Here is a 144,179-nt window from a genome sequence, read left to right as displayed (position 1 = left end):
ACCTATTGAGGCACCATCAGGGCATTGACATTGAGGTATTGCTTCATTATTTCAGAGATTTATTTCAATCCACATGTCTAGGTAAATAGGGTAGCCACCATTGAAGCTTCCAATCTTCATATCTCTTTGCCACTGGTTGTGGGATGCTAGAGGCTTGTTCCAAGGCCTCTTTGGCTCATGTTTGAGCCCTCCAATCTTTCCAGACCTACCAGATGGACCAACAGGAGTAGGAGCATCATCATCACACTGATTTGCGCCTAATTTTGGATAGATTTCATTCAGCCACCTGCTGGTTACTTCAGTTCCAGCTCCAACTTGGCATTAAGCACTTGTTTGGGCTCCATTTCAGGCTTTTTGTACATGTATTGATACATGGCATTGATCCTTTGAGATTAGGCATTGGTTTGGTGGCTGAAAATAGTGTCTCACGACTATTATAAACAGACTACAAACATTTGATGCTAGTGCTATATTCACAGTTTATGCCTATGCTTGTTTGGGCATGACTACATAACCGGTTTGATGCCTATTGCATCCCGATTGATTGGGGGATTGAAGTTACATGTCATGCTATGATTTTGGCCTGATTGTGGGGTTGGAAATTCACAGTTTATAATGGTAAATGCATGTTGAATACTCTTGGGCTGAAGCTATCTTTCATGCTTTGACATATGCCTATTGGTTCCGGGTGTATGTCTTGGGTTATGCTATGATGTATTGATCATCGAGGGATGACTTCGAGCTTGTCATTGGATCCGGATGCTTTGGGAAGCTTGAGCTTATTTCAGGCCACACTTATTGACATCGGTCTACGCTTCACAGTGGTCAATGCTTTGACAGTTATATGCTCTTTGGGTACATGGTTACCCGACGCCTATGGCTTGATGCATTTGTCTTGGCACAGTGTACCATGTACTTGTTGAGCTTTAGTGCTCTCTGAAGACTTGGCTAGGATACTCCTTTGCTATTCCAGAATTTTGTATTGGATGTCATTTTGGTTATCAGAGATCTTTATTGGGATGTATGTCTTACTCATGGATGCTACCTATAATTGCTTTGTAGCCGTCATGCTCTTGGGATGCTATTGAGACATTATCTTGGTTACATGTCTTTGGTACTTTGACTTGGTTTGATTGAGTTGTTGAGCTCGTTTATCCGCCTTTTGTGCCAGTGGGAGCATCTTGTATGCTTGACCAACATTGAGTAGGAGGTTTATGCTATTTGAGTATTTTGCATATACTTGAGACTTTGGGATCTCTTACACTTAAATATTGCATGGTTCATGCACTGATATCTTGGAGTTGCTTTTGAACTGAGCTTGGGTTTTGCACTCTTGTGAGCATACACCTACTGGTGTCATGTCTTGCCAATGTTATGTATACTTTTCCCTACTGTCCAGGGGGTATGCCTACTCCACTGATGGATGCTTTGGTGACATGTTTGGGTGTTTGCTCAAGGTCTTGATGACTGTTTGGTGCTAAGCCCATTTATGACTGGTCATGTCTTGGTTGTCATTTTTTGACTTAGTGCAGTGATTTGGTCAGCAATTGACTCTCACAGTACCCTGTTGTCATTTATTACATCACGCATATAACTTCGGACTGACATAGATTTTTCATGCTGAAATATTCTGAAATGATGTACTTTCACTAGTACTTGGTGGGCAACAGCTTTGGTTACAATTTTCTCGCCATTTTCTCTCAATTTTGGTGATTTTTTTGTCATTTTCTACAGTAAACAGTAAGCAGTTTTGAGTTGTGTGTAGTCTTCTAGCCTGCATTATGGCGAGTTCGTCCACTAATCATGCTATTTTCAACATTACTAAGCTTCATGTTATGAATTACTCTTATTGGAAGAGCCAGATTTGACAGGTGTTGGTGCAGAAATCGCAGATCAAACCATTGAGGTTGAGCACGCATCCGCCTGCAACTATGCTAGATGAGGAATGGCTTGAGCTTGATGAGTTATGCAAGTCCACTATTGTATTATCTCTCACAGAACAGGTTCACTACAATGTATTTGAGGAAGAACAAAGTGCATGGCAGTTGTGGGATAAAATCAAGAATCTCTATGACAAGAAAAGTCCAGCGAGTCAAATGTATTGGCTGAAGCAGCTTATAGATCTACGCATGAAGGAGAATGTGACTATGTCTGCTCACTTGAGCAAGTTCCATGCTATACTCAAGAACTTGACTTTGCAGGACATCACTTTTGCAGAGGATGTCATTCCTCTTTTCTTGCATGGTACTCTTAATGAGTCATGGGACATTTTCTGCACTGCATTATATGCCTCTACTGCTACCTTGAAATTATATGATGTTGAGCTCTTCTGCAAGAAGAGGTTAACCGTAAGAATTTGGATGCCTCTCATGTGTCACATGCTATGACAGTTAGAGGCAGGAATGATGGATATGGAAAGCATGGTAGTGGAAGTGGCCGTGGATGAGATTCTCAGAAATCTCGATCCAAGTCTCGTGGAAAGTCACATAGCAAATCCCATGGCAGGAATGCAGATGTTACTTGTCACCATTGTGGGAAAAAGGGCCATATTAGGCCACAATGCCATGAACTGCACAATGAAAGGCGCAAAGATAAGGGGAAAGACAAAGTGCAGGATAAGTCTTCTGATCGCAGCATAGTGCCTGCAAAGTCCAGTGTTAAAATTGAAGAGATCAATGTTATGCAGCCCCTGAGGATGTTGATGATGATTATATCCTTGTAGCTTCTTCTAGTGCTTCGCAGATGACAGAGATATACTCTATGTATGCACAGTGCTGACTCTTCGACTCAGGTGCATCCTTTCATGTGACACCATGCCGAGAGTGGTTTCATTCATACCATACTATTTCGGGTTCTGTGCGCTTGGGTGATGACAGGTCTCTTGATACTGTGGGCATTGGTGATGTTAGGTTACAGTTTCTTTCTTGCAGCAGTTTTGTTATGCAGGATGTGCATCATGTACCTACTTTGACACGCAGTCTCATGTCACCTGGACAACTTGATGATGTAGGTTATCATATATCTTTTGGAGACTCTGCATGGAAGATCACTCGTGGCAAACTTGTGATTGCAAGAGGTGCCAAGGCTGGCAGCCTCTATCCCTTGATTGTATCCGCTTCTTCCCTTGATCATGTTTTGTTTATGGGTTCTATCCCACATGTATCTCTTTGGCATGCCCATTTGGGCCATATGTCTTTGAAGGGAATGAAAATGCTTTTTGGTTTGCAGTACTTACTGCCCCTTGATTATGCATGTTTTGATTCATGTGAGCATTGTCTTTATGGCAGGCAGACTAGGTCTATGCATAAGAAGTCTGGTAGGCCACGCATGAGTGAGCCCTTGGCATTGGTACATTCGGATGTCTATGGGCCCATGCCTTGTTAGTCTATGGGTGGTGCAAAGTATTTTGTTACTTTCATAGATGATTTTTCACGGAAAGTTTGGGCTTATTCCATTAAGTAGAAATCCGATGTCTTGGCTGTGTTTCAGAGATGGCTTGCATTGGTTGAGAACCAGTCTAGGTATAGGCTAAAATGCCTAAGGACAGATAATGGGGGTGAGTATGCCTCACATGCTTTTGAGCAGTTATGTGATGAGAGGGGTATTAAGCGTTAGTTGACCGCCCCCTATACCCCCCCAGAATGGTTTGGTTGAGCGGATGAATAGAACCATCCAGGAGCGTATACACAGTATGCTTAGCCATGCAAGCCTACCACAGAGCTTTTGGGCTGAGGCAGCTAGTACAACTGTGCATGTTCTAAGCAGATCACCTTCTAGTGGTTTCGATTTCCAGGTTGCAGAGGAGGTATGGACTGGAAAACCTCCCTCTTATGCGCATCTCCGTGTCTTTGGATGTGAGGCATTTTGCCATGTACCTAGGGACAAGAGAAGCACGCTGGATCCTAAGAGTGTCAAATGCATTTTCCTTGGTTAAGGGGATGCAGGCGAGATGGGTTACCGTCTCTGGGATCTGCAGGCGCAAAAAGTCATCCGCAGTCCTGATGTAGTCTTCCATGAAGACAATATGCACAAGCAGCCTAAGAGAGTTGTTGAGATCTGTAGGGTCATATTTCAGGAGGAGCCGAGAGCTCCCGCACAGCCAGTTGGACAGCCTACAGCTGCAGCAGATGCTCATGGTTAGGGTATTGGACAGGCAGTTGGGCAGGTAGCAGAGCCTACCGTGAGACGCTCTGCTAGAGACAAACGTCCACCTGATAGATTTCAGCTCTCGATGCATTATGTCTTGGTTACAGATACAGGAGATCCTTTCACTTATGATGAGGCTATGCGCAGGGGTGATAGTCACTCTTAGGAGAGGGCCTTGCAGTCTGAGATAAACTCCTTGTATAAAAATAAGTCTTGGGATTTGGTTTCCTTGCATACGGGCAAGAAGGCTTTGCCATGCAAGTGGGTGTACAAGCTGAAAAGTACCTCCGAATACCCCAAGCCGGCATACAAGTCTAGATTGGTAGCAAAGGGTTTTAAGCAGGAGCACGGTGTGGACTTTGATGAGATCTTTTCTCCTATGTTCAAGATGACCACCCTGTGCTTAGTGTTGGCTTTGGTTGCTCAGCTTGACTTGGATTTATACTAGACGGATGTCAAGACGGCTTTCTTACATGGAGACTTGCATGATGAGATTTATATGGAGCAGCCTAAGGGCTTTGCAGAACCTGGCAGGGAGCACCTAGTGTGCAAATTGAAGAAAAGTCTTTATGGCTTGAAACATGCACCTAGGGAGTGGTATCATAAGTTTGATGCCTTTATGCAGTCACAGGGCTACATCAGGAGTGCTATGGATCCATGTCTTTACACGAAGAAAGCCCGTGATGGTTCTTTATTGATTTTGATACTCTATGTGGATGATATGCTAGTAGTATGGAAAGCTCATGATGAGCTAGATGCTCTTAAGGCTTAACTCAAGAAGAGCTTTGAGATAAAAGATCTGGGACAGGCCGCTCACACACTTGGTATGCGCATTAGACACGACAAACATCAGGGACTCCTCTACTTGTCACAGAGGGAGTACATTCATAAAGTCCTTGAGTGCTTCTGCATGTAGGGCATAAAGCCTATTCGCTGTCCATTGCCTTCTTATGTGAAGGTATCATAGGCTGATTGTCCGCAAACAGATGAGGAGAGGGCCGAGATGGCCAAGATTCCCTATGCATCCGCAGTGGGCAGTCTTATGTATACCATGATAGCCACTCATCCTGATATTTCTTTTGCAGTTGGTGTTGTGGCACGCTATATAGCTACACCTGGAAAGAAGCATTGGGATGCCGTGAAGGGTATCATGAGGTACCTAAAGGGTGTTGCAGATATGTGCTTATGCTATGGCAGCCAGGATATAGGAGTCATGGGGTACACTGATTCTGATTATGCAGAATACGCAAATAGTAGGAAGTCCACTTCTGGCTATGTATTCACATAGCTGGAGGTGCTATTTCTTAGATGTTCAGGGTACAGAAATGCACAGCCCTTTCTACTACAGAGGCCGAGTATGTTGCAGCCACTGAGGCTTGCAAGGAGGCCATTTGGTTGGGTCATTTGGTTGCTGACCTTGGTATTGATGCTATCCCTACACTGCATTCGGATTCTATGAGTGCTATTCAATTAGCCAAGAATCTGGTCTTCCATGCGAAGACGAAACACATTGAGGTGAGGTATCACTTCATACGTGGGGTCGTTGAGGACAAGTCTATTGACCTTGTTAAGATCTCAACTGACCAGAATCTTGTAGATCTGCTCACGAAAAGCCTCTTTACAGAGCGCTTTGCCTTCCTCAGGAGGTTGATGGACATGGGATGAGATGACATCTTTCCTCATCCTGTTGTACATGTGTACATCTTGTACTGTCTTTTTTCTTTTTTCTTTTCACTCCTCATTAGGGCAAATTCACCTTTAAGTGGGAGGTTGTTGGGGGTAAAGGTGGCTCCACCTAGCCAGCCGTGTATTACTACACTGACAGTCACCGCCACTGCACACTACAAGTGGCGGGTGCCCGTCACCATCACTTTATTCTTTATTCTTTTAGTGAGAGTTTGAATAAAGGAAGGCCCGGTCACACATCGTGACTATTGGAGTTCCCATTTCTTGTCTCTCTCTTTCTTGCTCTTGCTCTCTCGCCATAGCTCTTGCGTGCAAGCTTCGATCCTTCTCACCTTTCAGTACTCGTCATTGGAGTCATCTTCGTCTGACTGCTCATCGTCTCCTAGGTTTTGGCATATCTCTTATCTCTGGTCAAAGAGTAGGGTCCAATTGTACATGAGGTTTAAGTCATGCACCCTAGTCCATTGCCACCTTGGTTCATCTAACAGATCTTGGAGTGGCTTGAAGTTTGTTGTTGGATTGCCAACTAGCGTGCCAGTCAAATACTCCAGAATCTCTTGGAGTTCCTTCTTGTTAATTGGCACTTGGAATGTGACAGACTTAGGTGGCCCACAAAGGGTTCCTGCCATCATGCAGATTGGTATGGAGAGTGTGTCTTTTGTCCTGCCAACTGTCTTGATGGCTTGCTTGTATGCCTCATGATCTGAGAATGGCAAGTTGATTGTAGCAAGGACATGCATCCAATCTTGCTCATCCTCCAAGCATGGGATATACTTGGTCAAGGGTCCATATGACTTCTTGACCTGAGCGTTACATTTAAGTATCACAAAGATGGCATCCAAGTCGACTGGTGAGGTTCTCCATGTGTCCATCTCTACCCTCACAGCTTTCGTTCTATTGCCAAGAAAGATAAAGCCATTACCCCAATCTTCGATGACTCTAGCATTGCTCATCCACTAGGGTCGGCCTAATAAGATATCGTAGTCCAGTCCCTTCACGACTATAAAGTCAACTAAGAACTGGATGCCTGCAATTTTCACCGGCTAGTTTTTAAGTACCTCAAATAGTTTCACTCTCACACCGTTTGCTAGTGTGACATTGAACCTGCCGGTCTCAACAGGCAGGTTTCCCCACATCTGAAGCACTGTGTGGCTCAGTACACTAACCCCACTCCTATGTCTATAATCCCCTTTCGAGTTGTGTGGCCTAGGGCTAAGACAGGTAAGACCGCATGCATCTCGGTGCCTTCCCAAAAAGCATTAACGTGCAAGGACTTAGGCATAGAGTGCAGCGTTCGGCTCGATATTTGTGTCTCTGCATCATGGTCATACAGGTATGCAGTAGCTTGTTCTCATGATCCTTCAACCCACTACTTCAGGTCTTGCCATAGGGTGGAATGTTGCCTAAGCAGGTCTCCCAGGCTCAATGTCATAGGGTCACTGTTGTGGTAAGGAGGTCATTGGGTTGCTCATCTTTCTCCTATTCCGAATTGTCCTGGCCAATGGTCGTGACTGGTTTACTAGCCTATAGCATCAAGGTTTTGCCTAAGCGGTACCGCTTTGCGGCGCAGTTGCATCTCTTGCTTTTGGTCGAGGGGGTGAGACTGGAATGCTTATGCTGGAGAGATCTTCAATCTCGTCCTCTAGGATGGGCTCAATATCTTTTAGGTGCTCTTGGGCCTCTTTTACCCATTCCTTCACTTTCTCGATAGCCTCTAATTGGCGCTTCGAATGCGGGTACTCCCCTACCCTAACACTTCCCTTTCTGGCCATCTTAAGAGCTTAGGTTTCTGCCTCCATGTCAACAACCTTCTTTTCAACATGTAGAGTAGTGGCACTCTCAATTTTCAGCGTGATCTTAGCTTCGCGTTTCTTCTTTCTCCGTCTATGACTCTTCTTCCCAATCGAGGCTACATCGAGGTTGCTCGGACCTGGCAATGATATGACGGCCTGCTTCGTCTGTGCTACAGGCAATGGGATAGATGTGGCTTCCCCATCGGGGTTCTCGATGTTGAACAGCCCCAATGGGACAGATGGCATGTTGGTTGAACTTGAGGATGGTTTTCGCTTGGGACAGTCAATGAAGAGGTGAGTGATTCCGCGCTCTGGGCACCTTAGGTCTGCCTTGTCTCTAATTGGTTGCTCCCTTTAAGGGCAACGTGAGACGTGACTTGGATGACCGCAAGTCCGATATATGATTGGATCCTACGTCTGCCCTCCTAGGCCTCTACCTCGGCCTCTTTCTAACACCATCATCGGTACTAGTCAATAGTCCATAAGGATTGCGTTGCCCTCGTCGTCATGCGAGACATATGGGTATACGTAAGTCTCTTCCTCATTTGGCTCCTCCACATAGTGGACTGGAGCATCACTTAGTGGATGAGTCACGTAGGGACCAGGCGGTATAGGTATGCTTGTAGGGTTTATGTCCATTCTAGGAATAGCCTGTTTAACGTCGTTAGGCGCAAGAAGGGCCAATAGGACCTCCCTTCCGAAGAATTGTTGGGGTCTACTTGCTAGATATGGCTGGCCGTAGGGTTATGAGTACCGGAGTCTTCTTGGTAATCTGCAATACGCAACATCATGACCGAATCTACCGCAATTAGCGCAAGGTCGTGACCTAGGATCTTGATACTCGGCCGGCAAGTGGTTTCCGCCATAATACACGCATTGGACGTGTGGGTGCGTTGGTCATCTCAACATATCTTGCAGTTTGGCTATCTTCATTTTTACCTCAATCAAGTATTGGTTTGTCTCAGTGGCTTTCCCTTTGTCTTGGGTTGTTGGACCCGATCGTTCACTAGAGGTTAACGCTCTCTCTAAACTCTGCGAGTTGGTCTCTTCTAAATTTGAGCTCCTGGAGCTCTACTCTTTCAGCTGGTCATCTACTCGAATGGCCTCTTCAAACACCCTAGCTATCGAGTCTCACTACAAGCTTGAGTTGCCTGCCAAGGCCTTATATAGCTCCTCAATCTATATTCTACTAATAAATATAGTGGACACCGCTCTTTTGGTAGATCATTTTCCCATGGGGATTCTCTTGAAGAGGCTCCTCACATGGTGACATAGTCACGAATGTTCTCTTTCTCTTTCTGCTTGACATTCATCAGTCTCATTAGCAGATTGTCAGAGTATCCAGGCTCGGAGAATCTCTTGATGAAGAGGTCTTTGAGGCTGTTAAAATCCGCTCATTTTCTGACATCTAGACTCGTGGACCAATTTCTACCCTTGTCGCGTAAGCAAAGCCCGAATGCTTGAGAGCATTGAGTCAAGTTGGTGAGGTCGTTGGCCTCGCTAACTTGCTCAAATTGCTCTACAAAGTTGTATGGATCATTGTGGGGTTGGTACTTGTCATGTTCCTTTGCAACAATTGAGATTTTAGACTGGCCCTTAGAGCCTTGGTTTGCTCCTAATCCTGCTAGTAATGATATCGCTAGTGTTGCAGCACTCTGCTCCGCTGCTATGTTGTCGAGCAGTCGCTTCATGAGAAGCTCACTCAATGTCAAGCCTCCTTCCAAGGCTCTCTCATGATCGGTCCGATTCTCGCCTGCCAAGTTTAGCACCCAATGTACCTCGCGCAATTCTGTGTTCTGCCTTAAGCTCCTAGTACGATGGTCTTGGTTGTATTTCACTATGCCTTGCAGTGCCTTGTGGGCTAGCTTCCGTTCCTCTTCCAAGTCTATTATGATGGCTTCTGTCATTTCGCCACGGTACTCATACCGAGTGTGCGTATCGTAGCTGCTTACCAATTGTTGAATTGCCTCTGAAAAAACTCCTAAGTCGAGTTCCTCGTTCGGCGTGCGATCTGAGCTTTCCTCTGACATGATCGCATTCTCATGCTCCACCAAGCTATCGATCAGGTTGAGCAAGTTGGTCAGATCCACTTCTCTTGTGCCGCTTGCTTAGTCCTAGTCTGTGCTTTGGTTGTCCGTCTATGTCTTGGGATCTTCTCCTACTGGTGGGTTCCTTGAGATGTTTATCTGAGTGAGTTCTTGACTTATTGCAATCCTCAATTTACCTCTACTCAGTATGTGTATGTTCTTTCGTGTGCACTTGTGCTCAATCAGGCTTTCAGTTGTCCTTAAGTATACTTCAAGTGTAGAAATTCAGAGTGAGTGTGGACAACAAGTATCTAAGCAGCTTACACACTCTCTCACTTCGTTTTAGGCCTAATAGGCTTGTTGACCCGCGTCTCACCATCTTGTCTGTTTTTAGGGTTTCTCATTGCATTGTCTTGCCCGTTTTAGGATTATTTAGGGTCTCTGGCTTAGTTGGCTATCGCTAGGACTCTGGGTCTAGCAATAGTCTACTCGAGCTGCTAGGTGATTGTGTCCTACGAATTTGCCTATTCCCTGCACCAAAATCGAGTTCCACGCCTCAAGTGTACTCACGAAGGTTTACACGGTCGAAGAATTTGGAAAAATCCTGACTTGGTCCAACTTGTCCAAGTTGCAAGGGCCGAGTGTGTCACTCGGATGGGCCGAGGACCAAATGGAATTGTGGGCCGAGGAGATTCACTCGGACAGGCCGAGGGCCAAATGGTAACTAGTCCGAATGGGTTGAGGGTTGAGTGGCCGAATAGTAACTAGTCCGAATGGGTTGAGGGCCGAATGGGCCGAGTATCAAGTGGTCCGAGAGATTCACTCGGACAGGTCAAGTGAAAGGCATCCGAGTGTAGTTGGGCAGAGTGGGCCGAATGGGAATGGGACGAGTGGGCCGAATTGCAAGTTGTGTACCGAGGGCCGATTCTAGGACTCGGTCCAAAATCGTCGTCACTCGGACGATCCGAGCCATGCGCGACGACAGCCATGTCGGGGATGATTTCATTGAGTCTAATGATCTGCACAACCACCAAGCACACCGCCTTCCAAATCACAACAAATACATAGCAAGGAGGTCCTGATGTACTTGAATCGCGCGAAGAACTCCCTAATGGCAAGATTGAATCGAATCAATGTTGGAAACACACTCTCACTCTCTCTCAATGTCAGGGTATGAAATGAGCTCTTTCTTAACCCTTTGGCTCTTAAATCCCTTCCCAGGTAAGGTTTTGATGTTCCCAATCACTCACTTGCCGACATTAACATCCCAAGCTTTCTTTTTTTGCATTTTTGCATGACTTGTGCCCTATTTGCCCTGTTTTACAGCAGCAAACCCTACGCTTTTCCTATCCAGTTTCCTAATCCTAACCTACTCTAAATGCAACAACGATCGAAGGCAAAAAACTGAAATGATTTCTCCATCTTTTCCAATTATCAGACTAGCAAAATAACCCAAAATACTTACTTGTTTCGAAGATCAAAAAACCCAAACTTCCTACCTACTTCAAGCTCCAATTCAAGGATGAATCCCTTACTTCGATGCTCGATATGAGGCACGCGAGTGCTCAAGCTTGAATCCATTGGTCCTGGCAACTAAACCAAAATGTGGGAGCTTTGGCTCATCCGCTAAGACCCAAGGATCGCTTATTGCTTCAAGCGTTCCAAGCGAGCTCTCATGGCTATCTCTCACCTAGCCGATGCGCCATCAATCCTCTCGGGGTGTAGTGAGCTTACCTTGATGCCGAAATGAGTTGCCTCCTCCCTCACACAAGCCGGTAGCTCCACAATCCTAGATGCTAGCTCAAGCATCCTCAAGCCTCCTCCATCTCCAAGCTCTATCCACCATAGCCGCGTGCAAGACAAGAGAAGAGAAGAGAGAAGAAGAGAGAAGAGGAGATGGTTAAGAGCTTCACCCTCTTGATCCCTCACTCCCACACACTCACTCAATCCCTCACACTCTTACACTCCCTCCCTCAAGAGCACACACGAGCAAGATGAAAAGAAGAAGAGAAGAAGAGAGGACTCTTGTTAGCCACACATCAAAGAATGAGCTTCCATTCACTTTTTGAACTTTATATATACAAACCCTAAAATCCCATGGGCACCCATCCCTTTTTACATGACTAGCCATTGTGGCAAGGTCCTTTTTTCTAATCCCCTCTTCTTGCTTCATGCCCTAAGCCTATACCCATCTATTCTTTTACAAGTTGCACAGGAGGGAGCCTGGCGCTCTTTTACAAGAGTTTTTAGAGTTTTTGAGGCGCCTTTCCTTTAAATTTGCTCTTTTTGCCTCAGTTTAGCTTTAGAGGCTGCCTCTATGCCTTTTCTCTTTTTCCATTCTTTTTTTGCTTTTTCCTTCATTTTTTTGCTATTTCGATTTGAGGTTAACAATTTCCCTTGCCCATCACTGCACCATACGAAAGGGCATACAAATGGGTTTGATTGCCAAAACTCTAAATACCCCTCCTCAATCACAATCATTAAAAAATACTAAGTGTACACCAGACAAACAAGTGAAGCATCCAAAGGCTGTTGCAGGGAAAACAAAACATCCTACTAAGTGTGGATACACTCAAACATGGCAAACATCCAAGGGCTATTACAAGGCCTCACTAAGTGTGTAAAGGCTGTGGTCCATAGGCTACATGAGGAGTTTTACAAGCTTATAAAAGAAACATTAGAACAAGGTTATACAATGCTTCAAAAAATTCTATCAAAGTAGTGTGAATAGAAGGACTAATGAGGCTTGTCCTTCTGCTCCTAATGGTCTTCTTCTTCCTTCACAACAACAAGGTAGGCCTTCTGATTCCTCTTTCTAGCATGACAAAACTTTTTAGTATGTCTAGTCCTTTTGCATACATCACAAACTAGTTAGTCCTTTTTGCCTTTGTACTTGTTACTGACATACAACACTTGTTCATCCTTAGAAGTATTTGGCTCTTCTTTATTTTTTATCTTCTTTTCTTCTTCTAACAGAGAAGCCTTAATGTCACCAAGTTTAGGATTTGGCATGTTGATTAAAGTAGTGGAGACATCATCATAATCTAGAGGCAAACTTTCTAACAAAACACCAATGCATACATCTTCATCCATTTTAATGTTGATCCTTTTTGCAAGCTGGATTAAGAGACTTTCCATGTAATTTAGATGTGTTGCAAGAGATGTATTAGGTTTCATGTCCAATCTGAAAATTTTAATTGATAAACCATACTTTGAAGACTTTGATTATGCACCAAACAGAGTATCCAATATTTTCCAAGTGTCATGGGACGTGTCACATGTAACCACATGGTGGATATAGCTATCATCTAGCTCAAGCTTTATGACGGCTTGAGCCTTGTTGTCACTTTTTTGCCAAGCAACTACAAGAGTTGCAATTCTTCTCTTGTCCATTAATGATGGCCCATATGCCCTTCATCAGCTTTATGCATGTTTGTCAGGTACGAAGCCTAACTCCTTTTGAAGCAACATGTCGGAGACTCTTTGCCTATGCTGGAGTGACTAGAATAATAGAAAATCCACACCAAATTTCTTAAAAATGAGCTAACTTTGGATGTGTCAAGAGACACAAGTAATGGCAACGTAGTAGTATCAAAAGATACTAGTTTGAATTTTAATGTTATTGCTTGAGTTTAACTTGATGATTTGTAAGAGATCTTCACAACTTCCCCTCCTTGTTGCTGATTTGATGGTTGAATACTTGCTAAGAACTTCATATTAGAGTGGCCTTGGCTTGATTTAAGTGGCAAGAGAGAGAAAATATAGGAAAAATGAGGTTGATGTTGAAATGGCTATGGCTACCCTTTAGGATTTTGCATACAAGGGCCTGTTTTTTTCTTGATTGCATCTCATAGAGGTGATCATTTGGGAAAACCTTTGAGTGGAAGAGATATTATGTATGGGTCTTCAAAAGACCCATGTTAGTCATTGACATTGTGGCTTGTGATGATTGCATAGAGTGTACGAACTGTAATGGTGCAGATCTAAACAACGGGCTGATATAGATGCAATGTTGTAGCATATGTTGAGCAATGTCACCTTGTGATATGCCAGAAAGAAGTGTCTTTAGCTGAAGAAAAAAAATCTAGAAGGAGTTTTTATGAGATATGGCTTCTATGAAGACATCCAATAGCTCAAAGGAGACAAGATGCAGGTTTTGGCTATTGCTGCTAGAGAGTGTGTGATTTAAGTGAGGAGATGAAGTCACACACTCAACCTGAGCTAAGTAGAAGTAAAGAGAACTTGAGAGAGAAGTTTGCTAAGCTAAGCCATGCTCACCATGGCTGTGATACCATGTTGAGAAGTATGGATCTAGAGCATGGCTATGGAGGATGGAAGATAAAGACAAGCCTCATGAAGACATAGATATGACAACTGACTGTTACACAAGTGAATTAGGTTCCAAGATTGAAGCTTGGACTCATATACACAATCTTGTGTAAGTGGACAATGACACTTGACTAAAAGGACAAAAGTACTATGATATATTGCATTCAAATGAGAGGCAAATATAATCCTTTATAATTTTTTGGGTAGGTAGCACTTTCCCACCACTATGCTTATGGGATTTAGTCTCTTCTCCTAGATTATTTGCATTTCCATTGCCCGCTTCTCCATACAAAGAGGTATACAAATGAGTGTGATTGCCAAAACTCTCAACACTCTATGGGTTGAAGCAAATGACTGATGTAACTCCTCAAATACGTGCTTTCATACAAGTTGAAAGGTGAGTGAAAGGTGAAAGTAGGAGTGGAAGTAAGAAAAGTGGAAGTTTAAGCAAGAAGAGAGAGACCGATGTGTGGAAACTCCAACAATCACAATGTTTGAACTACCTTCCCTTATTACATTTATTACTAAAAGAATGAAGAATAAAGTGATAGTAATGGGTGCCTACCACATGTAGTGTACAAGTGTGCATGTCTATATACAAGTAAATATAGGTGACTAGGGACAAGTGGCCTTTAACCCCCAATATGTTGATACTTGAGGATAATAATCTTGGCTTGGATTCCTCTTCTTCTCAAAGCAATAATAAATTTAAATAGGTGTTTTACTCTACAAGCAAAGATAGAGGTTTTGGTCGAGGCCAAGGTGGTGATTGTGGTCAAAGTTATGATGTGCAATAAAATAAAAGAGGATAATGTTAAGGGGGAGCCAAAGACGGCAAGGTGTAGGTTCTAATACACAACAAAATATTGATGATAATATGAAATATTGACAATGTGGTGACAAAGGCCACTTTTCTAGGAATTACTTTAAAAAGAAGGTTGAAATCATAGATGGAAAAAGGTAGTAAAGCAATTGTGCCTCTGAAAATAATGATAACAGAAGTGAGTAGTTATCTGTCATGCAACATTTCATGAATACTATGACAATTGATGGTTCATCTAAGAATTATGTATAATATGTAGAATCAGATGCCTCTAATCACATGACTCCTTATGGAGAGTGGTTTAGAGAGATGTGTAGTCCAAAATCTCTAGGCTATGTGGAGATAGAGGATGATACAACTCGGCTCGTTACTCATACTATAAATATTTCTTGAGTATGTAGGATGGTAAAACAAAATATTGCATATGTGATGCATACACAAAACATAACCAAGAATATGGTATATGTGGGTTAGATGGTAGATTAGGGATTGCAATTTTGATTCACATAATCTAATGGCTACTATATAGAGAACCTTGGAAATGGTTGCAAACTAATTGCAAAAGGTAAGTGTACTGTTGATTGCAAAAGGTAAGTGTGTTGGTAGATTGTTTACCCCCCTTGATGTAAGTCCACATAAAATAAACATTGTTATGTTTGCATTGGTTTCAAGTGTTGTGGTTGATATTGAAATTTTGCATTAGTGTATTAGTTATGTGAATGTAGCATCTAAACAAAGGGAGTGATCCCTGAAGTGGAAGCATGGAGTGGAAGTAAGAGCTATGGTGGAGAGAGAGAGAGAGAGAGAGAGAGAGAGAGAGAGAGAGAGAGAGAGAGAGAGAGAGAGAGAGATGTGGGAACTCCAATAGTTACAATGTGTGATAGGCTTCTCTTTATTCAAATGTCACTAAAAGAATAAATAATGAAGTGACAGTGATGGGCGCCCGCCACCTACAAGGTACAAGTGTGCAGGTAACTAATATCACACGATGTGGGTATTGTCAGTGAAACTAATACACCGGTGGTTAGACACATGTGACTTTATCCCCAACAACCTTCCACTTAAAGGCAAATGTACCCCTAGTGAGGAAGAACAAGAAAAAAGTGACAACGTACAAGTGTATATAGAGAACAACAAGATGAGGAAAGACGTCATCTCATCAATCAACTTCCTAAGGAAGACAAAATGCTCCATTGAGAAATTCTTGGTGCTACAAGATTTTGGTCATTTGTGAGATCTTAACAAGCTCAATGGACTTGTCCTCAACGACCTCTCTAATAAAGTGGTAACACACCTCATTACCATCATGATGTAGGCTCTATGTGGTGGACTGTTTCATCTTTCAGTTGAAGCAATAGAGACAGTGCATCTTGGTGGCAAATTGTTTGGGAACAAACTAATGTGGAGAAACAAAGAGAATGACCATCCATGGAAGATTTGGCATTCATTAAGAAGTTTCCAGACATCATCGAGTGGGAGATCGTGAAGAAGCTCCAAGAGTCGTGGTCAGTGGAGGTTCACGAAAACAAGAAAGAAAAGAGTTGGAATTTGTTCGTGGATACTCAACAACAGGACCCCACACCAAATCTCACAATAATCTGAGATTTTTGCTTTGCCCTACTTCCAGTGCCTCCATAGGTGCTATCTAAGAGAAAGAGTTAAACAATGGGAGAGCTTCTTGCCCATTTCTTGCTTCCTCGAATCCTTGCTTCTTCTTCTTCACTTTGGCCTTCAAAACTAGCCTCTCTTAGTGGTTCCGCTCTCATACCATGTCAAGAATCACATTATGGGGGGACTTGCTTGAGCTACTATGCCAAACACACACCATATATACATGAGGAAGCTCACAAAAACAAAAGAAGAGAGATGGAGGCCAAAACATTTTGTTACTGTTTTTTTTTCTTCTTCAACTCACAATACAATGTACACAAAGTATAGATAAGATACAACAAAGGAAAGTGTCCTACTAAGTCAAATAGTGTATAACTACCTATACTAATCGATTGGCACCATAACCATGCCAGTTGTAGATAGGTGCAATAAACTAAATATAATAAGTAACATGTGCAAGCTTTGATCCTTCTCACCTTTCAACTGGTATTAGAGCATGGTTGCTCAAGCATTCATCAAGCAACAAAACATTATAGGGCAACCGACTCATTAGATCCTGTTTTTGCAAGAATTTGAGTACACAATAGTGCATCGCCCCAAAACTTAGAATGTCATTGTGGATGTTTTGTCCCACATGAATCTCGAAGAACCACCAACTGGCATATGAATGCTTGGATGCACAACTCTTTGTAGCGATAGTAGATGACATAGACCTTGAGCTACCAAACCCTCCGTGGTCTTGGTATGAAGACATGATGACTTTATTAAAAATGGTTGTACCCGCACCCCATCTCTAGAAGCAAAAAAATGACTGCCTATCCTAGCATTTTGATATCATCATGAACCAACTGTACTAAGGCACTCTCTTTGGAGTACCATAGCGAGTGGTCCTCCCAATGGAGTAGCCAAATGTTCTAGAGAAAGTGCACCAAGGAGTTTCTAGTGGTCACTTTACTACCGAGATCACAGTCTAAAAAATCCAATAAGTTGGTCTATGGTGGCCAACAATGTATGGTGATGTTTGGAAATGGATCTAACACTGTGATTCCCACCATATGGATGGGCCAGCTCGAAGCTAGAAATTCTTTACCATCCACCTAATCCTATCCTTGGAACCTTTCCAAAAGTGGGGATTGGACTTTGTTGTGGACCCATCTCTTTGAGTGCTACCTACATCCGCAATAAGTACATACACAACAACCGACTACTATAACAAATGCATAGAAGCCTCAGTTCTACCAAACAATACCACTAATGCAGTTGCCAAATGTCTACTCCAAGATATCTTCACTAGGTATGGGGAACACTAATGATCGAGGTACACACTTTGTAAATAAGGTCATCAAAGAGCTCACTTCAGTCTTCCTAATTGTCCATAAAAAGTCCTCTCCTTATTATCCGCAAGCTAATGATTTAGCAAAATCCACCAACAAAGTTATGTGTAAAATTTTAACCAAATTGGTAGACTAGCACCAGAAAGATTGGGATACCAAGCTTCCTAACACACTTTAGGTTTTTTGGACATCTTTCAAGGTCACATTCGGCATGACTCTCTACAAGCTAGCCTTTGGGTTTGAAGACATTACACCACTAGAATTTGCAGTCCCTAGTTTCTGAATGGTGGCGGTACCAAATTGATTAATTTTGAAGGAATCCCTCCCATTTTGGATAGAAGCCATTGCTCATGTATTGTTGTCTAGCAGACCAAGACCACCGTATATGCCTCACGGTTGAGACTGCCTCAAGCAGACCATGCGAATGTGTATGCATTTAGCTTAGTGCATGGAGGAACAAAAATCATGATCACCATGTGTTATCGATATCCTTGTACAACTGCCACAAAAATGATGATGGTCACACTTAGTGCCCGACATAGATAGACTCTGACATCACTTTCAACTATCAAAGCACAAGTTGAAGAGTAAGACAGTATCGCAACATAGGAATCAAACACAAGAATGAACTCAAAATTAAATCAACAATTCTATTACTCGAATCATGGACAATACATCGAACAGGAACCAATTGGTTACAAAGCAATTCTTTGGAGGAACAAAGACTGAACAATCCATCGATACAAATGATCAATGTAGTACTACTACCAAAACCAATGTGACTAAAGAAAATACAAATAGAAGCTCTACCGTGAGAGCACTCACAATGCCAATTAAGAAGACCAGGTGATAGACAAATGATATGGCATACAGCAAGAGGACTTCATGTTGCTTGGCTTCCAGGGGCTATGAATAAGCTTGAGCAACAACCACTACCATGCTTTGCTCCCTCTTGTTATATAGATTGTTGCTAGTGGTGGGGCCTTCTCCCTACCCATGTGACTCATCAAGTGGTGGGACATTCTCTACCCATGTGCCAAGTTGGGTTATCATTGCTTCTCTACTCCCGTTGAGTCTTCAATGACCCATTGGCGGCTCCTACAATTGATGTTATGCTACCTTTACCACTTTGTATAGAGCGTCCCAATCTCTTAGAATAATATGCCAATTTATTTGAGGACTCATCAATGAATCTTTCACACTTCACCATCTTTGTCTAGGGATTTGTGAATCAAACCTTAAGTAGCAAATAACCAACTAAGGTGGATCATGAATGAAGGGAGTGAGCTCTAAAGTGAAAGCATAGAGTGAAAGCAAGAGCTATGGTGTAAGGGGTAAGAGCAAAAGAGAGAGACACAAAATGTGGGAATGCTAACAGTCACAATGTGTGACCAGCCTTCCCTTTATTGAAATGTCATTGAAAAAATAAAGAATGAAGTGACAATGATGGGTGCCTACCACCTGCAATGTATAAGTATACAGGTAACTAATACACAATGCACGTATTATCAATGTAACTAATACACGGTGACTAGGCACAAAGTGCCTTTACACCCAATAACCTCCCACTTAAAGGTGAATGTGCCCCTAGTGAGGAGAGAACGAGAAAAAAGTTACAAAATAAAAATGTACATAAGTACAATAGGATGAGGAAAAACGTTATCTCATCTAATGCCCATCAGCTTCCTAAGAAAGGCAAAATGCTCCATTGAGAGACTTTTAGTGAGCAGATCTACATGATTTTGGTTAGTTGAGATATTGACAAGCTTAATAAACTTGTCCTCAACGACCTCTCGAAAAAAGTGATAACGCACCTCAATGTGCTTTGTCTTCACATGGAAGACTAGATTCTTGGCCGGTTGAATAGCACTCATAGAATCCAAATGCAGCGTAAGAACCCCATCAATAAAAATGCCTAACCAAAGATCCTTCTTGCAAGTCTCAATGGTTGCAACATACTCTATCTCTATAGTAGATAGGGTCATGCATTTCTGCACCATGGACATCAAAGAAACAACACCTCCAGTAAAGATGAAGACATAGCCAGAGACAAACTTCCTACTGTCTACATGTCTTGCATAATCAGAGTCAGTGTATCCGATTCCTGTATCCTAGCCTCCATAACAGACGCACATAGATATTGTGTCCTTTAGGTATCTTGTGATACCGTTGACGGCATTCCAATGCCATTTGCAAGGTGTAGCCATATAGAGTGCCACAACTCCCACTACAAATATTATGGCATACATCAAACTATCCACTACGGATGCATAAGGGATATTGGCCATCTCGGCCTTCTGTTCATCAAAATACAGATAATTGACTTAACAAACCTTGACAACAGAAAAAGGATAGCCAATAGACTTGACATCATACAGATAAAACCACTCAAGGACCTTCTGGAGGTAGTCCTCCTATGATAGGTAAAGGAGCCTTTTAGAGCAACCGCATGTAATGCACATCCCAAGCATATGTGAGGCCTATCCAATGTCCTTCATCTCAAATCTCTTCTTGAACTAGCCTTTCAAGGCATCCAACTCATCATGAGCACTCCCAACAATCAATATCATCCACATAGAGGATCAAAATCATAAGGGTACCATCATGAGCCTTCTTTGTAAATAAACACGGATCCATATCACTATGGGAATATCCCTGTGAATGCATAAAAGCATCAAACTTGGGATACCATTCCCTAGGTACTTGCTTAAGGCCATAAAAGCCCTTTCTCAATCTGCACATTAGATGGTCCTTGCCAAGTTCTATAAAGCCCTTAGGCTGGTCCATGTAAATCTTATCATGCAAGTCCCCATGAAGAAAATTCATATTGACATCCATCTAATAAAGATCCAAGTCAAGCTGAGCAACCAAAGCTAGTACCAAGCGTACGGTAGTCATCTTCACAATAAGAGAAAAGACTTCATCAAAGTCTATGCCATGCTCCTCCTTGAAACCCTTAGCAACCAACCTGGTTTTGTATGTTGTCTTGGGGTGTCCAATGATATTTTTCAATTTGTATACCCACTTGCATGGCAAAGCACACTTTCCACTAGGCAAAAGGAACCAAATCCCATGTATGATTTTTTAGCGGTGAGTCGTATGTTACATGGCCCTCTCCCAAGAGTGACTATCACCTCTATGCATGGCTTCATCAATAAGTAATAGACTCATCAGCATCTATCACTGTAACATAATTCATAGAGTTCTTGAATCGCATAGGTTGTCATCTATCTCTAGTAGACTGCCTCAAATCAGGTTGTGGGGCATGTACATCCTATGGAGCATAAGGAACCTAGGCTATTAGAGCATCAGCTGCTATTGGAGACTGTCCAATTACCCATACAGTAGCAGAAGGCTCCTCCTAAAATATCGCCATGCATACCTCAATGACATGCTTAGGATACTTATGCATTTTCTCCTGATGGAAAACAACATCATGGTCGTGGATAACCTTCCGAGCCAGTAGATCCCATACGTGATAGCCCATCTCACCTATATCTCTATAACCAAGAAAGATACATTTCCTAGACTTAAGATCCAACTTATTGCACTTGTCCTTGGAAACATGGTAGAAAGCCTCATGACCAAAGACATGCAAATGAGCATATGAGGAAGGTTTTCTAGACCATACCTCCTTTGTAACTTGATATTCAAGAGTAGTATATAGGAACCGATCTATCAAATGTATTGTAGTAGTAATTGCCTCAGCCCAAAAATACTATGGCAAGCTTGTCTGACTAAGTATACTACAAACTCATTCCTAAATTTTCCTATTCATGGGCTTACCCATACCATTCTAAGGTGGGGTATACGAAGCGGTCAACTAACACTTAATACCCCTTTCATCACAAAACTACTCAAAGGCTTTAAAGATATAATCACGACCATTATTTGACTTTAAGCATTACAACTTGTATCTAGATTGGTTAGCAAGTCAACACTCAAATGTAGCCAAGACTTTTGATTTCTACTTAATAGGATATACCCAAACTCCATATGTATAGTCATCAATGAAGGTAACGAAATACTTTGCGCTACCTAATGACTTGCAAGGCATGGGACTACATACATCCAAACGAACAACAGCCAATGGCTCAACCATGCGTATCATACCAAACTTTCTATGTATATTACATGTCTACCTGCCATATAAATAATCATCACAAGGCTCAAAGCACTTATAGTTAAGAGACAGAAGATACTACAAATGGGTAAGCATTTTCATTTATTTCAAGGATATGTATCCAAGGCCCACGATGCCAAAGAGATACAGGTGAAACTACATCCACCACCAAAACATGGTCAATTAACCAAGATACAAGTAAGAGGTAGAGCATCATGAGAAATTACAAGATTTCCATAGGTAATCTTCCATGAGAAATCACCAACAAAAATTACATAACCTGTATCATCCAGATTGCCAACAGAGCTAAAGCTCTTCGTGAGAGCCGGTACATGACATACATCGTGAAGAGTAAATGTGCTACATGAACCAAACTACAACTAGGTATCACCAATACCAACCATCTCTAATTCCAGGTCATTACCTAAACGAATAGATCTAGTCATACTACAATAAGAGTGAAACCACTCTCTATGAGGGTCACATGAAAGGAAGCCCTTGAATCAATTGAGACCAACATTGAGTATACCCTAACAAAGCACTAGTCAGCTATGAAGTATTAAGAGAAGAAGCTGCAAGTATGAAATCATCATCAAAATCATTTTACATGACATTAATCTATTCAATCTTAACACTAGACTTGCTAGGGACAATGCTACAATCATCATTTTTGTCATGTACTTTACCCTTTGTCCTTTTCCTTGTGCTTATCCTCACTCATTTTATGGCACTATTACCGAATATGTCCTACTTTTCCATAGTAATGACAAGTCAATGAGGACTTATGGCCATGAGACTTATTGCGAGATTGTCAACATTACTTAGAATGAGATTGTTGAGAGTCTCTTCCATGGCAGTCATTACCTCTCATACCATTATTGCTTGCCTCTAACTATCAAAGCATGAGAGATGTAGGAAGAATCGATATTCTTTTTGTTAAACTCTTCATTCAAGAGTGCACCCTCTACATATTGTAGTTTTAGCCAATCTGTAGGCATGTTTAACTCAATGCAAAGAATTGTCAAATGGAGGTGATTGCTCACATAAATCATGTAGTAAACTACAGTTACAGCATGTTGAAAATGAAGTATACTAATAAGAGATCAATGCCAAAGAGGGGAAATCACTTGTAAGACAAACTGCACCTACTAGTAGGAAATAGCTCCAACTATCATTGAGTGAATATGCAATTGGCACTGAGAGCTGTCAAATGATTAATGTGTCAGACTGAGATGCATTCCATGGGCATAACCATCATGCATAGAGTAGGTCTCATGGGTAATAGAAGAGACTAACAAAAGATACAACAGACTTAGCAATGTAATAGAAGCTCAATACATAGCCAACCAAGATGCATACATCATTGACAACATTGTGTGACAAATAAAGGTGCTGACCCAAAAGCAATGTCAAATCAGCCCATTAAGTATCAACTGCATACATAAAGCATGACGAGAGCATGTACATGTCACCAAGTCCCACGATCTCACTATAAGACCCTCAAGCTCAATTGCATAACCAATAATCAATATAATATCTAAGTGTCAAGTAACAGCTTTCCCACTAGAACAAAAGTCAAATGCTAGATGAGTAAATAGAGCTCAAAACATCATGTGGAAGGCATCCATACATCCAAGATCCAAGGAGCATATATTCGGGAGCATCTGACCCAAGTAACTTGCAAGCCTCTTACTGTAGCATCAAATGACTATACATAACATTGAATGATAGCCAAGGTCAAGAGTCAAAGCTCTAATCTTAGCTCAAGATCATGTAAAGAGCATAACCAAGTATGGAAGATCAATGGTATACCCTAATGTAGCATCCAAAGTGCTTGAGAAGCATCCTATGGCAATAGGCATGAAGTTTCTCTGACAAAATAGCATTCAACTTTGCTTATTATAGTAGTAAAGAATCTATGTAAAACTAAGCAAATAAGTACTCAAAGCAATCCAAGAAGCATAAAAGACAATGTCATGACATCCCTCAAGCATCAGGGTACTATATGAGCATCAGTAGAAGACATAAACAAGAGCTCGAAACTCTGAGAGTATGTTGTCCCAGATGTTATTAACAAATTGTCCACACTATATAGCCAATGTAAGAGATCTTTTAGCTCAATATGGGTATCCAAGTCCACAATGCTTATGATAGAGAGTTGCCAACAATGCCCAATGATTGTTGAAGTGTCAGAGCAAGCACTGAGCTGCCACGTGTGATGTCCAAAGAGAATGATGATCAAGCACAAATCACACCAGGTGCTGTCCTATTGATTCTACCTTTCATGCCCACAGTAGGGCTCAAAATAATGATCAATGACTTCTAACAAGGTCCTAGATCAGGCCTCAAAATATCTTGAAGAGTGCTAGAGCAATGGATGATCAATACAAACCTCAAGTGGTAAGGCTATGCCTACCAATGAAACCTGTGAACTATAGGTATTCTCCACCAGCTAATGAAGCAACATCAAGTTGAGCTCCTCAATGCCAATGTTATGGCTCTAATACCAAATGAAGGGAGTGAGCCGTGAAGTGGAAGCACTGAGCGAAAGCAAGAGCCATGGTGGAAGGAGCAAGAGCAAGAGAGAGAGACACATAAGTTGAGCTCCTCGATGCCAATGTTATGGCTCTAATGCCAGATGAAGGGAGTGAGCCATGAAGTGGAAGCATTGAGCGAAAGCAAGAGCTATGGTGGAAGGAGCAAGAACAAGAGAGAGACACACACAAGATGAGGGAACTCCAACAATCACAATGTGTGATCGACTTTCCCTTTATTCAAATGTCACTGAAAGAATGAAGTGACAATGATGGGTGCTTGCCACCTGCAATGTACAGGTGTATAGGTAAATAATACACAGTACGAGTACTATTAGTGTAACTAACACACAAGCGGCTTGGCACATGCATCTTTATCCCCAACAAGGAATAAGGGAAATGGAAATAGGAAGGGGAAAAAGGGTTATTAGATGAAGTAATGGATATGCAAAATCATAAAAAGAGGAAAGGGCTAAAGAGGGAGAATCACACAAATAAACTAAATTAGATGAAAATGAAGTTAATGAATATGCTTAAAAGGTAAAGAGTACTGGGATAGATGGTGTAGAAAAAGGACGATAAGTGAAAAAGTAAAATCAACGATAAAATGATTGTTATAATTTTTATTTATTGATATTTATTATTGTCAATTTTGTCTATTTGCTGCATAATTCGAGACTTGTCATGCGAATAGATACATATGGCCTCGTAGATAGATGAAAGGATACCAATGTGTTTTGTGTTGTGGTGAGTAGATAGTTCGACAAAGTTAAGTGAAATTATTATTTTGGAGTGTACATTCTAATGCATGGAATTTATATACTTCACACTATGAAAAAGTGTTATTAGAAATATTATATTTTTTGTATGTACCTATTAGTGCAAGGACTTTGAGTGTACACATCATAATATATTTATTTTGATGTATTTATTTATTAGAAAAATAAAATATTATTATTTATTGTAAAGCTATTAGAATAGAGTGTGTTTGACTTATTTGTATAGGAGCAAGTTGTACAAGGTGAGGAGAAGCAAGAACTCAAAAAGGATGCTTTCAATATATTTTGAGCATAAAAGCTTAATTCGATATTGTAAGTACATGCATGGGGGAGGTACTCACCCATGCATGAGGGGAGATTGTACCCATTCTTGTATCATGTAAGTTTTGGAATTCTCTTCTCTTATGCTATTTAGTTCCTTCTTATTATACTCTTGATTATTGGCTATCTCTTAACATTGGATGTGTTTGATGTGGATGTGAAGGAGTTGAGGCAATTATTTGTGGAGTGTGACACTTGGATCGTGGGACCATCTTTGAGCCTTTAAGCTTATAGACTACTATGCAATAAGGTAAATAGGTGAGTTTGTTACTCCTTGAAGCAATTTCTTGCATTTTTTGCTTTCTTGGGATAGAGAGGTAGGAATTTGGTTGGTTGAAGATGGAGTATGAGTCAACTAGGTGAGAGATAGTTGAGCTATGGAAGGTTGGAGCTTTTGAAAGAAGAAGAGTCTCATCCAATGTCCCATTGTTGAGGTTGGGGCCATCACTTGTAGATGGCCAATCTACAAGAACCATAATGTGTGTAATCCTTCTTCTAACACTAGAATCTAGTATATCATAAACAATTGATATAGAATTCTCTTTTTCTTCCTTTCCTTGACTTGAAACTTCTGATAATCCTACACAATACAAAGTTCATTTTTTATTTTCACCATGATCAGTACTTTTACAAAAAATAACTACATAGGATAAGCCTTAGACTTTGAGTCACTAGCAAAATATACGTTTCCCTCACCCTTTTGATGACATATAGGCTTGTTTAGTTGTACATATGATATAGTGGTCCTATTTTTGTATTCTTCTTGTAACAAAAACATTGTGATAAACTCAATCTGAGGCCACTTATATTGCCTTTGTGATGAACCAATGCGTAGGTGAATATGTCTAATCAAATTCTAGTGAAGCATTTGGAATACTAGAAATTGTTGTTTCATTTAATTTGATTTCATTTACTATAACAAGTTTCTCTTTTTGGGATCTTTGATAACTTTGGATCATTTGAAAATATGAATCTTTTTAAATGCAAAATTTAACCTTTTTGACCCCATAAATGGACTCACAATGCCCAAAACCCTAGAAATGACTATGAATATGAATATGGGGGTGGAAAAAAAAATTTGGCTTGTAAGTTCATTTATGAGAGAGAGCGGGGGATATTTTTGGCTTTTGAGTTCATTTGTGGAGACCAGGGCAGGGGGAGATTGGAGATGGCCTAATCCTCCTCTACAAACCTTGACATCCCTCTAACCCTGCTCAACCCCCCTACTCTAGCTGCTTCTAGCTTCAGCAACTATTCTCATGTATACCTCTATCTACCACTCACCCTTCTACTCCCTCGCTCCAATGACATGTTCAATACAATTGCCTACCCTCCTTCCTCTCTCTTATTTATTAATACTTCCTTCTATCTTTTGTTATCCTTTGCCACCCCTCTATATCCTCATTTTTTATCACCCACCCACCCCCTCTACTCCTTCACTCAACCACATACGAACACCTACCACTACTTACCTTCACCTATGTTATTAATACCCTCATCTACCTCTTGTTAACCTCTCATATCCCTTATCCTAAAGTGGATCCTTATCTACCATCATCTACCCTTCTCTACCAACCTTCACCACCCTCTGTCTCTACGTACCCATGCCTACCCCCATCCATACCTACATTTCACTATTTCACCTATCTTTCTCTAGTTTTGCCCACCCTCACTATCCCCTTCTCCTTACCTCCCATTATCCTTATCTATTCCTCCTTAGACAATTACCCATCTTTTCTTACCTATATATGCTCTCCAACCTCCTTCACCCATGCCTACCCCTAACCATCTTACATTACCCTCATGTATCCCCCTCTATCACCACACCTAGCCCCTTACTATCACTTGCTACTTGAAGGGAGAAGCCCGAATGGAAGCACGATCAAGTGGAAGCAAGAGAGATGTAAGCTATGGAGGATGGAGCAAGAGAGCAAAAGAGAGAGACACGAGACGTGGGAACTCCAATAGTCACAATGTGTGACTAGCTCTCTGATTATATGGGTGTGCAATCACAATGTATGAAGTAAATACAGTGTAGCGTAGATATATGTATCTTTACTTCCAATAACCTCCCACTTAAAGGCGAATGTGCCACTAGTGAGGAGAGAATAAGAGAAAAAAAAGTGACAAAGTACAACAAGATGAGGAATAGATGTCATCTCATCCTACACCCATCATCTTTCTAAGGAAGGCAAATCTTTCTACTTTGAGACTTTTAATGAGCAAATTTGTATGATTCTTATTAGTCAAAATCTTGACAAGCTCAATAAACTTTCTTTACTATCTCCCTATTGAAGTGATAGTGCACCTTAATGTGCTTTGTGTTCACATGGAAAACCATATCCTTGGCCAAATAAATAGCACTTATAGAATCCAAATGTAGTGTAGGAGTAACAGTAATACCAAGGTCTGCTGCCATAGGGCCTCCTTGTAAGCCTCAATGGCTGCAATATAGTCTGCCTCAATATCCTTAACCACAAGGCCTCCTTGCAAGCCTCAGTGGTGGCTATGATATACTTTGCCTCGCCTCAATAGTAGATAAGGCCATGTATTTCTATACCGTGGATATCCAAGAAACAACACTTCCAACAAAAGTGAAGATATACCCAGAGATGGACTTCCTACTATCTACATGTCTTGCATAGTCAAAGTTAGTGCAATCCACGATTGTAGTATCGTCCATAGTTAAAGATATACCCTAAGATGGACTTCCTACTATCTACATGTCTTGCATAGTCGAAGTTAGTGCAATCCACGATTGTAGTATCGTCCATACTTAAAGATATACCCTAAGATGGACTTCCTACTATCTACATGTCATGAATAGTTGAAGTTAGTATAATGCATGATTGTAGTATCCTGGCCATCATAGCAAATTCTCATATATGCAATGCCTTTTACATACCTCATGATACCCTTCAGGATGTCCCAATATCACTAGCCAAGTGTAGTCATAAAACATGCCATAACTCAAACCAAAAATGCTGTGTCAGGGTGAGTGGCTATCATGGCATACATCAAACTACCTATTATGGATGCATAAGCGATCTTTGGCCATCTTAGCCCTCTGCTCATCTGACAAAGGACAATTGGCCTGAGAGATCTTCAAATATGGGAAGATAATGAACAGTCATCAATAGGCTTAATATCCTACATATGAAATCAGCACCTTCTATATATATATTCGTTGTGATAGGGAAAGAGCCCCTTAGAGCAATTGCACGCGATGCACATAGCAAGAATATGTGAGGCCTATTTCATGTCCTTCATGTCAAAGCTCATCTCAAAGGATCCCCTTAGAGTAATTGCATGTGATACACATACCAAGAATATGTGAGGCCTATCCCATGTCCTTCATCTCAAAGCTCTTCTCGAGTCAAGTCTTCAAAGTATCTAGTTCATCTCACGAGATTTTCCAACAATCAACATATTATCGACATGAAGTACCAGGATAATAAGGCTACCATCACGAGCCTTCTTCATATAAAGACACGAACCCATATCACTACGAGCATATCCCTACTACTACGAAAGCATGAAAGCATCAAACTTACGGTATCATTCCCTAGGTGCTTGCTTAAGGACATAAAGGCTCCTTCTCAACTTGCACACTAGGTGTTTCCTACCCTTTTTGATAAAACCTCTGGTAATTGGAATGAGTACAATCTAAATCCCTTAATGAGGATCCATTGGAGGGAAATTCTGGTGCCAATAGCCATGGTAATTCTAGCTCCAATAGTGTATATTTGAGTTGTTGCAATTAGGCTGCTGCATATAGATATCCTCATGCAAGTTCCCATGCAAAAAATTCATTTTCACATCCATTTGATAAAGGTCCAAATCTAACTACACAACCAAGGTCAAAACTAATCGTAGGACACTCATTTTGACTATAGGAGAAAAGACTTCATTAAAGTCAACACTATGCTCTTGCTTAAAACCCTTAACAACCAATTTGGATTTATATGTAGGCTTCGGGCATCCATGGGTACTCTTTAACTTGTATACCTACTTTCATGGTAATGCATGTTTTGCATTGGCCAAAGGAACCAAATCCTATGTATGGTTTTTTATTGAATCAAATTTAGACTACATGGCCCTCTCCCAAGAGTGACTATTACCTCCATGGGTGGCCTCTTCATAAGTAAGAGACACACCAAAATGTGTCACCATAACATAGTCCATGGAGATTGCAAATTGATCATGTTGATGTTTATCTCTAGTAGACCATCTCAAAATAGGCAATGGGGCTTGTATATCATATCCAACATCATGATCATGGGCCACTAGAACATTAGCTACAAGCTGTCTAGCTAGCTATGTAATAACATGAGGCTCCTCCTAAAAGATCACCATACGTGTCTCAACTACCTACATAGGCTTCTTATGCATCTCCTCCTCGTGGAAAGCAACATCATGGCTACGGACGACCTTACAAGCCAACGGATCCCATAGGTGATAGCCCATTTCAACTCCATCCCCATAGCCAAGAAAGATACCTTTCATGGACTTAGAATTCAACTTATTGCATTTTTCCTTGGGTACATGGAAAAAAGCCTCACATCCAATGACTTTGAGATGTGTATGTGAGGAAGGTTTTCAAGACCATACCTTTCATTGACTTAGAATTCAACTTATTGTATTTGTCCTTGGATACATGGCAAAAAGCCTCATATCCAAAGACTTTTAGATGGGTATATGAGGGAGGTATTTGAGATGATACCTCCTTTGCAACCTAATAACTAATAGTAGTGCACGAGGATTTGTTTATCAAATATACAATAGTATTACCTATCTTAGCCTAGAAATGCTATGGTAAGCTTGCATGACTAGACATACTTCAAACTCTTTCCTGAATGGTCCTATTTATGTGCTCAACAACACTATTCTGGGGTAGGATGTAGGGAGCACTCAATTGACGTTGAATACCTCTCTCATTGTTAAACTACTCGAATTCCTTACAAACGTATTCACCCCCATTGTTAGACCTTAGGCATTTTAGTCTATACCCAAATTGGTTCTCAATAAGAGCAAGCCAATGTTGAGAGATAGATAAGATATCCAATTTTTTCTCAATAGGATATGCCTAGACCTTATGTGAATTATCATCAATAAACATAACGAAGTGCTTCGCACCATCCAATGATGATGAGAAAACATGGGACCACATACATCATAATGCACAAGAGCTAGAGGCTCACCAATGTGATTAATGTCAAACTTCTTATGAGAACTTCATGTCTGTCTACCATAATAACAATGGTTGCAAGAATCAAGATATTTGTAATCAGGAGGTGGAAGATATTGCAAAAGAGTAAGCAGTTTCATTCTTTATACATGTGCCCAAGGTGATGATGCCATAAAGATACACGTGGTATGTTAGCCACAGCCAAAACATGGTCAAAGGATCCAAATACAAATAATGGATAGAGGCTACCGACCTTGGAAACTCAAGCAAAAACAAGATTCCCATGGGTAATCTTCCATGCAAAATCACCAAAAGATACACAATAGCCGACATCATCCAATTATTCGACAAATAAAGGGCTTTTGGTCAAAATCAATCCATGACATAAACTATGTAGAGTAAAAGAGTTGCATGAATGAAACTATAGCTATACATTCCCAATGCAAATTCATTTCCTAGCCTAACAAAACTTATTGTGCTGCAATAGGACTAAAACCAATCCCTATGCAGGGTAACATGAAAAGAAGCTCTTGAATTAAGTAACCTGTCAACTAAGAAGCATCAAGAGAGGAAGTTGTTAAGGTGTACTCATCATATGACTCAAGCTACACTACATCTATCTCTTCAATATTTACACTAGACTTACTAGGAATAATGCTGCGATAATTAGACTTTTCCTACACTTTGCCCTTGCCTTTCTCTTTGTGCTTATCATCACATATCTTATGGCACTGCGGTTGAATATAACCCTACTTCCCATAGTAATGACATGTAAGAGAGGACTTACGATCGCATGAATTATTGTGAGACTGCCCGTGGATTGAGACCTTTATGAATCTCTACCGCGGCAGCCATCCATCATGTCTACCCTTAATAGTAAAGCACTCTCAACATTCTTTTTATTTATCTCCTCTATGAGTAAAGCACTCTCAACATCCTATAGTTTCAAGCCATCCTTATGCATATTAGCACACATGGTAGTACAAAAAGTGTCCCGTGACTTAAGAAGTGTCACATCAAGTAAGAACAAGGGAGATAGATTATCCTTGAACTCAATACCCTACGAAGTCAACTAGCTAAAAATTGAATGAAATTTATTCAAATGTGCGGATACACACATCCCTTTCTTCATGTGAAGGTCCATAACCTATTTCAACTAATACATCTCTAGAGCGAAGCTTTCCTTATCATAAAGATTGCATATATTTTCCATAATTGTTAGGCATTATCCTTGGGTGTTACAACATTGAAATAAACATGTTTAGACAATGATAGTATATAGGATGGATTTATATAGCTTATTCAACTTATCCCAATCATCTTGATCCATACCTTTGGGCTTTGCACTCTTGGTTTTCAAAATGACTAACCAACTTCTTTTGAACCAGTATCTACTATACCTACATCTTCCAATAGGTAGAATTAGTGCCATCAAGCTTTTCAATATTGAAAATAGCACTATCACTTGAAGAAACAGTCATAAGAGAATGGACTATTGTAAATAGCTACAAATTGACCATAAAACTTAGCCACAAACCAAGGGCAAAATAAGAGAGAATACCAAAGTAGAGAGCTATCCACCAACTGCAAGCAATAGACTGCCAAAGTACAATGTCTACTCTCTAAGACAATGCTAAAAAGTGTAATTACAACACTCCTATAATAAATGTAGCAGTATGACAAAGACCGCTGTGGGCAAGTAATCAAAAAATCCCCAACTCTCATTGCCAAGAAAATCTAGGTAACAACCAGGATAGATAAGGGCAACTAGCAATGAATAAGCATACAACTAGTACTAAAATCTGTTATAAACTCAAGGGAGTCAATAACCAATACATCCCATAGGCACAGACATTGTGTATGTAAGAGATCTCAATATCAAGCACAGAGATCAATCAAATACACAACTAACTAAGTAGAAAGTAATGAAGCTCAATACATAACTCAGAAGCATGTATACATAATTGAATCCTACAAATAGAGGTAAGTGCCAGTGTGTGTACATAAGGCAAGAGCCCCACTGTCTTTGTAAACCAAGCTCAATCGTGTAGAAAACCCAAAGCTCTAATGCAATGTATCCAAGTAAACACAAATACCTCAAAAGTGCATCCATTGAAGCATATCTAGAGTGTAAAAGAGCAACGCAAGGCTCAATACATTAAGTAAACAACATTCGGGTGCCCATAGACATCAGTCAATACATCTAGGAGCATAAAACTCAAGTAAGTCTTCAAACCCATAGAATGATAATCACTAAAGCAACCAAAGCGAGTAGCCAAATCTCCAAGACATCAAATGCAACTCAAATCCAAGTCCCAAACCATTCCATAATCATATATGGATCCAAGTATCAATGCTAGGCATCAATACATGCAAGTGGCATATCTGAATAGCATCAAGCTTCAATAGGCATAACCTTCCCAATTTAAAAGATTGATGTCCAAACTATTATGATAGTAATAAACCTCTACTTTAGCTAATCAAGCTCTAAGCAATCCAAATAGCATCCCAAAGTATGGCCATACCATTTTGGCACCAAAATAGTATACGAGAAGCATCAAACGAGCATAATGGAGTGACATTGTCTGCAATCCAAAGGGTATACATCAGGTTTGTACCAAATAGTAGAGTAATGGGGCTAATAAAAAACTCTCCAATTGATGCTCAGGAGCAAGCCGCACAATGTGTGAATGTTTGTTAAGGTAGGCGCCAAATGTTGGGAGCTCCATGAGCTGTAGGAGAGGTGCAATAAGTCATAGGGAAATGAGGTAGCACAACATGCATTAATCATGTTGGTTGTGCTAATCCCTTTGCTAGTTGTATTGATTGCTTTTGAGCCTTGGGCAATGATCAATGGGGTCTACAATCTCCTTAGAACAAACCTCAATAGCTTGAGAGAAAATGGGAGCACAATGCATACCTTGGGGTGAAGAAGCCTTGGCTACCATGAAACCTTGAGTTGAAGCTTTGAATTTGAGTTGAAGCACATGAAGAAGAGGGTCCTCAAATGGTTGGCTCTAACACCAATTGAAGAAAGAAACTCGAGTGCAAGCATAAGCAAGCGGAAACAAGAGAGATGCAAGCTATGGAGGATGGAATAAGAGAGAGATACACAAGACATGGAAACTCCAATAGCCACAATGTGTGACTAGCCTTTCCCTATTCATTCAATATTCAACTAAAAGAATGAAAATAAAGTGAAAGTGATGAGCGTTCGCCACTTGCAATGTATAGGCATGCAATCACGGTGTGTGAAGTAAATATATGGCAACGTTGACACATATGTCTTTACCCCCAACACTACTCCCTCCTTTCCATGTACCATTTTCCAACTTTCATTATGCATGTGCACCCTTCTCTATCCTCTTTACCCTCACGTCCCCCTTGTTATGCTCGCTTATCCCCTTATATCATCATGTACCTCTTGCTATCTATGCTAGCCTACCCATTACTATCCTTGCTTGTCCTCATATACCTTCATGTACACTACTCTATCCCCCCCACCCCACTTACTCCAACATATTTCCCTCCATTCCTCCCACCCTTTTGGTCTTTCCTACAACCCACTATCCTCATCTATCCCCCTCTACTCTCCACCCATCCCCTCTATCCCCCCCTTCACCACTTTCATACCCACTCATTATGCTCGTTTATTCCCTTGTATTGTTGCCCACCTTTTGATACTTATGCCTACCATCCTCTATTCATCTCCACCCTCACTTGCCCCCACTACACTCTTATACCCTTCTCTACCTTCTCTAACACCAATTACCTCCACAACCTAGCCACCAACCTCGAACTTTTCCTTCCATTGGCCACCACGACCACACCATGCACCACCCTCCACCTCTCTCTAGGTGGTTAACTTGCTCACCACTTTTCAAATTTGCTCATTGGAACCGCTCATCACCAAAAAGTTAGGTCCTATAGATTTTGCTACAAAAAAATATTGCCAATAAAAAACTCTAGTAGATTTAAATCCACTTAGAGAGGTGCAACAATTTGATGTCATTTGTACCTTATGGAAGAAGCCTACAAAAGGCAGATGGAATGATGGCTTTCATACCAATTGCTACCATTGCAAGAAATCAAAGGGTAAGGTGAATCTCATAGCTCTATTGCCAAATATCATAGGAAAAAAGAGTACACAACCCTAGAAGGTCTACAAGATCAAGTGAGAAGACCTCTTAATAAGGGGAAAAAAAACTTGGGTAGTTCTAAGCCTATTTACACATTGCTATCATAGAAGTCTTAACCACGAAAGCAATGTTGTTCATGCTCAATAGTACAAAACATATCTATTGCATTCAAATATGATTCCCAATATCACACATTTAATTCAAGACGAAACATCTTTAATGTTCTAACGTGTAATTTTACAAAAATAATACTCTAATATTGCCTATTTGATACCACTTTGATGTGACCATATAGCTTAAGAAGCTCAAACATGTCAAATCATTAGTATATCATTTTAACAAGTTTATGATTCTTTTTTGTCCTTTGTAACCTAAGTTGTTGGATATGTGGTGGAATAAAGATGTCTATTAATAGTTAGTGGGCATAAATTTCTATTTGATTTGTGCAATGTGCATACAAGTCCTATTTCTCAATCATAAGTAGCAATTGTTGTTGTGTTTACTTAAGAGCCTTAAAAGTTGTGCCCCACATGTCAAGCTGTCATTATCAACTAAACTTGTGAAGATGCATGTTTATGAACATATGGAGTGACTAAAACTATTTAGTGATTGTCTTGGGTTTACTTAGGTAGTTGAAAATGAGATAACTAAAAACCTAAACAACTAGACATGTGTATGTGGCTTTCTGTCCATTTTATATATGATATTTGGGTAAACTATATGACTCAAAATAAGACAAATTGAGTATAGTCATACTTGAGTTTGAAATTTAGTACATGCAATGTATTCTCTATTGTCAATTATGAAAATGCACATACTTTAAAGAATGAGAGCAAAACATGTGCCACCTATTTCACATGTTTCGACCACCAAATTCAAGTTACAAGACGATATTAAACATGCTACACCAAAGTGCTTTTACTACTCATTAAGTAGATTGATGCAAATACAATAAGGGTTCTAAAGAAAATGTGGTATCAAGGTTTTGTTGCCTATTAAAATTGGTGAGTTTGTGATTGCAAATACAATTAAAAACATTTGGTTGTTTAAAATCCACTAGCATTCTACGTGCGCTTCGCAGCAGCTTCGTTGTCTCGAAGCGGCAAGGGAAGTTGCCGTGCTATCACACAACTTCGCTCAACAATCCATTTCTCATCTTTCTCTCTCCTCTTTTCCCTTTGCGCGCATGGAACGCTAGGCCGCTTTGCAGCAGCTTTGTTGTCCCGAAGTGGCAAGTGAAGTTGCCGTGCTATCGCACAACTTCGCTCAATAATCCATTTATCATCTTTCTCTCTCCTCTTTTCCCTCTTTGTTTCTAATTTTTTATTTACTCTCTCTCTCCCCCCAAATTCCCTATGTCTGATTCTCTCTCTCTCTCTCTCTCTCTCTCTCTCTCCCCTTGTATTCTTCCCCTCTCCTCTCTTTTCCTTCTCTCTCCCTCTCCTATTTTTTCCTTTTTTTAAATTATTATTATTCTTCTCTCTCTCTCTCTTCGTTCTCTTTTTAAATTTTTTATTCTCTCTCTCTCTCTCTCTCTCTCTCTCTCTTCTTCTGCTTTTACTTTCTTTCACCCCCTCAGTCTCTCTTAAAGTATGTAAACTTTATCTTTTTCCTATATATAATTCTCTCTTTATGATTATATTCTCTCTCTTTTTCTCCTCTCTCTCTCTCTACCCCCTTTTCTTCTCCCATCTCCTAATTTTCCTTTTTTCCTCTCTCCCTCCCTCTTTTAAATTTTATCTTTTCTTACACACACTCTCTCACTCACTCTCTCTCTCCTCTCTCTCTCTCTAAAAATATTTAAATTAGAAAAAGTTTTTTTATTTTCTCTCTTTCCTCGTCTCTCTTCCTCTCTTCCTCTTTCTTCTTCTTCTTCTTCTTCTCTCTCTCTCTCTCTCTCTGCGCTTTTCTTCTCTCTCCCCCTCCTCTCTTTTCCTTCTCTCTCCTCTGTTTTCTTTTTTTTCTTCTTCTCTCTTTAATTTTTTTCCTTTCTCTTTCTTTTAAATTTTATATTTCCTCTCTCTATAATTCTCTCTCTTCTTTTTTTTTCTTTTTATCTCTCTCGCTCCTTTTCTTCTTCCTCCTCTCTCCTCTCTTTTCCTTTTTTCTTTTCCTCTTTCTCTGTCTTAAATTTTATATTTTCTCTTTTTCTAATTCTCTTTCTCTCTCCCTCCCTCTCCTCTTCTTTCTTTTTTGTTGTTTGTATATTTCTCTTGGTTTCTCTCTTTCTCTCTCTCTCTCTCTCTCTCTCTCTCTCTCCTTATTTTTATTTTCCTCTCTCTTTCTCTTTTTTTCTCTCACTCTCTTTTCTCTATATATATTTTTTCTTCTCTCTTTATTTTTCTATTTTCTTTCTTTCCCTTTCTCCCCCTATTTTCTCTCTCTTTCTAAGTCAATAACTATATCAAAAAATGTTTAATTTAAAAAAGACTATTCTCTTTTCTCTTTCCCCCCTCTCTTTGTCTTTTTCTCTTTCTTGTTCTTGTTTTTTTAATCCTTCTCCTTCTCCTTATTCTTCTATCTCCCTCTCAAAGTGTGTGAAAATTTATGTAAAAAAAACTTCAAATTAAAAAAATATTTAATTAAAAAGTTGAATCTAACTGTGAGAGGGAGGGGGAGAAGAAAAATATCTAATGAAAAAAAAAACTATTCTCTTTCCTCTTTCCCCCCACCTCTCTCTGTCTTCTTCTTTTTATCATTCTTATTCTTCTTCTCTCTCTCTCTCTCTCTCTCTCTCTCTCTCAAAGTGTGTGAAAAACTATGTTCGAAAAACTTTAAATTAAAAATATTTAATTAAAAAAGTTTAATCTAACACACACAGAGAGAGTGTGTATGCTTTTTTATATTTAAAAAGAAGTTTGATTTAATTAAGGGAGAGAGAGAGAGAGAGAGAGAGAGAGAGAGAGAGAGAGAGAGAGAGAGAGAGAGAGAGAGAGAGAGAGAGAGGGAGGGAGGGGGGAGGAATTTAATTCAAAAGGGAAGGGGGAAAAAAAGAGAGAGATTATAAGTGAGAGAGAGGGGAGGGGGATTTAATTCAAAAAAGGGAGGTGAGGGGGGACCTTTAATAAAAAAAAGGGAGGGGGAAGAGAAAAGGAGAGATTACATGTGAGAAAGAGGGAAGGGGAGAGGGTTTTCATTGAAAAAGGGAGGTTTGGAAAATGGGGTAAGTTTCAGGAAGCTCTTTGGAGGTTCGGGGAGAACCTACAACGAAAATGATATAGTAGTAAGATGTTTGCAAGTACATGAATTCATTGTAGAAATCTTGAGTTAATAAAGATAAAGACTCTATCGATCTCAAATGCACCCTCAATAAAAGTGTAGTCATTAAGTTATATATATTATACTAATGCATTCCTATCTTGAGTGGCTAATAAAGGGTTTGAGATAACTTCAAAAGTTACCAAAGCTAGAGTTACATTAATTACCCTAATGTCCTATCAAATGTGACTATATTAGATTGCAACACCTCAAGAAGCTTGTGTTATTGGATATAATCATGTTAAGCAACCATTTGCTACCACTAATGGTGATTACTATTAGCCTATTTGATGCTAATTATTAGCCTTCAAAAAGTTATATTCATGAAAGTAAATGAAGACATACTTGAAAGTTGTTACCTTGAAAACATGCATTTGTCAATTCAATGGTTCTTGATCCAATTCAAGCAATGATGATTTGGCAATGATAAAAAAGTGAATCTACCTAAGTGAATGTGCTTTTATCTCTTATATATGAATATCATCTATGCTAGTGCAAGATTAAGATAGAATCAACCTAAGTAGTTGTGCATTCACCTCTTATTTTGTAGAAGCTAATCATACTTGGGGTGGTCTAAGAGAGATTTTTAACTTTCTTAAGGGGGGTTGTTCTATCCTTTATAGTTTAGTACCTCTTGTGAATGTATATTAAACTTAGCTCATGATTTTCCTTGCATTGGCATGTTGTGATGCTTTGTCAAGTCATGTATATGTCTTAAGATCACTCCTTAGAATGTTGACGATCAATGTTGCCGCTCTCAAAATCAATTCCAATGAATAAAGGCATCTAAATGAATGAGAATTTAGTAATATTATGAGATTGTACTCTAATGAAATCTGCACATGAAGATTTTTGGATTTAACAATTGTAAAAGGTATTTGTATTGCATAACTTTGATCAAAGTGAGGATACTAGAGATCTCACTATACTACCTTGATCTTTTGAAAATTCCTTCACCATGTATACTAATATTGGGCAATGAATTTGAAAGCGATTATTGACTAGGACGGGGCGATGCACGTGGAGACATCACATTATTAATATGTGCAAAAGAGAACCATTGGCTAAGCTTACATCCACAAGGGAAAGTGGATTGTCGTTTACAATTACAAGAAAGAAGGTGCAATTCAAGTGTGTGAAAAGGCTTCAAATATGTGCAACTTAAGGTTTTTTCGATGATGATAAATTTGTAGAAATTTTAGTTCCTTGAAAGCAACTCATGAGGATTTTGACGACCCCCATCCTATGTGACAAATCATTTTAGTTTTAGGTCCTCTAAATCTTGTTGTCTTCTATTATCCCACCCCTTATAACACATTAAAGTGGTGCTATGTGGATGGACATGCTTGAATTCATTGTTTGCACAAAGGGGCAATAGATGACATTGTTACAATATAGGGGGCATGTCTAACTTCATTAATGGCAAAGTGTGCCAATACATGAACAATATGACAAACCAAAATTTGATTTAAAACAAGGTGAGAATACTTCCACCAAAAATACATTACACTTTATGTTTGACATGGGCATGTCCACCCATGTGCTATCTAAACTTCACCCCTCTTTGATTTGACACTTTGAGATTGATTGTGACTTTGAACAAAGAGGAAAAACTTCGTTAATGGTGAATAGAGACTATAAAAACTTTTCATAGCTTACTATTGAAATAAGCAAAGGCTCACAAATAACAAAGAGATGATAGTGAGATCGGAAGAAGAGCATGAATGATGTCTCTTTTGGTCAATCATTTGCCTCCCTCCCCTCTTCCTCAACAAATCAACACATGTAAAAGGTGTGCTCTCTTTGGGGGTGTATTGCCACTCATTTGGGGGTGCAACCCTTTTGGTCCTCATAACTTAGGTGGTAAGAAAATGTGGGGATGTGTCCACATCAACATGGAGTGCAATGTTTAACTGCCACGTAGTCCCAAATTTGATTTCAGCTTTGGAACAATTTTCTTTGGAGATAATGGCTCCTTGGACGAGACTTCATGGAGGTTGGTCCTGTTGGCTTCCATAGTAGTCATGAAATTTGTCTGGAGCTGAAGGAACTCCACCTTTAAAGGTTTTGATCAGCCAAGTCCTACTGAATGTGTAGAGCATCTAAAGGAAGAACTTTTAATGGTCTCGAAAGCTTGTGAAATTGAACACTGGGTATTCAAGTTGTTTTGCAAAAAGTAAAAGTCCTTATCTTAGACTTGATTTTGGGTCATTGGCTAGCCGAACCACTTTCAAATGGTGATGTAAATATTTCTTACTACATGAATGAAAGAAAAGCGCATTAAAAACATGGAGTGCAATGTGCAATCTCTCAACATAATTGATGATGATAGAAGCTCAATGAAAAAAGCTTTGCATTGTGCAGTTTGAATATGACATTTTTTGGTAAGCTATACGTGTATCCTTCTAGTCATTTTTATTCTTCCAACTAATTCAAGGTTAGGCCTTGGGGGTTGGGCTTGCGATAGTTGATCATAAGAAGTTTTTTGACATTTTCCCATGTGAAAAGAAGGGGTTCTTTTCCCTTGTTTTTCCATGTGGTGTTGAGCACCATGAGTTTATGCTTAGGAGGGACATTGTAGGCCCTTGCGCTCAACCATACCTATGGTAGAGGAGCCAATAAAATGATAGTTTGTAAAAGTTGTATCGCTATTGCTCGATGCTTACCAATTTGTAATCATTTCTAGTTTAGATTTGCTCTCTAATACTCCCACTCATTGGCCTTGAAAAAAATTATCGTTTTAATTCTTGATTTTAGGAGTCTGATGGCAAATTAGGAATCACATTATACAATACCAGTGTTTTAAAACATGACAACCATTCCTTTTTGAAGATGATAGGTTTTGAACCTAGATGGTTCCAATGAGAAGACCTCTTTCTCTCTACTTAAACCATTTGGTCAATACCATTTGTCACATTATTGATCTTGGTTAGTACCAAAAGAGTGTTATATTACTGGTACTTGTCTTTTTTTTTTTCCTCGAGTAAGGTTTGACATTTTGAAAGATGCCTCAAGGGTAAACCCAAGCGTTGAGCTTACGCACTTGTGTACACACCCACATACTCAAACCACTTGAGCTACAACCCTGTTGGTAATTCTCGTCTCTTTACTGATGCCTCTCGCCTACCTACGATCGGTGCTTGGCAAGAGCTCACGATGTTTGCAAAAATTAGTGGGAAATTTTCTTAAGCTTGTGTGGATGCTAGGGTGGGCCCCGCCTTGGGGCTGCTGGACACGGAACGTGAGAAGGCAAACGAGCGGATGCCACGTCATGGATGCGTGGGGCGGCAAAACAACCCAATTTCCAAAACTCGTACGATCGATCGATCGATCGAACGAACAAACAGCACGCATCACGAGCCCAGAAAACAATATAGGAAAAAAGGAGGAAGACTCAAGAGGTGCACGATATGTTATACCTATGTTTGTATATAAACATACAGAACATACGGTCATGCACGCACAATACACAACAAACCAGACAGAGAGAGACACTGAGAAAGAGAACCCGCGCACATGCGTGTGATTACATACAGCGCATCGTTTGTGCATAATCATTGAGCGAGGGAGACAGAAGAGGGAGGGCCATCGTACTACCTCCTGAGTCCTCACGGCCCGTTCATCATCAGTCCCTCTGCTCGCACCGCAGCTCACAACTCCAGGTACGCCATTGTTGCCCTTCCTCTCGTCGCAAAATGTTTTGTGCCTCCCCCTAGGGTTCCTTCGTTTATCCCCCCCCCCTGGCGCGCTTAGCCGCCTTTGCATCAAGCAGCCTTCCCAAGCGTTTGCACATCCATGACGATCGAGATTACTTCCGGTTAGCTGATTTGGAGGCCAGCAGTAGCCGCAAGTAGATTGTTTTGACGTTCTGAATATATCATTTTGTCAAGCGCCTTCATTTTTTTCTTCAGAACGGAGCCGTGTGACATTCAGTATTCTAGGCGGGGGTACTATTCGTTTCATGTGAATGTTAAGATTTGCATAATTGCTGTCCAAATGAACGGGCAAATACCATGTTTGGTTTACGGATGTCTCTTCTGAACCGGATGTTAAGTCTAGACAGCCGTGCATGATCCCCAGCAGCATTGGTGGCACTCAATTATGCCAGACACAGGGATTCGAGCTCCTGCACTGGAGTTCTATCTTATTGCTTGTGTGATTTTTCCATAGTCACAAGGGACTCAAAATGCGATAGGGGACAGGGAACGTGGAGGAATTGTGGTTGCTTGTCACAAGAAATGGGACATGGAATGAAAAGAAGCTATCATGCCTGCAATCCTCAAGTTCAAAAATGACTGTTTCTTGTGACTATGGATTTTTTGTCTTAAATGACTGTGGCATCAGCTAACTGTATATATTTCTGTTATGCAACAGGTTTGAAAAGCTTACACTAGATTTATGACCGTCGAGTGTCCCTTTCGAGGTCAATGGACAGAGTTAGAACTATGCTTACACATAAATATCCCTATCCTCATGAGCATTCTCGGCATGCTGTTCTGGCAGTTCTTGTTGGATCACTCTTTTTCATATCGACAGATAACATGCATACTCTAATATATAAACTCGACAACAATCTCAAATGGTGGTCTATGTATGGGTGTCTGTTGGGGTTTTTCTACTTCTTCTCATCTCCATTCTATGGAAAGACAATTCAGCCCAGTTATTCAAATTTCAGCCGATGGTGAAGCATTCTTTAATGAATTCTTAAAAACTTAAGTATAAAAGTCTGTAAGTTTTGATGCTAAATTGAGGCATTGTGGTTTCAGGTACGTCGCTTGGCTCTTAATTGCAGCATGCTACCATCTTCCAAGCTTCCAGTCCATGGGAGTTGATATGAGGATGAATCTGTCACTTTTTTTGACACTATTTTTGTCCTCTATTATTGCCTTGGTTGCTTTCCACATCAGTTTCCTTGCTCTATGGTATTTTGGGCTTGCAGCTCGTCTTGCTGGCAAGCGACCAGAAATTCTTATCATTCTGCAAAACAGTGCGGTAATAAGTCTTTTCCATTGTCTCTTCTTGATGCCTTATGGCTGTTAAACTAGCGTACAAGATGTAGCATCAAAATGTGGATGTTAGAATACATTCATCCAGCCGCACAACTGCCTCTTCAAGGCATGCATTGTCTATTCTAATTGACACTAGAAGATTGGATTGCTTGGTTATTATTTAGTGCAGAAACTTGCACACACAGGCAAGATGGGAGGAAATGCTCCCATGCCCTTGTCCTTGTTACCATTTTTCATGCCTTTTTAGCTCCTCATTTCAGCCCTTAAGTTGCAGCTGCAAGCTCACACCCAGTTTCAGATGCAGCAGGAGTATGGAAAGACAGTTGCATGGCCTGATTGTTAGAACCTAGTGTTTCTAGGGCATCTCCGCATGCAAGCTGACCTAGAATCTGGGAGAGATCAGAATGCCATATTCTTTACAGGGCTTGCTGTAGCCTGTTGATGATGTCTTGTCATTGCCATGGTTCCTTCAAGTTTGTCAGCCCTATATAAAAGCACCCTCTTGTGCATAATTGTGCTATAGTGCCTTTCTATCTCACTTTGTGCCATCTGTTGCACGTATATACATTGCCATATCAGAGCCATTGAAGGTGTACTTACTTGAGGCTGATGCTCTTTGCTGTGAAGATATTTCACATGACATGAGATTCCTCATAGCAGCGCCTTTTGTACTCTGTGTGTAGAGACTGCATCTCATTCTCCATTTGGGAGAATTGCCTTGGGTTGATACACTGCAGTTGTAGTGTTCTCATTTGTTTATTGGTCATGCTGGATTGGGCTTTGCCATATTTGGTGGACTAGTGCATTGGCCATGTATTGGTCAACTAGAGGTTTATTATTGTGGCAATAGGCCTTTATGACATTGACAGGTTTTGCTATGTGTGATGTTGCTTCTACATGGATAGAAGTTATTCGGATGACTTTTGTTATTGATTTTATTCAATGATGTATGATGCTTTTAGAGTGTGGGGCTTCAGCAAGTTCCATTTTTTGTAATAGCTGTGGCTTTGTTAGTTGCTTTTAGTTGCATATGTCTTTTGCATGTTGGTGAGATGACCACTTGTATGTCTAATTATTGTTTGATTCAACAACCTTATGGAAAAAAGAAAAAATGAAGACAAAAGGGCAACTTGTCTATTGATTGCTGTGAATTTGGACTCCAAGAGTATTGCCAATGGAATTGACGATTCTGTTAGAGATCCGTCACCCTGGTCGGACTGCACAGTCCACAGTCCAGTCGGACTGCCATGTGGCAGTCCGACCTGCTTCCGTACAGTCGGCTGCATTTAATGCAGCCTAAATGCAGCCGACAGGCAGTTATTTGGCGCCCAGATTTTGGCTATTTATAGCCGAGTTTTCAGCAGTTTGCCCACATTCTTCTGCTCGCAGATTACAGGCTGGTGGCTCGCGCAGATTCTGTCTCTGTTCGCAGATTTCAGACAGGAGATCGTGCAGACTGCAGCGGACTTCGAGGTGAACAGCAGGTTGCATCGTCGAGGTGGAGACACGCAGTCCAGCGCACTGCGCCCGTGTACATATCTGCATATCTTTGTATACAACACACTTTATACAGCAGATCTTCATCTTCCACTGTCTCTCTCTCTTCTCTGCGTTCTCTCTCTCTCAGTCCTACGCTTCCGCACCGCTGCACTCTGACATGGTATCAGAGCAGCGTAGAAGGGCTGACTGAGTGCAGTACCAACCTGAAGAGGGGTTTCTATCGCGACACAAGGCTGCGTTTTCAGCGTTTGAGGGCAGGCAAGAGGGCTGCGCCTCGGAACAAGGCTGAAGCAAGCGCGGGCGCGCGGGAAAGGAGTCCAGGTGGTGGATTTGCTGCTGTTTACTGCTGTTTGACGAGGAGGAAGTTTGAGTTTTCAGCTTTCAAGTGCAGGTTTTGCTTTTTCATCGCCTCTGGCGGGTGAAGAAGTTTCGGGACGCGGAAGAGCCCTAGCAGGCTGCGTTTTCACAGTCAAAGGGGGCTGCTTTTGCGATTGTGAAGGCATTACAGGTGAAGATGTCTATAGAGATTGACTTGGAGTTCCAGATGATAATGGACCGGAAGGTGCCTGTCTTACCGGCTCTTCCCGGAGATCAGAAGCTCGATGGCGACAACTACCGCATCTGGCGCGCGATGATGTTGGCCATCCTTGAGTCCTACGATTTGGCGGAGCTTGTACAGGAGATCGACTGGCCCTCAGTGAGAGATGAGTCCAAACTCTCTTCCGATGCTCGTGCGGAGTTGGCCAAGGCACAGTCTCACTGGGACAAACTGAATGCTAGGATTCATTCCTTTTTTTTTGTCTTGTACTACAGCCGTGATAGCTCACATCGAGCACTTGACGGTGGCTCGGGAGATATGGCTGGAGCTTGATCAGATGTATAACCGGATGACCCTTATGAAGTGGGTTTCTTTGGAGGTGCAGATGCGGACCTTGTCCGTGAACAAGTCTTCGTCGCGGGAGCACATCAACAAGCTTAGACAGCTTCAGATGCAGGTTCAGAATGCGGGGAAGCCGATTTCCTCCGAAGACATGGCGATCACCCTCTTGTCCTAGTTGCCGCTATGATTCGGTGCTTTCTACTCCGCCCTCATTGCTTCGGGGTGAGAGTCCACTCTTCGATGGGAAGAGTTGGTTCCTATGGTCTTGGACCAAGAGGAACAACTAAAGGGACAGAATGCTTCCAAGTCGGAGGCACTGACAGGTCAAGTCTCTCAGAAGAAGGGGAAGGACCAAAAGAAAAAGAAGGGGGATAACAAGTCAAAGAAGGACAAGGACAAGGACAAAGAATCCACATGCCATACTTGTGGAAAGACTGGCCATTGGAAGAAGGATTGCCCTGACAAAGACAAGGACATCAACAGGGACACGAAAGATTCTGGAGCGGTGGCTGCACCCTCATCAGCTGCATTTCTTCATCTAGTTGTCATTGAGGACTCTACACCGAATGCTTTTGATGCTGTGATGACAGCTCCCCAGGCTCGCGAATGGATTGTTAATAGTGGTGCCTCCTGGCACATGACTCCTTCATCAGATGGTGTTGCCCAACTGCGACCTTCGCGTGGGCAGATTCTCATTGGAGATAGCTCTTCGGTGTCTATTGCAGGTCGGGGTGAGATGCAACTTATTCCAAATGGACGTGGTGGTACCCATACCTCAGAGGTCTTGCATGTACCATCTACTGTCAGTTTATAAGATTTGTTCCCTTGGACTTCTGGTGGAGTTTGACAGTGATTCGGTGCGAGTCCTTGATCGTGGGTCTAGGAAGATTCTCTCATCTGGATATGAGGAGAACGGCATCTACAAATTGAAGTCTTCCACCGCCCTCTCTACTCTTCTTCTTACCTCTCAGACACAGTCAGAGCTATGGCATGCTCGGTTTGGTCACCTCAACTATGATTATCTTCGGAGGGCGTCACGTGGACAACTGGTTCGAGGGTTGCCGGACATAGTGGTGAGCCAACAGCCATGTGTTTCCTGCATTCGTGGGAAACAGCATAGGGATGCGATTCCCACCACAGCTTCGTGGCGGTCTACTTCACCGATGGAGCTTGTATCTACGGATCTTTGTGGCCCTATGAGGAAGGAGTCCTTGAGAGGAAGCTCGTACTTCATGTTGATCGTAGATGACTACAGCAGGATGACATGGGCCTATTTCTTGGCGTTGAAGTCAGAAGCTTTCTCCCACTTCAAGGATTGGCTTCTCCTTGAGGAGAACTGATCAGGCCGAAGATTGAAGACCTTGCGATCCGACAAGGGTGGTGAATTTGTTTCTAATGAGTTTGCTCGTTTTTGTGTAGATAAAGGTATTCACCAGGAGTTTGCTAATACCAATACTCCTCAAGAAAATGGCATTCTTGAACGGAAGAACCGAAGTGTGATTGAGATGGCGTGCACCATGATGGAGCACCGACAGACACCTCAGTTTCTGTGGTCCGAGGCTGTGGCTACTGCAGTCCATATCCTTAATTGATCCCCCACTTTGGCCGTTGATGGGATGACACCTTTTGAGGCTTACTTTGGGACAAAGCCCGATGTTTCTTATTTTAGGGTTTTTGGGTGTGATGCTTATGTTCACATTCCCAAGACTCATCGTGATAAATTTGAAGCTGCTTCCCGAAGACAGGTATTTGTTGGCTAGCTCCCAGTCCCAAGGCTATCGTTTGTATGATCCTGTCAAGTGGGATGTGTACACCAGTCGAGATGTGCGGTTTGTGGAGGTTCCGGCCATAGCAGCGGGTGAGGAGCATTCCGTTCTTGGAGATCCAAGGGAGAGTTGGGCTCCCGTGACAGTTCCTTTGGAGCCCGCGCCTTTTGATTCTGATTTTGTTTCTGATACAGAGTCTACTGTTCCACCGGTCACCCCCGAGGAGTTACCATCGGTGGAGATTCCCGAGTCTTCAGCTGATGGAGAGAGATGAGAGGTCCGGCCTCCTCCTTGTTGGGCCCGTGACACACTCCGTGATTCAAGGATCGAGGGGGTCCCTGAGGAGCGGGGACCGCAGGATGGTCCGCGGCGGTCACGGTGGCACCAGGCACATTCTTCAGAGCTTGTTTGCTCTAACTATTGTTTGATGACCCGTATTATGCAGGATCGAGAGCCCACCTCTGTGAAGGAGGCTTTACAGTCTTCGGAGCTTGTTTGCTCTAACTATTGTTTGATGACCCGTGTTATGCAGGATCGAGAGCCCACCTCTGTGAAGGAGGCTTTACAGTCCGCACCATGGAAGAAAGCTATGGAAGCCAAGTTGGAGGCTATTGAGAGGAATGGCACTTGGTCACTCGTGCCTCGCCCCTCGAATATGAAGGTGATTGGCGTCAAATGGGTCTTCAAGACCAAGTACCTTAGTGATGGTTCTTTGGACAAGCACAAGGCTCGCCTTGATGCTAAAGGTTTTGCACAGCGCCCAGGGATTGATTATCATGACACTTTTGTCCCCACTGCTCGTATGGCGACTATTTGAGCTGTTCTTGCCTTGGCTGGCCTGTCTACCAGTTGGATGTGAAGTCGGCCTTCCTCAATGGTGATTTGAAGGAGGAGATCTATGTCGAGCAGCCTTCTGGCTTTGGATCTTCAGATGGGAAAGTCTACAGGTTGCAGAAGGCCTTGTATGGCCTCAAGCAAGCTCCGTGTGCATGGAACGAGAAGATTGATTCGTTCCTTCAGTCACAGTTGGGATATCGGCGTGCCAAGGCCGATCCACAGCTTTATGTACACACTTCCGAGGATGGTTGTGTGCTTTTTGTGTTGTATGTTGATGATTTGATTGTCACAGGTAATCATGCACAGAAGGTCAAAGAGACGAAGGCAGCTTTACATCAGACGTTCGAGATGACGGACTTGGGTCTACTCCATTTCTTTTTGGGCCATGAGATTTATCAGTCTCAGAGAGGGATTTTCATCTCTCAGCAGAGATATGTACAGGAGCTCTTGGTTTCTTTTGCGATGGAGGATTGTCGGACCCTTTCTACTCCTATGGATCCGAACAGGAAGGCCACTTCCCATTCAGCTTCTCCCATGGTGGATGCTTCCCGCTATCGTCAGTTGATTGGATCATTGATTTGGCTCCTCAACACTCGTGTTGATTTGTGTTTTGCTGTTGGGCTCTTGGCAGGGTTCATGAGTGAACCTCAGACGGTGCATTGGCAGGTTGCCCAGAGGATACTTCGGTATTTGAGGGGGACATCTGATTTAGGGATTCACTATCCAGCAGGCATAGGTGGTTCAGCTCTTATACTTGCAGGTTGGAGCGACTCGGATTGGGCCGATGATGTGGACCACAGGCGGTCTACTACAAGTTACTATTTTACCTTGGGTGCAGGTGTTATCTCATGGAGTAGCAAGAAGCAGCCCACGGTAGCCCTTTCGTCTACTGAGGCGGAGTATCGGGCTGCGTCTTCTACCACATGTGAGACTGTGTGGCTTCGGAGATTGTTGGAGGAGCTTGGCTGCCCCCAGACTCGTTCTACTTTGTTGCAATGCGACAATGAGAGTTGCATTGCCTCGGCATGGAATTCTCTTTTTCATGCCTGGACGAAGCACATCGAGATCCAATACCACTTTATCGGAGAGAAGCTTTTGGATGAGACCATCACTGTGGAGTACTGCAAGACGGAGGACAATCTTGCAGATTTGTTTACGAAGGCGCTTCCCCAGGCTCTACTTTGGAGACATGCCAGATCCCTCAGGCTTTTGCCCCGCCCAGGCTCTGAGAGAGGGCGTTAGAGATCAGTTGCCCTGGTCGAACTGCACAGTCCACAGTCCAGTCGGACTGCCACGTGGTAGTCCGATCTGCTTCCGTACATTAATGCAGCCGACAGTTATTTGGCGCCCAGATTTTGGCTATTTATAGCCGAGTTTTCAGCAGTTTGCCCACATTCTTCTGCTCGCAGATTACAGGCTGGTGGCTCGCGCAGATTCCGTCTCTGTTCGCAGATTTCAGATAGGAGATCGTGCAGATTGCAGTGGACTTCAAGGTGAACAGTAGGTTGCATCGTCGAGGTGGAGACACGCAGTCCAGCGCACTGCGCCCGTGTACATATCTGCATATCTTTGTATACAGCACACTTTATACAGCAGATCTTTATCTTCCACTGTCTCTTTCTCTCTCTTCTCTCTGCGTTCTCTCTCTCTCTCGGTCCTACGCTTTCGCACCGCTGCACTCTGACAGATTCATGTTTGGAGTTTGATGGGATGAGACTAAGAAGCACGGCTTCAAAGTAGTTGTGAGCTCCTTAATAACTTGTGAGGTGGGTCAACATCAATTGGTGATAAATTTCACACTTTAAGGAGATCAAAATGATCATCTAAAGTGTAACTAGCCTTCCTTCTCGGATAGGGTGGTAAATAACCTGATTAAGCACTATTTACAGCAATTAACAAATTCACAGAACTGAAATGCATACTTTACCATGTAATCTTGGACATTGGACACCCTGTTGGCCCCAAAACTGGCGCCCCTTCCGGTATTTATTTAACTTAATTAAAGAAGAAGTTGATGTACAATGGGATTCTCCCAATCCCTTTCGGTATTCCAACTCCCTTGCTGTCCAAAATGACCAACAGGTCTTCAATTTGATTTTCCCCTTGATTCGGGCAATCAATTGGCTTTCATTCGCTTTGATAAAGATGGAAAATGCTCCAAATTCAATGATTTGCTGGTCCCTCCACTTGAATAGGCTAACAACAACTTCAGCCTTGTTGAATCCAAGTCTTGGAGCTTCCAAGTTTTGGCACGCTTCTCGAGGCTACTGCTAAATCCTAATTTCTGCTACAGATTAGAGTTTACAGTAGAGAAATCTGAAATTTCTCAGCCTTTGGTGATCTCAATGTTGTAATATTCAGAGCAAGGCTGTAGAAAGATTGGGAGATGAGAGAGGATACTGAGGAGAGAAATTTCAGACTTTCTTCGTGAAGAACTGAAGAAAATCTGTCATTTACTGTGGGAGAAACTGAATAAAAAGTTGTTTAAGGTTAAGAAAAGGGGCAGATCTGAAAATCAGTCTGAAAAGAGGCTAAAACAACAAAGAAAGGGCCCGAAAACATTGGCACAACGTAGGGAATTGATGGCTGCAAATAAATGTTTTATTTGTGAACAGGAGGGTCACATTGCAAGGGACTGTCTCAATAGGCAGCAAGCTGGAAAATCAGAAAATCAAGGAGATTCTAAAGAAAAAAAGCCCAAAACATTAGTGGGATTGGTGCCCGATGTTGTTAGCGATTAGCCCAATGATGATGCTACTGAGTTGTGCAGAGTATGGAGCAAAATTAGGGATCAGTATGCATTGATTTTCTTTGATAATGGTGCATGAGCCAACTTCATCTCTATTGACATGGTCGTCCATCTAGGCATGAGAGAGGATGAGATGGGACCCATGGGGGAAGTTGGAATGGCATGTAAAAGCCATGTAGAGTCTGTCACATTGCTCATTGGAAAGCTTGGTTGTATATACAAGGATATGTGGACAGTGAAGAGTTCTTCATTGCTCCACTTGAGGGCTGTGATATATTTCTTGGTATGCCATGGTGTCACCGTATGCATGCAGTGATTGGTTCTCATGCAAAAAAGATCACTATTCAACATAAGGGAAATGTACTCACACTTGATGTAAAGCTGAAAGGTGAATGTGTCCCTATTGTATTTGCAATTACCATTTCTAAAGTAATGAAAAATCATCTTTCAGGAATCAGCGTACTTGGTTTTTACTAAGGATAAAGATGATAGTGAGAATGTTGGGAACATGTCTAAATTAGAGAAGGATCGCATGTCATTTTTGAAAATGTTTGTTGATTGCTTTTCTCAGTCACTTTTAGGGCAGCTACCGTCTGAAAGGCCAAAAGATCATGGCATAGATCTTATCCTTGGAAGTAGTCCATCTAATAAGCCACCCTATAGAGTCAGTGTAGTCAAACAGGAGGAGATTACGAGTCAGGTAAATGAGTTGTTAGAAAAAGGGCTAATTCAGCCCAATTCATCTCTTTTTTGTTCTCCAGTGCTTTTGGTGCAAAAAAGAATGGTTCATGGAATATGTGCATTGATTATTGTGCTCTAAATAAGATCACAATGAAGAATTGCTTTTTGATTCCTTGGATCAATAATGTTATAGCAGCGTTTAGGACATCTTTTGGATTGTATGATTTTCTTGTTATGCCTTTTGGATTTACGAATGCTCCTATCACTTTTAATCGGATGATGGATCATATCTTTAGGCCATAGAGAGGATTTGTGGGCACTTTCTTTGATGACATGATTGTCTATTCAAAGAACGATGCAAAGCATAGAAAACACTTGGACATTGTGTACAATGAACTGCGTGAGCATAGACTGGTTATCAATGACAATAAAAGTGAATTCTTGTTGCCTGAAATCTACTTTTTGGGGCATATTGTATCGGTTGATGATATTCGCATGGACCCTGCAAAGATTGAGGCAATTCGATCATGGCCACCTTTGAGGAATGCGCATGAGATCCACAGCTTCTTGGGTTTATATTCTTACTATAGGAAGTATGCATGCGGGTTTGCTGAAATTGCATCTCCATTGTATGCCTCACAAAAGAAGGATATGCCATTTAGATAGACAAAAGTGAAAATTTCAGCATTTGAAAAGTTGAAGGAAAAGATGACTTCAGAAGTCGTAATGGTACCTAACGCCAATCTGATGGTCAAAGATGGCGCAGAGACACTCGGAAATGTAAGTTGCCTAGCCAATCTGATTATTGGTTAGTCACATTATTTTTCAAGACATCAAAATAATTATTAGATTAGTTTTCAGCATTTAAAGACTGAAAATTAATATTTAATTATGGATAATGCTAGAAAAACCATTTGAGAAGGTTGCCACTTGTCAAAAATGCCCATGCAAGACTGAAAAACGTCTTTAGAGATTGGAGAGAGGCATTTTTAGTGTATTCAGCCTGCAAGAGAGAGGGAGGAGATGCTGCTGGTTTGATTTGCAGCCATTGAAGGACCTTCTAAGGCAGCTAGGGGTAGGAGAAGATGTCAGAAGTGGTGCAACAATGGAAGCATAAACAACATGCGGAAATAAACTGTTGAAATACAAGACGAGAAAGAATAAACACAAATATAGATGAGAACTCAGATGTATGCTCGGGAAACGGAATCCATATCGAACACGAGGCAACAGTATACAACAATGAGTCACTGGCTGTGTGGGCACCCTAGCACCAGCTTCTCTCTCCTTAGAAGAATCCACAAATTATGGTTGAAGTAAATAAGAGGAGTAGGAGCCCGGCAATATATAGACATAAAATGAAGGGAGCATTAAATGCAGTCGGCCAGCATTAAATGCTCCCTAGCCCTAAAAAAGAGCACAAAAAAATGCGAGTAAAAATACTACAAAAATGTTGTAGCCTTGCAGCTCAGACTCACCCTGAGCTGACTAATCTGCTAACACTCTCAGATCAAGGGTGATCTGATACAATACAATAGTACAATGATGGGGTATCATAAACTATACAACATAGAATCACCAGAAGAACCATGTATATCCAAGGAGTGAGTAGCTAGCCCACCACTAAGATGCTTCGAAGAGTATCTGATGTTGATGTCGATCATAACAGCACCACCTGAAATAGAGAAGAATCATAGCAGCTCTGTGTTATGTCACCTATGTCACTTAGGACATACAAGACCAATGTGCCAAACATATCTTTGAACATGTGATCATGAAATCCCTGCCTTTAACTAAAACTGCCAAAGTGTCCCCTCATGTGGGCTCCAGACAAAAGCCTTCCGCTCTTTGTTAAGTAACCAGCCCATCATGAATCTAGATGTCAATCCTAGCTCCAGGATTTGTACCTGCCAGGCTTCTGTCGATGCGTCAGGGAAGTTCTCTCTGGATCCTGTGCATCTGTATAGACATATAGATGAGGCATGGTTGCCCCATCTCACGACCCTCTCACACTCCCTCTCTGGCACTGGAGAGTCGTGAGGAATGTCCGTATCACCACCACTAGAAAGCAGCCGAGAAAATGGCCACTAAGCCCTTTCCATGATCCGAAGAAGAGGATTTCTTCCGTGCCTTGGACTTCGCCTTGGCTAGAGGATCAGAATTGGAATCTGAGGCAGATGATGACTCGTCGGAGGAGTCCGCATCCCGCTTCGTCTTCTGCTCCTTTTTCTTCCTGGAAGCGGCTAACTCTTTGCAGTCCTTCCTTAAATAACCTTTCTTGCCGCAGTGATAACACTGGGCCTTCGACTTCTTCATCTTCGAACCCCTCTCTGAAGCTGCAAAAGCCTCACATGAACCTTCATAATGTGATAGAAGCCTCCCCTGCAGTCGCAAAGTAGTCTCATGCTCAAGTAGCATGGAGGACATGTGAAGAAAACTAAGAGGAGTTGTAGATGTCTGTGCCCGTAAAGCATTCGCCACTCCATCAAATTCTCGAGGAAGCTTGTAGAGTACCGTACCAGCAAGATGTGCCTCTGATAGGGGAGATTGTATAGTACGAAGCTGGTCTTGAAGTTGGGTAATACGAAGTAGGAAGGATTGAATCGTATCTTTGGATTCAAACTTCAGTTGCTGGAGCTGGCCATAGAGAGTAACGGCCCTCATGGTGGAAGGAGCCTCGTACATCAATTGTAACTTCGACCATACGTCTGAAGCCGTCGGACAGGAGGTGACCGCCGGTAGGACTTCTTTGAAAATACATCGAAGTAATGCTGAATAAGCACGGGCATTATCCGAATTCCATGCAAGCACTGCCTCCTCATGGTTGTCTTCATCAAAATCATATGGAACTGGAGAAGGTTGTCGAGGACGTGCCACAGCTCCGTTAACCATGTACCATAACCGCTTTTGAATAAACCAAGCCTTCATCACTGCACTCCACGTGTAATAATCAGGTCCATAGAGCTTGCCATCAGTGGATGTGCATGGAGGAGCCATCTAGAGAGGAGTTAGAAAAGAAGTAGAGAAAAGAAGGGATTGGGAGAGGGAACATAGCCAAACCACGAGCACAGACTGTAAAAACCAAGAGTTCACATGCAGTATAACCCAAAGACCGATCAAAAGAAGCCAAAATCTGCTGCATAAAGTCAAAAAATCAGTTGAAATCTGCTAGAAACAGCAAAAATGGCCTGCTTTGCCAGTTGCCCAACCCAAAATAGTGCTGTAAACAGCAAAACGCAGGCTGCACACTGCCTAAACATGTGTAGGGAACCATCGCCAGCATCCTGATGATGAAAACACGGGCAACAGGAGGTGTTGGACAGTAGGCAATGGCAAATCTGTAGAAAACGCAGGCCAAACAGGTTGCCTGTATGGAGCAGTAGTAGTCTGATCAACAAGAGGGAAAACAGTCCTGAAATCAGCAATAAAACACAGCAGAAACACAAAACCTGAAAACTGATACCATGTCTCAAGTGGTGCAGCAATGGAAGCATAAACAACATGCTGAAATAAACTGCTGAAATACAAGAAGAGAAAGAATAAACACAAATACAGATGAGAACTGAGATGTATGCCCGGAAAACGGAATCCATATTGAACATGAGACAGCAGTATACAACAGTGAGTCACTGACTATGTGGGCACCTTGGCACCGGCTCTTCTCTTCTCAGAAGAATCCACAAATGATGGCTGAAGTACATAAGAGGAGTAGGAGCCTGGCAATATATAGGCATAAAATGGGGGGAGCATTAAATGCAATTGGCCAGCATTAAATGCTCCCTAGCCCTAAAAAAGGGCACCAAAAAATGCCAGTAAAAATACTACAAAAACGTTGTAGCCTTTGCAGCACAGACTCACCTTGAGATGACTAATCTGCTAACAGAAGACCAATCAACAATAGATGACAGCATCTACAAGTTGTTGAGACAGGGCAGCAGCAGTAAATGACTGATTTTCTTCAGTTCTTCGCATCTACAAGCTGTTGAGACAGGGTACCAGCAGTAAATGATAGATTTTCTTCAATTCTTCATGAAGAAAGTTTGAATTTGCTCTCTCCTCAGTATTCTCTCTCATCTCCCAGCCTTTCTACAACCTTGCTTCGAAGATTACAACATTGAGATCACCAAAGGCTGAGAAATTTTAGATTTCTCTATTGTAAACCCTAATCTACAGCAAAAATTAGGATTTAGCAGCAGCCTTGAGAAGCGTGCCAAAAATTGGAAGCTCCAAGACTTGGATTCAACAAGGCTGAAGTTGTTTTTAGCCTATTCAAGTGGAGGGCCAGCAAATCATTGAATTTGGAGCATTTTTCATCTTCATCAAAGCAAATGAAGGCCAATTGATTGCCCGAATCAAGGGGCAAATCAGATTGAAAACTTGCTGGTCATATTGGACAGTAAGGGGAGTTGGAATAGCGAAAGGGATTGGGAGAATCCCATTGTACATCAACTTCTTCTTCAATTAAGTTAAATAAATACCGGAAGGGGCGCCAATTTTGGGGCCAACAAGGTGTCCAATGTCCAAGATTACATGGTAAAGTGTGCATTTCAGTTTTGAATTTGTTAATTGCTGTAAATAGTGCTTAATCAGGTTATTTACCACCCTATCCGAGGAGGAAGGCTGGTTACCCACAAAAAGAGAGAGAGAGAGAGAGAGAGAGAGAGAGAGAGAGAGAGAGAGAGAGAGAGAGATTAGTGTCATTACGGAAAAAAAAAAGAGAGATTAGTGTCCATTACAAAAAAAAAAGAGAGATTAGTGGGTGCACATCAAGCAATGGAGATGGATGAATAGGTGACAGAAGGAGCATGACACAAGCAAGAAGGAAACAAAGAAAAAAGCATCAATTTTTGGCCAGCAAGCTTGGATCGACCATTCCAAATAGGGAACAGGCTTGGGAACGGCAAGGAACGTTCCTTGGCCTTTTCTCCTCCTAGGAGGGTTTGGAACATGTTAGGTCATTCCTACAAGTTGGGACAATTGTTTTTTGTTTCTATGATCCATGGTCATGTGTGCTTAGAGGCATTGTCGGTAGGATGGTTATGTATGCTATTGGAGATGCATTGTTTAACTGATGTACAGAGTTGCTGTAATTCTTCTCTATTTTTAGGAGCTGATATGATTGGTATCTAAGACACCTTGGTGGTGGCTTGATGACCATTGCTTGGGTCTCCATGGTCTCTTTTGGTAGTCATTGTTGTATGTACTATGATGGGTCATTATCGATGTATCATTATATTCTACCAGATCTACATCCACCCAGCCTTCCTTCTTGGATAGGGTGGTAAATAACCTAATTAAGCACTAATTATAGCAAGCATAGAATCCACATAAACTGAAAATGCAAATGTTACCACTTAATCTTGGACATTGGACATCGGGTTAGCCCGAAAACTAGTGCCTCTTGTGGTACTTTAATTTGTGTTGTTGAAGGTTGAAGTACATTGAGATCCAATCTAATCGCCTTCAATCTTCAATTCATCTTACTATCCGTAGCAACCAACAAGCCTTCAAACCAGTTTGCCCCTTGGTTTGCTTGGGGATTGGCCTTTAATTTTGCTCCTTGGATGCCAAATTGTATCCCAAACTTGATGTTGGTTGGCTGACCTCTTGAAATTCTCTGAAATTCCCAAATTTCAGCCGCTAAATTTCAAGTACTAGACCCTAAATTTCGAGCACTCTTTCCAAGGTGACTATCAAACCCTAATTTCTGTTGTCTGGGACAGGATTTGGCTGAGATCTCTCGAGGGAAGCTGTGAATGGGCTGAGAGAATAGAGAGGAAGTTGGAGAGAGAGAAATTTCAGAGTTTCATTGCCAAAATTGGCTGAAATTTAATGCTGCCCTATTGTGAATGGTTGATTGATTGTAGCCCATCGTCAACAGGAGCCCTACATGCAATCAATCATTTGCCCTTGTGGGACCCAAGATTGTTATCACTTGCTTGTAGATAGTTGATAGGGCTGGCACTTGTCTCCAATGGCCTCATGATCAGTTGGGGCCAGCTCTTTGACAGCCTCGAACGGTTGGGCTGATCACCAACGGCTGGAAAATTTCAGCAACAATTCTCTCTTCCTCCTCTCTTAACTTGCGCAATGCTGAAATGGGGCTCCACTAAGCTCTAATAGCCTTCCTCTCACTTGCATGGGCAAGTTTTGCCAAGTGGTAGGCTTCTAAATACATATTTCAGCAAATTTCAGTCCAATTAAATCAATTTTGAGAATATTAGTTCTGAAAATTAATTTAATAAATAATTCGTGCTTAGAAAAATATTTGTGCTACCCAATAATTAAATTGGCTAGGCTAAAATCTCTTGCGAGGTACCACATAGTACCTGTCAAATACAACTTATTACGACCTTTCTCAGGGTTCTTGGCTCGTCATTGTGTAATAACTAACTTTGCATATCACATGTGCACCTCACATTTGCACATTTATTTAACAATTAATAAAATGCTAAGCAAAGCTCTAAAATTTCATGTCCTTGTGACAAGATCACTCATGATGTGAAAGAGGGTGTTAGTAGATTAGTTAGTCCATATGTGTATTTGGTTGAGTTTCATGGGCTATGCATTTCTTTCCTAGAGAGTTTTAGTAGGTGTGAGTAATTTTATGGGGAATTGATTATTTTATGCATTCCTTGGCTGACTGACTTGTATATTGGGCCCAAATGTTGGCCAACTTGATCCTGTTCTTTGGCTATTTATAGCTTGCTCTCCCTCCTCCTCAGTATAATTGTTAGCATGCTAAGTTACTTGTAGGACTTGTTGAAGAGAAACCGATGACTTACTGCTTGGTTCGATTGTTTCATGTCTTGGCATATGGATTTCATTTTCCAATTATTCTTTTGAGCTCTTTCTTTGTAGTGTTCTTCTCTAACTTTGGAGACTCTACTCTCTCGTGTTATGCAGTCTATTGTAGCAGTTTCACACAGTTCCATTGCTGCATCCATTTATGACACATAGTAGATGAGATACTTGGGTCCCTTAAGCTTATCATTAGTAGAACAACATGGAGGTGCCATGGAAGAGGAGATGTAGAGAAGATGAAGTAAAGAAAAAAGTCAAAGAGAGGTAGGTGCTTTGAGTTCAAAGAGTTTAACTAGTTTGAGTAAGCACACCGAGATGAGATCAAAAGTGATTAGAGTGTAGTGTATAAGACATGACAACTGATTATGCGCGAACCCTCTCAAAAGCAAAGACTCAACCAGCCACAAAAACATGCATTTGAAAAGATGTCGATAGTTGTAAGGACAAAAAGGTTAGCCTAAATCCAAAACGTGAAACCAACCTTCCTTCTTGGACAGGATGGTAGATAACTAGATTAAACACTTATTATAGCATGCAAATAAATTCACAAATCTGAATTGAAACTTTACCCTAAAATCTTGGATAGTTAGTCATAGGGATGTGAATTTTTATTGCACCCTGCGCTTTCAGTCTATCTACTTTTGGTTGGCTGGACATCTCTTCCCTAAGCAAGGTGACTGTTTATTCTGCTTCCTAACTGTGCGTTTTTAGTTCTGCCCTGGTGTGCCCTGATTTCTACCCTTTCTACGTCAATTTTCAGCCTATCATGAGCAGCCTACAATTGTCAATACCATATGTGCCTCAGTCTCCCTTTAATAGGGTGAACACATTCTGGATACCATCGACATTTAATGGCTAATTCAATACCCTAGGCCTAAACTGACAACAAGCATCACCTAAGATGTGACCAACGTAACTTATCACAGCCTTTGACACCCACTAACATCTCGAGTTCCTTGGCCCATCATTGTGACTTAATTGACTTGCACAACCATGTGCACCTCACATTTGCACATTTGATTAATAACTAAATCAAATGCCAAGTAGGTTGGCAAATGCACATGTCCAGGCAGAAAACAGGTTGTGCATCAGCGGATGAAATCACCCAGCCCTAGGATTAGGTTGTAGCAGTCAAATTTAGGTAGGAGCAGCATTGGAATGGAGAGGGCATAGATTTGCAGTAGTAAACAACACCAGTAACACTAACACAGACGTTTGATACCATGTCAGAATGGGGGCAGCAATAGAGGCAAGAGAAACTATTGTAATAGATCGTATAAACACAAAGAACTAGAAGAACATTGTAAAGAACACAAGAACTCAAGAAGAATATGCTCGACAAATGGAATCCATATATCAAGGCACAAGAACAATATAAAGCTCAAGCATTGAGTCACCGGTAGTGGGCATGGTTTTTCTCTCTCCACAGGATGAGTATTTGCAAGTGTGGTGGTCATTGAAAGTGGAGGAGGGAGCATGTCTATAAACAGACAAAAAGAACGGTAGATGTGACTAATAGTTGACCAGCCCAAAAGCGGGTGCTTGAAATTAGGTTGGCCAACCTCAGTTCTCTTTGGTATGAAATGCCCACTCAACTACACAACTCTAACCCTTGAGATGTACACTCTGCTAATAGAACTATCCAACCCTTCAACCTAATTAAACTTGTTAGGTCCTTGTGGTGTTAGCCCTTGATTGAAATGCAAGACACATGATAAATATCACCACGAGACCTTAGAACATGTATAGCTTGACTCCAATGAAGATGCTTTTAGTGCTTTAGTGAAAAGTTAAGGAGAGATCCGACTACCAAAAGGTAGGAAAGCTAAAGATGTAAGATAGAAAGAATAGAACTATGTAGCGGAACAAAGAATACAAGCTTGAACAAACCTGCAAGAACTAAAGAGCCACAAGTAGGGAAGGGAGGTAACATCTCGACGAGGGTCATAGACATTTGAATCAAGGGAGATAACATCTCGATTAGGGTCATAGGCATTTGAACCAAGGGAGGCACCATGCCCCATGATCCTTTGGTCTACATGGTTTGTTGAAAAGGTGGGGTCTGTCGCTTCTTGCTGCACATTCGAGGTAGATGACAACTTAGAAGGAGAAATTAAGGTTGCATCCTGCTTATCGTCAATGGAGTCAAGATGTGCATGAGGACCAAATCCATAGGAGCGGTAGATGTTAGATATTCAGTCATCCCTTGGATAGGCACAGGGAGTGTATTGTTGTATACTTAGTACTCTTGGGCATAGTTATGCATTTCTTGGATTAGGTTCGACAGTTCCATGTAGTCGCTAGATCATTTCTAGCAATTTTGGGCTATCGGGCAAGCCACATAGGCTGTATAGGATGCCACGTGGCACATGCATTATTTGCGCAGCAGTTATCATTATTATTGCTGTGGCTGTTTTATGCAGCAGTCAACTAGTTTTTAACTGGCCAACCTAATCATTTTTTCCCTATTGCTACAATTGTTTAACTAGCCAACCTGATCATTTTTTCCTTGTTTCTTGGCCTATTTATAGGCTGGCCAGCCCCGGTCATTGTCACTTGTTTTTTAGGTGGAGAGAGAGATCGTCCAACGGAGATACGCTTAATCCTTGTACATGTCTACCTTCTTCACTTCAGCGTTCATTCATTGTAGATTTCTGCATTCTACTATCTTTTTCTCTCTCCCTCTTCTCTCCATGTTCATTTTCTTTTAGTCCGGTCATAAGCTTTCGCATTTGGTGCATTCTGATAGTAGACTAGTCAGGCAACCCTTCTATTGTCAACAAGTGGGCTGGTTGATGGATTGGTTCCTAGGACATGTAACCAACGGGTCTCCACTCTTCATTGTGAGCACTTTGTGGGCTTGGTGGATGACCTGTAGGTGTAGGAGTAAGAACCCCTCTTGGTTGCCAAGAAGGTGCACTATTTCCATCTCTTGGTGGGCTCAAGGTTCGAGGAGTAGTGTCTCTAGATTTGGGTGGGGTTGTTGTTGGCCTTTGAACAACACTCATTGCCAAAATGACTTGCCTTTTATGTTTTAACAATATTGGCAAGACATATTCTTCTTTGGTGGATACTAGGGCACCCTTTAAAGATGTCAAAGGTGACCTCTTATGCTTGGTCAAACATTTGTGCAAAATGCAATAGTTAACACTCAAATTCATAGAAGGTGGGCAATTAGGACTATGAGATTGTTTGCTACATAAAATTGGAGTATTTAGATTGTAGCAAGATAGAATGACTTGGTCACCATTTGAGTTGGGAGGTCAAGTAGTGCCAAATTTGACAAGTGATGATACTTGGCTTATTTTACTATCAAGTTCTCTCTATAGGCTCTTAGTGATATTGGCTACTAGAGCTCATGATCAAGTTTAATGCAATGGACATGTATCATGAGTCACAAAACGGTTGGTCAAATGTGCCCAATGCTCAAATGCAAGATCCAAGTGCGGTGACCATGAATGGAATTTAGGCATTAGACTCAAATGCAACATCAAAGCATTGTACCATGGATGATACGTTACACAAAGTGACGTGAAGTGGCACTTAGGAAGTGGGGAATTGTTGAGATAGGATCAAAATATATTGAAACGCGTTTCCTAGACCGAAATGTTTCGTAATCTCAAAATGGTGACACGTGGTGTTTCAGACTAAACTCAGAATGTTTCGGGACATAGAACGTTTCCATGGAATAAGTTGCAATGTTTATGGTCAAAATTGAAAGTTTTTGCCCTTTAAGAAAACACAGTCCATTTTAAGCCACAAATGTGCCAGACAGGATCAAAATATCTTGAAGCGTGTTTCCTGGATTGAAATGTTTTGTAATCCCGAAATGGCGCCACGTGGTGTTTCAGGCTAAACTCAAAACTTTTCGGGACATAAAACGTTTCCATGGAATAAGTTGCAATGTTTATGGTCAAAATTGAAAGTTTGTGTCCTTTTAAGAAAACATAGTCTATTTTAGGCCACAAATGTGCCGTTTTGAGGGTTGATCAAGTGAAATTGGATCAGCCATATCAATCACAACTTTTACAACCAAAAAGGGATCCACCCTTTCAATCACAACCTTTCATAAAAGAAACATTGTGATTCTTCCATATGTGAATATTAAAAGTGAAGAACTAAAATAAGGATTTTTGCCACGATCTCGTCCCAACTATAGTCTATGACCATCGGTTATGACCAACAAAGAACCTAATCCCGAGGGGGGGGGACTCTCTCTCTCTCTCTCTCTCTCAAAACGTCCTCCATCTTATAGCTTCATTAACATCTTCCAACTTATAATTATAAATTCTTGCATAGTGATAAATTCAAGTTTTTAAAGTATAAGTCTTTAAACCTTTTTAACTAGGATATCATGTAATCCTTGTCTTCCCTTGATGATGCGGCGTTCCCATTCCTATTTCACCCCCTTTGAAAATTCGTGTTCTTGTTCCTGTTCACGTTCCCATTTTCGTTCTGGTTCCAAAGTTTCCCTTAACTGTGTTTGCATGAGCTTAACTAGTATCATGGCTTTTCTAGAAGTGTACTATGTCATGAGAACTATCTTGGGCCAAGTTGGGGTTTTTGCCCTTGAATGAAAGCTTGTAGATCTTGGGAATCCTGTTAGCAGTCATGTTTGTCATGCCTTGTCATCTCCTACCTGTGAGCCTCAGTTTGAGTCAGATGAGGACATTAGGAGCTCTGACATGTCTGTCATGTGTTATGATGGGGGAGGCTAGTCACTCTTGACTGGCTGTCTTAGGATGTGTATTTCTTTTTGGCCTCTTTTAGTGGGCAGCCACTGGCTGCTCGGCCACCTTTTGGTCAGTGTTGTGGGGCGCCCATTTTAGGGCATTTTTAGGGTTTGCGCCCATTTTAGGGTTAGGGTTAGGGTTTGTCCTTTGCCTATTTATAGGCAGCCCCCCTCCCCACTTGATCACTTGTCTTCTTGCAGATTCCGACACTCCTTCTCCCCCGTGGTGGTGCTGCCATCATCATCAGCCTGATCTGGTGCCCTCACTGACGCTGTGGGCTGCGTGCAGGGACTGATCAGTCTCCTTCCGCCTTCCCATTTGTATTCAGCATTTATTTCAGTCAGTGCAGATTTCTCTTCCTTATTTTCTGCTTTCTCTCTCTCTCTCCCTCCGTGTTCGTATTCCCTCTTCCGCAGCGCACTCTCACAAATCCAACATTAGTGGTATGATGTTAGACAATGTTGTGAAATTTTTGACCTAAGTTAGTCCCTTCACTAAATGCATTTTTCATTGTAGTGTTAGGAGGAACGAGGCAATGGGTAAGTGGGTGACAAAACATGAAAAGATGGGTGGCTAGGTACAACATGCAGCAATGAAGTGCTCTAGGTACTCTATGTAGATAACTAGTGTAAGGTGGGGTTGCCTGATAGAATGAAGATGGCCCACTAAGCATTGGTGTTCATGCAAGCTCTGTGGCCATTTGAGTGATGTTTGGGGCTTGGCAAGTGCAAGATGGATACCCTTGTATGTGAGCTCCTAAGAATCCCTACATTGGTGCACCTCCATTGTGTGAGTGAAGAATAGGAATGGGACTTGTAGGGTATGTGTGCTATGATGGGGAAGAGATGAATGAGCGAATGGAGCAGCGAGACGCTAAATGAGAGAAGAATGGGTGGGAATTGTGGTGAGAAGATGAGCTGATGATTTGGGCAGTAGTGGTGGGAGCAAAATGCACCTCTCCGAGCAGCAGGATGTCGATATAGACGAGGGCAGGACATAAGGTTGGCAGGCTGAAACAGCAGGTGAGGATCCTCTGGTGCAAGGCGGCAGCTTCAGTTTATAATGACAGCTCCTCCTGGGAGCAAACAGGCTGGGTGGCATTTTCAACAATAGGATAGCAGCTCCAGATGATGTGCGACATCTCTAGATGAAGACATGGGCAATTGGGGGAGAGAGTGATGGCTGCTGGCTGAGGCAGATGGGCACTTATTCTATTGTCCCAAATCATTACAAGCTCTCTCTAGCTATGAGAGTTTATGGTGGTGTTTGGTAAGTGGCTTCTGGATGCTTGTTAGTCTTTCCTTGGTTCGCTAAATGTTTAATTCAGGTGGCTGCTTAATTGTTAAACTTAGTTTCTATGGTGGAATAGTTATTATTTCCATTTATCATCCGTTTTGGTTATACCTGAGGTTTACATGTTGAGAGGCTTATAATTTCTCTTGTATCTTATATATGTTGTTTTATCAGATATTCTGATGTGGGCATGACATTTTGGTCATTGTGAACCAATTCTGGCAGGTATTAAGCATAGCTTGTTGTGTCTTTTATAGTCACTGTGGGAATCGTGCTCCATCAAGGATAAACTCATTTGGAAGGCAGAGGTCTGGCCAATTTATTTTTGATTATTTGAAGAATTCAAACAGGACATGGTTTGCAGGATGGCCTCAAATACATGAAGTTAAGGAGCAGATATGCTCCACTTGGTTAGGTCCAGTGGGTTCTGCAAGTGATTATCCAGTATTTTCTAAATGGGTTTTGTATGGAGAGGTACTTGTGAATGTGCTGAAGTGTTTTCCTGTCTCCGACCTATGATTTAGTAATGTAGAACCGCGTTTCATTAAAAATTGCTCCACAGTTTCATGACTTTTTTTTCTTTTTGTGGAAGCAACACAAAACCCTAATCTTTCCTTGTGGGTACAGCTAGTTTGCAACGAGAGCTGTGTTGGCTTATCTGACAATATATCACCAGTCTATTCACTGTGGGCAACATTTATTGGATTGTACATTGCGAATTATGTTGTTGAGCGTTCAACTGGGTTAGTTTGTCAACTTGCTACACATAATGCCAATCTTTTTCAATTGTCATTCTAACATCATAGTGCTCCTGTATTTGTCCAGGTGGGCTTTAACTCATCCTCAGACAGTCTTGGGTTCTGAGAAACAGGCAAGTGCAACCAAGACTCCGGACTTTTTGGACATGGTTCCTTGGTATTCAGGGTAAGTACAGTTCTTTACTTTTGGTTCAGTCTTTTCTTTACTGTGGCTTATAAGTACTGGTTCACATGGTGCAGGACATCTGCTGATTTATTTAAAACTGCATTTGACCTTCTGGTGTCTGTGACATTGTTTCTTGGTCGTTTTGACATGAGAACAATGCAGGTAATACTTCAGATGGTTTAATACATTCTAGTTGAGGCTTTCCATATGATCCTTATCTCATTTTATATACTTTAAGACTGTTTGTTTGTACTCATACTAGATCTGCTGCAATGTTGGCAGGCTGCAACAGTAAAAGCTCAGTCCAGTCACAAGAAAGAAGAATTTTTATACAGCCATTTAAGCAAACGCCAGGAACTCTGGTTTGATTTTATGGCAGATACTGGGGATGGTGGCAATCCTACCTATGCTGTGGCTCGTCTTCTGGCACAGCCTCATTTGGGAGTAGATGTAGAGGGCCAGTTCAAATTTTTGCCACGTGGGGATTTGTTATTGATTGGTGGAGATTTAGCGTAAGTTCAGGCTTCACTGGTTTTAATTTTCCATTGCTTTGCTGGAAGTCCTTTTTTGTTTGCAGAAATTCATAGAATTGTGATGTTACTTTAGATTTTAGATGTTTCCCTTTCCAACTTTATTTGGCACTTTGATTCTAAAGCCTTGTTGCCTCAATATGGGTGTGGAGAGTTTCTTAGGTTTTGAAGCACCATCTTTTTAGACCTAAGTTCTTTTGCAAGGGTTTTAGTGTTCTGTGTCTTTTACCTACCTTATGGATTTGGGTTTCCATTTCTCTTTACTTGGACGGTCGTATGTCCTCCTTACATTTCAAGGGTTTTTCGGCTTGAGTTGATATGTCGTGCTATATGTGCTGCAGTTATCCAAATCCATCTCCATTCTCTTATGAGAATCGGCTGTTTCGGCCTTTTGAATATGCATTGCAGCCTCCTGATTACTATAAGTCTGCACACATAGCTGTCAAGAAGCCTGAACTTCCACCTGGGGTGCAATCTCTTAGTACTTACCAAGGTCCACAATGTTTTGCCATTCCAGGGAATCATGGTGTGTGGCATTTATTCCAGGAAATTTGTGCTGTCATAGATCCAATTTCTTTTTCGTTATTGACCTTATGGAGTTGTTGCTCAGATTGGTTTGATGGCCTTGAAACTTTCATGCGATATATATGCTTCAAAAGCTGGCTTGGTGGCTGGTTGCTACCACAAAAGAAGAGTTATTTTGCATTGCAGCTGCCCCAAGGCTGGTGGGTATTTGGATTTGATCAAGCTCTATATGGAGATATAGACATTCTGCAGTTCAAATATTTTTCTGAATTGATAAGGAAACAGGTACACCATGTGAAATTCTCATTTTGGCTTAGACCTACTCCATTGATGTATGAAATCTCTCCCTGCATCTTTGAAGCACATATGAAGTAATGAAACTGTGAATGGTTAGCCAGCCTTTGCTTCTCAAAGTGGCTTATGTGCAACCCAACTACAAATACATTTTACTATTTTCAAGTTCACATCAATTGTAAAGATGTCATTTCTTCAAAATACCAAAACTTGAAATAATTGAATAAGTGATTCAGGTCTGGCCATAGTTTTTTCACACATTTCCATACAGCAAACACATATGGGTATGGAAGTATGATTCAGCACCTAGGGCTGAAAATCATACATGACGCTGATTAATTAAAAAGTAAACAAGAAAATTTACATTAGTTATAAAACCTTAAACTTCAAGGTTCAGCTTTCAGACTTGGTTTTCTTGCATGAGAGACTCTTTTGTAAAAGTGGCATACTTGTTATGTTTCAGACCCTGATTTTGTAATCTCACAATGGTAGAGCATGTTTTCCCTTTTCCATATGGGTATGAAATCATTTATTTCCCACTTTTGGTTCAATCAACCATACGAGTATGATTCCTGAAAACAGCCTTCCTCCTCGGATAGGGTGGCAAATAACTTGATTAAAAGTAATTACAGCAAGCATCACGAGAAATGCTGAAAACTACTGTTGCCTTGCTCAAACAGCCATGGAAGTTGTCACCCTACATCCAAGGACCACTAGAAAGACTGCTGTCTCCTCCTGTATATTTGTCACCTACACTAGAAAGACCTTGGGCTGCTGTCAGCTACTCCTGAAGGGCTCCAAATTGCTGTCACATGCTGTAGGAGTGAGGATTGATCCTTGGTGGCTGCAAATCGCATGAGCAGCCTCTCCTTGATCTCTAATAGCCTTCTTCTCTCACAATGGCTGGAATAGATTTCCACCAGCCTCTAAAAATGTTTTTTTCACTTGTCAAGTGGCAATCTTCTAATCCCATTTTCCAGCATTATCTAGCTTATTGAAATAAATTACTAAAATATCAATTTTAAAAATTAATTTAATAATTATTCTAGTGTCCATAAAAATAATTCCACCAGTCAATAATTAAATTGGCTTGGTCAATTTGTCTTCCAAGTTTCCCTAAGAAGTTATTGACCCTTAGATTGACATTAATTAATTCACCACTGATATTAGTAGCCAATAAATTGGTCTAGGCTCAAATCTAACCTGGGTACTACCTAGTATCTATCATGCATAATTTATTATAACATTTGCTTTTGGCACCAATTGATATCTCGGTGTCTTGGGTTCCACACTGTGAAATAATTAACTTGTACCTCACATGTGTAAGTGACATTAGCACATTTGATTAACTTTTAATCAAATGCTAAGCAAAGCAATAAAATTTCACCTACTCATTCCAACTATGGGCTTGGCCTTAATCTAGAGCCATACATACTTATGCTGATTGGTCCTAGACCACTTTTAAAGGAAATGGAAATGGCTATAGTTTAGTCATGCAAAAGATTAGGTTGATGGTAAAAGATGTTTTTGTTGGACTCAAAGAGATAGCCGAAGTTTTAATTCAATTCAAAGGAAAATATCGAGTTTCTAGTTGAGAAACTTGATTTGGACAAGAAAATCAAGTGTATAGCTTACGTTAGTTTCTATCTTATTAGACATAATAAAATATCAAGATTTCAAAAAATGAGTATAATCCTTGCATGCTAAAGAAGAGCTTGGGACTAGATGTGAGCATTTGACATTGTATGTGAGAAGAAGAGAGCTAATGGGGGCCATATAAAATACAAACAACATGACAAACAAATGTAATGATAGTTAATAAATGCACAAGCGAGGTGTGAGCATAGTTGTCGAGAAACACACTTCATAATGTTAGGATTTAAGAAAACTCATTTCATACCTGGACATTTATAAACACATTAAACATCTATTTTAAATTTCCAAAAGAAGACACCCTTTCCAATGAACATTTATCATGGATTCATTTGATGCATTGATATGGATATTGGCATTGATTGAGAGAATTTTGTTTGAATTGTGGTCCAATGGCACCATCTTTAGTTAAAGTTAATGTTAGCCGTGGATAATGGACAATGATGCATTTAAATATAGATGTTATGGTGAATATTCATATGTATTGTATAGAATTATGACTCATGATTAGTTGTGTTTGCTTTGTATATATGTACATGTGCGTGAACATAGAGTTTTATAGTTCTTTTCTATCTTGAATGAAACTCATCTCTAATGTTCTATGGAACTCGTATGAAACTTGTTTCATACACCCCAATTTAGAATCCTTGGCAATTGAAAGCAGCCTTATTCTTTCTTGGCAATTAGCCCCCCCTTAGGTTGACATTAATTAATTAATTAATGATTCTCTTCTAATGTTTCTATTGACATTAATGGCTAATAAAATGATCTAGACCAAAATCTTTTACTAGATACCACCTAGTACTTGCCAAGTACAACTTATTACCACTTTTGCCATAGAAACATGAAATGGGGAATGGGAATGGGGAATTGGGATGGAGATGGTGATAGGAACACCAAACCTAGGGAACGGGATGTGGGAATAGGAATAGCATTTAAAAAATTAAAAATCATGAAAAGAATTTAATATTTTACTCGTAATCCATGTGGAGTGTTAAAACCGAGATATGTAATCCACAAGGGCAAATCATTTTAAGTTTAACTTTAAAGATATCATGCATCATTCTAAAATTAGTCATTACAAATTAAATTATAACTTATAAGGCTCAAGAGTTAAGCTATTCAATAATAAAACGCATAATATATATGCCATAAAACAATGAACAATGAACAATGAACAATGAACTAAACTTTAAAGTCTAAGCTGAAAGAACATGCCCATGGCCCCATTGCCAAAAAACTTAAAAGATTACGAATATGAAGTCTAATCTTTGAAAGAACATGCTCATTGTTCCAAAAAAGACTACAAATATGAAGTCTAATCGCTAGATTAAAGCAAAATGCGGTGTGCCAAAATAGCCCAAAGGGCAACTACAAGACTGCAAGTACAAATGCAATGTCGGCATGGCACAACGGCCCAAGTGTCACACGGTCATCAATGATTATAATATCATATACAATGTACATGTGTCATGAAACTCATGATAAGCAAACTAAATCAAAGATCATCATGATTTGAGGTTGCTCTAGTTACTCTTGAAGTGCCAGCCTCATCATCATGTGTACCATGAACTACTGTATCTCCCTTAACATCAATATGTTTCTCCTCTTCTTGCTGCATCTCCCACTCTGAATGGATCGGACTTTGTTGTCATACTGTTACATAACATCCTCAAATTAGCACTAACAATTACCAAATTGTTTGTCCTCTCCACACCAAGACGGTTCCTCTTCTTTGAAGCAATGTAAGCGTATGTACTTCACAATTTCTCCACACCAAGATGGTTCCTCTTCTTTGAAGCAATGTGAGCATATGTACTCCACAATTGCTCCAAACAAGAGGAGCTAACTAATTGACTCAAAATACGGATGGCTAGTTGCTACAAATTAGGACCACCTGAACCATAGTCCTTTCACCACAAAGCTGCCCCAATCTTACAACGATCCTCCTATGCATCCCCATAACCAAAAGAATCGTGAAAGGTCCTATAACATGAAAGCTGGTCTCTGATCTTTCATCTAGTGCCATAATCAGGCATTAGACGAGACAATATGATTCTCCATGCATCCATATTCTCAATGTCATTCTCTTGATCCTTGCCGTGGAACTCAAGATTCACAACAAATGTAGCTGCATGTATGGGTGAGCTATAGGAGTTCCACCTTGTCACAACCAAATGGCGTATCTTCTCATATGTCTCATCATTTGGTAGCCAATTCGTGCACCTTTTCATTTAGCCTATCCATAGCCTCATATACCTTACCAATGCAAGGTTGTGTAGCATCCATAACCCTCAATAAATGCACAATAGGTGATACCATAGTATCTATCCGCCTTATATCATTCTAAAAAGCGGAGTTATCTACTTTCTCTAAGCATAAGATACCTGTAGGAGTATCTGACAATGCTGATGAGGCGAACTCATCACTAAGAAATAATTGCCTCAAGGCACCAATGCATTCTCTTAATCTACCTAACATCAAGAAGTTAAAGGCAAATTTGGTATTAGAGTATTTTAAAAGTGTCTTCTTGGACTGCAAAGAGAATTGATGGCGAAGAAATTGGTGATTCAAAACAAAACTAACCATTTGAGCTCCTTGCTCTATAACAGATGCAATCCATGACATGTTACCAATATCCTTTAGTAGGTTATTTAAGCAATGAGCCATATAATATGAAATTGTGATATGCGGATAATATCCTTGGATAATAGCACTTGTTGCCATATTTGCAGACTCTCCATTTGCAACAAATCCCACAACATGCTCTCGGCCAATAAGCTCAATACCTGTAACCCACTTTGCTTCAAGTACATCTACCGACTTTCCTATCCTTGAGGCATCATGTGAAGATATGAAATACATTTTCCCATGAGAATGCAACCATGCCATGAATGGATCGCTTGCGTGTATCACTCCAAGCAGCATCAATCAACGAAGTTTCATTTTTAGCCCATAAGCTATTTCTAGTCATTGTTACTTGTTCAACAAGGGGCTTTTCCTTGTCGAGCAAAGCAATGCGTAAGGTCTCTGATGATGGAGGTATATACGAAGGGCTATACTCACCAATCTTCTTGCACATCAATTTAAAATACTTTAATCTGGCTACATAAAATTGAAGTTGGTTATGACGTTGGGTGTAAAGCCCCTTTGGGTGTAAACTTCCGTGTGTATAAACTTATGGGTGTGAACACACCCTTTACTTGTACCCTAACACACCCTTTGGGTGTAAACTCCCGTGTGTATAAACTTATGGGTGTGAACACACCCTTTACTTGTACCCTAACATATAAATACATTTTTATTCTTTCAGTACCATGCAATACATTGGTACACTCTTATACGATTCTCTAAGCTCTCTGCTCAATCTCTGCTCACTCTGAGCTCGCATTCTGGTCAATACTCAAGTGCTACAAACTGGTATCAGAGCCATAATGGTTCATGCAAGCCACAAGTAGTAGTCACCAGTTGCAAGCTCAACGGGATAGTGACAGTTGTAAGACCCAGGTGACACGCAGATAGAGGAGACTAAGGTGACTTCTACAACCAATATGCAAGAGCACGACCAAGCAATAGGCGAGAAGCAGACGAGCTGTAACCAACCTTCCTTTCGTGGATAGGTGGTAAATCCCTGATTACAACTTAATTACAGCAACAAACAATTAATGCAAATTTGAAAATACAAATTTACCTACTGATCTTGGACAATGCATACCTGATTGGCCCCAAAATTGGTGTCCCTTTCGGTATTTCTTTAGCTTTATTGAAGAAGAAGTTGATTTATGATGGGATTCTCCCAATCCCTTTCGGAATTCCAACTCCCCTTGCTGTTCAAAATCACCAGCAAGTTTTTAATCTGATTTGCTCCTTGATTCAAGCAATCAATTGGTCTTCACCCGCTTTGATGGAGATGGAAAATGCCCCAAATTCAATTATTTGCTAGTCCCTCCACTTGAATAGGCTAAAAATAGCTTTAGTCCAGTTGAATCCAAGTCTTGGAGCTTCCAATTTTTGGCACGCTTCCCAAGGGTGCTGCTAAACCTTAATTTCTGTTTTGCAGATTAGGGTTTACAACAGAGAAATCTAAAATTTCTCAGCTTTTAGGGGTCCAAAAGCTGAGATTTTTGAAGCAAGGTTGTGAAATAGCTGGGAGATGAGATGAAAAGCTGTAGAGAGAGAAAATTCAGAGTTTTGTCGCGAAGAATGACTGAAAATCAGTCAAATGCAATTACTGCCCTACCACAACAGCTTGTAGATGAAAAGAATTGAACAAAATCAATTATTTATTACTGTTGCCCTATCTCAATAGCTTGTAGATGCTATCTCTTGCTGTTGATTGGTCCTCTTGCCCTTGGCAACCTCAGAAGGTTCTCCAATGGTTGTAAATCAGACCAACAACCTCTCCTCCCTCTCTCTTGTAAGCTGAATTTATAAAAAATGCCTCTCTCCAGTCTCTAAAGACGTTTTTCAATCTTGCATGGGCATTTTTGTCAAGTGGCAGCCTTTCCAAATGGTTTGTTCAGCATTTTTCATAATTAAATATTAATTTTCAGCCTTTAAATACTGAAAATTAATCTAATAATTATTTCGGTGCCATGAAAAATAATCTGACCTTGGTTTTCCCCAGGTTCACAGTTAGGTCTTTGTCTTGGCAGAAGGCTTGTAGTGCGTCCAGTTGGCGCTGTAGCCTTTCGGGTGTGCTGGAGATGAGGACTATGTCATCCGCATATAGTAAGATGGGTATCAGTGTCCGTCCCAGGCTCGATCCCTCCTCGCCCAATCTATCTATGTACTCTGAGATCTCATCAATGTAGAGGCCAAATAGGGTGGGTGAGAGTGGGCATCCCTGCTTGACTCCGATGGTGCTGGTTATCTCCTTTGATAGCCCTCCTGGTGCCCGAACTCGGCCCGTTACCAATTCGTATAGTGCCAGTATCCCCCATCGCATTTCGGTTGGGACCTCCAGTTCGTGTAGTCTCTGCGTGAGCCTCGCTCGTGGGATTGTGTCAAAGGCCTTGCGGAAGTCCACGAAGCAGCAGTACACCCGTCTTCCATGTGCTCTGCCCTCCTCTATGATGGCTCTTAGTGTGAGGATATGGTCAAGGGTGCAGAACCCCCTCCTAAACCCTGCTTGTCCTGCCGCCCGATGTTGGTATTACTCTGCCCACTTGCTCAGCTCGTGGTCCAGTATGGATCCATAGAGCTTGACTAGTACATGGCCAACCATGACTGCTCGGTAGTTCGTGGGAACCATGGGGTCTCTGGCCTTCAGGATAGGTATTATGGTGTTGGCTGACCAGCTGGCATGGAAGCCTTCGCATAGGGCTCTGTTGAACATGTGTGCTAGGAGAGGTGCCAGTATGTCTCTAGCATGGGTCAAATGCTCTGCTACCAAGCCTTCATGGTCTTGGGCACAGCCATTTTGGAGTCTATCAATGGCGTCCCGAACCCGCTCCATGCTGAAGAATGTGGATGATCCGGGTCTGCTCCCCGGGGGCCGGGGTAGCTGGGGCTGCTTGGGTACTTGGTATAGTGAGGTTGCATATGCGTGCCAAGTGTCCGGGGAGGTGATGGGCGTCTGGGCTCGAGGTTCCATTTTGGAGAGGTAGGCTCGTTTCTTCCGTCGCACTAGATGACGGAAGATCAAGCGTGCCTGTTTATGTGTGTGTACTCCCCGTGCTTCGTCTTGTTGAAGATGGAGCCGGGTTTCCCTGCACTCTGCGTCGTACCAGCTATTCTGTGGGACATTCTTGTTCGGAGGGGTGGAGTGGGGGGATGTGTGGGGGAAGTATTCGGTAGCCGAGGTGTGTAGTGTGCCCGCCAACTGTGCTGTGACCTCCTCCAGGGGCGCGTGGGGGTCCATTTCCAGCAGGCTCCAGTAGAGATGGTCGGAGTATGCGCTCGCAGTTAGCCTGGTAAAGTGGTACCTGGGGAATCTTGGGGGGTTGCTTGCTGGGGGGGGTTAGGTCATACCTGCAGGTTATGTCAAATTGCAGGTCGGCAGCCACTGCGAGTGGGCGAGGTGATATTTTAAAGGACTGGATGTCGGGGATAAGTGATAAAGGGCCGAGGATATAGTCCATTGTGCTTGCTCCGAGTTTCTATGTGGGTGCTCCATGTGCCCCCCGTCCGATGCAATTGGCCGCGTGCTTGTGTGGGAAGCATGTGAGGGCATCCGACCCGGGCCATCTGTTGAGACCGTTGAGGATGGCTAGTCCATGTGCCCCCCCTAACGCCAATAGGTGTTCACCATATTCGGTGCATTCAGCTGTGTCCTGTGATGCCCGGTTGAGTCCTATCTCCTTTGGTGCGATCTCTTTGTACATGTGGTCTTCGCTCTCGAAGAAGGGGGTCTGCCTCTGTGCTGTGCGTGCGTTGAAGTCTCCGGCCAACATGACATCCCCCAAGCTGGAGTAGTGCATGATATCCTCGTACAGTGGTAGGTATGGTGACTCGCCCTTCGGTGATGCGTATGGGGAGTGTGTTGGTGGGAAATAGAGAGAGAGAGAGAGGGAGATGCAAAATGAACGTACAATTGATAGAGCGTGCATATATAGGCTGAGGTATACACTTATGCCCCTTCACAAATTAGCAGCCTAATGCAAGCTCCTGCATCAGTTCGTGTGTTCATGTCTTGCTCTCCCTCTCTATAATCCCTCTTGCGGCAGTTCGTGTCTCTATTGGAGTGTCCTCATTCTCTTTAGGCCTGTGTGTTGACATCTTATGTGAGTAGACATTGTTGTGTGTAAAAAGTGCGTGCTTAGGTGCAAACACCTTTTACACTACTTAGCATTAAATCACATGGTCAAAATATTGTATCACCTAAAGGTTGAGTCTACTCTAAATGCTATATAAGCTACCTTCCCAAATTCCACTTTCACAAATCCCCCCTTCAGATCATGGGTGGCTGTGAACTCGTGACATGAAACATATGGAAAAAATAAAAAGGGAAGGTCTTATCTCTAACAGTTATTAGCGTCTAGTCCTGTACAATGATTCTGGAAAGGAGATACATAAGTGTGAGAGATGCAATGTGAGGAAGATCACGACATGGTCTATTGAAAAGCTCAAGGACCCAAAGCAAGACATGGTTTGAGAGGTGTGTGTGTATGGCTCAAAGGCTCATCAAAAGTCAGTGTGGCTTAGAGGCATTGGGCACATGACCAAAAGCCAAACACATGGGCATAGCTTTCGGGATCAACTTAGAGGTCACACAGGAAGTGGTTATGATCCCCCTTGAAATATAGCTCCATTGTGGATGGGAAGGAAAGAAAAATAAAAAGAAATACAACTCGTTTTGGATTAAAATTTGGGCAGAGAACCCATACAATTATTTAATAAGTGATGGAAAGGTCTTAGTGCATGTGCGAGCATGGCCAGTGTCTAATTCCAACATGTTTATATTCTAATTTTAAAAATTTTACTGTTATTTTGATTTTGATTTTTAAAAAATTTTATCGGGATAAAAAATCCCCCTTCAATTTTAATGTCGAGGACACCGCGATCAATGTCGATCGCTTGTGATGCCATTGCCAAACATTGGATGCTTGGCGGATCATTTTTCGGCCGATGTTGAAGGCACGAGCACTCCTGTGGTCTTTCATGGGTCATCGAAGGCCCCAATTTGATGTAAATAGGTGCCAATGTGAAAAGCTCCAAAGTTCAGAGAAGAAATTTTGAAAGTTTGGGCTCAGATTTGAAAAGCCCCAAACTTTGTTCACGAAATTTGAAGAAATTTTGAGCAATTTGCAAGGCCCCAATTTCATATGAACTGCCCTTAAGGAGAAAGGAAATTTTAACCTTAATAAAGTAAGGTTTAATTAAAAAACCTTATTCTAATGCCAAGCTTGTTGAGGCAGATCTGAGGGGGCTCAGACGTGATGGCAGATCTGATGGTGGGCAGGACCAAAACATCACAGGCAGCAGATTTCCTTGCAGCAAGTGGTCAATGCGAAGTCCCCAATTTGATGTAGATAGGTGCCAATGTGAAAAGCCCCAAAGTTCAGAAAAGAAATTTTGAGAGTTCGGGCTCAGATTTGAAAAGCCCCAAACTTTGTTCATGAAATTTGAAGAAATTTCGAGCAAATTGCAAGGCCCCAATTTCATATGAACTGCCCTTAAGGAGAAAGGAAATCTTAACCTTAGTAGAGTAAAGTTTAATTAAAAAACCTTATTTTAATGCCAAGCTTGTGAGGCAGATCTGAGGGGGCTCGGACATGACGACAGATTTGACGGCAAGCAGGACCAAAACATCAGACAGGTGGTAGATTTCCTTGCAGCAAGTGGTCAATGCATCAGTAGTCAATGCGATGGGCAGGACACGCATGTCAAACAGGTGCAGGACACACATGTTAGACAGACGGCAGGTCAACAGGTGAGACAGACGTCAATCAGTGCGGACTGATGCTGATGTGCCTTGGCAGACTGGCACTCAGGGGGCAGGGCAGAGGGCAGCAACCAGGAAGGGCAGTGGGTCAGCTTCTTCTTCTTCTCCTCCTCCTTCTTCTTCTTCTTCTTCAAGTTTCAGCTTCTTCCTCAGTTGTTGCTGCTGTTGTATTATGAACAGCGGGTCATGGGCTGTGCACATAGGTTGCTGCTTCACTGGGACAGAGGTTGCTGCTTCACTGGGACAGATCATCTACTGCTCCGATACCATTGTTGGGTATGGAGCTCGTGTGTGACCAGCAGGCTGTGGCGGATGGAACTCCATGGAGGATGAAAGATAGATTGATAGTGAGATATGTGAGGTATGTAGAATGAAAGTACAAGTGATAGGGTGTGGATATGCAGGCTGAGGTATCCACCTACACCTTTGACCTTTATTTAATGCTAAGTGGTGTAAAAGGTGTTACACATAAACACACACTTTTACACACAACAATGTGTGTGCACACATAGGAATAAATAAATCTAACAATGACATCCGTGGACTCTGTTCATACGTGTGATGGGTGGCATCACTCCTCAATCTGCTGGATTGTTTGGCCACATGGGAAGGATGGGTGAATCTCTACTATTTGGATGGGGGCATTTGTGAGCAGGTCAGAGATGTGTGAACCAAGGACTAACGAGTCATTAGTTTGGTTTGTTCTGAGTCCTTAATATTTTTGTTTATGAGGATTATATTCATGCATTGGCAAGCTATAACTATAATAGATATGCATAATGGGTTACTGGATAGACTATAGTCTTTAAGCTCCTTATCAAGGGTTGGATTGTTTGTTTGTTATGGCATTTCTTGAGCATAATGATTTTTTATGAGGTATAGATAAAGCTTACCTTCTTTTGTTGGTGGATCTTTTCCCAGGTAAAAGAGACTGATTCAGTGATAATCGTGACACATGAACCTTCTTGGTTATTGGATTGGTATTGGGGCGGCTTTACAGGTGCAAATGTATCTCATTTGATACAAGACCATTTAAGAGGTCGATGCAGGATAAGAATTGCAGGCGATTTGCATCATTTTTTCCGTCATTCAGTAACCAAATCATCTAAGGTTCCTAATGTGGAACACCTTATTGTGAATGGATGTGGAGGGGCATTTCTCCACCCCACCCATGTATTTGCAAGATTCAATACATTTTTGGGATCTTCATATGAGAAAAAAGCAGTTTATCCATCATTCGAGGACTCGCAGCGAGTGCGTACATAGTCAAATGTTCATTAGTCTTAACAAATGGTGCTTGGCATGCATGGTCATAATGTTGAGTTGTGTGTAGGTGGTTGGATGCATGTGTGCTTGTACAACTATGTCATACTTTACTTCTAATTCTGCAGAATAACACTCCATAACACATTTTATTTTGCAGATTGCTTTGGGCAATATCTTAAAATTTAGAAAGAAGAATTGGCGATTTGATGTTATTGGTGGGATTGTCTATTTTGTCTTAGTGTTTTCTTCATTTCCACAGGTAAATGAGGCAAACAAAAATTCACAAACATATTAGAGTTTCTTGGTGTCCTTTATTGTACATTTGAAGAAGTGCTCTATCTCTGTCTATATTGTTTTTCTCTCTGATGTTTGTTCAGTGGGGAAGCAAGATAGGCTTGTTCACCAAAGTGTGGGGTTGTTTTGACAGTGCAAGCTGGATAACATTCTACAAGAGAACACATTGATTGAGCTGATTCAACAGCTTTGGTGGACACTTTGGGCAGCATTTGTGAATATGCTAGAGTACTCATACATATCATTGAGTGGGACTCTAGTGCTTTTGGCCATTTCTTACCTTTTTGTTCCGGTTAAAATTTCAAAAAAGCGCCGTGCCTTTTTGGGGCTCATTCATGTCAGTGCCCATTTAACAGCTGCGATGGTTCTCATGCTAGTGTTGGAAATTGGCATTGATATATGTATACGCCATGGTCTTTTAGGTGCTGCAGGTATTTTTTCTGTCCTAGATAGATATTGGGTTCTCTGTACTCATAAGACTTAACATGGTACTTGATCATGTTGACTTCTCTATAGCTATGTTCTGTTTTTTGATTAAACTTAAAACTTTATAATTACAGATTTCATGTGAAAACCAGAATTAGCATGATACTCAAATTCCTTTTCTATTTACTGTTGAAAAGAGGAATGAATGGCTTGCTGAGCTTTTATACCTTTTCACTTAAAGTTCTGCTCTTTCTCACGTTACAAGGTTTTGCTCTTTCTCACATTAAACTAAAGAAAACTTCAAATTCCATTCCCGATTTTGCAAGCTACGGGCATTGTATCCAAAGGCTTCTTGGAATGCTAAAAGTCCATGCTGATCTTTAGGAAATCATAATGCCTTTTAGGACAGCATTATTCTAAGGTTTTGATTGGTAACAAGAACTTGGAACTTGCTTAAGGAATCTTTTGTGCATAAAATATTAAGAGGTAATTTGTGAGTATTACCCCTAAATAAAGGGTGGTTGGTGGTTGTGTGAGTATTATCCCTAAATATCTGTCGCAGTGCTGTTGATGAGATTGAGCTCTAGGTGGAAGTTGCTGAGCTGGAATAGAAAGCATTGATTTTGCTGAGTTGTAGTATCAATATATCACACCTAGTGTGCTGATTTCGATTGGTTGACATCCTTTAAGGTTCCATGAACCTTTAATAGAGCAGAGACTCTCTCTCTCTCTCTCTCTCTCTCTCTCTCTAAAGTGGGAAGTTAGGTAGGGGAGATAAATGATAGGTAGTTGGAGAGGAGAGAATAGATTAGAATGTGAGTAGGTGAGGATGAGAGTAAAGAGGAGAGAATATAGCAAAGTGTGATGAGAGTTGGTGGAGATGAGAAACAACTAAACTAATGACAAAAAAATTAGTCCTAATCATGCATAAGCTTGGAATGATTTGAGCTAGACAAAGTGCTTCACAAAGCCAAGAGCTTTGTGGACTGATACCATGATAGGAAACATGGTGTCCACTACTCATGACTTAAATCTTAGCTAGCTATGGAGGATTATACCTCAAGGTGTTCATGATGTGTGGATTAGAGACGAAATAAGTATGTAGAGAGAAAAGAGAGAGAGAGAGAGATGGACATAATCTAGATGCAAAAGAGAACGTTTTTCATTAGATTCACAATGTGTCATGATACAAAGAGAAGAAGCCTCTTATATAGGTTGATACAAGTTGCTTTGCTGACATTATTGATGACCTCAAAGTGAGTCTACCTAACATTCTTTCATAGGTGTAGACGAGTTTAATACATCTTCCACTTCCACCAAACAAAAAGACATCCAAATGAGCGTAGTTGAAGAGCCTATTTCTAACATGTTTCTCTGTAAAACCTAGTGTATGTTCAGTCAGTCTCCGATGGACTTGCATGCTGGAGATGGTTGCTCATAGCAAGCTTCATAGTAGAAGTGAAACCGTAAGTGGGAAAGCATTGGCTTTGGAAAGGGGAGGCTGCTTGAGTGGTAGAGGAGCAGAAGCTATTGCAGTCATCATATTTGCTTCTCTATTTGTTGGGCTCAATCTTTTGCAACATGTTTGTTTTCTCCAAAGAGTTCATGTCCAAAGGCTAGTGGAGGACTAAAGAAGAGCACAATGAGGCTGAGGAGAGGTATTGGAGAAGGGCTGCAAGAGGGCGGAAGGGACTTTTCTTGAGGTGGGGCGTAGGATGAGAGAAGTAAGATAAAATATCTTTTTTGTGGGGTGTGTGTGCGTGCAAAGTAGCAGATTGGCTGGACAAAGAATTAAAAAAAAGTGGAGAAGGAAGCAAGTGTGGCACAAACTGCAGGTAATGAGAGGAGATATATAGAGTTTCATGGCGGCATATGAGCATGTTTGGATTCGTATTGTTTTCCATACGTACAACATATGAGAACATAAGAAAAAGTTAAAACTATGGTTGTGTGCATGTCTGATGAGCATACGATCTGAACTTCTTTATTCTGAATAAACATTATTAAGGGCACATGAAAAAAGTTGTGAGGGCTTTAGCTTTTGTTCACTTTTTTCATTCCAATGGGGATTTCTGTAGAGGTAGAGGTTAGTGTGGAAAGCTCATAGGGTTATATGATGATATGCAAGTCTTTTGGATTTATTATGATTTTTAAATTGGTATATTTTGCATCTAACCTTCATATTCTCTGTTTGCATCTATGTTGTGCATTGAAAAGAAAAAAAATCCCTCTTAGTGTTTTTTGTTCCCTTTGCCTCCTTAGTCAACAGTCAAGGTGATCCAAATTTTATACATTGGTATTTGTGTCTCAACGGTTCTAATTCTTTTTTATTACAATTACAGGCTATCATACACTATATGAATGGTACCGATCCTTTGAGAATGAGCATTTTCCTGATCCAACCGGTTTAAAGGCTCGTATGGAGTTCTGGACCCTTGGGCTGTATCCAGCTTGTATCAAGTATTTAATGTCGGCTTTTGATGTGCCTGAGGTTTGTAATGTACTTCTGTTGTAGGACGATGATCATATGCACCTGTTACCTGTTGTGCGCTGGTTGTGTTTATGAGTTTTGTCCATATATTATACTCTGCTATTGTGCACCTGCCTATCTTCTGGGGCAATATATATTTTTAATCTGCATGCCTATTTTCTTTAGTAGTAATATAAATGTTGCCTGTCATGCAGGTCATTGCCGTAACCCGCATGAATATTTGTAGAAGCGGGATGGCTGCTTTACCTCGGGGATATGCTCTTGTATATTATATTGGTATTTTTCTGTATTACTGGGTTCTTTCAACCCCTGTTGTATCACTTGTTTTCGGCTGCTACCTGTACATCTGTATAAACTGGTTCCATCTTCACTTTGATGAAGCATTTTCCTCCTTACGTATTAGCAATTACAAGTCATTCACACGCTTCCATATCACACGGGCGGGACATCTGGAAGTATATACAATAGCTATTGATAAGGTATGCTACCTTCTATCTTTGTGGCTTTCTAAAATGATGGGCTGCTGTTGTTTCTTTCCTACTTAACAGATTAAGTTCATCTCGCTGGCCTAACTTTCTTGGAAACATGCTTGGGTAGCATACTTATCTCTACTGCTGCATTGACGTTTCATGGGTGATTGGTCTGCTGGATATACTGAAATTCAATAAGCCAATGCTGCAGCTTGAACATTGTCTATGACAGGAGGACCACTAGTGCATTTCGCAATGATGTTACCTACTTGAAAGAATTTGGTAGAATGTCTGTCACTTTCAACTGCTTAGCCCACCACTAATGCTTTAGATGTTTGCATCTCGTCTTTTTATATCTTCCAAGCTGACCACCTACACCTGATCAATAAACAGCTCCAGCTTTGTCAAGGGCTATGGAAATCTGGTTTGACATTGTAACCTTGTTAGAACAAACAAGAGTGCACAAAAATTTATAGGCAACATGACTAACAAATGTATACTCAGAAGAATGGAATGAGATGATAAACAGCGTAACTGTGAAACACGTTTCACTGGCCCTGAAATGCAAATTGCCTGATTGGCAGAAAATGCTTTACTGAAATGTGAAATGCAATGAAATGCCTAACTAAACCATGATATTCTTTTACTTTTTGGAAGTTTCTTGCACGCATATCGTATATAAGATACCATTAATTCATCTTGTCTAATCAAGGAGGGTTCAGTATTACCTTGTCTTGAAAGCTTTCAAACCATCATTAGTGATGATTCGCTATCAATTAGCATCGGGATAAGTTAAAGACTCAACCTCACACTAGTAGATACATTGTCAAGAAAAACGATGAAAAGAAAAAAAAATCTTTAATGTGTTAGGTCAGTGTTTTGGTTAGACGTTTCACTAAGTCTTTGGCCAAGGGTGAAATGTTTCAGGTTGAAACGCTTTGAAGCTACAATGTTAACACGGTTCTCTTGGATGATAGTGAAATATATGAACAAGTGAGATCTTATGAATGAATGAGCAAGGAGTGGAGAAGCCAACTCTGATGTAGTGGGAACAAAGGCTCAAGCTCGAAGTAGAGGTGTAGAAGAAGCCCACACATACTTTTGTGACTTGGGGTTTGGGGCTCAGGCTATGGGTGTTGAAGGTGTTGATGATGCAGTGTGGGGATTGTGGTGCCATCTAGAGCAATTGTTTAGCAACCTTTTATTGCGTTTCAATGTAAGGCAGCACATGGAAAGTTGGAGATGTTGGCCAGGATAATGACAACAACAAACAACAATGCCTTTTGAGTGTAGGTTCTAGGATGAGGATGTAGTTGTGGGCAGCAGTCAGGATACTGACTGATGCTGAAGGATGCTACTACCTCGATGTGTAAACACACATTACCATGTGTTAGTGTGTGAACAAACCTTAGTGTGTGTAAGTCTAGGATTAGGGTTTAGGGGAATCCCAAGGCTGTTATCTATCAACTATCAACTTATGACATCAATCTATATAGCTTGTTGCGTGTGCAGATCTAAGATCTCCTTCTCTCTTTTTGTCCTCCCTAGTTAGATATGTTCAATGCCTCTCTCTCATGAAGTGCCACCAATGATCCATGGTGCTCAAATTTGTAATACTCCTGTTGGGTTGCATTGACTCTGTAAGGTGGCTTATTAGGTGGGCTACTTCCATGGATAAGATCTATGCCATGATCTTGTGGCCTTTTAGATGATAGTTGCCGTAGAAGTGACTGAGAGAAGTAATCAATACACATTTAGAGAAATGATATGCGATCCTTCTCTAACTTAGACAAGTTCCCAACATTCTCACTATCATCTTTATCCTTAGTAAAAACCAAGTATGCTAAAAGATGATTTTTCATTACTTTAGAAATGACAATTGTAGATACAATAGGGACAGATTCACCTTTCAACTTTACATCAAGTGTGAGTGTATATTTCTTAAGTTGAATAGTGATCTTTTTTGCACGAGAATCAATCACTACATGCATACGGTGATACCATGGCATACTAAGCACACATCGCAATCCTGAAGTGGAGCAATGAAGAACTCTTGGCTGTCCACATATCCTTGTATATGCAATCAAAGCTTTCCAATGAGCGATGTGATAGGCTCTGTATGGCTTTTACATGCCATTCCAACTTTCCCTATGGGTCCCATCTTATCCTCTTTGATGCCTAGACGGGCTGCTATGTCTACAGAGATGAAGTTGGCTCATACACCATTATCGAAGAAAATCAATGCATGCGAATCCTTAATTTTGCCCTATGTTGTGCATAACTTAGTAGCATCATCACTGGGCTAATCACTAACAACATCGGGCACCAATCCCATTGATGTTTTGGGCTTCTTTCCTTTAGAATCTTCCCGATTTTCTGATTTATCAGCTTTCTACCTATTCGGAAGTCCCTTGCAATGTGACCCTCTTGTTCCCCAATAGTCCCTTGCAATGTGACCCTCTTGTTCATGAATAAAACATTTGTTTGCAGCCATCAATTCCTTACGTTGTGTCAATGTTTTCGAGCTCTTTCTTTGCTATTTTGGCCTTTTTATAGGCTGATTTTCAGATCTGCTCCTTTTCTCAGCCTTAAACAACTTTTTATTCAGCTTCTCCCTACTCTCTAGGGAGCCCGAATCCTTTCCACACAGCAAAGCATCGGCTGTAGCAGCAGTCTCTATGAGCTGAGACATGTTAGACACGATGGATTTAATGCAAAAATCCACGATTCCTTTGGGCAGCCCACAAACATATTTGTCCACTTGCTCATGAAGGGGTACGCGATAATAAAAAGTAATAGGTAGCAATGCATCCCAAAACTTCTTATTATATTGCTCCAAATTCTTACATTCCTTAGCATTCAGCTTATTCCAAGCTATCATGATGTCCACCTTAAAGAAACTTGTCAACCAATTCGATGCAAACATTTGCATAAATTGTACCCACGTTGACAGTGCTCTACCTTGTATCAAAAGAGTGGACCACCACTGCAATGGATTTCCTTTCAAGAAAGTGGTTGCCTTTCGAATCTTTGAGGACTCGGTGAAGTTTCCCCTTGAATAGGTTGCATCAAACTGCTGAATGAAAGTCAAAGCTTTCAGCTTATCTTGTGTACCATTGAAGGACTCAAACTTCACTGCCTTTCCACCCTCATCTAGTCTTTCGTTGCACCTTTGGGTGTCAAGTTGTCATACATTGGCTGCTACAAAAGGGGTGCATTTGCTGAATTTACATAAAAACCAACACCAAACAAAGCATTTGCCTCACCAACATTTATTTCTTGAGCCCCATAAGCATTTGGGGATGCAGATGCATTACCAAATATACTACTTTGTGTCCCAGGCATCAAGCTAATGCTGCCATACATAGGGTTTTGTACATTTCTAGCCATACCCGAATACATTGGGCCTTGCACACTGCACTGGTTGCATATCATAGTGATTTGTGCTATACATTTCCGTATGTGGTCCTTGTCCATTCATAGCATGAAAAATCGTGCTTCCACCAAAGTATCCTAGCTGCCCCATCATAGCAGGCATGCCCATTGTCCAAAATCCATTGGGTATGCACTTCCATGATTGCCTTGCATTTGCATTCCTTGCCCTGTAAGTATCAATTGTTTTGTTTCATTTGCATCTTTGGAAGCTTCAAATGAAGGCTTTGGCATTACCTTCGGTGCACCTTGTTGTCCCGAAGGTGTAGAAGATGTCTTTTTCTTTTTGCCCTTGTTGTCCTTCTTCGGAGCATTCAAAAATAGGGTAAATTGAGGACTCTTTGCTAATTTAGCAAAGAGATTTGTTGCTGTCCTCATTTGATTCTTAAACTAGTCATCAAATTCCTTTTCACTTTTCTAGTCATCAACCTCCTTATGTCTTGAAGGCTGTGAATCTTGCCTAACAACAACATTTTCAGCTTGCTGTCCATGGTCTGAGCCTTGTCCAAGATCAAGCATTGAATTTTCTTCATTCCCATGTGAATGTTCATACTAAGAGGCATCATCATTGCTTGATGCATCTCACTATATGAATATATATTATTGTACTTTCTCAACTGAGAGAAAAAATCAGTACTAGCACAAAGCTTTGGCTTGCAATTAGGTGCCTCGGGCCCACCAAATCAAGGGATTGAGTGTTATCCTGGCAATGGAGCCATGAAACTAGCATTCTTTCTTGGAAAGGGTGGTAATTCTTTGATTAGCAAACGAACATAACTTAAATTGCACAAATTACCTTAATAATCTCGGATATTGGATACCTTGTTGGCCCTAAAACTGGTGCCTCTTTTGGTATTTCTTTAACTTGATTACTAATGGAATGAGTACAAGCTGAGATTCACAATCTCTTTTGCCATTCCAAAAGCCCCTTTACTAAAGCAACAATCAATAATCAATTTGGGCCAATTGTTCCTTGATTTTTTACCCAAGACTTGCACAAATGAAACCACCGACTAGCCAACTGTTACCCCAAATTATAATGAATTGGTTGGCATTGGCATTTGAATTCCCTGACAATTAGATAAATTTCAAGTACTAAATTCAATGTACTATGTTTTCACCAATTGGCACGGGTCTCGAGAATCCTAATTTCTATAGAAATTTAGGGTTTATAGTAGAGATCTCTTTGTTGTCCACCAAATTTGACTGAGATCTGCTCAAAATGACTGAGAAATGTTGAGATCTCTTGAGAATGGGTTGGAGAAGGTGAGAAAGAGCCAAGATGAGAGAAATTTGATTTTCGTTGTGAGAAAATCTTAAATTTTGTCTACTGCTTGCTCTAGCCAGCATTTAATGCAGTTACCTATTGTTAGGTATCTCCGAAATGTTGTCACATGATTAGTAATTCTGTTGCCAGCCCTTGGAAGGTGATTCCCTGCTGTCCCTTGCCTGTTGAGGCCCCCAGATGGCTGTCTTCTACAGCAAATTACTGTCCTTTAAAAAAAAATGAACTAGTCTCTCTCTCTCTCTCTCTCTCTCTCTCTCTCTTCCCCCCCTCCCCCTTCCCAAAGTTGTAAACTAACTGAATGATTGAGATCAGCCCCCAAAACGTTTTTTCAATTTGCATGGGCATTTTTGCCAAATGGCAATCTTCTAAATCCATTTTTGAGCATTATTCAGCCATTTAATTATTTTTTAGAATTAAATAATCTTAAAAATTAATTTCAATTCTTCTGACCCTACCCAAAATTAAATGTGCTTATCCATAATTAAATTGGCTAGGCCATTTGCAACTTGGAGTGATTCCCAACCTCTATTGACCCTTAGACTAACATTAATGAATTAATTAATGCTAGTCCCTAGTGTCACCATCGACACTTATTGGCAAATAACTATCCTAGGGTCAAAACTGACACCAACTGACTCCCAAAGCCCAACTGGCATAACTTATCACAACTTTTGCCATTGATACCCAGTGCATCCTCGAGGTCCTTGGCTTATTACCATGAAATAACTGTTATGTGCATCACATGTGCTAAACAACCTTGCACATTTGATTAATAACTTAATCAAATGTTATCAGCAAGATTAAAGCATATCAAAATTTCACCTCCTTGTAACAATGGTTTGCCAAGTTATCATTTTCCATCCACTTTGTATCTATTGGTGAAACAATGCTGAAGCTTCACCAAGAAGCGTATGGGAACTTTACCTCTAATTGTACTTGTCTCAAACCTCGACTAGGCTGTAGGTATTTCTTTCCCTCAAGTATTGCGATGCTTCATACTTTCACATTGTTGCAATTTCAACTTATCTAATATGCAATATTGCATCCGGTTGACCAGTCCCTCATGCGTATCTAACACGCTATGAGTACTAGATGCATTAGGCACCATTCTTATTTGTATACTTTTGACCATTGCAATGTGACTGTGTATGGGAATTTGTATACTACCAGCCATACCAAGATACATTTTTCCATACATTGTATATATCACTAGCCGCATTTTTATTCATAACCAACACTATATAGAGCATTTGCATGACTAGCATTAGTACCATGAGTCCCAAACACAGTGGGTTGCATATATGCGTTGCCAAACTTGCCACTTCATGTCCCAATATCATGCCAACATTGCTAAACATGGGGTTATGTATATTACTAGCCATAACCGAATACATTGGGCCTTGCACACCAAGCATTGGTTGCTACAAATGATAGGGAGTTGTGTCAAACATCGCCATATGCAGTCCGTGACTCACCATAGCATGGAAACTAGTGCCACCACCAAAGTAACATGGCTGCCCCATCATTGCATGCATGCCCTACTATCCAAAAAGCATTGGATTGGCACTTTCAAGTTGGCCTTGCATATGCATCAATTGCCCCATTGGCATCATTTGCTTATGCTCACTACCCTCGTTTGGAACATCATGATGTTGTATTGGCTCTTCCTTCTGTACATTGCTGTTCCAAAGCTCTCGAAGACGATTTCCTTTTCTTGCCTTTACTGCCCTCCTTTAAGGGTTCCAAGAGCGCATAAATTGAGGATCATTTGCCAATTGCGTAAACATTTCGGTTGCTGTTCTTAGTTGCTCTTTAAACTGGTCATCAAATTCCTCTTTCTCTTGCTGATCATCAGCTTTTAAAGGCTTAGAAGGACCCACATTTTGGTCTAAACCAACATTATCAGCATGCTATCCATGTTGCATGCCTTGTCCAAGATCAGCCATTGCATTTTCTTCATTCCCATGCGAATGTTCATACTAAGAGGCATCATCATTGCTTGATTGTATCTCATTGTATGAAGACATATTGCTGTAATTTCTCAACTGAGAGCAAAAGAACAAAGCTGTGGCTTGCAATTAGGTATCTCAGGCCCACCAAATCAAGGGATTAAGTGGTGTCTTGGCAACGAAGCTATGAAACCAGTCCCTAAAAACGTTTTTCCCACTTACGTGGGCAAGTTTTGCCAAGTGATAGCCTTCTAATCCCATTTATATTAGAGTTCGGAGAGAGAGATGGACATAAGGCACATGCTCAAAGGGTAGCAGACATACTTCATGTCATTCCATTTCTTCAACACAATCAGAAGTTAACTGTATACTCGTATTTGCCACAATAATGGCAATCCTTATTTGCATTTGATTGCTGTCCATGACTTATTTGAGGCTGCTGCCAAGTGCCTCTTCCTCTAGCTGAATAACCCCCTCTTCCACGGGCAATTGAGGCACCTCTATTTGCTTGAGACTGCCTATTTTGCCATCCAGTAGCTTGCTATCCATGAGCTGCATATGCATTTCCAGTATCTCTTTCTCTAAAGTTTGATCTTCCTTTTCCACCTCTACCTCTTTGATTGGAGTAGAAGACATTGTCCCTGTTGTTTTTAGACCCCATTGAAACTTGTATTGAGTCAAAGTTTCACTTCTTCATGCAATAGAAGTGCTACAAGTTCATCAAAGTTAGGCTGCTCCTGACGCACTAAAATGGAAGTATCAAACTGCTTATACTCTGTCCAAGTCCATGGAGGGTAGTAGCCACCAAATCGTCATCGTCAACTTCAGCTCCAATTGAGCCTAGTTGTTCTGCAATGGATCTGATCTCACTGACATAGTCTTCAATAGACCTTCCATTCTTGGATATGTGGCTGAATTTTTACTTCAGTTGTGTCTTTCTCGCATGAGTGACATTCCCATAATTCTTCATCAATAAGTCCTAAGTAGCTTTTGGGGAAGTACAGTTTGCAATTTGCATAGCCTTTGTGTCTGACACACATAATGACAACCAATGCAAGATCTTGCTGGCCTTTTCCAACCAAGTCCTATGTGCCTTTAACTGATCCTGTGTTGGAGGTCTATCCTCCGGTAGCTTGGGCTCATCTTCAAGACGTGTAACTAGGTCCCAATAGCCTCTTCCAATTAAGAAATTAGACATCCTGAATTTCCATAGAACGAAATTGTTGTATTCTAGCTTCTCACCAACTGTCTGAGTGATAGTATCCTTCTCTCCTGTGTTTGCCATTTCAAAGTCTTTAGCTTTGCAAAACAATCAATTTCTCAAAATGCCAGTAAGCAATATACTTCAATGACCATTTAGTGCTATACTACCAAAATCTGTGATTAGCACCCTTGAACTCCACAAAGACATTCAATTATGAAATTATACAGATTTCGGTTTATATGACTGCATAAGATCCAATACATGCAAGAAATACACCCTAAAAAATCCTTCAACTGCTCATTGAAACACAATGATATTCTGTCATAGAATTATCTACTTGACCATGAGTGCTTTACTCCAAATTGCATATTTCACCATGCATACGCCTGCTGCTGATAAAAAACTGTTGCAGAGACAGTTTTTACAAGCAACAAACACCATACTCAATTCAAAGATTTTCTTTTTGTCCGACTTCAATTTTCTTAGGCAGTGCAGCCCTTTTTCCTAAAGCACATCATTACCATAACCATGGTTGCTTCCATTAGAAATCATCACACATGAAGGCAGCCTTGCATTTGAACATTGAGTTCCCGAACTCGCTTCACAACCTTCAGTAAAAAATCTTTGCAGAGATTATCCTCAGACTCACTTTGAGAAACCAAAATTTACTTGCGAGATCAACACAAGAACATTGGGAAGGGTCCCGTATGCAAGTGTAGCATAATCAAAAGCCTCTAGTCATTTGAGGATCTTCTGTTGCAGTTCTGTGCTATGATGTGGGGGTTCATAAAAGTTGATTGCTGTCTTTGCATAGCTCTTAGAACTCCTGACTAGTCACTGTATTTTACCACAATACATCATAAATGGTCATCTGAGTAAGCATTGAAATCGGCTCTGCAATTGTCTTGCCCAACTGCTTAGCTGAAATGTTGTAGTGTGCAACCACACTAAATCACTGACAAAGAATCAAGTACATTTCTCGCTAGACTCAGTGATCTTCAAGCCCGGTTTCTCTTTACATATCTACCAAGTAGCAATTGCCCATTCCATTTTCAACTGATGCAAGCTGAAGTCCCAAGGCAAGGATTGGCTACAACTTCAGATTGACATACTATCCTGCAATGGCTCTATCTGGATGCTTGATCGAATAAGTGACCACATTATGCCTCTTTTCTCGATACACGTTGTTTCACGCTTATTTATGGCAGATTGAATACATCCTCTTTTATATGGTTGCTACATGGGACCTTAATACAAGACAAGCCTTTTCATTGACACATCTCTATCTAGCCAAAGGTCTTTTGCAACAACGAGCGGCGTATAGCTGCACGATGAACTTTATGTCTGCCTCAACAAAAAAGGAGACTTGTGATAATCCATGGAGCACCTTACTGGGGGAATGAAACGAACCTAAACTGATAAACTCTACAAGCCTGATTATTTGCGACATAATGAGGTTTCATCAATGGAGCCAGTGCATTCAGGCATTGGCCAAGTCTGAGAATTTTTGCGAGAGCTGAAGGTAGATGAGCGAGGATTGACGGCCGGCTATCTGGATCCGGAGTATCTCAGAACTTACCAGCTCACACATAAGAGTGATGTCCACTCCTTTGGGATACTGCTTGTTGAAATGCTTATAGGCAGACATCCCATTGAGCAGAAATGCGAGCAAAGTGAGAGAATAATTGCAAAATGGGCATTTGACATGTTTCACGATGGCAAGGCTTTGCAGACGTTGGACCCAAAATCCCAACAATGCAATAGAGACCCAGCATGAAGAAGACTGCCGAGATGCTTTGGAACATCAGGAAGGGCTACAAGACCATCTTTGCTTCTTATTCATCATCATCATCATCATCTTCACAAAAGCCTCTTCTGCAACTTCTTCAAAGCTCTGATACCATATTAGAGTTCAAAGAGAGAGAGATGGACATAAGGCACAGGCTCAAAGGGTAGCAGAAATGCTCCTTGTCATTCCATTTCTTCAACACAGTCAGAAGTCAACTGTGTACTTCACAAAAGATCAATAGACCTAGATCTAATCATGGTTAAGTCAGTATGACTTAACCTCCTTATTCAACTAGCATAAACAACTAACCAAGGGCTACGAGCTTGAATCTCAACATTTCCAACGTTAGCCAACTCATTAAATTAATTTATAGAATATTAATTTTAAAAATTAATTTGATAATTATTCTAGTGCTCAAAAAATTAATTTTACTAGTCAATAATTAAATTGGTTAGCCCAATTTATCTTCCAAGTAGCCTTGAGTAGTTGTTAGCCCTTAGAGTGATATTAATTAATTAATTAATACCTAGTTTTTAACTCACCACTAACATTAGTGGCCAATAAATTAGTTTAGGCCCAAATCTAACACCGGGTACCACCTAGTATCTGTTAGACATACAAGGTGTCCAAAGTAAAGGAAAATTAGCCCATAGTCATAAACCTCTGTAGTAACAAAATATACGTAAACCAATGAAGCATAAGAGAGTCTCTTAGTGACTCAAATGAACCAAGCTCTGTGTAAAAAATACCGAGTATTTCAAGTGGACCAAATCCAGAGTATTCAAAGTAGCAAAGAAAGCTCAATGTATAGAGTTTATAGCATCCGAGTGCCCAAAATACATCATGTATATTTTTGGGAGTATATACCTTCAGTATGTCTTGAAGTTGCAAGTGGAAATCATTGAAGTAAATAGCCATTGCCCAAATGCAATCGACAAAGCTCAAATCCAAGATGTATAGCTCAACATAAGCATATCCGAGCATAAACAACAATGCTAAGCATCAATATAACCATGTAGTATATCTGAATAACACGTAGGCATTCAATACATAGACATCAACTGTGAATGCTTGTTGTCTAAACTAGAATTGCTCTGTTCTGTGTGAAACATAGAATTGAAAACTACACATAATCAACTCTATCATTGCTCAGATTTGTAGTTCTCATTACGCTCTTCGTTTTGTGCTATAGAATATCTCAATTCGATATCGTATGCAAAAGCTATGGCCAAAATATGAAAGTGCTATCAAGCTGCTATAGCTGTCCATGACTTCTACATCATGCTTTGTATTCGCTCAAAATGGATAGAATGGCTGCTTCTCATCTTAGTAAGCACTCAACAAGGCTTTGTTAAGCCATGGGAAGTTCGTTAACTAGCTTGGAATAAGTGTCGAAGGTAGAGAAGTCAATGCATATCTCAAATGGACTATGATGAGATTGCCATGAAAGCTATAAATCAAGCTCTCTTCCTGTTGGGTGTTAAGGCCCTTTATGTGCTCTCTCGTGTATACATTACTTCACACATATGAACTCACCCTAGCGGGTGTAAGTGTACCGTACCCTAAGTATAAATACATTCTTTTATTCTTTGTGTGTACCACATTGGTACACACCTATTCGTCGACTCACTCTCACCCTATCTCACTGTTCAACATTGTTCAGTTCTGTGTCATTGAGCTCCTCGATTACTACTCTCTGCTCTCTCTCTCTCTCTCTCTCTCTCTCTCTCTATCTGCTCCCATTGCGACTCTACAAACTGGTATTAGAGCTAATGGCTCACGCCAGCTGACAGTGGAATTGTCACCATTGTGACCAGACGTAATAGTCTGGCGGGCTGTTGAAGAGCGGGCAACCATTCAACAACACACGAGGGAGCAAACAGTTGTCGATGACCAGTGTGATAAATGCAAGACCAACGTCAGAGTCAGGTACAGTCTTGATGGACTGCTGTGCGAGGTGCGATTGACACACGATTGGCAACTGTTGCGCGATGGGCGACTGCAGCGTGTCGGGCCGCTCAGACAACGGGCAGGTGGACGCCTCCAATACTTTCTTTTTATTAAAATCAGAAATCTTCAGTCTGATTTATTTCCCCCTCCCAGATGTTCACGTGAGCAAGTAGAGATCCCGAATTTGTGCAAATTTCTCCCCTTAAAATTTGGGGCTTTTCCCAAATTTGGTGCCTGACACATATTTCAGTGACTTTTGAACCATAAATTGCAGACATTGAGTGCACAGGCCTTAGAAATTTTGGGGATTCTCAAATGCAAGTGAAATTTTTGCTTGGTTGAGCCAATTTCTTGGAAATTGTGCACTCTTGGATCCTGAAATTTGGGGCTTTTGCAGAAATTGTGAAATTTTTGCAACATTAGCCCATACTTGATGCTTGGGAAGATGTATTTATGCAATTGAAGTAGATTCACTGTAGAAATTTCGGGGCTTTTCACATTGGTAATGTATTTTTGAGTCGTTTTGAGACTGGACAGTGAAATTGCAACAGATTCACTGTTGAGTGGGAGTCTTTTGAGTTTTGGATGCTTCAAATGTTGAAAAAGGGCAGCTTTTCTTGGTACATGTATTGCTAAATACTCACTATGTAGTGAAACAGTGGTAAATACAGCATTTGGGTTATTGCATTTGGGAATTCTGGTGATGTATCATTGAAGTGGGAGCTGTCCTTAATGCAAATGTATCAGATTTGATTCGTGCATATGGTGTAATCAGTACTTGAGACTGAAATTTGCAGCTAAACATATGCTTCTTGGACACCTTGGAAATACAAGAGTGTGTACTTGCTATTACAATTTAGCAACCTTGCTATTGGTTGAAAGCATTCAACCCTTTATTGCAGCTGTGTATTACTGAAGATGGTTGGCAGTGCATCTACATTTGACACAAAGAATCTCTTTGAGATTCGTAAATTCGATGGCAATGGTTTTGATCTTTGGAAATATCGTATGCAGGGTATACTCTTTCTAAAGGATTGTGATGATGCTTTAGAAGAACATAAGCCTGTTAGTTTGTCAGATGAGGATTGGGCTAAAATGAATAAAAAGGCCATTACTTACATTAAAATGGTTGTCACAGATGATGGTTGATATAAAGGGGCTTGATGCTGCCTATGTAGTTTGGGAGAAACTCAAGGCTACTTATGAGAATACAACTCCTGTCAATCAGGTACATCTCATGCAGAAGTTGGTCAACTTGAAGCTTGATGAGTCCAAGCTTGCCTCAAAGCATTTGAATGCTTTCACTGGTATTAGCAAAAGCAAGGAGAAATAGCAAGATGTAACGTGTTATCAATGTGGTTGCAAAGGGCATAAAAAGCCTGATTGCAAGTACTTTAAAAAGAAACAAGGACGCAAGAAGCAAGAATGACAAGGATGGCAACTCTACCCCTAAAGGGATAGAAAAAGAAAATGTGGTATCTAGTGTTGTTATTGAGGAAATAGAAGATGATAAAGATGCTGATTTGCTGGTTGCATTTTCAGATTTGCTTGCTATGTCAGTGGAAGACATGTATATCACTAAAACAGATCTGATAGATGCTTTGTTATCAGCTCATGATAGTTTGTCACAATCGTGGATTGTTGACAATGGTGCTTCTTTTCATGTAACTCTATCTCTGGAGTGTTTTTCTACTTATGCAAAAGGTAATCTTGGAAAAGTCTACCTTGGCAACAATCATGCATGTGATATTGAAGGAATGGGCATCATACACTTGGCTCTAGAAAATGGTCGGAAATTGATTCTTCATGATGTTAGGTATGTACTTGGCATCAAGAAGAGCTTGCTTTCTGTTGGGTAGCTAGATATAAAAGGCTATGTCACTACTTTTAGTGATGGTATGTGGAAAATACAGAAAGGATCTATGCTAGTCACTAGAGGTGGTAAAAAGGGGACTCTGTACTATCTCTATTGCAAGCACTTTCTGGAAAGTTTGTTGCAGTTGCTGAAGTATAGTCACACATGGAGTTATGGCACAAGCGTCTTGGACATATGAGCCAAAAGGGTTTACAGACACTCTCTTCACTTGGAAGAGTTGATGTGAAAAACTCAAAGCTCGACTTTTGTGATGATTGTGTTCTTGGTAAACATGTAAAGAGTCCATACTCTCATGGAGCCTCTAGTAAGGCATGTATCTTGGATTTAGTCCATCTGTAAGGCATGTATCTTGGATTTAGTCCATCTGATTTTTGCACCATGCCAATAAAAACTCATCGTGGTTTCCGTTATTTTGTGTCTTTTATTGATGACCATTCTAGGAAGCTATGGGTCTACTTGCTTAGCAGAAAAATGAGGCATTGGATGCTTTTAAAAGGTTTTATGCATTGGTTAATACTCAAAAAGGCTTAAAGTTAAAATGCATAAGAACAAATAATGGAGGAGAGTATGTATCTAAAGAATTCAATAACGTCTGTGATGACAATGGGATTAAATGAGAGCTTACAGCTCCTTACAATCCATCATCTAATGGTGTGGCTGAGCAAATGAATCACACATTATGTGAAGATTCGGTGCATGCTGTCCACAGCTAATCTCTCGCAATCATTTTGGGAAGAGGCACTTAAAACCGCGGTGCATATTTGCAACCGATCTCCACATCATGCACTTGAAAGTGGTATCCCTGAAGAGGTTTGGCCTGGCAAACCTGCTTCATATGACCACTTAAGAGTCTTTGACTGCAAATGCTATGTACATGTACTTGTTGATAGCAAAATCAAACTTGACATGAAATCTCATAGAGGCATCTTCATGGGTTATGGAGATAAAGGTGAAATGGGCTATCGAGTTTGGGTTCCAAGCATGAAAAAGGTGCTACGCAGCCGGGATGTGGTATTTAATGAGTCAAAGTTGTTGGAAAATGTCACATCTAATGGCTCAGACAAAAAGAAAGTTAAATTTCAACATGATCAGTTACTTGAGCAGCCATTTTGATGCTGATTATGACAATCAGCGTATCATTATTGAGCCAGATGAAAATGGGCAGCAAGGGGATGCTGAATATCAGCTTGCACCAAAATCAGCATGCTGAAAGTGAAGTATAGCAGCTTGAAATTATTTTACAACAACGTGAACATGTAGTTCAATAGCCTAACAATGAGGTCATTGATATTCCCTTGGATGTGGATCTATTACTTGATAACACAGATCGGGTAAGAAGGTCTACACATGTCAAAAGACCCATTAAAAAATTTGATCCTTCTTTGGACTGCATTTTACTCACAGATGAAGGTGAGCCTCTTATGTATAAAGAGGCCTTATCATGTGAGTTAAAGAAAAAATGGGAGCTAGCTATGCAGGAAGAAATGAAGTCATTGTATTAGAATGATACTTGGGATTTGGTTACATTGCCGAAGGATAGAAAAGCCATTCTTAACAAATGGGTCTATAAAATCAAATGTGTGGATGACAAACCCAAATACAAAGCCAGACTTGTGGCTAAGGGTTATACACAAAAGGAGGGCATTGATTTTCGGGAAGTGTTTTCTCTTGTTGTCAAAATTTTCGGCAAGTGTTTTCTCTTGTTGTCAAAATGACCACTCTTCGAGTATTGTTTGCTATTGTAGCATCTTTGGATCTTGAAGTTCATGAGATGGATGTTAGAACTGCATTTCTGCATGGTGATCTCGAAGAAGAGCTGTACATGAAACAGTCCGAAGGCTTTGTTATACATGGAAAGGAGCATTTGGTATGTAAGCTTAAGAGAAGCTTGTATGGTTTGAAACAAGCTCCTCGACAATGGTATAAAAAGTTTTATGCCTTCATGCTCTCACATGGATTTAAAAGGAGTGGTGCAAATCACTGCTTATATATTAAAGGCTGATGATGGAAGCCTTATTATACTTGTGCTTTATGTGGATGATGTGCTTATTGCTGGTAAGCATAAAAGCTAGATCAATGCATTGAAAGGACAACTGAATTCAGCCTTTTCCATGAAAGATTTGGATGCAGCTGAAGAACATATTTTGGGCATGTGTGTAACACGAGATAGAGAGCAACTACTCTTATTTCTCTCACAAGAAAAGCACATCAGCAAAGTACTTGTTCGTTTTTCTATGGCTGATGCTAAGCCTCTTGGTGCAGCTTTTCCACCTTATCTTAAGCTTAGCAAAGCAAATTCCCCAAAAGATGATAAGACAGTCAGTACTATGAAGAGTGTTCCTTATGCTTCAGCTTGTGGTTCACTCATGTATGCTATGGTTACCACTAGACCTGACATTGCTTATGCAATGGGAGTTGTAAGCAGGTTCATGTCAAATCTTGGCAAAGCACATTGGGAAGTAGTGAAATGTATCTTACAGTGCCTTAAGGGCACACAAAGAAAATGTATTTGCTATGGCAAGGGTACGTTAGATTTGCAGGGGTATTGTGATGTAGACATGGCAGGTGACTTGGATATTCACAAGTCTACTAGCGGGTATATCTTTACCTTGACGAGTGGGCAATTTCTTGGTGCTCTAGATTGCAAAAAATAGTAGCACTCTCTACCACTGAGGCTGAATATATTTCAGCCACTGAAGCTTCAGAAGAAGCAGTTTGGCTTGGTTGTTTGGTCAAGGATTTTGGGTTGCCCAACAAAACACCTGTACTTAGATGTGATAGCCAGAGCGTTGTATGTCTGGCTAAGAATGCCATATTTAATGCACGTACCAAACATATTGATATTCGGTATCATTTTATCAGACAAGTTTTGAATGATGATCTAGTCACCGTGACTAAGATCAAATCATAGGATAACCTTGTAGAGGGTCTCACTAAAAGTCTTGCAAAGGCTCCACATGAGCACTGCATCAGACTTGTGGTAGTTGGTTAAAGGTTCGCTTTAGACCTTTAAGTGGGAGGTTTTTGGGTGTAAAGGCCCTTTACGCGCGCTCTCGTGTATATATTACTTCACACATGTGAACTCACCCTAGCGGGTATAAGTGTACCGTACCCTAAGTATAAATGCATTCTTTTATTTTGTGTGTGTACCACATTGGTACACACCTATCTGTTGACTCACTCTCACTCTATCTCACTGTTTAGTTCTGTGCCATTGAACTCCTCGAACACTGCTTTCTGCTCTCTGCTCTCTCTTCGATCTACTTCCACTGCGACTCTATACTTCCCAGTCAAAATGGATAGAATGGTTGCTTCTCATCTTAGTAAGTACTCAACATGGCTTAGTTAAGCCTTGGAAAACTCCTCAACTAGCTTGGAATAAGTGTTGAAGGTAGGGAAGCCAATGTATACTACAAATGGACTAAAATGGGATTGTCATGAAAGCTGTAAGTCAAGCTCTCTTCCCAAGCTTAATGCAATGCCAGTAAAGCTCCTTGAATGCTGGCTCTGATACCAATTGAAAGATGGAGGAGGAGTGGAAGCATAAGCGGAAGCAAGAGCTATGGAGGTTGAAGCAAGAGAGAGCAAGACTGTGTGAAAACTCCAACAGTCATAATGTGTGATTTACCTTCTCTTATTCTATTATCAACTAAAGAATAAAGTGATAGTGACGTGGTTACTACTTGCAGTGTATATGTGTGTGGGTAGTAAGTATATATAAATGTAGGTGGCTAGGGATAGATGGCCTTTAACCCCCAACAAGTAGTAAGTTGAGGCACATTGCATTGAGTTGCAAGGTATGGGACTTATGAGGGACCCCTATTTTGGGGTTTGAGTACCACACAAGTGGCCCCTAGTCGAGGGGTCTTAAGGAGCCAATGGTCCACTTGATGAGGATTCGCCCCCAAGCCAATAGTAAGGAAATGATTCCTCAGCCAACTAGGGAAGGTTCATAATATGGTAGGTCACCCCTCCAAATCTATCATCAATCTATCTTTCACCTAGTTAGCGTTCTTGCAACTAGTCTTGGCTCTTTATTTATCATATGTTTAGATCGCTATCTAAGCTTCACCTATGACACAACAAATAATTTGAAACTTGAGTCCATAGTTATTAGCTTCTACTTGTTCTAATCCATGAATAAAAAATTTGAAGTCGTCTTAGATCTTTCAACTTGAAATTTTCAGGTAAATATGGATGAATTTAAGTTGATAGGGGCCATAGTGTGCATAGAGGGAGGGAGGGAGGAGTACGTTGTCAATCAAAGAGCTCTACATGAAGTTGGAGGAGATTGACTGTTGAGTACAAGTATCATACACTCGTATGGGATGACGATTGGGATCCACTTCTCAAGGCATTGTAATTGGTGCAACACGTAGGTGGTAGTTAGAACCTACGCGAGACATGGTTTTGGAGGCTCTTTTGCTTTGATCGCTTGTGTTGTTGAGGATACCCTCCTTTGAGAGAGAGAGAGAGAGAGAGAGAGAGAGTGTGTGTGTGTGTGTGTGTGTGTGTTACTAGTAGGGCAACTTGATTAGTGATTGCGATTTTGTTCTAGGCCCTTTAGACTCATCTAGTGATGACCATGATTCTCATGTGAGTAATGGGTTTGAGGACTCATTTGGTTTGTACTTGCCACTTGGCACTTGTGACTCGCTATCCATGATCCCTGATTCATGATCCATCATTGTAGATAGCTCTCTTTTTAATCCATTGTACATATCTTTAATCTTATAAATGTAATTGGGCTTGGAAGTTACTTATGACTATAGTCTTAGATTTACATTTTGCCTCAAGCTCTCATCATGTTCATGAATTATTGTTGAAACTTGAAGCAAATATATTTTTGATTTGTAAATTGTAATAGTGTTGAATAGATAATGCCTCACGACACTCTATCTCATGGGTAATAACTCTCATGGTAAAGTAAGTACTATTTTACTAGTCTAACCCTTTTTCCTATGGACTTTTTAATGACCATATGAAACGGACTTTTATCCGACATTTGTATGTATGTTTGGTATCATACTATGCCCATGATTGGATGGATTGTATTTGACTACCTTGGTGCAAGGTCGGTTGGCTTTCTTAGGCAATGACTTACAAACATTTAGATTGCACATATCATTATTGAGTGCAATCTCGCATTTAATGTTCCAAAGCAAGAGCAATGGAAGATGGTAAAAGCCATCTCCAATGTGTGTCCATATAAAGTATTGACTGGTGTCACCTACAACATACAGAATAAGAAAATTGATGAAGAGAAGCAGAGGATTGATAAGCTCTTAACCCTATCTGAGGTGCATGAGTGATGTATGATTGCTCCATTCTCATTGATGGATGGAGTGACCAAGGGAAACATGGGATCATCAACATACTTGTATCTTGTTTACTTGGCACGTACTTTTTGTAGGTTGTAGATAGTAGCAAGAGGGGGAGGAAAATAAGGGGCATGTTCATCTACCACCACTTTTGACAAGTGATCTTTGAGGCATGCATTGCCTCTTTAAATTTGTCACTTGCTTAAGCTTTCAAGTGTCATATTTATCATTTATGTATGTTGTATAATGTATATTCTGTTCTCCCCACCAACACAACCCCCCCCCCAAACAGGGCCACCTTGTGCATAAAATCGGCAAAAACACCACCACAAATCTCTCTCTCTCTCTCTCTCTCTCATCCTCCAAGGCTCAGCTCTCTCTATCCATTGCCTTGACTTGCTCATGTAAAACATCAAGAAGCTCAAATGGGTAAAGGTGGTGGTACTTAAAGGTACATTGATTTTCTCATTTTTCACAAAAAAGATAAAGGTGCTTGCAACATATCACGAGCATAGCAAGTGGTGCCTGCTTTTGGAGTGCCTTTATGAGGTGTGGTTTGAAAGTGGTATCCACTTTGTGGAATGAGTGGGATGAGCTTGAGACATAGGGGAGTGAAGCATGTAGTGCTTGTGCCTAAATGAATAGTTTTGGCAGAAGGTTCTTGTTGTTGTGATTGAGTGACTCCCTTTTGTAGGATGTTTCACATGAGTGATTATGAGGGGATCCACAATGGGCCTTTTTATTTACTTCTTTAGAGCAACATTGGTGGAGGGGTCCACTACAAGCCTTCTTGTTCACTAATTTATAGGGGTCTACAATGGGCATTCTTGTTCACTTTTTTAGAGAAACATTGGTGGAGGTGTGGGCTTGCACTTTGGTTACAGAGACATGACATGCACACCTCATTGATATAGTAGAGAATATATGAAATGGAGGCATAAGACTATTTTTTTTTTTGCAGGCTTGGTATATCTGGCCCATGTCACTTGCCATCATGGCTGCTAAAGAGCTTTGATTAGATCAACTTGTGCACTTGACTCGTGTTGTATCCGAAGTTAACCACAATGCAGTGTTGAAGGAGCTTGATTACTATGTACTTGCCATCATGGCTGCTAGAGAGCTTTGATTAGATCAGCTTGTGTACTTGACTCGTGTTGTGCCTGAAGATAACCACAATGCAATGTTGAAGGAGCTTGGTTACTATGCAAATCAAAGAGGGCATGTGGCATTTCCTTCTCCCACATGTTAGGAAAGAAATTCACTTGAGAATTTTGGCTACAATTGGAGACTTTGCAGCCCTTAGTCATGAGAGTCTTACCCAGGATTGCTCTTTAGGTGCAATTGAGAGAAATTGGAGTGCTTATTCACTCATACATGAAGATTTGCGATCGACTCAGCAGGTAGAGGGTCTAGCCTACTGCCATAATAACTTGCGCATGATGTGGGTAATGTTTAGTATGGATGGTCTCAAGCAAGTTAATACTACTCCAGAAGAGTATGTAAATTCAGTTTGTTGTTTTCAACTTTACGCTTTATAAATTTCACCTTCATATGTAGGTGAATGTGGATACCTTGAAGTTGATGGATGACACTCTCCAGAGTGCATATCAGGAGGTTGATGAGGAGTTAATTTGTGTGGAGCTCTATAGAGAGCTAATAGTGCTGACACTTGTGACACGCAGTCAACATGCTTATGGGCGAGGACTTTGAGTTCAAGTAGGTGGCAGTAGGGGTCTAGTCATCTAGCAGTTGTTGACATGAACACGGATTTGTTTTGTCACATCCTTGGATATCTGAATGTGTGTTAGTAGCATTGGTCATAGTGGTCATGAAGTGACTCGGTGTGAACACACTAAGGAGAGTTTAGGGTTAGGGCGACTGAGTCTTATTTATAGGACTCAAGGCCCAATTGTGCATAGCATCGTGTGATCACCACTCTTGGCCCGTTGACCAACACATCCATACACCGAGGCGGTGTGGGATGGTGGTATGGGACGCTAACTCTTGGGAAGTGGTTGTGACTTGGAGTGCTGCTAACACCCAAGCTCAGGGGTGAGCCTGTTTGGCTCTATAGCTTGGAGGTCAGCAGTATAATGTGGAGTCCCTTTTATTTGTGGATATTTTGTGTCTTGTGTATAGGTTGGATCCTGGGGGGATGTTCCATTACCATGGAGAATATGTTGCATGCGTATGTCTCTTGTAGCCAATTTGATTGGGAGCATTATCTTTCTTAGATTGAGTTTGCTTATAACAATGCCAAGCATTTAGCTATTGGTTATAGCCCGTTTATGCTTATGTATGGTTATGAGTCGAAACCATCGATTGTTGTCAAGCTCAAGGGGATGAAGTTGTAGTCCATGGTTAACTTTTTACATCATATGCATGAGATGTTGATGATTGATAGGGAAAGCATTAAAACAGCCTAGGATCGTGCCACGTTTCATGCTAACCAATATCGTACTTCTTGAGAGCTCTAAGAGGGCATGTGGATTTATCTTTAAGTTCCAAAGGACACTAATTCGATGACTATCGACAAATGCTATACACTCATTTCAAGGTATTGTGGTCCCAAGGGACTGTGACTCGTCGATGACTATTGGCAAGTGCTATAAATTATCTTCGAGGTATTGTGGTCCTTCCTAATTTACCAAGAAGATAAGTAGCATGTTTTATGAGCTGGATTTACCTTTGGAAATTTGAGTTCAAACATAAGTTGTTTGAAGGAACGATTGAGATAAGGTGAACTGATTATTTTGATTGAAGAAGTTCGAGAACACCGCTGAATATATTCCACTCGATCTCGAATTGGTTCTTGACCTTAGGACTAAACCATTTTGTCGGACCATTTATTCTAAGTGTTTGGTTAAGTGGAAAAACCACACTGAGGCAGAGGCTACTCGGGAGTTCGTACATTCATTGAAGAGTTGTTTTTCCCACTTTGTTATTGAGGATATTGCTGAGGACAACAATCATTCATAAGGCGGGGAAGTGTTACATCCGTTGGATATTTGGATGGGTTAGTAGCATTGGTCATAGTTGTCATGAGGTGACTTAGTGCAAACACACTAAGGACACTTCGGGGTTAGGGGGCCAATAGTTCTATTTATAAGACTCAAGGTCCTATTGTGCACAGCATCATGTGATCACCACTCTTGGACTCTTGGCCTATTGGTTGACGGATCCATATACCAAGATAGTGGGGCTGGTGGTATGGAACACCAACCCTTGGGATGTGGCCATGACCCAGTGTCGCTAGTGTTGAGGCTCGGGATTGAGCTTGTTTGACTCTGGCTTGGAGGTGAGTCTGATATCTAGTCCCTTTTATTTTGTGGATATGGCTTGTGTTGTGTCTTGTGTGTAGGTTGGATCCTATGGAAAGACCTCAAGTCCAACATATGTGAAGAGGGGCTCTAATAGCTCCAATCCTGTGCCTTAAGATGACATCCCCTTGCCTAGAGAGCCATTGCCTAGGGAGCCATCATTTGATGATGGTGGTAACCTCATCAATGAGGATGAGGGTGAGTGTGTCTCGCTAGCTATCTTTGAGGAGTCATCTTTAGACTCTCTTGAAGAGCACTTTGATGTAAATGGCATTACTGATGATGATGATAGTGATATCTCATTCTAGGCCTCTCTCTCTATCTAGCCTCCACTTCTCTTTTTATATCCACTCCGATCTATGTAAGTTGTGGCACATGTTGTGCATGTGGTTGCTAGCATATGCCATAGAGATTTTGGCTTGTAACCTCATGTATTCATCTTATATACTCTAATGGCATTAGTATTTTGACTTTAAACTTTTGTTCAATCATCTGTAGTTTTAAAACATCAAGTGATTTTTTTTCGTACTAATATTGAATTGTGCCTCATAAAATCTTAAGGTACCATTTTATCGTATTGTACCTTTCGTACCTGACAAATGTATGCAAGGTTGTGGTGGTAGCCTCAACCTCTTCTGTCATGGTTTCTGCCCTATTACCCTTAATGAGTGTGGATTCATCTTCCTTGATTCAACATGATCTTGTGCTGGTGCAAGTGATGATTGTGGGTTGTGCCCATGTTGCTTGGGGGATGGAGGAGGCATCAAGAACTTGATTCGAGATTGAATCATTTATAAGTACCATCTCCAAATGGTACTCACTAGTGTAGCACAACCAATGAAGTAGGCCTTTTGGCCTAAGGGGAAGAGTAAAGGTGAAAGGTACTGCTTCAAGAAGCAGGCGAGGGACATGATACCTTGGAAGGTGGTTCCTTCTCTCACTAACCGAATTTGGCAAGTGGTGCAGACCTTGCATCACTCTGCTACACCATTGGCAGCTCAGCTTAGCAAGTGTCAGCGGTCATCTGAGATGCCTTTTCTTTGCTCAGGGACCCTAGTCTGTGGTTGGGAGCTTGTGGTGTGTATGTACATGGAGTTGATGGCTCTTTAGAGGATGCACTTAGCTCTAGTGGGCAGGACAACTAGGATTTGGTTGTGTCAGCGATGGTGGGATTCTCTAGTCCACAATTGTAGGAGCAGACCTTAGTGGCATGTAAGGGCGGTCCACAAATTGAGTAGTTTCAAGTTGATGGTTCAAAGAATGATCTGTTGCAATTGGTCGTTAATGTTGCAATTCCATGGTGATGTGGTCATGGTGGCTACTTATGGTCGCACTGACAGATACTCAAGAATGAGGACACTTAAGGAGAGAGTACAACTATGAGACAACTATGAGAAGTTCAAGTAGTACTGCTTTTGATGAACTAGAGCCTTGCTGGCCTTCTTCAAGAGGCTGGTTAAACACATTTGTGGATGTGGACACGTGCAGTGCAGCAGCTGACAAGTGACTAGATGACACAGCAGCATGGCTGGGGACTGATTGTTGGTAGCAGCAGGTTGTGCAGTGTGTTGGAGAGGGGGGGGGGGGGGGAGAGGGGTTTTGTCTCTCGGTAGCTTCAACACATGGTTATCAGCAGGTTGTGAGTTCAATTCCACATCTGTATGGTCATCTTATAAAATGGAAGATTTGAACCCAGTTCTGGATGCCAGCAGATAACCAGGTGACTTAACATCAGCATAAGATAAAGATCATTGACAAAGAAAAAGGATGGAGGGAGCGAGGTTCAAGATGTTTTGAGTTCAGAATGTCAGAATTAGTTCGTGATTGATTCTATCACTGCTTGATAGAATCCAGGATTATGTGGATGATGTTGTTAGTAATGTCTGCTATACATACATCAGTAGCCGTGGTGTTCTTGCATCTCTCTCTTCTCCTGTGGGGGGTCTCTCGGTAGCTTGAACTCATGGTTACCAGTAGGTTGTGAGTTCAATTCCACATCTGTATGGTCATCTTATAAAATAGAAGATTTGAACCCAGTTCTGGATGCCAGATAACCCGGTGGCTTATCATCAGCATAAGATAAAGATCATTGAGAAAGAAAAAGGACGGAGGGAATGAGGTTCAAGCCGTTTTGAGTTCAGAATGTCAGAATTAGTTGATGATTGATTCTATCACTGCTTGATAGAATCCAGGATTATGTGGATGATGTTGTTAGTAATGCCCACTATACATACATCAATAGCCGTTGTGTTCTTGCATCTCTCTTCTCCTGTGGTGTTTACTAGCATTACCTATTTCCCACAACTTTTGCATGTATGGCAGTACAAGATTTTCTAGGTCATATCAATGCATGGATAGTTGAACCTAACGTTTTTGTTCTTGTAACTTTTAAAGACATTGTTTTTTGAAAACCTTTCATTTCTCACATTTTTAGTTACATTGGTTGGTTGTGCACACGCTTTTGGAGGCTGACAGCTCAAATTAATTTGGTTATCTACCAGGTTCCCAAAGAGTGGGCAATAGATTCCGAGTGGGAGGAGGAAGTGCATCTAAGGGGAGGTATTCCTTCACACAACAGAAAATATCCAAGTGTATGGATCCCTCAGTGGCCCTATCGGGATCCAAATTGCAATGCTCGTGTTATCGATCATTTTTTGGTCAAGAGACGGTCAGCAGAAGATCGCAGATAACAGTACTATTTCTCCAGTATTTCTGCAAATGCAGCAACCCCTGAGTAAATCTATTTTATCCAAGATGCTACGATGCTGGAATGTTGCCAGCATATGCATTATTTGGATCTGAGGTGGCATGTACATGGTACTTAGTTTTTATGTGGCCAATTTTTCTTAAATTTGGATTGCATAATTTAGAACTGGATTTAGTATTTATTTTCATGTATTATCCACAGGGTACTAACAAAGATTTTGGTTATATGTCTTTTGGCCTCCAGGGGCAAAGTTGTGAATGGAACAAATGTATGCAAGGCTGTGGTCACATCACTGATACTACCTTGTCAACAAAGCACCCTTCCTGGGTGAGCTGATGCTGCTTCGCAACAGTTTATATAAAAATTAACTGTTCAGATCTATTTTGCTCATTGCCACCTCTCTATGTCAATGTCTTTTGTATTTGTTCTTTGGGACTTGCAGATGAAGCACTGTTGATAATGAATGGCTTATGGCCCAAAGAAAGTACTGTTGGGCATATCCCCCTGTGGTTGCCCTCAGGCTCTCCCTCAGTCTAATATTAGTTTCCAAATTGTGATGATATGTGACCACTGTGCGCCAAAAAGCACAGTTATATAAACACTGTATTTTCATGTCTGTGTACACTTGCCAGTGTATGTGCCTATGTGGGTGCATGCATGCACATGCGTGCAGTCATGCGTTAGAGAGAGAGAGAGAGAGAGAGAGAGAGAGAGAGAGAGAGAGAGAGAGAGAGAGAGAGAGAGAGCAATGACTCATATATCATCATGTAAGCGATTATGTAAACAAAACCATCATTGTTGTAAAAGAACAGTGCAAGTATGCAAATTAACTCAGCTTACAGGTTCGAAGATTTGATGATTGATTGAGCATTTGTGCATGAAAAGGTGTTACCCAATAATAATGATATAGCCATGCTATTATCCTTCAGTAGCACTTTTGAGCCTTTGTGATATGGATGTCAAGGTGGAAATGGCATGTCTTAAGGATTGTGGTGGCTTGGAGCATAGGCTTGGATGTCTAGTAGTATTGTGCCTGTAGGGGAGGTCTTCTTGGTTGAGGTTGTTACATTATGATAGCTTTCTTGTCAATCACTCTTTTAATATCCAGTTGAAAATTTTGGCTAAAACACGATCTCTCTACAAGTTCAATAGTTTTTTGGGTTTGGTTTGGAAGGCATCAACGCGCTATTTGGATCACCCCATTTCGGTGGACCTACTCAATAAAGAGTAGTGCTGTAGGAGGAGGGATAAATTTATCTTTTGCCCAGAGGTAATACAGATCAGTAGTGATATATTGACATAGTTGAAGCCTTTGGGATTGCCATTCTCGTATCATATGTTGTCTATGCCACACAGTGAGGCAGAAGGCATGCAAGTGCCTTGTGCTTTGACAAGTGGCAAAAAACACCTTGCATCCTTATAAATTAAATTGAGGTTTGAAATCTATGTTTTAGGCTTGTCAGATTTCACAATGAGCATTTTTGTTTGCCTCCATGAGCTCCCTATTTCTCATTTTCTTTAGTGTTTTTTATTTTGCAGCTTCCATACATTCCTACTATTGAGAGGGTGTTAGCTTCTTCATTACTCATACTGTCACATAGCTAAATTGTAGTCCTGTTGCTTTGGAGAGAGAGTTCTTAAGATATGTTGTCTACAACTATTGTAACCACCACACTTCACTCTCTGGTTGCCATAAGAGGCTTCTACTTTTCGCCTTACTCACCTAAGCTTAAAGCTGTTAGTAGTGTTAATTATAAGCAAATCAAAACATTAGATCTAGAATAGCTCAATGAGAGGAGTGAATGCTCCCGTACTCCATGCCACCTTGCAGTGTAGATCAAACAGATGTAACAGTTCGTTCTTACGTATGTGCTTCTAAGCGGAGGTAATTTTGAAAGACTGAAGGGCAGGTTGTCCAAATATAGCAATGGGTGATGCTTAGTTATTGATTTTGATTTTTGTAAATTGTGTTAAATATTTTGGAGAAGGATTTTGCCTTAGATTTACCTCTATTTCTAATGACATCCATGTTTGGGGACTTTATTTCTCTAACCCTTAGCTATCCCAATTACTATAGCTTTGACAAAAACTGATATAACAAACCCAATGCTCTATGTCAAATAGCTGACAAGGATCATGAAGATGTTACTCCACAAAGTTGAACTAAGTTCGAGTTTCTATTAGATCTCTTATCTCTATTTTGAGGAACCTACAGTAAAATTTTGAGCTTATAATCTTGTCCCAAGGTAGAAATCTACAATTGAGCACTTGCATCTTTTTGTGCATAAAGCATTGCTGTGTGGATATGGATATATTGGATGGCGGAGTAGCCTACAATATGGTTAGCAAGAGAAAGCTCTTAATAAGTACATGGAGAGAGCTCTCTTGACGAGTACATCATTGAAGAAGTAGCTTAGTGAGTGCATCAACTTCATGGTTTATGTTCTTGAGCTTTGTTTCCAACATCAAGTGATATGAAGCTTTGTTGCAGAGCAAGTTAATCATGTTGGAATGAAGCCTTGGACTTGTTCTGTTGGTGATGCTTGCTTTGAGGTATAAATTATTAGGTCCAAGATTTTAACCGATGATACCTAACTTGTTCTAGTTGAACAAGAAGATGCATGTAATCTTTGAAAGTTTTGCTCAAATGTTTTGTGAATGCTTAGATCAATTGTGGATCGAATTCCTTGTGAACAAATGCATGCTAGATTCCAATATGTTTTGAGTAAAAAAATCACGCAAAATTATTGATCAAATCATGCAAAATTATTGATCAACTAGTCACATTAGATCATTTCCTCTTCGCACTTTTAATATTTTAGTGTGAGAGAGGGATAGTTATGTTTAGTCATAATTGATAAGATTTGATTGATTTGTTGTTATTTTCTCTTCTATTTGTAGCTCGTGTATGAAATTAAGCTTTTAACAAAAGAAGATACTAAGACAACTCTCTAACGTTATGATGTAGCGGCACCCTCATCTCCTTTGAAGCTTGCTAAAATTTGTGTAAAGAGCTTATTGTCATAGAAGACAACTCTAGGTGTGTTAAAACTTTGAGTCAAGAAGTTTAAGGAAACTACTACTAGAGAGGTGACGTGTGCATATGATACCTTAATCTAAGTTTGAGGAATGTACCCTATGAACTTGATAACTTAATCTAGAGAGGTGACGTGTGCATATGATACCTTAATCTATGTTGAGGAATGTACCCTATGAACCTAATAACCATGATGTGGCAATAGATCAAATATTTAATTTCTTTTTCTATTTTGAGAATTGAATGCCTTCCACTTGATTGCTCCAAGAATTGTTTCTGAACTTTTATGTGAATGAAATTAATTGTCTCTAATCTTCTCAAGCTATGAGATCCCATATATCTACCCTTTACAAGCTCTAGTTTCCATTCAAATCAACTTAGATAGAGATGAGTGTCCCCTTTTGTCTTCAATCCCAATCCAAAAGTATCAAGAGAGAATGCCAAGAGAGAGTAGTTACATATGATTATTATGAACCTTTGGGGGAGGTCTACATTGGTAGTCAAGTAAAGAGATAGAAACTCTCTCTGTCTCTCTCTCTCCACACATCCTTACCTTTGTATATTTAATTAAAATCTCTAGAATAGTACCCTTTAAATTTTTTATTAGAGAGAGGTGGGATATCTCATATGACCTCACATATAGGTTCAAAATGAAATAGAGGGAATAACAAATCTTAACTATAGGACTATTTGTTTGTATGGTGGATGCCAGCCTTTAGTTTCCATCAAGTTTTTAGTTGTTACATTTATCATTAATAAAACTTCCCTCTACATGTTTAAAAGCTATTTGTCCCTAAGGTCAAAAGATGGACAAATAAATAGGGAAGTATAAACTTTGCCTTGCAATCCTTTCTTGATCTCAGTTGTCAATTTCCATTAAGTCATGATAGCTACTCTTGTTACAAAGTAAAGTTCTTCCCTGTGTTTTACTAAAAGTATATCCTTAAGTTTGAAATGAGGTAGAGACCTTGCAATCATTTCAACTTGATCCCCTTTCTTTAAATACTTGTCCACAGAAATCCAATTGCAAGCTGAGTGAAAGGCCTGCAGACTTCCCAAACAAAGTTGAGTGAAAGTCTTGCAGACTTCCCAAACAAAGTTTCCAATCCTTAGCCACCATCCTACTAGCAATAAGCATGGACTAAGAACCTCACTAAAAGAGAGAAATGGACACTGCCATCAATCCCAAAAATACATGAAAACTTCACCCACTTTGATAAGCCGAAAGGCCATAAGACAATAACCATTCTTGAGGGTTATCATAGGAGACAGAGTACCAGCTCTGTCTTGGCTTTACTAATCTTGTAAGCAGAAAGAGATGTGTGCAGTTGTTAAACGAGGATCGCTTAGCTCGAACAATGCTTGCATTATCGTCAACAAAAAAATGACTACCATCAGGTGACCCCTTGATAGCACCATTAGCAACGGATCTATGATAAGGACAGATAGCAGAGGGGCCAGAGGGCAACCCTACCGAATAGACCTCTTGGAGAAGAAAGCGGGAGAGACCAAACCATTAACCATAACAACGATCGAAGCATTAGTAAGCAATGCTGGGACTGAACCAGAATGCATCCTGTAAACAAAGCCAAACTGAGCATATACAATCCTGGTTAAGGTTGCTTAGGGTTTGGCTATCCCCTTATGCATTTGATCCCCCTTTTCTGTCTGCGAGTGAACATACAAAAGTCTCCAAGTCCAGTCATCAGAAGGGGCTTAGAACATGGCTACATTTATGGGTCGAAGTAAACCACACCCGCAAGGATCTGGACTGGGTGCGCCATCAATATAACCTGATTGACAAAGGAGTTGCAATGGCTTGCCCACGTTGCTTTGCTGACAGACTGAAGCAATCCTAGCCGACTGCTTATGCCCCGCGTTTGATGCATCCTGTCGAGTGCTTGATTGCTCATTCAGGTAAAAAGCTATGGTCCTATAAACAGGCCGGGGATTGTAATGGCGATTCATCCTGTGTCGCCTTGCAGACAGCGGGTGTCTTGTTGTTACGCTTGGTGGGCGATGTTCTACCACAGCATCATACACGGCCTACAAAGCTAAACCTTTGAGGAAAATATTGGCCGCAGTTGTGAGGGGGGCCAGGGGGCGTGCGATCCGTGATGACAGAAAGATAGCGAAAAGGCTTAAAGGTGGGTTCACACTTGCACGGTGGACAAAAGGTGAAAAATCCCCTTTTCCACCCATCTACAAGGATTTCCCAAGAGTTGTCCGCCATCTCATTCACATTAGTGGTGGACAAGGAAAGGAGCCAAAGAGAAGACATGGCATAAAGAAGAAGTATCCGTGTTGGGCAGGCCGGAGGAGAGGCGAAAACTTGGTCATGACGTGTCAAAAAAGGCCCCTAATTTTTTTGGCCTTCCACCATGTGTGTGAACATACAGTTTTCCATGCTGAAATTTGATTCGCCATTTGTATTTAGGATGCTTGTTTGTCTGCCGGGTCTGAACCCACCCTAAATCGATCAATCAGAAGGGGTTACCGGACGCCTTTTTGTGTGTGTGTGTGTGTTTTTTTTTTTTTTTTTGGGTGGTTGGTTTGCTTGGGATTCCTTTGATACAAAGTGGGGGGGCCATCATTGGCCCCCTAGACCAATTACCGAGCAATGTTAGTTGTTAAGGCATTTGTGTGCGTAGCTTAAGAACCCAAGTTCACTACCCAATTCCTAAGGATGGAATGGTGGATTTTAAGCTCTACCTGTATAAGGCGCTTTGAGGATATCTAATAACTTCTCATAAATGGCATCACATTTAAAAAAAAAAAAGTTAGAACAATCCTTTAAAAAATTTAGAACAATTCGAGGGAAGATTAAATCATGGCTTAAAGATACCAATATGAAGGGAAACTTCTCCTTGTAGTCCATCTTATTTGGAAATTATTGTGTGCTTGACAAGGCAACCTTGAAACTTTGGGAACTTGCTTAGAACCTTGGTTTTATGCCATATTTGGTCTTGTAGGAATAAGTAAATTTTTGGCCATGATGTAAACTCTACTCCTATGGGGAGAGTAGATGTCATGATCTCAAATGCTTGCTATGCTTTGAAATCTTAAACACTCCCATGCTGATTCCTTAAAGAGTTGTAACCTAATCCTTAGGCTATACTATATAGACTTGATGCATTTCTCAATGTCGTAACTAATTTACTTTCTAACTCAATTAAGTGCAATGAATCACTCCCATCTCACAATCAAATTTATTACATGATATTATTCATATTTAATCCATCTTTATTATATTGAATATCTCATTTATAACTACTAAAATCTTAATACTATATTATTTTGGTTGTAGGTTCGGAATCTCCAAAGGGCTTCTCGAACCTACCTCTTTTTTCCAAACATTCTTTTTTAAAATTAAAACCCTCTCCCCTCATTCTCATGTGTAATCTCTCCTTTTCTCTTCTCCCTCCCCTTTTAAATTATATAGAGAGAAAAAAATTGAAAAAGAAAGAGAGAAAAAGAAAAATAGAGAGAGAGAGAGAGAGAGAGAAAAGAAGAAGAATAATAATAATAATAATAACAATAGTAAGAATTATAGAGAGAAGAAATATAAAATTAGAGAGAGAAAAGAAAAAATTTTAGAGAGAGAGAGAGAGAGAGAGAGTGTGTGTGTGTGTGAGAGTGAGAAGAAGAAGAATAAATAGAAAGAGGGAGAGAGAGGGGGGAAAAGAGAAAAGCGAATAGTTTTTTTTTAAATTACAGTTTTTGACTTAGAGAGAGATAGAGAGAAAATGTATAATTTGAGAGAGAGAGAGGAAATAAGGGGAGAGAAAGGGGAAGAGAGGAAAGGGAAAAATAGGAGAGAAGAAAAAATATATAGAGAGAAAAGAGAGCGAGAGAAAAAAACTTGAAAGAGAAAAAGAGAGAAAAAGAAAAATGAGGATAGAGAGAACAAAAAACCGAGAGAAAGATATAAAGAAGGAAAAAATGAAAGAGAAGAAAAGCGGGGAGAGAAGAAAAGGGGAGAGAGAGAAAAGAAGAAGAAGAGAGACATTTTGAACATAGAGAGAGAATTATAGAGAGACAAAAGATAAAATTTAAAAGAAATAGAGAAAAGAAAAAATTTAAAGAAAGAATGAAGAGAGAGAGAGGAAGGAAAAAAAGAGAAGAGGGAGAGAGAAGGAAAAGAGAGGAGAGAGGGGGGAGAGAAGAAGAAGAAGAATAATAATAATATGAATAGAGAGAGAGAATAATAGAGAGAGGAAATATAAAATTTAAAAGAGAGAGAGAGAGAAAAGAAAAAAATTCAAAGAGAGAATAAAGAGAAAGAGAAGAAGAAAAAAAGGAAAAAAGAGGAGGGAGAGAGAAGGAAAAGAGAGGAGAGAGGGGGGAGAAGAAGAGAGAGAGAGAGAGAGAGAGAGAGAGAGAGAGAGAGAGAGAGAGAGAGAGTGTGTGTGTGTGTGAGTGAGAAGAAGAAGAAGGAATAGAAAAAGAGGGAGAGAGACGGGAGGAAAAGAGAAAAGCGAATAGTTTTTTTTAAAATTATAGTTTTTGACTTAGAGAGAGATAGAGAGAAAATGTATAATTTGAGAGAGAGAGAGGAAATAGGGGGAGAGAAAAGGGAAGAGAGGAAAGGGAAAAATAGGAGAGAAGAAAAAATACATAGAGAGAAAAGAGAGCGAGAGAAAAAAACTTGAAAGAGAAAAAAAGAGGAAAAGAAAAATGAGGAGAGAGAGAACAAAAAACCAAGAGAAAGATATAAAGAAAGAAAAAATGAAAGAGAAGAAAAGTGGGGAGAGAAAAAAAGGGGAGAGTGTTGCGAAATAGAACACGTGGTAAATCTAGCAAATCAAATCTTAATCATAAACAAAGAACTTAGTGGTAAAATCTAACAAATTGAACATCTAAACTATTAAATACAAACAACGTTATAATATATAAGAGGATTTGAATAATTCAATAAATTGAGAAAGACAAGAGAAAAGTGCACGATTGGTTTCAACCTCCCCCAACTACCCTTAGTTCGACTAACCTAACCATAGTTAGCCTAACCTAACCAGAGTTAGCCTCCCTAACCCTAGTTAGATGAACTTTACCTTAGTTAGACAACTCACTCCTAGTTAGACCTCCCTAACCCATAGTTAACCTACCTAACTCTAGTTAGATCACTAACCCTAGTTAGACTTAACTAACCATAGTTAACCTGACTAACCCTAGCTTAATTAACTAATATTACTTACACTAACTAACATTACTTAACTTGACTAACTTAACTAGACTGACTTAACTAACCTAACTTAACAAACTCCACTAACCTACCTAACCTACTTAATTTCACACACTAAACTAACTTAATTAACTTTTTCAGACTAAGCTAACCTCATTAACTTAACCTACTCAGTCAACCCCCGTTCCTGCCATTTCTCCTCTGTTGTTTTTCAGATGTGTACGGGTATGCTAATGGGCATTCATGTGCGAGGACGCGCTTTCGACTTGTCCGTGCGGTGGAGTATTGCAATCAGCTGTTCACACGCAATCATCCTTCACTGTTCACCGGCAGCCTGGGTACCGCCTTTTATTTTCCAACCCGCAAAATACATAAAAATACATAAAAATAAAACATAAAACACATAAAAATTCTAAAAATTCATTTAAAAATTTTAAAAAATTACAAAAAGTTCTAAAAATTTACCAACATTGCTAAAATCATTTGGAATATTTTTTAAAGTGGAAATGTAAAAAAATAAATTGCAAAAAATTCAAAATCTCAAAATTCCTTTAAAAATTACATGTAAAATGAGTAAAATTCATTAATAATTAGTAAAAAATCAGAAATAAATCCAAAAAAATTCCAAAAAATTCCACAAATCTCCTTGCCCCTTTTGCCAATAATTTCTCAATTAAAAATGCTTTCATAAATGTCAAAAATATTATTTTGAAGCAAAAATCCTAATTTTAATACTTCACTTCATAAAAATTCATTTTGAATTTAAAAAAAAAAGCTAAAAAATCATGGATGAATTAACACACATTGTTGATACTTGCTGGATTGTTGAAATTCTACCTTTACACTTCATAACATATTCATGTGTCATATATCTCGATTTAATTATTAATTAAAAGAAAAAAAGAAAAAAATAACAAAACGAATAAACCAAACCAACCAATATATACAATACAAACACATCTAAAATACAAATTTGAAAAAAAAACCACAAAAAAATAAAAAATAAAAAATAAAGATAAAATAAACATAACACACAAACACTAAGGTGGTGCTTTATTTTTTTCAGTCAGTGGTGTTTTGTTTTTTTTTGACTGGATTCCTTGCATTTGGGAGACTACTCCATGCGCCTTCAGTCCATTGCATACACACCCCTACCAGGTATTTATTTTTTGAGTTTTATTTATTTTCATCATTCCTTAACCACAATTAATTGCTAAAATGAACTACATTCATCCACTTTTTCACTCACATTCATGCTAAACACATAGTTTCTAATAATTTAAAATCAACTAGCTGTTCACTTTACATGCACTACGTGTGCTTAAGGGACATCTTAATTTTTAATAAAAATGAACCAACCGTCACAAAAAAGCACGCGTTGACAAAAAAGGGCTCATCACCATCAATTTTTAATTAATGAATTTGCATTTAGAGACCCGAGTCTGGGAATCGCAGTCCGGGTTTCGTTAAAGCACCGCTTCATCCTAATAAATTGTAATTAAAATTTTAAGAAGGAACCGCCATTTTCTTATTAAGGCTTATAACCTAATAAAATATCACCCATTGTTAATAATTTCTTAAAATGAACCCTTCGTTAAAATAATTTCTCCTCATTGCACTTTTTTTTCCCTTTTTAATAAACACACTTTGTGGGATGGGTGCGTAAAGTTCTTTTAGCTGAAATTGTTGGTCAAAGTTATGGTCAGGTCCTGATTTACATTTTTATGGTATTATGATTTGCTTATATGCTATGATTACGGGTGCGGTTTGTAGTTTTTTTTTCTTTTTTCTTGATACGGGGTTTTGAGTGCCTGTTTGTTGCATCGCATGAAGTTTTCGGTTGCATATGTGTAGAGGTCATGCCGAATTTTTTCTAGGATGTGGGTTGTTTGGGGTGGTAAATTGGTTAGCTACGTCTATGTGTGTGTACTTCTTTTGGATTGATTTCTTTTTTATAGCTCTTTGGTTGTTTTGCAAGCATTCTTTGTGATTTTCTGTGTTGTGGTGTATGTGTTTTCCATCTGAATGGCACCTCATGCTCCTCCTCCTATCCAGTATGTCTCGCTGATCAGTAGGGATTATTCTTTTCTACTAGCTTTTGAGTCTATAGCGAAAGCAGGACTTGCGACTTTCGTGGCTGCTTCATTCCCATTGATTCCAGATGATCCATCCCTGTGTGATGAGTTCCTTGCATCATACAGCAAGAAGTTGGGCCTGGTTCATGGTGCTTCCATGGTGTTGATACCTGGAGGGTTAGAGAAGGCTTTGTCTCTTCCCTACAAAGGAGAGCCCTTTGTGATAACTAGACAATTATTCTCCAACGATGAGATTTTCAAGCTGTTATAGAAGTAGACCAAGGGGATTCTGGATATCAAGAAAGTGATAAACATTTCAGGAATATCTTTTTCCATGATCACTGATCCTCTTTCGAAGTTAGTCTGCCAATTTCTCCAAGACAGGTTTATGCATGCCAAAATAGCATCCCATTATTTGTCCAAAGAGCTCTTCACAACTTCCAGGATGGTGTTAAAAGGGGTGGCTATTGATTAGAGTACTTACCTCCTTACAAAGATGGATCAACATTTTTTCAAAGTAACTAGAGGAAATGTCACATACGGTTCCTACTTGTATGCTTTCTTGACATACTCAGGTCTAAAGAAGGGTGTGCTACCACCTCATCCATTTGATCAATTACCTCCCCCTCCACCTTCAGAAGAGTTAGAACCTATTGACATAGAGGATCTTGATTTCCCTCCTCCATTGGTCATTCAGTGAAAGCGCTTGAAGCGCGTGGCAGATAAAACTCCTTTAGTTCTTCCTTTAGTCACAATTCTTGCTATATCTGGCAGTGACCTCCTTGCTTACCTCACATCTAACAATTTATTCAGGGTACATAGAGAGGGTTCCTTGGACATATCAGTCCCTTCACCGAACAATTTAGTATCAGGAGATGCTATTCCATTCCTTTGTAAAGACATCGAGAGTTCGATTGAACTTTCAATGACAGCTTGTGTTCAACAACTGTATGCTTATTTTTATGAAGAATTGATGTAGTCCAAAGAACAATTGCATAAGGCAATCTTAAAGTTAGCCTCTGCTAAAGACACACTTGCAGATCTGTTTAAGCAGATGGAGCAGCAGACCCAAATGATTGAGACCCAGAGAGAAGAAATATATTCTTTGAAGATTCAGTTAATAGAAGCTCAATCAGAGGTCACTAGAGTCTTGGAGAAGAAGGAGAGAATGTCCAAAGAAGCTCAAGAGTTTCAGACTCTTTTAGATGCAAAATTGTCAGCCTTACAGACTGCTCATAACATAGTGGAATCACAAGGTTCCCAAGTTAAGCAGTTGCAAGACCAACTGACACAATCACAGTCTGTTTCTTCAAGCCCCAATGTTCCTATGATTCCTTCTATCTCTAAGTAGGACTTGGCAGTTCTCCAGAGACAAGCCACATTGTGTCCCTTGTTCCAAGATAAAGTGAAAAGATTGCTGTCTAGGATGGATTTGTTATGGTTTACATTTGAGCACTTTTAGGAGTATGTTCCTCCGGACCATTCTTTCTTTGTCCACTATCAATTGTAGAAGGTGGTCTTCTATATGAAGCTTTCAACGATGGATCTTCCTCTTCCAGAGGATGGTTGGAGTGGGGCTTGGTCTTTTGAGTTGCTGACAGAAGTGGTCCGTATGGTGTTTGAAGATTCTGTGATGACGAATACCATATTGCTGTCTTACATGTATCTACGAGGTGATCTTTTGATTCCAGATGAAGTAGATATGGCATGGTATGTGGGAGATGTGGTTTTGTAAGCTGTTTTGTATGTCAACTATTTGGAGTTGTGGATAGATGACATGTTCTAGTGTTATTCCTCGAAAGTGGCCACTTGCCCTGATAATTCATGGCACTCAATGATTGATTCTGTAGTCCTGAATCAACGCCAGAATACAAATTCTACCTATGTGCAGAGCATTAACCAATTGAGTGTGGATCTCTTAGTTTACCTTTCCAAAAACCATCCATTTGATTCAACCTTTTTTGATGCCTATCAGAGAAGATCTATCTTAGGTCCCTCTGTTTCTAGTCTATTGTACTACCAACAAATGACTCATCGCTATGATACCTATCTTTCCCTTTATCAAACTAATTCAGCAACAATCTTACCTCTTTTTTGTCAACCTCAATGTTTTCCTAAAATTTCCATATTTACCTATTGTTCTTTTATCAAAGATCGAGTATTTTCCCCTTCTCCACCATGCTCTTCTCCATCTATTCATATACCTTCTACTTTTCCTGTTTATCAATTGACACATTTCCTAATTGATTCACTTAAATTTTCAACCACTCCTTCTTTATCTTATTCCTCCTTTTATGATTTTGCCTACCCATCTCTTCATCCTCTTTTACTTATTCCTCTTCCATCTCTTGCCACTTCTATTTCTCAACCCCCTCAGTTGGTTAGTGAATACGAAGGGTTTGATCAGCAGATTCCCAGAAGAAGAGGATGGAGCTCAACCGATTCTCTTACGGGACCCCAGATAAACTGGCCAATAATTCCAGGGGACTGGACTACTGCCAATCAAGCATACGAGAATTACCTTCATTTTACTCACCAATATTCACAATCTCTAGATCCTTCAGTGAGATTGACAGCTCATTTTGCTTGGTATCTAGCATACATGCGTAGGCATTCCCATAATGATCAAAAGGCCATTCCAAAGCTTTGTATGAATGTCAATGCGAACATTGATTCCCAACAGTTGGATGTCCTATATTTTCATGTCCTATGTCTACCTAGCAGATATCTTATTTTGCTAGAAAGGATATGCTGCCTGTGGTTCTTGCAAAATCCTCCAAAGATATTTGTGGATGAGTCCTTCTCCATGGATCTTTTTCGAAACCACCAAGCCTTCAAAAGGGATCACCTTCATTGATGCCTTTGCAATGTATTTTGGATGATTCTTAATGATATGTATATCTCTCTTTTTGGAGTTGTCATTCAGATGGTTGTGTTAGTGTTTGTGTGTGTGTTGTAATAATTGTATGTGATGAGTTCATACTGATTGAGAATAATTTGTTTGAGAGCTCTTTTCAATTGATGATGGATGGACAGCCTATGGTGGAAAGCTGAAGAAAAACCTCTTATATCCTTTACAAATTTGTTATGAATTTTTAAATGATTATCAGATGAGATATGAATAACGAAGTTTTTCTTTTAGTATTTTTTAAAGAAATACAGGTGATAAGTTGGGGTCATGGTTTGGTGAGATTGTTGAAGATCCTATGGATATTCTTCTTTTCCTTAGGTTGCGAGGACGCTTTCTTTCTAAGTGTGAGGATATGTTGAGAGTAGAAAAAGACTGAAATTTTGACTGATTTTTGTTATTTTTTAGGTGTGAATGATTGATTTTTGATGGATTTAGAGTGATGTATTGTTGTTAAAGGAAGTGTTTGAGAATGTTTTGGATGATATTGATTATGTTTTGGAAGATCATGATGATTTTTAGTAGAGATATGAAGCTCTGTGATATTCTGATAGGTTCTGTTGAGGTTCTGATTGGTTATGTATACCTTCTGTATAGCTTCTGTTTTGTTCTGATTGTCTTCTGTATGAAGTATGGATTGATGATTGATGAAGATTGAAATCATTTGGAAGCCTATTGAATAGTTTTTGATAGTTTGGAATGGTTTTAGTATGAGTTATGAGGTTCTGATGACCTTCTGTAACCCTCTATAAACCTTCTGTAGAGCCTTTGTAGCTACTCTGTCTCTGCTTTATCTCTGCTCTGTAACTGTTCTATAGCTGCTTTGGTACTGTACTATACTGTTCTGTAGATCTTCTTAAGTGTTCTGTAGAATGTATGTGTGACTTTGGAAAAGTTTTCTAACTTTTGTAAAAGATGAATCTAAGTTCAAAAGAGCTAAAACAAATGGAAGAAGCAGCTGGCTGAAGACTGAAAAGAACACTGAGTGACAGTGATAGTAGTGAGCTGTGAAGAGACATTGTAGTGGCTCTGGTGACTCTTCATATCAGACATACCTCTTGGGAGGTGCATCCACGACCTAAGAAGGATTATTGAGAGTTATTATGAGAGTATTGTAGTGAGGAGGTGATGTACTATTGATAGATAGAGAGAGAGAGAGAGAGAGCCAAAGATAGTCAATTCTATCAAAATAATGTAACTGTATATGAGAGATTGAGAGAGAAAACTATGAAGACATTGAAGAAGCATAATATGTGATTGATTTCGATTCAAATATGGTGTATTCTTTTGTGTTCTTTGTTCTATTAATGGATTCTATGAAGATGTTGAAGATCATGGTTGATTCTATCAAATCCGTGGGAGATATCTACTATGATGTTGCGTGAAGATTTGTTGTTTTCTTTGTTTTGATGATCAAAAGAATGAAATAAAAGCTTGTTGATGTTACAAGATAGATTTTCTTGCAGTAGAATCTCCTTTTCCTTGGTGTTCCTCTTGGGGCTCCACCTTCATATAATGAGCCTAAGTTTTTCTTTGTAGAAGTGTTATGATTGGTATAGGGGTTCCTAGTATAGCCTTATTGTTCCTCTTCTTCAGTAGGTCATTGACTCTCATGGCCGCCCCATATATGTAAGTGAATATGACACGTCTCAAGCTTGAGTTGCTTGCCAATACCTTATAAAAATTCTCATTTTTTATCCCAGTAATGAAATTGTTGTTATAGCCCTACGAGTGGGTCTCTCAACTGTAGTGATTCTTCTAAAGAGATTGCACATGTGTGATGCAATCCTAGATTTCCTATTTGTTCTTTTGACTTACTTTCATGAGTTTGACAATAGATTAACCATGTATCTACTTTACACAATATATTTATGAACAAATTCTTGAGCACATCCAAGTTGCGCTTCTCAACATTGCTAGTAAATCAAGTTTGGCCTTTTTCAGCCAGACATAGTCCAAAGGCTTATGCTCTTTTGTCGATGCCTTGGAGGTTATTCACCTTGTATAATTGCTCAAAATATTTAATGAAATTTTATGGAAAATTGCCCTCTTTTTACTTCTTGACTTGCTTTCTGAAGATTGGAATCTTGGATTGGGATCTCAATCTAGATGTTACTCTTGATCCCATCAAGATAGATGTAGCAAGAGTGACATTGTTACTTTTTACTGCACTTGTATCTAATAGTCATGTGAATAGGAGCTTGGAGTTGTTGAAGTTGACATTTGATGGTCTAATCTCCTTTGTGTTTTCTTTAGGTTTCGATCCTCCTACCTAGTGACTTATTCTACTTCCATGTCTTCTCATTTCTATATTTTTCTACTCATTGTATTTGGTGAACCTAGCCACTTGTATCAAGAGGTTCTTACTTAATCTTCTTTCTACTTCTATATCCAAGAATATATCACACAGAGACATCCTTGCATGCTCCACACTTGTGTGCCAATCATATTATATAATTAGATGTTGGATCTCCAATGAAAAATTAGTGGGATTAAACCCTAGATTTCATGTGTTTGAGCTTGATCCTAACATTGTTTTGGACTTTTCCTGGTCGATTAAGGCTTTAATGAGGTTGATGAGCTCAAGCAAGGGAATGCACATAGCAATTTCTTTTTTGCAAGTCTGTTGAGTTAGTCAGGATGGTGTAGTCTTCAACACAAAAGTGCTGAGTGTGTTGCCCCAGTTTCCCTTAGTGGCTTAAGAGACACAATCATTCTTATTTCTCTTTTGCATCTTTCTTGGGGCGAGGCTCTCTCTCAGGTCTTGTTATAGTAAATTTTTAAGTTTTTAGGCTTTCAACACTCCTTATTTGCTTTATGTATTCTTGCATCAATATTTCTAAGGGTCATTGTATTGTGGAGGTTGAGCTATTTAACTCCCTCTATGTCCTTGTGGATCTTAAAGCTCAATGGGTTTGAGTACAAACTCTCATGCTACCTAGGTATCCCCTAGTAGATTCTTAATCAAAAGAGGTGAGTGAACCTATTTGTGTATGGCTTGAGATAATTGATGAGATCTTAACTACTTCACATTAGATGGAGCAAACAATTAACTAGAGCATAATCCTATAATCAACTCTAATCCTTAGATATACTCTCTCTTAGAAACATTGACTCAAATGTTGGATTTCGATTGACTCCAATGGACTTCATGGTCTTCTAACCATACCTTGTGGTGTCACAATCAATCTCAATCTATTGTTCTTTGTAACCTCAATCCTTCAACATCCTAGTGATTATAGTTATTGTTGTGAACATGGTTGATCAAGAAGAGAAATGATTATGTGGGAAAGAATAATAAATATAGAATCATGATAATATGAAGGAGACGATTGATTTTGATGGTTGCGAATACATTGATTTATAGTGTTTCAACCTAATACACACCTTCCTCTATGCTTATGGGATTCATTATGTATGCCTCTAGTATCATACATGTGCCTATAGCACCATACTTTAAACATCCCCCCTCTCCAGATATTGCCTTTGCAGTTGGTGTTGTGGCACGCTATATGGCTACACGTGGCAAGAAGCATTGGGATGTTGTGAAGGATATCATGAGATACCTGAAGGGCACAACAAATATATGCATATGCTATGTCAACCAAGATACATGAGTCGTGGGGTACACTAACTCTGATTATGCAAGACATGCAGATAGTAGGATTTCACCCTTTTGATGGAATGGAGTTGAGTGAAGCTCATCACTGACCACAACATATTCAACACTATTTGCACTATCTTGGAACAACTTGTCAATAGCCATATGTTGCAAATCTTCCTTCTAGGGAGCTCTTATATCACTTCATGAAGCTCTAATCTTCATTTGTATCATCCTTCATCAAGAGAATCCCTTCCTCAGAAGCATTATACTCTCTCAGAAACCCTAATGGTACATGGTATATACATCCAGCAAAACTTGGCTAAAACTTCTCATATTTAAGGGGCTTTTGCATTTCTTTACCCTTGGAGTCTACCTACAGCAAGATTTTGCCATATCTTGGCAAGATTGGGAGTTGGCATTATTGGAGTCTTCCAAGCTTCCATTAGAGAAGAGCTTCTTGATTCTTCATCAAGCATGAGAGTTCTTTATTGTTGAATCATAAAGAGAGATGAAGACTCTTAATCCAAGTGATTTGAAATGGTTTTGCTTCTCCATTACTGACATTGGAGCATTATGGGTACCATTGGAGCATTAGGGATCTATCAAGTTCAACCTTGAAGCAATATTTTGGGACTTATTGATCAAAATGGAGCATTGTTCACTTATTGATTGTAGGAGAGCTATGGGAGCCATCCATTGAAGACATCCCATTAGTGAATGCATCTAATTGCATTGTTCATGGAAGGAATTCAATTTCAAGCTTGATCAAAGCTATAACATTGTGGAGGATTGAATACAGTACTTTCATTGAAGATTTAGTCTTATTTGAGCCCTTATAGTGGTTTATAGGTTAGCTTTCAACTCATTAAAGGTCTTCAAGGGTTAAATAGGGCTTACAATGACAAACATGGCATTTTCAAGACCAAGTACATGTGTGGCACATGTGGTATTTATTGCTTCTCACATATCATATACAAGTGCCTTAGTGCCCTATAGTGTTCCCTTAGCTCAAATAGTGAACCTTAGAGTTAAATAGGGCTAAAGTTGAACTTACAAGTCTCCCATAGGGTCATTCAGACAAGGACATGTCCTGGATAGTTTTTGTTAGACAACTTTAGGTTACGCTAACCTGTTTTCTTGTCATACAATTTGCAAGGTTAACTTATTTTAAAGATGGAAAAGTAAGCTTCAATTTGAATAAAAAAGATTGTTGATTGGAGTTCTCTAGCAAAAATTATAGCCAGAATAATGACATTAGGTCTATTTGGACTGCACTCTAAAAATGGCATGGAACAAGGATAAAGGCAAGGCAAATGAGGATCTATAGCTATAAATCATAGATTATAGGGACTCTAATGCTAGAGATACTCATAGGGGTGATTATGAAGAGGATTCGTATGAAATGGGAGCCTATAGCACATTGAACAACACCTTATCCTAGCATGAGATAAGACATTTAGATAGACACCATGAATTACTGAATGCAACGAATAAGTTTGGCAATCAAACTCTGTCCTCTCTTGATAAGTTCACTACTCAAATTGCAAGATGGATAAACTTCCAAATGCAAGAAAAGGAGAAACATAGGCAAGAGAAAGAGAAGGAGAAGGAGCATATGAATCAAATTTAGTCCTCTATTGAACAAACTTGCTACTCAAATTGACAAATGGATGGAATCCCAAATGAAAGAAAAGGAGCCACACATCATTGTAGATAAAGTGCCAAGTCTATCAACCAATGCAAATCCTAATGCTTTGGGCATCCTAGGAAAGATTCCCCATACCACTTATGAGATAGGTGAGTTGTCATAAAAAAGGCAATGGCCATTTCGGCAATGCAAGTGGGGAGGCGGTTTTGCAAGAGTGGAGGTTTGTATAATGCAAGTGGGGGTGGTTATGCAAGTGGAGGTGGTTTCTTTGCCACTAGAGTATCCATTCCAAGTGTTAGACCTCAACCCTCCTTTGGGAGGAACTTCTTTAACAATGGTAGCTATGGTAGTACAAATAATGATCAGCCACATGGTGGACATACAAATCATGGTGATAGAGTATTAAGGGAAACGATCAAATTGTCTAAGTATATGGCCAATCATATTCTCCATTAGACCTTGAAGAGTGGCTTTCCAAATTAGAAGATTACTTTGACATATTTTCTAGGCTTGATGATCAAAAGATCCACTTTGATACCATACACCGAGAGGGTCTTGCCCACACTTGGCAGTGATACATAAAGATGGGAAACCATCAAGTGGATACTTGGAAAGACTTTAAGATGCTCATGGTGCGAGTCTTTGTTTCCCTTATTGAAAAAGAAAAGCTTGCTAGATGTTGGTATGGCCTAGAGTAGGGGGTCTTTCTATGAGAGAATATATAAATCAATTTTTGAACCTTCCTATGTATGTGGAGTCCGTGAGTGGTGATGCTAAACTTCACAAATACATGTATGGTTTAGACCCTAGTCTTTCATAGCTGATGTAATGGCACGATCCCCTACAAGCTTGTTTAGAGCTACTGAGTTGATTGAGAGGTATTCCAAGAAATATAGAAGAGAAACTCCTTTGTAGTCATCTTTTGGGTAGCAAAGAAATACATTGAGACAAGGCATGTTAAGGACAAGTTATGGAGGAAACAATAAGCCATTTAGTAGCCCTAAAATACCTACCTATCCACATTTTAATTCTGTAAGGTAGCAATGTAATTTTAGGCAAACAAAAAGTGTCCAAGAATGGATCATAAACAAGGGGATAACAAGCCTAAAAATACTTCCACTTTTGAAAATCCAAGATCTATTCCCATGGACTTGTACAAGGAAAGAAAATAAAAAGGGACTTTGTTTTAAATGTGGTGAGAAATAAATGTGCCTACAAGAATACAAAAGCTAAGTTTTATTGTATGCTAATCCTTGAGGATTCAAAGGATGATAATGATGTTGTAAACACACTTACGATTGTTGCTGAAAATGAGGATATTGATGAGACCTTGGGCAAGAACAATTTTATGATCCTATTGATACTTTCCCTTTTGATCTTAGTGGTAGTCTCTTCCTTTCGATCTGAGAGGGAATGATGCGTCACATGCTACCACTATTTACTCCATTTAAATGGATGCATGGAAAGGCTCAAGAAGTCCAAACACACTTTGTATCCAAGGGAGCATTCATGGGAAAAAAATGTATTCATTTTGGTTGACATCAATAGTACTCACAATTTCATAAATAAATCAAGAATAGATAGGTTGAAGTGTTTCCCTATTGATTTGCAATAGCCTATCAAAGTGCAAGTGGAAAATGGAGATGAAGAAATCAGTAACTAAATGTGTCCTAAAGTGCATATCTAATTGGTTGAAAATTATGGGCAACACATGGAATTCATTGCTTTTGGTATGGGGCACATTGATACTGTTTAGGTTGTGATTAATTGATACTCTTAGATAGCATTGTTATGTATTTTTCTCAGCTATACCTAGAGTTTGTCTTATTATGTCAACGCAAGCCAAAAAGGAGTTCAAAAAACAATCCCAAATCTTTTTCTTGCATCTTAACAAAGAAGTATCAAATCAACCTAAAGAATCAGTCCAAAATTCAATGACAATGAAAGCTCTTTTGGAAGAGTACAAGGATCTATTCCAAAACAACATTGCCTCCTAATAGACAAGTTGACCATCCAATTGATTTAGTGACTCATTCTAAGCTAGTCAAAAAACGACCCTAGAAGCTTTCCAAGTGTGAAAGAGAGAAGGTTGCTAAGCACATCAAAGAACTATTGGAGATGAGATTTATAGAACCTAGTTCCTCACCCTATGCATCCCCAATCCTCTTAGTGAAGAAGAAGGATGGATCATTCAAGATGTGTATTGGCTATAGGGACCTTAATAAGATCATAGGGAGGAATATGTATCTTGTCCCTAGGGTGGATGGTTTACTTGATGAGTTAAGAAGAGAAAAATATTTCACCAAAATAGATTTATGATCTGGCTATCTTCAGATTTGCATGAGGTAGAGTGATGAAGTTAAGATTTCTTTCACAACAGATCATGGGATCTATCATTTTCTAGTAATGCCATTTGGATTAACCAACACCCCAGATACCTTTCAAAGTCTCATGAACAAGATTTTGCACACTTTTCTCTTTCATGTTGTCCTAGTGTTCTTTGATGATATATTCATCTACAACAAATATTTAAAGGATTATTAGGCACATGTGAGGAAGGTATTTGATATTTTGAGATAGCATAGACTATTTATTAAGGAGTCCAAGTGTTCATTCATACAAACTAAGGTGGAATATTTAAGATACATTGTTCGTGAAATGGAATTCAGGCTAATCCTAAAAAGATGGAATGTGTTAAAGACTAGCTTGCACCCATTGCTACCACTTCTCTTTATGAATTTCTTGGTCTATCTTCATTATATTGCCATTATGCGACTATTGCAATCCCTCTCATAGATAGGTTAAAGAAAGAAGCTTTCTTCTAGGATCCCATAGCTGATCACATTTTTAACCAGTTGAAAGGCATGCTTACCTCAACCCCTATTCTTATTTATCTTGAGTTTTCCAAAGAGTTTACTATTCAGTGTGATGCTAGTGGATGGGGAATTGGAGCATGGGGTAATAGCCTTTGAGAGTCACGAGCTTAATGACAAGGAAATGGCAATGAATGTTTATGACTAGGAAATGTTGGCCATTCTTCATGCAAGCAAGAAGTGGCATCATTATCTATATGGTAGTCAATTCAGGGTGAAACGTGATCATAGGATCCCCAAATATTTCCTATCATAGTCAGATTTGAATCCAAAACAAAGAAGATGCGCAAGTTAGCTCAGCACATAATGTCCTTATCAAATCATGCCCTTCATCTAGCTTTTTAGTGTAAGGAGCAAGGATGAACCTTTTCATAAGGCATTCAAGTACAATGAGTTGTTTAGCCCAAGTTTGAGTGCCTTCCTAGCGCTCTTGAATTACAATGCAGAGATTCAGAATGGCAAACTTGACTGATAGAACTATGCCGGTCCCATAGGTCGGCTTGAAGGGATTTTTCCCCTATCTTGTATGTTGTGCAATAAGCCCATAGTGTTGCCATGATCTTATGATAATAGTCTGATTGTGAGGTCAAGACTATCTTGCTTAATATGCTAATGAGGATTTCGATAGTCACTTCTACTTGGCCATTTTCTTGAGGGTATTAAGGGATAGACTTTCGATGTAGGACAAGGAGCATGAATATGAGATGTTCAATAAACTCATTTAAGAAGTGGGCCCCTTTTTCTCACTAACAAGCTTGATGGGGCATCCAAAGTGTAAGATCCAAGCTTGCTCCTGTAAGAATTGTATCATGGTTTTGGCATTATTCTTCTTCCTGGAGACCCTAGCCTTTGCCACTTAGTCATGTAATTTGTTGCCACAATAATGTAGCATACTTAAGAATACTAGGCGGAAGGGCTAATTGGTTCCATAAATTCTATTTTCCACTTCTCAAACGTTGGTGGGCAATGCTAGCTAAGAATTTCCATTTGTTCTTTTTGATGGAAGTTTGGTACGTTGGCACTCATCACACTAGTTGACGAAATGAGTTGTGTCTTTGAAGAGAGTTGATGACCACAATTTAGAGTGTAGAATATTCCTCACTATGACATCTACATCAAATTTCCTCCTACAATATGTTAGTGTAATTCTTGTAGCACATCCTCAATCTCATTCTTGCATATGCATCTCTAAAGAAGACCATCCTACCCTAGGTGATGTAGTCGATCAACAATCATTTGATATGGTCAGTGGGTCTTGATCAGAAGATAGGTGAATTGTGCTTTTTTAATAGGCCACACTAGTAGGCCGTTTTCTACAATGTGGACAATGTTATTTGCCAAATAGGATGAATGGGATCAACAAATAGTATCAAAACTTCTTGACAATGCACACCATTATTAATATTTTTTGTTATCTCATGGAGAAATTCATTTGGGCTTTAGTGAGATGTCTCCTATAACAAAGCTCACTAGGAATTCCCTTGGCGCAACATAGCTCCAATTACAATTTTGCATCGATGTGCACATGAAAGATAATTTTCTAATCTTGGGCTCATAAAATGGGTGCAATCTTAAGAACCTTCTTCATACACATCCTATCATTTCTTTGTCCATTTTCCATTTACCGCATGAAACACATTGTACCTTTGAAACCTGGTGCAAAGCACTGATAGAACACTGGCATGAAGCATCGGGAGAATGCAGGCACATAGTGCCTACTAATTTAAAAATTTATATTAAAGCATTGAGAGAGAGAGAGAGAGAGAGAGAGAGAGAGAGAGAGAGAGAGAGAGAGAGAGAGAGAGAGAGAGAAGAGAATATACACATCTATATATATGTGCATATTATGTTTGTTGAGAGAAAGGAGGTGGTTTTCATAGGCATTTTTACTTTGTTTATTCATTCTTGTGACTCAATACCATCATCAACCTACCTCACTTTCTAGCTCTTGTACTCTTCACTTTTAGTCTATAATTGTGATTCAAAGTACTTGATTCTTAGCAAAATAAATCTCTTTTCTTCAAAATCAACTTGTACAATAAATAGTAATCAAGTGCCTTAATTGATGCTTTTATTATAACTTAGGCTACATTTATTTATTAAGGCTTAGCACTATGATAAAACTTATTTGGATGCATGCATGAGCAACTTGAGCAAGTATATTATCACCATGGAGAATAAAAGCAAAGAATGGACAAAAGAATAAAACAAGGAAGCCGGTTTACATGATATGACTTGCCACTTAGCACGAAAACTCGTCTAAGTCTACCTTGTACTTAGCTAAGCTTTGGAACCTAGTATTCAATCCTATTGGTAGCTTGCCCTTGTGATTACATGACCTTGTCTTTAAAAAGCATTCTCTAAGGCAGACCCTCGTGATTTCATCTGACACCTTTGTTTCGAGAATGCATTGTCGTCGGGTGTAGAAGTTTAGAGCAAGATCGTTGTTGTTCGGCATGTCTCGAGCAGCCTTGATGTAAACTAGCTTATGAAATGGCGAATAAAATGTTGCAGGTTAGTGTGGCTCGAGCCTCCTCGGCAGACTGCACGTTTAGCAGCCTCTTGGATAGCAGAGATACGCTGCGCATCATCGATCATGTGCAGGGAATTAGATCTCGAGTCACCATCACATGTACAGTCAGTAGAGGTAGCAGGCAATGGCTGCACAGGACAGGCTGCAATGGCGCTAGAATTAGAGAGCAGCTTCGGGACTTTGGCTTCCACCTCTGCCCTGATTATACCACGAGGATCTGCAGAGTTAGAGAGAGAGAGGCCGATCTTCCACAGGTCCTGGACGCACCTTGAGTTCATCATTTGGTCATAGGCGCAAGGGCAGACGAGCATGGGCTTGCCAGCCACCATGCTTTCTAGCACAGAGTTCCACCCCCCGTGTGTCAGGAAGGCTCCCACGGCACCATGGCTCAGCACCTGCAGCTGCGGTGCCCAGCTCACAACCCTCCACGCCCTCTCTCGCATCTCAGATTCTGCCCCTAATTCTTGCTTTCTGCCCTCTTGAAACCTCAATTCTGTCCCCCCAGCCACCTTGCACTCTTGAATTCGTAATTCTGGACGGCTCTCTTGATGTAACCCTAGTTCTCCCCCTCCCATGATCATCCCGGGTCTCTGCACCCATAGCACAGGCATTCCCTCTAGTCCCCGCGCATACTCCTCCACCTCTTCTCGCGACAAGGTTGCCAGACTCCCAAACGAGACGTACACCACGGACCCCTCCGGCTGCATGTCCAGCCACTTGACGCAGTCCGGGTCGTCTTGCGGCCAGAGACAGCAATTGGAGCAGCTGGTCCCGGCCTGATCGACCAGCTTGCCCTCCGTGAACCCCTCCGGAAGCACAGGTCCGATAGCTTTCATCCTACCGCGAAGCTTGTCATCGCATGAATTTGTTAAAGCTTCAATCGCGGCCGGCTCGAGGTCCTGGAACGTGTTGAGGAGAATCCAGTCGGCCTCATGCAAGCGATGGAAGCAGTTCAGCAGAAAGGCGCGGACAAAGCAGGAAGGGTCTTCAGGACGCAGGAAGTTGTTGATGTCATGGAAGCTCAAGAGGGGAGCACCGGGAACAGCATGGAGAGCCCCTGTATGCAATGCGCATGCATATAATGAGATAATGAGTTATATTTTTGCAGGCAATAGGATTCAAAGGAATAATCCGTTATCATGTCTCATTTTTCGCAGGCGAGAAGAAGAAGAATCCATTATCATGATTCGTGTCAATCCTTTGCAGGCAAGAAGAAGAAGAAGAGGATAAAAAGTCCTAATCAGAACACCATGATCACTCAGTAAAATTTGCCGGCAAGAAGAAGCCCGAAGAACATAGAATGACGGCAGGTCGGAAGAATATTACAGAAGGAGAAGCATTCCCAGTACTCAGAAATTAATGCATGCAAGCAGAAGGCAAGTAAATTTGCAGTTTTCTGCCGGCAAGAAGAAGAACAAGGAGGAGGAGGATGCACCTGGAGTGGGCTGGAGTGATCCGTCGGCTACCATTTTGAAGCAGGCGTAGCTGGCCGCGCTCTGTGTCCAGAAGGCCACCCGAGGCAAGCCAAGCTTCAGGGCAACGTCCTGCGTGTACACCATGAAAACATCAGACAAGATGAAGGAGACAGCAGGTTCCTCCTCCTCCTCTTCCTCCTCCTCTTCTTCTTCCTGAACTCGATCTGTCGATCGACGCTGCAACTGCTGCTGCTGCTGCTCCTTCTTCTTCTCCTGCTGCCGCCGCCTCATGTCCATGCTTTCTCGGATGAGGTCCTCCAAGGCGTCTCCCATCCTGATGATGCCCCTGCAGAGATCCTCCGCAGTGGTGCTAGGGTTTGGCTCATCGGAGGGCAGTGCCACGAAGCGTATATTATTGTACTGGCTGTGGTACTGTAGTGCCTGCTGTGACGACGTCCTCGACTCCTGAAGATGAGAATGAGGAGGATATTGCTGCTGCTGCTGATGGTGATGAGTAGTAATGGTGCGATGGTGCTCCCTGGTGTTGACGAAGGTGATGAGGAAGCCGTGGTCGGCTAGCTTGCTGGAGAGGTGCAGCAGCGGATTGATGTGGCCCTGCGCAGGAAACGGCACCACCACGGCGTGGCCCCTCCACCTCGGCCTCATGCCTCTCTCTCTCTCTCTCTCTCTCTCTCTCTCTCTCTCTCTCTCTGGCTCGTGCAGCTCTCTCTCTCTCTCTCAGTTCCAACCATCAAATCAAAGAAGCTTCATATCTTAACCTTAATCAGTATTAAGGTTAAGATTCCGATCTCCAGAAAACTCGACAAATTGTCGTTAAGATTAAGATCAGGATTCCGATTATCACATCTCGACAAACCCTCATAAAAACCCCAGACTCTCACGAATCCCCATGCACGTTCCATTATTTGAGGGGGCCTTGGGCGTCGTGACTCCTGAGGCTGCATGCTCAAAAGATGGACAAAAACCAATAGGGTGAGGGAGCAGGGGGGGATCCTTTTGGTGACGTTTCTTTAATTTAGACTTAGGCCTATTACTCCTGGCCCCATATGGGTTAGAGAAAGAAAGTACATTAAAATAGAGACGCATCTCATACTTGCTTGTTGTTGGACTTGTGATTACCCTTAACTAGCAAATAGGAGAGATGTAACCCACGTAGTAGACATCACCCCATCAAAAGCATAATTGCCTTTTGGTCATTGCCCATCCTTTCTCTGCTAATGCTATACCTTCCTTCTTGTCACCACCTATCCTTTCTTTGGTGCTCCTCTGCCTTGCTTCTTGTCACTATTTGTCCTTTCTCTAGTGCTACTCTATCTTCCTTCTTGTCCAGGGCCTAGGGCCTGTCTCAAAAGTGGTAATTGTTTGTACTTTCCCTAGTCCTAACATGGCCAATAATTCAAGTATAGAAATGTCCTCAACCTTGCCCAAGCACAAGCCAAAACGAGACTCTATTTGTCCATCCTCAAACCCTAGCTTGCCATATATAAGAAAATCAATGTCTCAAAAGACCCATTGCTGCCGAAATTATTAAAGCAATAAAACTCAGCTTGAAAATCTACAGTAATGCATACGCTAGATCATCAATCCATTTTCCAAACAAGCTCAAAGATGCGCCCTTTCCCTTCAGCTTGATCCTACAACAAGCCTACCCACCAATGACAATGCAGGGTGATGTCTACAAAATGAAAACCTCTCCAACTTCCTCTTCCAAACAATTAGTTGCTTGCCTTTACCCAATGTATGCCACAATTCTAGCACTTTTTGTGAGTGCAAGGCTTGCCTTACATCAAAACATCCATTTGTTGCCCATATCTTGTGCACAAGCTTGCTTTTGGATAGGCAAGGGTGCCACGCTTGTCCTTGCACAAGATACACATTAAGGTTGTTGCATTTTGCACTGTCTAGAATCCAATTTCATCTTGTAGAGCCCATCTACTGTGTTGCCTACATTATTAAGAAAATTACCCAAGCTAATTCCTACTTCAAAATTTGTTTCTGTCTCACCTCAATCCACTAAGGGAGTTCAACACCCTCCTATATAAGGTGACCAGAGGAGATTATTAGCAAGCTCATTGGTACAAATTGAACAAAGTAAACCATTAGTAAGCCCACCAAAGAAGAGGATACACTGTTCAAATTATGCATATCCAGTCTTGAATTGATAAATGTGTTGCGTATTAACTCTCTAATACAACACTTTGCATTGACTACTTATCTCTATTTTAGTTTGTAATTCCAATTAGATTGTGAACAATGTTTAAATTAATGTGGTGTTAAGCAAAGTCATCATTGCACTCTTGAGTGATCACTATTATCTCACCCCTTAAGACTGTCTTCATTTGCTCTATGTTCTAAGACATAGACTACCTATACCTCTTGCCTATAAAGAGAAAACTTCAAAGAGTGGCACATTCTCTTGTGTTTGTGAAGACAATAGCCTATTTGTTATTGCCATCATGAGGACTAGGCACATAGGAATTATCAAAAAAAGAAGTGAAAGGCATATGTTTGCACAATCCAATGATGTTGTCTTGCTCCACCATGGAAATGCACCAGTAGCTTTGGGGGAATCTGAGCCCTCCAATACTTTGATGATCAAGTTTATAACCAAGAGAAGACAACTACATTAGATGAACTACAACATGGCTAAGCCAATTGCTGCACATGATGAGGGTATGTCTATGTGAGAGTATTGTAGGCAATTCGGCATGGATGTAACAACCCTAGCTACTTGGATAGATGGGGGGTCCAAAAAGAAGCATAGGGTCTCCCAAACCATTGTTACGGTTGATGAGGAGAAAGCCCTTCTCAATTGGCATTCAAAATGTAAGAAATTGGGCAGCCAATATCTTTAAGGTGCTTTAGGTTGAAGATTGTTGAATTGTGTCAAATGCGTGAGACCCCTTTTACTAATGGCATCCTTGAAAAGAGTTGATGGGATGGATTTTGGATGAGATACATGCAACTTACTTTTTCAGTAAATGAAAACCTAGATAAGCAAGCACATCCTCACACACATCTCACAAGCTCCAACCATTAGATGTGTCCATTTTTAAGCCCTTCAAGGCCACTTTTTGCAAGGAGAGGAACCTTTGTAAGCATGAAGCTTCTCTACACATGCAAGCAATGGTGAACTAGTTGGCATTGCATCTAGGGTCTTGACTACAGCTTGCACGAAAAGTAATATATAGGTAGGCTTCAAGGCAACTCGAATTTGGCCCCTAAACCATGACATTCTCAACCACAATGATTTACCTTGCTCCAACATTGATGTACATCTACAATTCAGAATGTCAACAATGATACATATGAATCATACATGGATACCGAAGAGTGCAACCATGTTCTTGAAACACAATGCATGGAGAGTGCTTAAGCTCACATGAATACCCAAGAAATGGTCGACTGCAGCCATGTTCTTAGCCACTTGTTTGACACATGTGGGCCACCGAATGCTCCACTCACTATCAATCAACAAGGTTGCAGTGTCTTGGAATTGTTGCAAATACCTTAAGAAAACATGGCTATCCCTTGTGTGCATGGGGGGCTTTTGTGGGGTATTTTGACTCCTTGATCCTCATCTCATTCCAATTCATTGAGAGTCTCCAAGCCAAGAATGCAAAGAAGACTGAGATTGAGAGGCCAAAGGAGACAAACCAAGCATTACGAGAGTAGAAGAGCTAAGACAACCAAGCTCTTGTTGAAGCTTGCAAGTGACAAATGAAAGAAGATAATAATACAAAGAGTCTAGGAAGGGGTGGGAATTACAACAACTTCAATTTGAGAGAGATCTACGAGTAGTATTGTGAGAGGGTGCACCATCAACAAGCAACCTACCTGCCTTGCATGTGCCTAAAATGCAAGAGAGGTTGAAAAAGAAATGCACTAATATGCCCTCCATCTAAAGTGTCTAAAACACATAAAATGATAGATAAAGACAATGTCAAAGCTTCTTATGTCCTCGTTTGACTCAGACTAAGGCTCATAAGCAGGAGATCATACACAAGACACACATGACTACATACACCCCCTCTAAGATCTTGGATGTGGAAGAAGGCCAAAGGAGATGAGGATCTGAGGGTGGCAGGAAGACTGCTAATGACAATGTAGTTTGTCATAAAGAAAGCTAGCCAAGGAGCAAAAGCTAGCCAAGGGAAACGGAGATGCCTCAAACGAATCACTCTTGAAAACTTGAGTTGAGAATTGGTGACCCAAGTCTCTAACTTAAGTATGAGACAATAGTGAGGAACTATCAAAGGTACCATAAGCTATATAGAAACGCTAAGGACCAAGGGCCTAGCAACAAGGAATGTTGACTTGATGATGAAGAAAAGGAGTAGCCGCATAAAAGAAAGGCCCAAAGTAGATTGGAAACCCTAAAGCAACTTCTCATGATCTTGGAAAGCTCCCTCTAAAACACAAAGGGCTAAGAAATCCATAGCTGCATCACTAATATCATCCCCCTCTAAAAGGGAGGGGAGGTACGAGGGAATCACTAGAGGAGATGGTGGGGAATGGGACAGAACTTGTGGGATAAATGGTGCACAATCGAGAATGGGTGCAGCTATAGAAAGCTACCTCAGATAGCCATGCACAAAAGAAGAGGAATGGAGCATAGATAGCCCCATCTCCTACCCATCTATGACAAAAGTGACTCCTATAGAAGAATCCTTAAAAAAGAAGGTAGACTCGATGAAGAGAACGTGGGTGTTGAGACAAGGAAGGTCGTAAACAGAGAAGAGAGGGAGGCCCAAGTCTAAAACGTATAGGACCTCAAAAACGAAGCTCATTGTTGGGGGTAAAGGCGCCTCTGCCTAGCCGCCCGTGTATTACTACATTGACAGTACCCGCCACTGCACACTGTAGGTGGCAGGCGCTCTTCATCATCACTTTATTCTTTATTCTTTATTCTTTTAGTGATAGTTTGAATAAAGGAAGGCCCGATCACACATTGTGACTATTGGAGTTCCCGTTTTGTGTCTCTCTCTTTCTTGCTCTTGCTCTCCCGCCATAGCTCTTCCAAGTAAGCTTCGATCCATCTCACCTTTCAACTAGTAACAGAGCATGATTTCTCAAGCATTCTAACTTGGTTCGTGATTCCTTCAGCTTCTTATTGATTACCTACACTCATTGGGTCTCCTTCTCGGTAGCCATAGCCAACTCTTTCGAGCTCCCGTCACTCCCCGGCTTCTCGAGCATCTACCTAGCCCTTTTGGGCACCCTTAGGGCATTGCATCAGAGGCACTTCTTCATTTTTTTTAGGGTTCCATTGAGCTCATAGATTCACAGCACGTTTTGAGCTTGTGGCAGTCATTGGACAACTTGGTTGCTTACCTAGCTTGATTTGTGGCCTTCTTTGGCCCCCTGGCAACCACCATAAAGCTTGTGGTAGCCCCAACCCCCTGTATGCAGCCCACACATATTTGCACCATTATTCCAAGTTCATTTACAGCACATGATCAATCGGTTGATCTCCTCCACTCATTCTAGTCATTGGTAGTCTTATTTGGGCACTATACACTTGGTTTATGCTTGGGATTTGATCCTGAGCCTTGGCATTGAGCATTGATATGATTTACTTCAGGTTTGGGACTATTATACATAGTTTACAGGCATCCCACAGTAGTAATACATTAGCATTTTATGTCTAGACCACTTTGGCATTGACATTGGTTGCCCGATGGTTCTGAATGCTCCCCAAATACTAGGGGAATGTATGCCTATGATATGAGATTCTTTTGGGGATGAATTTGCTCAGCCATTGACTATTTTACATAGTCCACAGGCAGCCCAAAATATGGCAGTCCCCCTGTCATTACATCGTATACTTATGCTACATGGTCATTTTGATGCCCGATTATGCCCGGTTGATGCCTATACAGATGGGAAAGTATGCCTATGGTTTTGCCTACAATTTTGGGCTTAGATTGAGCCAATGTTTGCTAAGTTTTGGAGATTTATTTTCTACTAGAATATTTAGGTCTAAAGCTCATTTGCTTATGTTTGGATATGGCTATTGGATTTGGGCTATGTCCTGGATGTATACATTGATGTAGTGACTCTCAGGGATAAACATAGAGCTTAGATTTGCTCTCAAATCATTGGTTGAGATTTAGCTTGCTTCACATAGCATTTGGATCTCCATCTTTGATATACTTATGGCATGTACTTTGCTTATTTCTGACTGGTCTTGACATGCTTAGCTTATGCCATCTCTATACATGCTAGTTACATTGTCTTGGAGTTGATTGCTACTACGGCTTACTTGGGCTTGACATTTGATTTTCCAAAGCTTACTTTGGCTATTACTTGGCTTGATAGAGTTAAAATTTGGATGTACTTGATGTCCATGGATGCTATGTATGGATGCTAGAGAGCCTATATGCTGGGGATGTCTCATTGATGTTTGATCTTGGAGACTTGTCATCGGTGCTCTCTTACAAGCTACTGCAGCTTACTTGGGCTTGACATTTGATTTCCCAAATCTTACTTCGGCTATTACTTGGCTTGATAGAGTTACAATTTGGATGTACTCGATGTCTATGGATGCTATGTATGGATGCTACAGAGCCTATATGCTCGGGATGTCTCATTGATGTTTGATCTTGGAGACTTGTCATCGGTGCTCTCTTACAAGCTTTGTTCAATCTTTCTTGCTTGACATTTACGGCTTTTGTGCTAGTGGGAGCGTCTTGATATGCTTGACAGACATAGAGTGGGTGGGTTTATGCTACTTGAGCATTCAAATACTTGAGACTGGGATCTTCACTTGGATGTTGCATGGTTGATATGCCGTAGTCCTCATAGATGTACTTGGGCTGATTTGGGGTTTGCACTCCCTGAGCATACACCTATTTGTATCAGGTCTTGCCAGTGTTGTATACACTTTGCCCTATTACATAGGGGGTGTGCCGGCTTACTGACAAATTCATTTGACATGCTTGGGTGTTTTCTTGATGTCCGTATGACTGTCACATGTTGATTTATGCCCACTTGATGCTGATAATGCTTTGATAGTCAGTGGTTGACTTGGTGCATTCATTTTGCCTATAGTTTGCTCTCATTATACATGGCTATAATTTATTATAGCAAGAAGTTATGCATGGACTGTGACGTATTTTTCATACTGAATCATTCTAATTTTATGTACTTTTGATGATACTTAGTGGGCAATATCATTAGCTATTAGTTCATGGTCATTTTGCCTTGGTTTTGGTGGTATTTTGGCTGTTTACAATAGAAAATAATAAGCAGTTTTGAATTTTCTGCACCATTTTGGACTATAGCATGGCAACTCCTTCTAATGATAGTGGTATCTTCAACATCATTAAGATTGATGGTATGAATTATGCCTATTGGAAGAGCCAAGTTTGACAGATATTTGTGCAAAAATCATAGATAAAACCACTAAGGTTGCATGGAGAGTAGCTTGAAACTATGATTGATGACAAATGGATGGACCTTGATGAGTTATGTAAGTCCACCCTCATCTTGTCTCTCACTGAACAGGTACATTACAATGTGGTTGAGGAAGCACAGAGTGCTTGGTAGCTTTGGGATAAGATCAAGAACCTCTATGACAAGAAAAGTCCAGCAACTTAGATGTATTCGCTGAAGCAACTTATGGACCTGTGCATGAAGGAGAATATGGTGATGCCTGCTCATTTGCACTAGTTCCACTTTGTACGGCATTACCTTCAATGATGAGGTTACTCCATTGTTTTTTCTTGGGACTCTAAGTGAGTCATGGGATGTATTCCACACTGCCTTATATGCTCCTACTACTATTTTGAACTTGCTCGATGTAGAAAGCGCTCTTCTGCAGGAAGGGATCAACCATAAGAACTTGGATGCCTCTCATGTATTGCATGCTTTGATTGTTAGAGGCAAAGATAGTAATGGAAAGAATGATTGTGGGAATGGCTATGGTAGAGACTCACAGAAGTCTAGGTCTAAGTGCATGGTAAGTCGCACAGCAAGTCTCGTGGGAGAAATGCTAATGTGACATGTCATCATTGTGGCAAGAAAGCTCATATATGCCCATAGTGTCATGAGTTGCACAATGAGAAGAATAAAGAGAAGGGGAAAGACAAAACACAGGAAAATTCCTTTGATCGCAACATTGTGCCTATGAAATCTAGTGTGAAAATCTAGGAGATAAATGTCATGTAGATTGATGACTCCGATGGGGAGTACATAATTGCAGCTAGTTCTTGTGATACTATGCCATTGACTGAGGTTCACTCTATGTATGCATAATGCTGGCTTTTGGATTCTGGTACTTCATTTCATATTACACCATGTCATGAGTGGTTCCACTCCTACTGCACTGTCTTTGGTTCAGTTTGCTTGGGTGATGATAGGTCACTTGCTATTGTTGGCATTAGGGATATACGACTGCAGTTCTCTATTGGTAGTACTTTTCTGTTATAGGCTGTACGTTATGTACCTGCGCTTACACGTAGTCTTATGTCTGCAGGGCGGTTTGATGATACTGGGTTTCATGTCTCTTTTGGGGATTCTGCCTGGAAGATCACACATGGTAGACTTGTGCTTGCTAGAGGTGCCAAGGCTGGCAACCTCTATCCTGTTGTAGTTGATGGGTCCTCTGTTGAGCATGTTTTGTCAGTGGGGTTCCATTCCACATGTATCTCTTTGGCATGCCCGTTTGGGTCATATGCCCTTGAAGGGAATGAAAATGCTTTCTGGTTTTGCAGTACTTACTACCCCTTGACCATGTATGTTTTGATTCATGTGAGCATTGTCTTTATGGCAGCAAACAGACTAGGAATACGTATAAGAAGTTTGGTAGGACACGCATGAGTGAGTCCTTGGCATTGGTACATTCGGATGTTTGCGGGCCCATGCCCTATCAGTCTATGTGTGGTGCAAAGCATTTTGTGATGTTAATTAACAATTTTTCATGTAAATTTTGGGCTTATACCATTAAGATTAAGTAAGATGTATTGGTTGTGTTTCAGAGATGACTTGCATTGGTTGAAAACTAGATTGGACATAGGTTGAAATGCCTTAGGATTGACAATGGGGGAGAATATGTGTCACGTGCCTTTGAGCAGTTATGTGATGAGAGGGGTATTAAGCGTCAGTTGAGCGTCCCCTATACCCCACCCTAGAATGGTTTGGCTAAGAGAATGAATAGAACCATCCAGGAGCGTGTACACAATATGCTTAGACATGCAGGCCTACCACAAAGCTTTTGGGCTGAGGCAGTCAGTACAATTGTGCATATCATAAATAGATCAGCTTCCAGTGGTTTGGATTTCCAAGTTGCAGAGGAGGTATGGAGACTGGGAAATCTCCATCTTATGTGTATCTATGCATCTTTGGATATTAGGCATACTACCATGTACCCAAGCACAAGCACAATAAGTTGGATCCTAAAAGTGTCAAATGCATTTTCCTTGGCTATGGAGATGCAGGTGAGATGGGTTATCGCCTCTGGGATCTATAGGTGTGCGGAAAGTCATTCGCAACCATAATGTAGTCTTGCATGAAGACAAGATGCATAGGCAGCCTGAGAAGGTGGTAGAGATACACATGATTATATTCTAGAGGAGCCATGTGCTTCTTTACAGCCAGTTGGACAGCCTGCAACAATAGTTGGTACACATGGCCAAGGTGTTGGACAGGATGCTGGACATGCAGTCGAACCTACAGTGAGATGGTCTACTAGAGATAGACATCCACCTCATAGATTTGAGCCCTTGTTGCATTATGTCTTGATTACAAATGCTGAAGAGCCTCTCACCTATGATGAGGCTATGCGCAAGGGTGACAATCACTCTTGGAAGAGGGCTATGCAGTTTGAGATGGACTCCTTGCATAAGCATATGACTTGGGATCTGGTTGCATTGCCTAAGGGCAAGAAGGCTTTGCCATGAAAATGGGTATACAAGTTGAAAAGTACCCCTAGGCACCCCAAGCTGGCTTATAAGGAAAGACTTGTTGCTAAGGGTTTTAAATAGGAGCATGGAGTTGACTTTGATGAAGTTTTTTCTCCTGTGGTCAAGATGAACACCGTACGCTTGGTTTTGGCCTTAGTCGCGCAGCTTGACTTAGACATGTATCAGATGGATGTCAAGACTGCATTCTTGCGTGGGGATTTGCATGATAAGATTTACATGAAGCAGCCTAAGGGCTTTGCAGAACCTTGTAGGGAGCACCTAGTGTGCAAGTTGAAGAAAAGTCTTTATGGCTTGAAGTAGGCACCTAGGGAGTGGTATCATAAGTTTGATGCCTTTATGCAATCACATGGCTACAACATGAGTGCTATGGATCCATGTCTTTACACAAAGAAAGCTCGTGATGGATCATTACTTATTTTGGTACTTTATGTGGATGATATGCTGATAGTAGGGAAAGCTCACGATGAGCTGGACGCTCTTAAATCTTAGTTGAAGAAGAGCTTTGAGATGAAGGATCTGGAACAAGCCTCTCACATACTTGGTATGCACATTAGATGCGACAGGCATCAAGGACTTCTCTACTTGTCATAGAGGGAGTACATTCATAAAGTCCTTGAGTGTTTCCACATGCAGGACGTGAAGCCTATTGGATGTCCATTTCCTTCTTATGTGAAGGTCCCATAGGCCGATTGTCCACAAACAGATAAGCAGAGGGCCGAGATGGCCAAGATCGCTTCTTGGGGAAGTTACTATATGTATATCCTCTACATCACGTGTATTCAAGGCCTATTTATAAATATCCTTATCTGTGAATTTTTTTTAAATAAAACATAACCCTTTTCTATTCAATCTATAAATAACCCCTTTATATTTCATCCTTCCACATGTAAAAAATGTATAAAAATGATATTTTAAAAAAACGTTATTTTGAATCCACGTGATACACACATATATTCATGAGTAACTTACTCGAGGATTCCTTATGCATCAGCCGTGGGCAATTTGATGTATGCCGTAATAGCCACTCATCCAGATATTGCCTTTGCAGTCGGTGTTCTGGCACACTATATGGCTACACATGGCAAGAAGAATTGGGATGCCGAGAAGGATATCATGAGATACCTGAAGGGCACAATAGATATGTGTATTTGCTATGCCAGCCAAGATGATCAGGAGTTATGGGGTGCACAGACTCCGATTATGCAGGACATGTAGATAATAGGAAGTCCACTTCTTGCTATGTATTCACCTATGCTGGAGGTGCTGTCTCTTAGATGTCCAGGGTTTAGAAGTGTACGGCCCTATCTACCACTACGGCCGAGTATGTTGCAGCTACTAAGGGCCTGCAAGGAGGCCATATGGTTAGGCCATTTGGTTCATGACCTTGTCCAAGATATTGTGGACCCTATAAGATTCTCAAGTTATTAGGAGAAAGCACTTACAAGATACAACCCCCTAAGAATATAAAAATCCACAATGTATTTCATGTTAGCTTATTGAAATCATATGTAGCTAACCCTAACCATATACTTGATGATCAACAAGTTGTAATACCTAGCCAATGAGTCCTTGAGCTACAACTTGACATAGTAATTGATGTAAGGGAGAGAAAATTGAGGAGTAGAACCCTTAGAGAATACCTTGTCCAATGGAAGGATTATCATGAAGAATATACTATATGGATATATGAGAATACTCTTCATCAACATTACCCATGGTTTCTTTCGAGATGAGGACATCTCGATTTATCTAGGGGGAGGAGGATGTAATACTTCCATGCAATTAAAAGTTAGTTGGTTAGTTTAAAATTTAGTTATTCAATTAGTAAGTTAGTAAGGTTACTAAATAAAGACTAAGTAAAGTAAAAAATAACTAACGTTAATAACTAACTAACTAATAATTTAAAAAAAAACAAGGATCCTAACCCAATTTTTTTTTTGAATTGACAAGGACTATAGCCACCCATCATGAAAGTTACCATGTGAACAAGAGTTATGAGCCATATTAGTCATTAATGTTAGTGTGTATAGTATGGATGGTCCAAAAATACTAGATTTTTGGACAAAACTAGCATATTTTTTATATTTTGGATATTATTTATTGTAAATATCCCAAAAATCTATGGAAGCTTCTAGAACAGGGTGTCATGTAAAAGAAGCAAGTGGCTTTTTCAACCAATTTTGGAGATTTAATGCAAAAAAAAGAAGGATTGGCAAAATTGCGTGCGTCGCAATCACAATTTACATACAACAAACAACACTCCGAACAGGGAGGTGAGGGATTTGGAAGATTTTTGAGCAAGTGTCATGCAGTTTTATTCCCCTTTTGGAGCCAACAAAACCATCAAATTTGTGATTTGTGCATTAGATTGCATCTTAGAAGTTTCAGATTATTGATTTTGCCAAGATCCCCTCCATAAAGAGCTCTTCTTCTTAGCAACAACCCTTCTTCTCTAATTTAGCTATAAATATGAGGCATGAGGCTCAGTTTAGAGAAGTAGAAGGAAACCCCGAGAGGCT

The 144,179-nt window shown here is 40.6% G+C and overlaps 2 protein-coding genes across 4 annotated transcripts; one reads left to right on the top strand and one right to left on the bottom strand.

Moving 5' to 3' along the window:
- The first annotated feature begins 41,481 nt into the window (after nt 1-41,481).
- LOC148024828 (uncharacterized) lies at nt 41,482-107,186 on the top strand. Of its 3 annotated transcripts, none has more exons than XM_087694478.1 (18): nt 41,483-41,753; nt 42,466-42,772; nt 42,858-43,083; nt 64,569-64,817; nt 64,971-65,086; nt 65,169-65,267; nt 65,342-65,429; nt 65,550-65,779; nt 66,139-66,323; nt 66,408-66,607; nt 77,577-77,909; nt 78,079-78,180; nt 78,349-78,646; nt 80,984-81,132; nt 81,327-81,611; nt 106,233-106,548; nt 106,682-106,765; nt 106,881-107,186. In XM_087694478.1, the coding sequence occupies exons 2-16, from the start codon at nt 42,519-42,521 to the stop codon at nt 106,419-106,421; spliced, it is 3,003 nt and encodes a 1,000-aa protein (XP_087550604.1). In that variant the 5' UTR covers nt 41,483-41,753; nt 42,466-42,518; the 3' UTR covers nt 106,422-106,548; nt 106,682-106,765; nt 106,881-107,186. The 3 variants fall into 3 exon arrangements, with proteins under 3 accessions (XP_087550607.1, XP_087550604.1, XP_087550606.1); XM_087694480.1 differs by lacking the exon at nt 41,483-41,753 and adding an exon at nt 41,938-42,374; XM_087694481.1 differs by lacking the exon at nt 64,569-64,817 and having other exon boundaries at nt 41,482-41,753.
- Nucleotides 107,187-129,913: 22,727 nt separating this feature from the next.
- LOC148024827 (putative UDP-glucose glucosyltransferase) lies at nt 129,914-132,557 on the bottom strand. Its single transcript, XM_087694477.1, has 2 exons — nt 131,734-132,557; nt 129,914-131,355 (listed from the first exon to the last, which is right to left on the bottom strand). Exons 1-2 carry the CDS (start codon nt 132,377-132,379, stop codon nt 130,247-130,249), a joined length of 1,755 nt encoding a protein of 584 aa, XP_087550603.1. The 5' UTR covers nt 132,380-132,557; the 3' UTR covers nt 129,914-130,246.
- Between the last annotated feature and the right edge of the window lie 11,622 nt (nt 132,558-144,179).

Source organism: Lygodium microphyllum, chromosome 15 (genome assembly GCF_053477565.2).
Source record: "Lygodium microphyllum isolate KBCC chromosome 15, Lygodium_microphyllum_v1.1.10, whole genome shotgun sequence".
NCBI classification, from domain to species: domain Eukaryota; kingdom Viridiplantae; phylum Streptophyta; class Polypodiopsida; order Schizaeales; family Lygodiaceae; genus Lygodium; species Lygodium microphyllum.
Note: the sequence above shows the minus strand (reverse complement) of the source record. Positions and strands in the feature narration are given on the sequence as shown.

Coding starts and splice junctions, on each gene's coding strand:
- LOC148024828 (XM_087694478.1), top strand. CDS start 42,519: ATGGACAGAGTTAGAACTATGCTTACACATAAATATCCCTATCCTCAT. Junction 65,268..65,341: donor ATGGTTCCTTGGTATTCAGG/GTAAGTACAGTT, acceptor CACATGGTGCAG/GACATCTGCTGATTTATTTA. Junction 78,647..80,983: donor TGGTCTTTTAGGTGCTGCAG/GTATTTTTTCTG, acceptor TTACAATTACAG/GCTATCATACACTATATGAA.
- LOC148024827 (XM_087694477.1), bottom strand. CDS start 132,379: ATGAGGCCGAGGTGGAGGGGCCACGCCGTGGTGGTGCCGTTTCCTGCG. Junction 131,356..131,733: donor ATCACTCCAGCCCACTCCAG/GTGCATCCTCCT, acceptor CATTGCATACAG/GGGCTCTCCATGCTGTTCCC.